A 144,179-nucleotide genomic window follows, 5' to 3' on the forward strand; every position below is an offset into this window, starting at 1 on the left:
CCAGTTTTTTCAAATTTCTGAATTGTTCTGAGTACACATGAACGAGATACAGACTTAAGAGTTTGAGCAATTTCAGAGCTGTTGAAACCACCAAGGTGTAGTCCTACAATACGCTGTTTTATTTCAGAGCTAATTGATTTTTTTCCCATCTTATTGGTCACATTATGGTCAAAATTTAAGCGAAAAATACCAAGTTTATTTCAAATGACGTAATACATACTATGTATATCTTTGAAACTATTGTTCAGCTTTGTTTATGTAAAAATGGATAGTTAAATTTACTTTTTAACAAAATTTTGACGTCAAAAAGTAAAGAGCGGCAGTTAAAAGAAAATAGAAGTGCAAGTGTGCTAAACTTACGAGCAGCTTTTTTACACCGCTTTAATTAGTGGTCTCTGTTTAAGTTAAAATTAGATGATAAAATTAACGTAATTTTTTTTTCAATGTTTTTTTTTCTATATAAGGTATGTTTTAATTAACTGTAAATAAATAAAATTGAAAAGGCATAAGAGGTTTACCGCCTAAAAGTTCAATTAAAAGAAGAAAAACGCAACTTAAATCTTATGTGTGCTAAATTTTTGAGCAGTATTGTATATTGTAGTAGGAGGTTCCAATTCAATTTTAGATACTTGTACTAGATCAGTCCAACTTTTACAACCAAAATCAATTTTCATAATAGTTTTGGGGTTAATCTTAGGAATAAAGTTTTTAATTTCCTCATTTAGCTTCCTAATTTTGAGTATTTGATCTATAGCTTTGTCTCGATTTTTTTTCTCATCATCCATAATCATGCAATAGAGATAGTTTTCCTGTAAACAGCAAAATGAATTACCAACTAAGTTTCTAAAGGCAACTTCTTGTATCTTTTCATCTTGTAGTTTATTTAGCTCAATCATTTTGAAAAGAATTTTTGCTGAATCTTTATTATGACCTGACCTTTTTAAAGCAAACCAAATTGGAGAATACACTTGAACTAAATACTTTGTTATCATAGTTAACTCTGAAGATGGATTTTCCTCTCTAGAGTATTTATACATAATACGTAACGCAAGTGTCAGCCATCTTGCATGGTTCACAGGTCCAGGTTTTGTCATTGCATATTTTTTGGAGACTTTGCCTTTACTTATGCCAACAGTATATTCATATAGTTTTCTTTGATCATTACTTAAATCAGAAATAAAAGTTTCATCTACAAATGATTGAATTTCTGACTTTATTGTAGAAAAACTTATTTTAGGGAGTTCATGTATGGAATCTTCTGAAACAGATGAACAAATCACGCCTTTAAATTTTTTTGGATCATTTGTTTTTCCATCAAATAAAGTAATTACTTGTCTAAATGGTAATTCATTTTGGTGGAGTTGACATCCTACTAAATGTAATTTTCTACTTATAGCTTTTTCCAGGCGAACAATTAAGCCATTGTCAGCACCAGTTTTAGAACTTGTATTAACAAGAACCAAAGCTTCAAGAGTTTCCGCGCTATTAAATTCTTCTAGAACTTTTTTAGTTAAATTTGCTTTAGTAACTCCAGTTCCATTCATAATAACTTTATGTGTTAAATACCTTCTTGCTTTTTTTCCACTCTCTGCAGTAAATGTAAGATGTTCTTCTTTTTCAATTCCTGATATTATTATTGGTTCACCTTCCAAATCGTAACTAATTTTGTAAACAAGTGTTTCTTTATCTTTATATCATCAACTCCAATAACTTTTAATTGAAAAATCTCTTTTTTATGTTCAATGCCAAGTTGTACTCCCATTCGAAATTTCTCGTTAAAAACTTTTTTTTCTGTAATAATATTAGCTCTATCAGTAACTTTTACTATGCCATAGTCAATGAGTAATCCTGTAGCTAAATGAGCAGCAGCATTGTTACTAATTTCATAACGTATGGCTGCTTTTGCAAAGTTAGGCAAGAGTTTATCATTGTATGAAATTGGTATTTCTCCATAAAACTCTGGATCATGGCTGTTTTCAACATTTTCACTATCATCATCACAAACATTGTCATCAGATGACACATTATCACACTAAACAAAAACGAAATTGATTTAAAAATATTTAAATTAAAAAAATTACTTACACCATTAATTCTGCTGACCTAAAACGAATTGTAAACCCACTATAGCAGGAGTACTTAAGTACTTGTACAAAATACTATAAAACCTAAGAATAAGAAGACACACAAAAGCAAAAGCAAGAAAATTAGTATAAAAATAAAATGAAAAAATAATAATGAATTTAAATATTTATATTCATACCAACCTCTAAATTCAGTTTGTTAAGACTTTCACCACAAAATTTTTGCTATAATATAATATTGCTATAATAATAGCATCCGATTATTTTTTATACATATATTTAATATATATAAATTTTTTATGAACACTATTTTAACAAATAAAAGCAATAAGGCATGCTATCGGAAAAATCTGCCCACCTTTCTTGATTAAAAAAGGATATAAGAAAGCTTAAATGTATTTAAATCAATATATTTCTGAAAAATTAAGACTGTAATAATTTCATATTAATAGGGAAAAAACAAAAAAAAATTAAGTTTTACAAAAAACTCTGACTTTCTTTTTTTGATGCCTCCTATAAGTTTCTAGACAGAGTAATTTTTGTAAGTTTTAGCAGCATAATCCCATTTTTTCTTCAAATCTGTTGCTGATGTTACTGTTTTTCCGCTTAATTTCAATTTCTTTTTTCTGATGGCCTAATATTTTTCAATAGGACGTAATTCGGGGCAGTTAGGAGGATTCATCTTTTTCGGAACCAACATCACTCCGTTATCATCGTAAAACTTTTGAGCATCTTTTGAGTAATATTTTGTGGCTAAATCAGGCCAAAACAATACTAAAGTATTTCTATGAGCTTTAATTAGTCGTTTTATACGAGAAAGACAACATTTCACGTATTCCGAAGATTTCATTGTGCCCAAACAAACATGAATTGGTGATTTTTTGCCGCAAGAGTAAAGTGCCTGCCTAATCATCAATTTTTTCGAAAATTTATCAGTCATTACATACTTGTATTTATCACTCACATTTCCTCTTATTTTATAAGCTTAGTAGCGCTGCCCAGGAATTTGTTTAAAATCCATTTTAACATAAGTTTCGTTATCCATCAAAATGCATCCATTATGTTTTGTTAACAAGTTGTCATACAACTTTCGAGGTCGACTCTTTGCGGTTGAATTTTAAAACTATTTTAAAATTTTGATATCCAAGTCTCTGTCGCCATTTGTGTACAAAAAAATTGGAAACCTTCAGTTTTTTCGCTCGATATCTATCAGACCAATCAGGATGTTCTTCCAATGAAGTCTCCAACCGTTCGAGAGCTCTAGGATTTGCTGTGCGTTTTTTTTGACCACTTCCTTATTTTTTCTGAATAGTTTTCTGTTCTGTTAACCGTTTAAGAACAGTATCTACAGTTCTTCTTGGTGTATTTAATGATTTCGTCAACTTTCTATTCGATAAAGTTGGATTTTTTAAGTGCTTGTCCACAATCAAAAATCTTTGTTTAGTTTGCTCGGTTGACATTTTGAAACTAAATAATATTCTTAATTATTTTTTTCTGCCGAAATGTTTTATTATACAAACACTGCCACACACAAAAAAATAATTTCAAAAAACGACCGTTAACTAGCTTTACCACACCGCAAAAGGTGGGCAGATTTTTCCGATAGCATGCCTTATTTATCAAAATTTTACATAGATTTTTGTATTTAGATATCTAACTTTTTTTTTTTATTGTATGATGGTCTGAACCCAATTCGTATCAGTTCTTTCGATTTTAATTTGCTCTTGCATTTTTGTTTACTTATTGCTGTGAAGGCTTGATATTAGATAATTGTACAGTTTACAAAAATATTTAATAGTTACTGTGTGTTTAATATTATTTTTTGTTTTTCTAAGAGCGAAACTTATTCTAATTTACGTTGTTTTTGGATTTTTCTTTCCTATTATTATGTTTATTGTTATTTAAGTCATAAAATGAGTAAAATTCCACTAATGGAACGTAAAACAATTATCGTGCTTCATGAAGAAGGTTATTCTCAACGACAAACTATCTAAAAAACAAAATATTCAAGGACAGCCATTAGTGTAATCATAAAAAAAATTAAAAACACGGGATCTCTTGAGGATAAAACTCGAAGTGGAAGACCTCCAAAGCTTACAAAACATGACATAAAGTATTTTAAAAATGTGTCTGCGAAATCGGTAAAAACTTCCAGTGAACTAGCCCAACACATTCAGGCTGCGACTGGGACAAATGTTTCCTCATCTTGTATTCGACGACATTTGCTAAAAGCTGCGTTAAAACTCTGTGACAATACTTTTTTCAGTCAACAAAGGTTCTACAGGTTGCATTTTACTAGAACATTGTAAAGAAGTGATAGGGTGCTTTATTAAAGTTCTTCTAGGTTTTTTTTGTTCAGGTTGATCAAAACCCATATTTATTGTTGGATTAAGGTTCATAACAGTTGGAATTTATCTACAAAATGATTGGAGCATACACTATCTGCAGTTCCGGGTTTCCATGCACTTCGCTTTTTGTTTCCTTCTCGTCTAAGCTGACTAATCGATTGTCCTCTTTTTAAGATATTTCTTTTAAAACTTGGGAAACAAAACCAGTTTTATATAGAAGCAGTATACATTTAGCTGATATATTAGTTAATTCATAAAATTCATATAAACCATTGGGTTTCTCAACATATTAAATTGACAGGCGATCTGAAGAAAGTGGATTGGTAAAAAATGATCTAACAACAGAAAATCCTTCAAACATAATGTAACCACTGGTTGATTTCTTTGGAGTATGATTTTAGAAAATATTTCTAACTAATCCAATCTTACCTTTTAATATGAAACAGTTATCACCAACAGTGATTGATATATAAGATTTTGACATTTGACATTGTTTGTATTGAACACAGCTTGTATAAGAAATGAATAAGGGCCCATTCATGTGTGGCTTTGAAAAATTACACACTTCAGATATCAACAACTTGTTGCTATCCTGACTTTGAATTTAAAAAATTTGTTTCACTATTTGAACACATGGTGCATAAAATTTGTTTCACTATTTGAACACATGGTGCATGAGGACTGCGAACAAGCTTTTTTAACCTTCCTAAATAACTCTCATATTTGAATTATGAACAACTATCTAACACGCCAAACTGTTTGGCATCATCCACTTAATCTATGGAAGAATGTACATTGTAAACAGTTTGATCTTTACCATAAATATCAGAAAAAAATTTAACAAAATACTGCTATAACTGGCCTGCATAGTCAGTGAAATACTGAATCAGTGATGAGCTTAAAAGAATTCGAATTGCTATAGATAAATATAAAAAGTGTTTGTACATAATTTTTGGCAAAATTTTTTTCAAAACAACAGGACCTGTTTACAGAAGAAATTTTCTAAGTTCAATTGCTTTCAATTGTTTAAACTCAGTAAAGCATGAGGTTTACGAGAAAATTCCCTTGTTATGTATGGCTGAATCATTATCAATATGTCAGATATTTCAGAAACTATAGTTTGCGATAACTTACAGGTGAATGGTCCATGCAGCCACAAACATTTTAATTTGTAGCCCATTTAGCAAGGTCATCTTGAATACTAATAATTTCATTTACTTCCTCGTTAGAAATTTTAAAATTTAAGAATTTATTTCATTCTCTTCATCGGAATCAAAGAAACGATATACCGATTCACAACATTCATCTAACTCCAGACCAGCAAAATTATAATCCTCTTTCATAGATTCATAATTAACATTTATAAATGTTTCATTAAAACTTATCGAACCAGCAGTCGATGCTTCAAAAACAACAGTTGAACTTTCATCACTTAAAGGAGAAAATTTATCAAAATTGATCTGACAATAATCAATATAACTTGCTAAATTTTTTTCTTCGTTTATTCAAGTGATGCTGATGGTATAGAGTCGTTGATAGATAAATGAATACTGCTATTTTCTCCATAATTTTTGGCTACATCAATTTTTACATTAGCAATAATTTTAGAAACTTGAGCGGCAATTTTTCTGTATTTACTTCTAAGGTATTATAAAGTAATTTTTCTGTATTTTCTTAACTTTGAAAAGCAATGCCTCTCAAAGAACACCTCATTCGCTTTGTTGAATATTTTTAAAAATTTAGCGTATGCACAATATAAGTTTTTATTATATTAAATTGGTTTCACCAATTGGGACCTTGGTTGAACCCTCTGTAAAAACCCGTCTGCATCCCAACCCCGTTTCCCAGATAAAAACCACGCGGGTCCCGATTGGTTGTGTTTGCTGGGTAGCATACAAATGATGGAAATTGTTTTACTGCATCACTGCAAGTCAAAACTGATTCAAAACATACCAAGATATAGACATGAATGCCTACAGCATACATCAGAACGCACTTTTTTTTGCGTATTGCGTATTGAGTATATTACTCATATCATACTCAATACGCAACTCAACGTACGCAATTTCTTTGAGTATAATACTCAATACGCAACTTATAGTACGCATTTTTCTTAAGTAGAATACTTAATACACAACTCATAATACGCATTTTTTTGGAGTAATTTGCTTTTTTTTTTTGAGTGTAAAATATAATTTTGTTCTAAAATTAATATTGTTTTTTATATAATGAACAAACAGAAACACGAAATGAAAGAGAAAAAAAAAATTATATTTTTCTAAAATGTATTTTCAATTCATAAACAAAAACAAAAGTAATGAAGAAAATTTTCAAACAACTAAAGAATTATTTTCACTCAGCCATTTCATTAAGTATGGTTAAGTTACTTTTTAAAAAGGCACGATTTATTAGTGTTTCATCGGTCATGTTGCCGGCTCTTTTTCGATTAACTACACCACATATGCTAAAAAAACGTTCAACATAAGCGGAGGATGTCGGTATATTAAAAAACATGAGACACAAATTATAAAGATATGGCAATTCTTTTCTTTTCTCAAACCAAAATCCATCATAATGAGTTTTGTTGGTGAAATTATGGTTTCTTAAAATGTTTACAAAGTTATTCCTTTCTTTGTCAGCTAGGTGTCCGATGCTAAGTTCTTTTTTGTTGTACTCTACCTGATCCGATTCTATGCTTTGATAAAACTGATCAAAGGCTTCATCGTCAGGAACACTTTTTTGAGAGAAACTATTATTAGAACCACTTACTGTCAAATCGTTTTTTTCGTTATTTTTATTAAATTCAATTGCCAAGTTTACTAATGAACTTAGTCCCAAATTGACTGTGGCTTTTGCAATCGGTCTTTGATACCATAGACAAAGTTTAGAAACATTTAAAACTGCAGCAGCTGCGTAAACAGCAGAGTTAAGCTCATGCTCAAATTGTTTTTTTGAAATTCTGAAAAAAAAACAACAATGTCAATTGAAATGGTTTTTGACTGAAGCAGTTTGTTTTCCCGGTCAATTAGAGAAAGAATTTGACTCCAGAAATCCAACAAACACAAAAACTGAAATTAATTTGAATAAGAAGTTCTTTTGCACTTCTAACTGTGACAGCAACTGTGCAATGGTGTGATCGCTTCTTTTTTGGCAGACCATTTTGTCTCATTGTTTCCCTTTAATGAAATTGTCAACGTTTTCATCAGTTTTTCCCATCTTGACATGGAGCTTGAAAAAAAGTTAAAGATGGCTTGAACCTTTCCAAAAAACGTAATCATAAGTGGGGAAATCTCAGCAGCATGAACACCAACAAGATTTATAGTGTGAGCTGCACATGGAGCAAATCTTGCTGGCTCATTAAGAGAATGGATGTGAGCTTTGACGCCATTGCATTTTCCAGACATATTGGATCCATTATCATAGCCTTGGCCCCGGCGATCGGAAATGTTTAGACCATCCTTCTCCAATTTTTCAGTTATCTCTGTTGCAAGACCTTTTCCGGTTTTTTGGTGAGATTCAATGAAGTCCACAAAGCTTTCCTTAATTGTGCAGGTTTCATCACTGATGTGGATATACCTGATGATCTGAGCCATCTGTTCCTTGCGGGAGGCATCTGGAGTGCAGTCAAACAAAACAGAGTAGTATTTAGCTTCTTTGATGTTTGACAAAATTTCGTTCCTGACTTTCTGCCCAAGTAACTCAATCAGCTCATTTTGAATTCGAGGAGAAAAGTAGGATGTTGTGGTTTTTTTTGCTTTAACGGACGCAATGTGTTCAGTCACTAAAGGATTATAATGGCTAATTAACTCAATTAAGCTCAGAAAAGTACCACTGTTTTGTTGACCGACGTCTTCTGTTGTTTCCCGAAGGGCAAGATTGTTCTTGGCACAGAACAAAATTGCATCAACAATCACTTTCAAGATGTCTCTCCACTTTTTCATCTCTCCACTGATAACTCTCTGCAGAACAGAATCCAGGGTCTTTCCTTCCTTAAGTTTTTTTTCGAGAGTTTTCCAATCAGAATAGCATCTTTGGTGTTCATTGCTGTTTTCATGCTCAGGAATTCTTGGGTTTAGTTTTTTCCAGTCACAAAACCCATCGGAAATTTCTGAGAAATTGCTGGTTTTTGTTGTTGAAAATAACAAACAGCAAAAACAATATAAAGAATCTTTTTTGTTGCTGTGCTGCAGCCAAGTGCGAACAAACTTTTCAACATTGGGATGAATTTTTTCATACCATTTTGAGCTGAAGTGTCGCATTCTGTTGTCAAAATCACACAGCGTGTTTGGGAAAAACTCTTCTCTGTCTTGCTCTGACCCATGCACAATCAAAAAGCATCTTATTTTGTCCGTTATTTTAGGCCATGTTGCTGGATCCCTGTGTTGAAAATTTTTTTCCGAAGCCACTGGAATTTCTGAGATTCCCGAATGAAGTTCATCCTCGTCCATTTCAGCTGGGCCTGAAAGCTGGGAATTTCCATCTTACCTTGTTAGTTCTGAATCAGTTGTGCAAAATTCTTCTTGACTTTGGCTGATGAAAATCTCCTCTTCAATTAGTTCCAAATGATGATCTGAACTTAAGTCAATTATAGGATCTGTTGAATTGTCATTAACTTCAATGCAAGTATCCTCCGAAATAATTTGTTTTTCCACTGAGTTTGTTACCAACCACTTTTTGAAACAGTTTCGAAGTTTCTTGTCACTTTCTTGGCGCTATTTTCTTTTTTTCTTAAATTCAACACCAGATAATTTTTTGGTTTGATTCATAATAAAATCATGTTCAAAAGTTATCAAAGGTATGTTAGTGTTAAAGGGCGCTCTTTTGTTCAGTAAATGAGCTTTAGTATTTTAATATAACAAATTGAAAGCGATAAGCGAATTTTGTTATATTAGAATTTTGATATTATGTTTTAAAATGGATTCGAATTACAAAAAATACTGCTACTTTAATTGATCAATTGATAATTAATAAAAAGATAATTAAAACAGGAATATTTATTAAAGATATATCTGATCATTTTCCAGTTTTTGTAACAGCACAAAAATCGCTAAATCAACTTCCTAAAAAATTAAAAACTAAAAAACGAGTAATTAAAGACGCTTCTCTTGCGACTTTTATTAGCCTTTTATCAACAACAAACTGGAAACCTGTTTTGAAAACAAAAAATACTAATGAAGCTTATGATAAATTTTATCATACATTTGAATGTCACTACAATAAAGCATTTCCAATTACAACTAAATTTATTAAAACAAAAACTCAATAAAATCCCTGGATAACACCCGGAATCATAAAATCTTCGAAAAAAAAGTAACGATTGTATGAGAAGTTCATTAAAAAAAAGAACTTTTAAAAATGAAACAAACTATAAAAACTTTAATCGTTTTTTTTTTTGTGATATTGTAAAGCCCTCAAAAAAGTTTTATTATAGTAGCCAATTACTAAAATACAAAAATAATATACAAAAAACTTGGAACATAATAAAAGATATTGTAGGTAAAAAAGATATGAATATTAGTCGTTTACCAAAAAAAACTAATTATAAATAACCGTGGAATTACTAACGACGCAATAATTGCTAATTCGTTTAACCATGCATTTGTTAGCATAGATCCATACCTAATATCATACCTAATCTCAAATAATAATACAATGGCTAATAATATGCTAACAGAAACAGAATTGCTTGATGCCATGTACTTACTTAAACCAAATAATGGTAATGGAGTAGATGATGTAAGCAGTAATGTAATTAAATCAATGCCTTATTTAAAAATTCCGCTTTTGCATATTTTTACGCTCTCTTTAAACCAAGGAATCTTTCCCGACAAACTTAATGTTGCGAGGGTAATACCTGTACTAAAATCAGGAGACGAGACTAGTGTCTCCAATTACCAAAGCCCCAATAGATCTAGGGGCTTGGTGATAAGACCAATTATGTCTTCTTCTTGCCCCTACTGTTTGTAGGGGCAAGAAGAATATATATATATATATATATATATATATATATATATATATATATATATATATATATATATATATATAGGAGTTTGTCAAGAGGCGGAATTTTAATTAATTTTCTTATCAACAGCAGCGACGCCGTGAAAATTTGTTTCATAAACTGATTATTATTTTTTTAATTTATTAAAATTTGCGCCCTCCTAATTTTGGCGCCTCAGGCCGCGGTCCGGCCGGCCCCGCCCTTGGTACGGCCCTATATATGAATTGTAAGCTGTGTAGTATTAGATGAAAGTGAAGATTTATTTAGAAACAAAGATAATCATTTTCATAATCCTTTATAAAAATATTCACCACCAGCTACAGAAGCAGTATTAAAATTTGGATCAGTTATAAGAAGTTTTCTAGTATCTTTAGACAAATCTAAATTTGATTTTTGCAAAATCTGAATTAAATTATTTTTTAGCACTATGAGATATGTTAAATGCAATCGCCCATAGCTTTAGTTCATCTGATACACTTTCATTCATTTCTGTTACGCAATTTTTGTCATTAATAACGTCACCGTCTAAATCATCATGCAAACAAGCTTTCCATTCGATTTTTATAACAAGATTCTTCTAAACTAAAGATTGTGTTAAAAAAAGTTAAATTTAAATTGTAACCAGCATCAAACCTACATGAACTTTCGGGAATTTCAGGAGAAAGCTCGGGAAACAAGGTAATGTTGACAATCGAACATGATTGACAACTACAGAACAAGAAGAGTTAAACGCTAAAATATTATTCAACGACTGAGTCATTGCATGATACTTCTTTCACAATTCCAGCTATTTCAGGGGTAATTTTTCTACATTTTGGTTTGCCTGAACTCATAATAAGGTTATTTATATGTTTTTCTGTTACTTAACAAATTCACTAATTAACAACCAATAAATAGATAGTGATATAATAAAAAATAATATGAAAAATATTATATGGGTAATAAAATCTTATTACGTCCTAAGTATTTCCTAATTGCTAAAATAGTTTTAATATAAATTAAATGATACAGATTTTGTAAATTATATGCAGTTTGATGTATCAACTACGTATTTCATTCAAATAACTCAAAACCAGTGCAACGTAAATAAATCAACTTAATGTTTCAATCAGTTTGCAAAAATCAACATAGAATTATAAACAAATTGTTATCGCAAACATAACCAAAGCATTATAATGGCACTGCAATACCTAAAATACTGTTAACAAAAAAGTTATCCTAAACGATATTGCTATATTCAAACAGTAAAAAAACTGTTCTTAAACGACAATTGTAATTTTAAAAATGATAATTTTAACAGTATATTTGAAAGATATATGTAAAAAAGTACATACCACTATTTAAAAAAGAAATAACTTTAAAGCGTAAAAGAACTAAAATATTAATAAAATATCGCACAAACTTTAACACAACAAAATAGCGATTTCAAATTTCCCGTATGAGGAAATTTAAAAGGGTCAGTTTCCACTCATCTGTTAAGTTACGGGAATGGGAAAGGATGGAAAAATTAATCACGTGAGCATGCTCAGTATGTAATTTAATTTTACGCAGCTTAGTTTTTCCCATCATATGTCATAGGAAAAGGTTAATTTCTAATCAATTTTTTCCCGTAACTAAGCAAATAGCGAATGGAGCAGCCAATCACCTTGCTGCAATATTCAAAAATTGTAAAAGTTTACAAGAATTTTTCATTTTCTTAACTTTAATATAAACATTAATTTCTTAGTTTTAACATAAACATTTAATTTTCTATAATTATGTCTTTAAGTATTTACCTTAACGTTATTTACGCATATATTTTTAATTGCTTACTATGCTTACTAGGAAGCAAAATGGAATATATGATCAATTTAATTAAAGATATTTAGTTTATAGCAAATGCAATTTTATATCTGTTTTACTGCTAATTTTAAGTTGTATAAATACCCGAATAAAATGTTAACTTTGATGTATACTGTCCAACTTACGAAATTGATTATTAAAAATTTAATTTAATAATCAATTTCGTAAGAAAACAAAATGTTCCAACAATCAAAAACTCGGGGGCTCATCTGATAGAAGAAATGAGAAAGTTTCCGTGCCTATGGGACACAACAACTTGCCCATGTAAGTAAACACCTTTAAAAGTTGAAGCATGGAGGCAGATATATACTTTGTAAAATGTAGAAGGTAGCTATTATTTTTTTCAAGTAAATTTTTACAAAAATAAGTCTAAATGATAAATTAATCTAAGCTATTTTACATAATATAACTTATTTTTATCTATAATGCTATAACTTAGCACTATTTATCAGGGTTTATTCTAAATTACGGAAGCAAACGAAAAAAATTATTATGGGTGGCGACTAAATGGCGTGTCAGGTGTTTACAATCCTTCTCTCCCCCTCACCCAAAAAGACAATATTTTATTATGCTTCTTTGGATTAAGTACACATTTTATTTTAAGTAAACTACTAAATATATTAAAATTTTAATGCTTAACTAAATCGATATCAATATCAAAAAAATATATTAACAACTACAACACATAATTTTTGTTTTAAAAATTTTACGCTTGTTTCGACTTTTGCATTTCGCTAGAATAATAGCATTTCTTTTCTTGAGGTTGATGGATTTTCCGCTAGCTTCAGAAGTCAATTTCACTGCTCTTTCAACTGTTTGTGAGTGGCACGGAAAGTTGGGAGCCTTTCCTCGATTAGGAATCATCTTTAAAAGCTCCTCATTTGATATATTTTCGACACAAGGGGGCTCAATATAGTCTATATCATACAAATTTATTAATTTTAACCAGTTTTTGCATTTACAATCAATAATTGGAATAGAAACTCGTGGAACATATAATCTTATATAAAAAATAAACAAATCAATCAAATAAAAATTAAATAAGTTATGCAAAATCCAATTCGAAATTATTTTCAATTTTCATAACTTACTTTTTTACTGCCAATACAACTACAGTAAAGATGCACATCTGAACAACATAAGCATTTGATATTCCTGTCATCACAGGGAAGAGCTTCAAGCTTGCAGTTACATGCAAGCAGGTCAAACAGTTTATTTTTATTTTTTTCCAATAACTTTTTGGTCAAAGGTTTAATCTTATTTCCATTCCAAGAAATAACGTTGTTATAAAATCTTAATAGTTTAACAATCAAACTTTTTTCAGGTAATAAAACTAATTTGGAATTACAATTGAACCAAACTTCTTTTAAACTACAAAGTGTTCTTTGAATAATGACATTTTTGTCTTTAATGTCTTCTAAATCTCTCTGTTTGTAGAAAAATCTTGCTACATCGCCATAAGTTGCTAGGTCTGTAATAGGAAGATCGGAAGGACTACCACCATATAAGTTGCACCGTCTAGTTCTTCTTACAGGAGGCATTTTTGTATTATTGTAATGAATTTAGATCCTTTGATAATATAGGTTATATATATGTATATATATATATATATATATATATATATATATATATATATATATATATATATATATATATATATATATATAATATATTCAGTAACTCTTTAACACAAATAGCAGTAAGTAAAACGCTTTCGCAGGCTTTCATTTAATATTTTGTTTTGGTTTGTTTACATTTTTTTAATGCCGAATGTCATAATATATTCAATAAAAATGGCGACATATAGCCAATATTTTATATCAAAATTTTAAAACTCATTTTAAAAATAAGATAGGTTCTAGTTAACTTTAGAATTTTTTATTTTTGAGTTAAACCTTATTTTGTTTTAAATTATCTACTCCAGCTTGAAGCAAACTAATACCAAAAATTGCTGGTGCCTAATCTTCACTGTTTCTACCAGTATCACCAATGTCAATAAATGTGAATTCATAGTCTGCATCACAAATAGCCATTAAAACAATAAAGTGAGATTTTTTAAAATTTATGTTGAACGAGCCTGATCTGGAGAAGTTCTATTTCTTTTTGAACTCGTTTGCTATAGATCTCCATTCATTTTCACTTTTTTGATATCGTCGGGGATATGCAAATCCGCGGATCTAGTACAGGAAGGGAGCGCGTATCTGCATTTCTAAAAGTTTTAAAGTAAAAGGTTAAAACTGTATATTTTTTTTATTTAAACAGATTTTGGGCTCACTTCGGCATAGAGAGTTTAATAATGTTCTTTGTAATGTCAATAATAGCTATTAGGTGTTTTAATGATTTAGTCGCTAGAACACTTACGCGGATTTGGTTTAACGACAAATTCACCACAATGGTACTCCTTAGAGTAAGTTATGCGGTATTGAAATTAAACTACTAATATTATTACAAAATAATAAATATATAATAATAAAATGATTACATGAATTGTATTATCTGTTAAAAGCCTTATATCTTAAAAGCTTAATTAAAAAAGAAAATATATATATATATTCTGAAATCTCTTCAAAATATAAACATTATAGTATAACAATATTTCAGTAACAGTTCGCTTTAATCTTACATTTTACTCAACCTGTGCAGCCTTTTTAATTACCTTATTAGAAACAATAGAGCAGGTTTTAGGAATTATATCACGAAATAAACTCGTAACGATAAAAGAACATCTTCAGCTTTCTAACAAAAATATATCTCTATGACTTTATAAATAAATCTTTATGATTATAAATTAAGAAAAATGTTACTCATTAACATTAAAATTACAAAAAACATCAAAAAAGTATAAGAACTATTTTAACTACTCAAAAAATAACTGTCATCGTAGTTACAGTTTAATAGAATAAAAGAAAGTTAATCATTTTTGTAAGGAAAGTTGTCATAAAATTCATGGCAATCCTTGGGTGTAACACTTTTTAACTGTTGTAAATGATCATATTTTGATTTTGAGATCAATCGTTCAGTAAAGAGTTGTGGTGGAATCCCTGGTTGAGCTCTTTTTGGTCTTCGCAGTAATTGTTTAAACTGTTCATCGTAACTTAGTTTAAAATCTATTGTTCCATTGGGATTGTATTTTAGAACTCTGATATCAACCATACATTTTGCTCCAGTACCTCTCTCAGGACGGATTGTATCATAAATAAGGTAGCTTTTAATACTATAATCTTTAAAAAATACATGGTCTACCATTGCTACCTCATATGGAGATGGATTGCGTCTAGCTTCTTTGGTTAATAAAGAGTATTGGCTAGGTAAATATATTTTCAGGTGTTTTAACTTTCTTTCTATTACCGGATGAACTGAATCTTCCTCCGTTTGAGAATGACCCTTTTCTAAAACTTTTTGTGTGATGGCTACTTTTTTTGCATTGCCAATTGCTGAAGTGCGTTCGAAACAACTTCATTTCTATTTTGTGATTTACATCCATCAGTAAAAGTTATGACATCTTTTGGGAATTCATCAATGATTTTTTTTAAATAATCTACAAAAAATGAAGCCTAAGTTGATGCCTTTAAATCAATTGTTGTTTCATCAAACCAATAACACTTTACTTTATTAGTGCAAAGATTGTATATTGTTAAATTAAGAACCATCAGTTTTGTTTTAAAATACAATGCACTGGCTGTCATGTATGGACATAGTTTCACTGTTTCACTGCTTGTAAATCAGCAATGATAACGTGAACTGTTCCATTTTTTGCAGCTATTTTGTCTAAAGCTTTTTCCTGTCTAGCTAAATCTTTCCGTGATACATGTTGTTGAAACTCTTGCTCTGTAATATTTCCTATTTTATATGAACAACATAGATCGCATGTATCTTTATTTGGTTAAAACAAAGCTTCAAATAGTTTTCTGCAAGCCGCTCACTGTCCATTTTTTGTAGCATTTTTAACGTAGATACGATAGAGCTCACGTTTAGACTGTATTATAGGTTCTAGATACAATTTTTTACTCTCCTTTCTGCGGTAGTGAGAAGGCAGTTTAGGCATGGTTCTTAAATATATTTGTAGCAACTCCTTCAATGAATGGTAAGGCCATACAGTATGATTAAGTTTTGTTGTTGTATCCCTATTATGTTTTTCTCCTAGCCAATACCTAACTGTCCACTCTTTAATACCCAGCGTTCCTAAAAACGTCTTTAAATAAATTCTCATTTTGTTGTTATATAATTTTAAATAATAGACTTTAGTAATACTTTGCCTTGTATTAGCCCTTTCTGTAGTTTTTCTTTTAGTTGATTTTTTATCAACTAAAGATAAAACAAAGATTTTCTTAACTGTCCAACTCATCTCCCAAAATTTTTTAGAAGTATTTAATCTTACACCTTCTATAAACTTTTTACAATTAATCACATTACCTTGTAAGCATTTATTTGACTTACAAGTCTCTCCAAGTTTTTTTGCAGGTTTTACAGCGTCTTGTAAAAATTTTTCTTCGCCAGTCTCTCTAAAACCTATGTATTCATGATCTAGCATTATCAAATTCTTATTCCTAAATCTTTTTGAAGACATCTGTTCTGCATTTTGTTTCCTTTCCCTAGATTCAACTGCTACTTCAGGTTCCAAATTTCTTTCATGAATAAATCGTTATTGCTTTCTATTGATTGAATAAAAGCTATCTGTTCAATATTTGTTATTTCAGAGATTAAATTGTTATTTGGATCAGCAACAGAATCATCTACTGAAAAGTCAAAAGTTGGTAACTCACTTGGTGAACTATTGTTTTCAGTATGTACTAACTCCTCAAAAACGTATGGTAAATTATCAGTCATCTTATAAATTTAGCGACATAAAAATAGAAAAAAATTCGTAATGATTTATAGAGGTGTAACGGATATGATATCCGGCCGGATTATCTGGCCAAATTGCCGGATAATCCGGTATTCGGTATCCGGCCGGATATTATATTTACCCGGCCGGATATAATATTTTGGTATTCCCACACTCCATGCGTGTCTACATACTTTATGGATGGCTCGTAACTCCAATTAACAAATTTTATGAAGCAACAAGTCTTATATTACATAAGAAAGAAAAAATACATAGAAAATAGCAAACACAATTTCAACCAATTAACTAATTTCAAATGAGTAAATGCAAATAAAAGAGTTAATCTATTTTCATACAATTGTGATAAATAAATAAAAGCATTTCTCCTGTCTTAGGTAATAATCTAGATCTTTTTTTCTCATAGATGTTACCATATTCTGAGAACAGTCTTTCTGAAAATACGGATGATGCTGGAGTGCATAGGTGTTTTAAAGCAATTTCTTTTAATAGAGGAAATCGTTCTTCTTGCATCCAAGCCTTCAATGGACAGCATTTTCTGTCTACCAGTAGTTCAGAAATAAACTTTTTTATTTCTTTTCTAATCAAAATCTCATTCGATTTTTTTTCTACTTTTCCTTTTTTGGAAGGTATCGTTTTTTCAGACGTTGCATTTATAATCTCTTTAAAACACGATTCAAGTGAGTCTTCTTTTTCAGTATTTACTGAAAACTTTAATTGTGGTGATTCATTTACATGAAAATCTACTTCTTCTGAACAAACTATTGTTTTTTCAAAGGATAAAACATCATTTATTAACCAATACTTAGCCTGTTTTTTGGTATCATCATCAAAAAAAGAAAACTTATATCTACGATCTATTGATGTAGCCATAACACAGCATCTATTTTTCGTGATGTGCAAAGACTTTACATCGTTTGCTTCTGCAAAAAATTGATTTTTTAAAGAAGTTTTAAGTTGACTCTGAGTTTTTTGAATACTTAAATCAACTTGACATTTGGACATATATTTATTTAATGCGCATATATTTGGAATAACAGAGGACAAAGTTGTTATTTCTGAACTCGTTTCCTGAGTTAATTAGAAAAAAGGTTTTAGCAGTTTAATAATGCTTGATATAAGTGTCCATTCAAATGTAGAAAAAGTCATTAAGTCAGAACGTTCTGTAAGTATAGTTGAACTGGAATTTTTAATTTGTTTAATCTTTCAAGCATCAAATAAGTGCTGTTCCATCTTGTTAGAGCATCTTGAACAAGACAAAGATTGTAAAGATTTTGTTGTTACTGAATTTTCTTAAAATTGCTACATGCTAGGGACGAATGATTGAAATGAGTTACAAGTCGACGACAATTTGCAAGGACATCAATTACAATATTTTCACTCATGATTGAATCTGAAACAAGTAATTAAAGTAAATGAATGGTACAATGGATTGATGGAATTTCGGCTAGATTACTCCCTTTAACCATATTGCTAGCACCATCTCTTACAAGAAGGCGTCGTCTTTCAACTTGAATTTTCCAGCTATCCCACAAACTTTCTAACTTTTCAGATATGTTTATTCCTGTATGGCTTTCAGAAAAATGAGAAGCATGTAATACCACATCAATTATGTTAAAATCTTTATCAATACAGTGGCCTGACAATGAAATAAATGATTCGTGAAATATCGGGCATGTCCATATATCTGAAGAAAAGCTTATGTGGTTTGCTTTTTTTAACTTAATAGAAATTTTATTCTTTAATTCCATGTAAAGTTGAGGAGTTATTGTTTGGGAAAAATATATTCTATTTGGTAAGGAATATCTAGGTTCTTGATGATTTATTAAATTATTGAAACCTGTATCTTCAACTAAAGTAAACGGCTGGTTGTCTAAGGTCATCATTAACCCAATTTTACGATGAATAGCTTGGGATCTAGAATCATTAATGTTCCATACTTTTTTTGACTTTAAATATTCATCTATTAAAGTCTGCTTAGAAGTTTCACAAGCGATTTCCTCACTTTCTGTTGTACCAGTTGAGAAAACTGCCGGTGTGAGCTGAGCTGTTCTTTTCTGTTCACTTTTATTTCTCTCTTTACGATATTCTTTTGGATGATTTATTTTAATATGGTTATGCAGAGGTGTCGTACTAAAACACTTTTGCCCAGCCTCCTTAGTTCCACGTTTAATTGTTTTTTTACAGATATTACAGGTTGCATACGCATCACTTGCGTCATTTATTTTATATAATGGCCAGATAAAGCTCCTCATTATTAAATTTTCCTGAAATATAAAACTATACGTATTCACAATCGATATTAAATATTTAACTATAATACCTATAATAAACACATTTGATACCAAAATATTTGTTGGTATAGAATCTATAATAATAAATGATAATTTCGATATAACGTTATTATCTATACTCTAGATAATAACGTTATATCGTATACACTATTCTTTTATTATAGAACAAATAGAAGTTCTATTTGTTCTGTAACTAACGTTCTATTATAGAACGTTAGTTTAAAAATAATGAATGAAAACTTCTTGCGAAACTCAATTTGAAGATAATAAAATGTAATAAAAATTTGTTGTTTCGAAAAATGATTTCAAAATATTCATTCAAAGAAACGTTTTAATTTCAAAATTCCAATTATGTAGAAGTATAAATTCCTCGAAATTCATATCCGGCATATCCGAATCCGGCCGGATACACAAAAAACCATATTCGTTACACCTCTAATGATTTATATATTTTGGTGATACTCATAAATAAGAAATGCATTTATATAAACATAAACATACAAAATATTCACCTTACAATACCCAGCCAGCCAATACATGAGGGTACCATAAGGGACCCACACGGGCTTTGATACGGGACCCATATGGGTAACCCGTTGCTAGCCCAGCGGGAGATGCAAACGGGTTCCACAAGGGCTCCATACGGGCTTCTCGCTGAAAAAACCGTACGCCTCCCGTATGCAGCCCATTTAGTTAGTCCATATGGTTACGACTAGGAAAATTTGCACACAGCCCAAAAGGAGCCTACAAGTATCTGAAGTCTTATAAGCGTAATACTTTTTCATTTAACCTCTGCCTTAAAGTCAATCAGGAAGAAGTCATAAAGAACAAGAAACGTAGAAAAAAACAACAAAATATAACTTAAACTAATTATTTTTTAAAAAAAACTCATTAATCATATTAAACAAATTTGTCCAAATTTTCTGAAGGTGTTAGATAAATAGCATCGAGTTCACGTTAATATCAAATTTAGCAGGTTTATGACTGCTACTCCCACGATCCCGTGAGTTGGCAAACCATTTTGAGACTTCAGCTTCGATTTCCTTTTGTGTGCAGTTTTTGTGCAAGGATTTAATTTAACGGCACCTATTTATAAAACAGAAAAGTATTATTAAAATACACACACACAATTATATATTTATATATATATATATATATATATATATATATATATATATATATATATATATATATATATTATAACAATTATAAATGTATTCTATAAAATAGAGTACTCAAAGTTCTTAAAAGAACAGAGCAATAATAAATTACTGGAAATCACTTATAAATTTCAATTTTTTACAGAATGTTTTTTCAATAAAGACTCTTCAGAAATAAAATTTTTTACGAGTCTTTATTGACGAAACATTCTGTAAAAAAATTGAAATTAATAAGTGATTTCTAAAAACTTGTTGTAAAAGCTTGTTTTCTATTTTCCCCTGTCAAATTGAAGCTGCGAGCAAGAAGGCTGTCTAGCAGCACGAGCATTGACCTTATTATAATATTCCTTAGATTTTCTCCACCAATATCAGCAATATGTTTAGCCTAAAAATAGTTTGATGCAAGCTATGGTGCAGAGATATAAAAAAAAACAAAAATAAATTAAAAAAAAAAATGAAAGTTTGTTCAGAACTGCAATTAATTAATAAATAAACTGTATTTAAATAAAAAATTAAAAAATAAATTTTAAAAGTAACAATTTTTACAACTATTTTCTTTACTTCTGAATTTTCCGGCTTCTGTGTTAAAATTTCTGTTTCTTTCATTGACTTAGCTGGCAGTGGAATACCTTGTGGAAGATCTGGAGAGAGATGATCATTCAAATCAAGTTTGCGACGGGTAGATTGAACTTGTGCTGTATGGATTGCCTGAGTCTTTTTCATATCTTCCTGATTGCTTATTTCAGCTGCTAATAAATTAGCAATCATCTGTAGATTTACAGACTCACCTAAATAGAAAAAATTTGTATTAAACATAAAAACATTTAAAAAGAAAATGTCAGATTTAAGACACTGGTAATAAAATTTAAGAATACTATCGAAGTATTGTAAAAAACTACATCATATACTTTTTTTTTGCTTAATTTTACATATTCGTTGTTTTACATATATATTTATATACACTTACTTCTGCCGATAATAGTAAGCAAAACATGATAAAAAGTCTAACATTTCTTAAAGTGTGTTTTAATAGAAAAAAAAAACGGAAAAGGTAATAAATTTAAAATAAATTGATCCCTGCCCTAACCCAATCCATTCTTCCTATTCCTAAATCAGTGTGACCTCATAGTGCTAACCAAAATACGCAGTACAACATATATATATATATATATATATATATATATATATATATATATATATATATATATATATATATATATATATATATATATATATATATACCCAGCCAACAGCGAATGATGGGACTCACGTGGGCTAACCAGTTAAACTGCGAAAACTGATTTATACATGAGTTATAACAATACCATTTCATGAACAAAAGTAAAATTCGTTTGAACACTATCAATTCATTTACATAAAATTTAATATTACATTAGAAAAAAATTGTACTTACTGTACTTACTTACTGTACGCAGTCTCAAAAAGTTTAGTGGTCCTGAATCCTCTTTTATCTCGCTCACCAAAAACATTAAATTTCATAGCCAAGTTATTGGACATCAAGTTAATGTCATCATATGTTTCGTTGCCTCTTCGAGACAATTACTCCCAATATCACTTACAAGTTTAACCTAAAAATTTACTCACTACTTTACACAATAATTTGAAAATCATTTTAACCTTAATATGACAGGATGAATTAAATTATTAAAAAATCAAATAATAGCTACCACACTATTCATAAAACTAATATTATTTAGTTTTCTTTCCATTTCATCAAACTCTAACTAAGATGATAAAGGAAAAACAGCTCCATCTGGAAGAATCTCAGCATTTTGAAGCGGCCGCTGTTCTAAACTTCTAATCATTACCATTGGTAAGCGCTGCGTTTCTTTCACATCTTCGAGCTGCTTTAGTACTCTACCCAAAAGATTTTCAATTTTGTTAAGTTGACCTGATATAAAGTAAAAAATATATTTAAAAATAAATACTTTTAATAATCGTGTAAATTATTTTTATTCAACTCTTGGTTAGACCTAGCCATTGCCAATGGAATTAAGAGATTCAATTAATGCAATAAACCTATTTATGAATCTGAGAATCCCTCCCCCTCCACACAAAAAAAATGTATTTCAACAGGATTTTTTCGTAAGTCTTTTGAATATATTTTTAGTAGCTTGGAACACAAAATTCTTTTTGGTGTTTTTTGCCTGGCATAATTATTTGGTATTTGTTTTGAAAAGTATTTACGTATATTAGCGATAGAAAAAAACTTAGCAATGGATATCTATAAAAACAATAACGCTAACAAAATATGAAATGATTCAAAAAACTAAAATCATTTTTTTCAAAGTAAAGCAACATTTGATTTGAAAATCAAATCAAAGCAATTCGTAGAGCCATAATATATACATACACACATCTATATATTTTCTGTTTAAATTTAACAAACTTAAAAATATATAAAAATTTGACATTAAAAAAAAGATAATTTTGTTTCAAAGATACTTCCCATGATCATTTTGTGTTAATGGCATAGCAACATAATAATGATCAATAGGAACTAAGATATACTTTTTCGACAATAAATTGATTGAAGCGACATTTAACTGTTCCTCAAGGTCTTTTACTAGACAAATTCTAAGTAGAGCTGAATGTAATGGATAATCAAAAAATGAAATCGCATTGCAATATTTTTGATAAACAACTAGAGTTTTATTTGATGAGTTAAGCAGAATATTATTTACTAAAATAATACTTCCATTTAACTCAAAACAATTATCTCTTTTAGACTTGGGTATTAAAAATTTACCAATGAATTTTTTTAACTGAACACAGTTAAAACAATTGTCAGGTATTGATCCATCGTAATGAAGTTGTCTGTAGCAATTTATTTCATTTACTTTATCATACTCAACCTGTTTTTCTGCAGCTTGCTGTTTTTTAGCAAGACGAAGTACTATATGGGCAACAGGGTTCTGTGGCTGCCTAACTAACTTTTTCAAATACCCATTATAATTCTTAAATGGAAAACAAGAGGTTATTTAAGGATCCATATTTTCTAACATCTTGAACAATATGCGTAAGACTATGGACATTACCCAGCCAGCAAAAAATAATTGGCTTAATGTTGGCCCAATGCATTGACTTACATTGGCACAATGTTGGAATAATGCGTTGGGCCAATACAGGAGTAATCATTGGCGCAAGGTTTGACCAATGCTCATTGGCCAATGCTAAAAACAACGTTTAGCCAATGTTATAATTATACGTTAAGGATGTTTAAAATATGTTAACCCAATATTCAAAATTTTTATAAATATTTCAAAATAATTATACGTTATTCAAAATAATTATACGTTAAGGATGTTTAAAATATGTTAACCCAATATTCAAAAAACGTTATAGCAATACTAAAATTGTGATTTTTTTTTTACTTGAATCACATTACAGCCGAAACAAAACCTGATTCAATAAAAAGAAACAGGTCAATAATGTGTTTAATGGTGTGCTTGTTTGGCCCGACTTAAATTAAATAATTGAGGAAATAGTCTTGGTTAACGAATGCTTAAATATTTCATTGTAATAAACCGTTACTATACAATTTTTATTATAAGTTATAACAACTGATTTACTCGGATTAAATTTTTTGGAGTGATCGTTTACTTCCTCGTTCTGGATCATTTCTGCCTCCTTTGCGGTCGCAGGACTGCCTAAGCCAAACCTTTACCAGTTGTTCAACACTTGAAGCAGTGACGTCACTCAATAACTTGTTCTTTTTTACAACACCTGAAAAGAAAAGGAAAATTAAATCCACATTTTACTACTCAAGGTAGTAATTAATACTTAGGGAGCAATTAATAGTAATTACTAATAAAAAAATATTTAACTCATTTTTATTGAAAATTTATTTTATTGCTTAGTATCAGGACAGCAAAAAAATTTATTAGTTAGTTTTATTTAACAAAAATAATACTTTCATCATAAACTAAAAAATTTAGTTTTATTATTTTAGTTTCCACACGTATGGAGGCGTGGAAACTAAAATTTTAGTGTACAGATGTACAGATTTTTTATGACCAAAATATTGCAGTTATAAAAATTCAAATTCAATGATAGACTTACTGACAATAAGAGAAGTTATTTTCATGTTACCGATTCCAACTTTTCCATTTCTACTGGCAAAGTTTAATTGCAATGATAATCCTTTTGAGAAAAGTGTTCTTAACAATCTGCGTGTTGTATCACCAATATTTCTTCCACCAATTTGAGCAAGATAGTTAACCTTGATTAACATTAATGGTATATTTAATATAATTAACCTTAATTGGTCTGATGTCAACAGAAATAATAAACTAATTAATTAATAAGTTTATTAGTTTCAGAACAATATAAAGATATAAAACTAAACTCTCGTAAAAAGTCAAAAACATATAAAATAGATTAAACTTTTCAAGTTTTATATATTTTAAACTTAACCTAAGTTTTTAAGAATATAATAAAGTATATAAAAATATATAAAATCAGCCCTCGGAATAAGAGCCGGCATTCGGCAACGCCGACATAAAGGTGTTTCAGGTCGATAAAAAATCGCCGACCTTGTTTCTGTTTTATAAAAACTCACAAACATTTGGCTTTATTTTCTCAAGAATCTTTTATACTATCTGAAATACAATATCTTCTAGTAAATTGTTGAAATACAGCTATCTGAATGTCTGTTTCAGTATTCCAAATGTTATTAGAATAAACTGAAAAAGGCAATCAGTTAGCAAATAATTCATTATAAGATAGTATAAGCTGCCAAACATAAGCTGATAAATATTTAATAATTTGGTGCAATCTTTTGACTAGAATTTAATAAATTTTTTAGTAAAATATTAATTTCCGTGAAATGTTTTGGGTTAACCAAGATGGCTGCCATTTTAAAAACTGGTTTTAAAAAAGTCACGTGACACTGTCTCCTGTTTGTTAAACCTCCTTGGTTTGACCTTTGTATCAAAATTTTTTTGCCGAACTCTAACAGTTTAAAGTCGACAGTTTATTGCCGACCTCATTTTTTTTAATTCCAAGGGTTGATAAAAAATATAAATATGTATAAAATATAGCAGAAAATATATACAATTAAAAAAAAAAACCAACATCAAAATTAAGCAAATGACATACTAATAACTTGAAAATGCTATTTTCTTTTAGTTTCTCATCAAAATCAGTTAACTCTTGAATACAATCAAGAGGAAGATTTATGCCTTCAGGCAAAGTATCATAGCTTTTACGCTGAGTTACAGCATTAAGGATTGAATTTAAAATTTGTGAATGCATGGCCTGCTTCGTCTCTATTGATGCAAGTCTGCTTAGAATCACATGCAAATCTTTTGGAAGTATTCCTAAAGTTTTGAACAGTACAAAAATTTTTAATATATAAATACTACAGTTAAAATAATTATTTAAAACTACTTTTTATATAGTTTTTGCACAGTAAAAAATGGCAAAACTTAAATATTATTAAAATTTTAGCATTCTTATTCAAAAAAGGGATTAATAACATTTTCAACAATTTCAAAGATAAGGCAGAACACAATCAATTTAATAACTCATCAAAATGGAACCTTTTTTCATACTTTTTAATCATCTTTGTAAAAAATATAATTAATAAAATTTTTATTTCTTAACATGCATTGAAAATTCTATTATTGTTTAAAACTTTAAACTTGCAAAATTTATTTCAAATAACAAACTAGTAAAAGTAATATCAACATACGGTTTATCTAGAACTTAAGCATCATAGGCAGCAAAAAATTATACCTGAGATTGCATTTGGTATCGATGATGCAGATGAATTAGTGATGCTTTTACATTGGAAATACAAATTAAAATTTGGCTGAGCTAGATCAATCAAATTGTCAGTTTCTGGTGATTAAGCTTTGCAAGAATGTATTGTGAAATCTTCATTTTGTTCATCAGGCATATTTAACTCCTGTTCACTGTTTTCTGGAAAAGCAATCTCACAACTTGCTTAAAAAAAAATTTTTCAACTAAAGTTTAAATTTTTTTTTCAGAAATCATTTTACATTTTATCTTATTAAGACATAAGTTATGAAAAATTAACTATAATTAAGTATTAAAAATAAAAAGTATAAAATAAAAGTATAAATGCAACTATAACATTTTTAAAGGTGTAGTTAAAAAAAAAAAAATTTTAACTTAAAAATAAAAATTTAATGCAACAGGGGTACAATAAACTGTTTCTAGACACTTTACAAATTCCTAATTTTGTTGATGAAATTGGAAACATAAAACTTTCATAAACAGTTAGGAATTTTTCACAAACAAATGTAATATTATTATTCATAAGTAGTATATTATGAATGAGACACGGTACACCATCATTTGTAATAAAACAGTTATCTCGATTTGATGTTGAAAAAAACCATTTCTCTAACTGAACTTTTTTAAATTGTTTTGCATGTTCAAATCCATTAGGTAAAGGGCCACTAAAATGTTCACCTTTAAGTGAATTAAGCTCATCCAAGTTATCATTTTTTTAAATTACTACATACTTTTCTCTCTCCTCATCTGCGAACTAATTGCTGAATTGGAAATTGTGCTTTCCTAATCATTTTTTTTAACTGTCCTAACAAATTTTCAAAAGGAAAACTGCTAAAATTATCTAATGGACCAAGAGTCTGCACATCTTTTGACAAATGAATTAGGCAGTGAACATTGTAAACAAGAAATCCTTTACCATAGAGACTTTTACCTTCATTTACAAATAAAACAAGTAATACACGAGCATACTCAGAGTAATACTTAGAAAACACTGGATCTATCAATATAGTTATAGCTACATTTAGTAACATAAAATGATTGTATAAAGGCAATGATAAAACATTTGAGAGCACTAATGGGCCCAGATAAAGTAAAAAAAGACGAAATTCAGTAGCTTTCCAGCGTAAAACTTCATGAGCAGAACGACACTTTCTTGCAAATTGCGAAGGGATATTTTGTGATAAGGAGTTTAGACTATTAGACAACTGATCCATTGCACGTGTACCAATTCGAACGTGCAAAGGGATTTTTGGGCCTTTCCAATAAAGAATCAATCGCTTCATGACTCCTAAACAAACTAGATGCATATAGTCTAGACCAAACTGACTTACAAAAGGACACTCCTTGAGATGATGTTTTTTGTCAATCATATCAAAAAAAGCTAAATCTGTTCGTAGAGGTGCATTTGTCTCAGGATAAACTAATTTGCCATCATATTCACCATTTGTTGTGCATTTTTCACATGAATTATAACCAGAATGACCTTTTATAACTTTGACAAATGCTCTAGCAGGTGCATCACAGATAAATGAATGAATTTTAACAGAATACCTTTTGTTACCAAACAAAAAGCCATCCTCTACTAAATGTTTAGTTTCTTCAACAAACTCTTCAAGAAATTCTGCTGCACTTGGTGGTTTTTCTTTTCCGCTATATATTCCTACAACAAATGGTTGTTTTGTACTAAAGTTCTTTACAATACAAAGTATTGGCCATACTGGGACACAAGAGCTTTTGAATAGAGGCAACCCATCTACATTAAATTGCAAGAGGATGTTTGTATTCTCGGGTATAAACAAATCATTAATGCAGTTTTTTAAACCATTCTCAAGTCCAATGTGACAATAATCTCCTCCACTTTTTAGTTTTTTAACTTCAAACATTGTAAGTGTCTTTAATAATGTCCTTGGATGTTGTTTGTTGTAAGTGTCTTTAATAATGTCCTTGGAAAATATGGTTTAAGAATGCATAGAAGTGATGCAAGTGCCACATGGGTTATTTCATAATGCAGAGACCAATCGCGAAGTATGTTGTTTATTTCACCATCAAAATTTTCATTTTGATCATCAGAGCTAGATGAAACATAGTAATTTTCCTCCGGATCAACATCATTGACATTATCATTAGCAAAATTTAAATCTCTGATTGAATCAGAACTAAAATTACTCTTTAAGTTAAAATCTGTTGTTTGGGCGTTAGTTGCTGTAATGTCACTAAACAAAACTTTTTCATCTTTTAATAAAGTTGTATCTTCCTGCTGAACTAGCTGCTTGACATCACAAAAATTTGCATGGTCCGGAAAATTGTTATATACTCTATTTAAATCAAGTTCAGCTTGTTTTTTAACTTTTCGACGAATGGTTGAGTATGAATAACGTTTTGTATAGCTATTCATTTTCTAGATATTAATTAACAACAACAAAAAATAAGCATATACTTTTTCATTTACTTAACTTTTATTTATTTTCTTTTTATAACAAAAATATTTTTTTAATTTTCAGTGCATGAAAAATAATTTTTTTTATACTGCACTTTGTAAAAAAATATTTACATTATTTTTTAATAAATGTTACTTAAATAAAATACAATAATTTTAATGAATATTTATATTTAAAGATTAGAATCTCGTTAAAAACTTTTATGCTACAATCTTACAATGAAAACTTTATTACAAAATTGTTTTTGTCAAGTTAGCGCATTGCAAAAATTGTTTGTGCTATTGGTACAGTTGCGTCGGCTAAATTAAAGTAAATAAAACTTTTAAGTTTAAGCATTGGAGAAGCATTGGCCCGATCCAAATATTTAGCCAATGTTATTTCATAGATTGGGCCAATTACTTCTTGCTAGCTGGGTATAAATCAAGATTTGAATTCCATTACCAACTCCAAAACCTTAAAATGCCTTTAACAAAAGTTTTGAGAGGTTTTTCAACATAATCACATGTTTCTGAAAAAGGATCCTCCACTAAAAGTGGTCTTATTAATACAGATAGGATTAAAAAATTTCTATATAGTAATGGCGGTAATCTATCCTTTAACACAACTGGTCCAGTATATAACAAAAATTGTCGAAACTCAGTGGCTTTCTATTGCCGAAATTCAAAGAGTAATCGAGGTCTTCGAGCGGATTCTTGGGGGACAAAGGATTTAATTATGTTAAAATGTTTTGAGATAACAACAGCAATAGCTGATGAAATATTTCCAGATCCCTTTCCAGGCATCCACAAGTGAATAAATTTTTTGACCATACCAAAACATACAAGATGCAAGTAGTCTAAAACAAATTGACTAAAAAGATCAATACCTGTGTCATGCAAAGGAGATTTTTCATAATGATGACCATGGCAAATAAATGCATTAAGTTGCTCATCAGTTCTTAATGGAGAAGAAAGTTCAGGAAATATTACACGATTGTTAAAGTACTCCCCTTTCTGTGTACACCTTTCACAGCCATTATAACCGGAATGTCCTTTCGTACACTTCTAAAATGATCTTGCAGGTGCATCACAAATAAAAGCATCAATAGCAATATTAAGGTTTTTTGTTATCAAAGCATACTTCAATACTTGCTACTGTCAGCATATCATCAACAAAAGCTTTTAAATAATCATTTACAGAATTAGGCTTGAAATTTCCTGAGTAGATGCCTATTGTAAAGATACCAAGATGAGGTAGTTCTTTTGCTATTCCAAGAATAGACCAAATACATAAATTTGAACATCTTGATAAAGGTACGCCATCAATATTTATATGAAGCGTTGATATATCTGATATATCATTCAAGGGTTTTAATGAAGTTTTCAAAAGTGAGCACAGAGAGTTAGATATTCCAAAACGATTATATTGATTAACTCCGCAAGTCACTATATCAGTTACTTTTGGAGCATATAGTAAAGTTCTAGCATCTGATGGTATGTCTAAAATAAAAGGATTAAGAATAACTAGTAAAGCAGTTGTTGCAGCAAGTGAAATGTTATACTGAGTTGCCCATACAGTTAAACTCTCACGAGCAGAGATTGGCTCTTTTTCAGTGTTCTCAAAATTTTGAAAGTGAGTATCAAAATCTTCATAGTCAACACAATGTTCACCATGAAGATTAGCGTTTTCATTAAACATTGAAAAATCATCTTTATATTGAACGGAAAAATCATTAGCTTGTAAATTTATAGTTGAATTTCCCTCATAAAGGTGCATTGCGGATAGAGGATCGTCTGATCTAAACGTAGTAGAGGAGACATCAATAAAATTTAGATTAGAATATGATGGATTTGTTTGATGATCAAACGACTCTATAGCAGCAACTCTAAGATGTTCATCTACCCTTGCACGAATGTGACGCCTTTGATTTCGCTCATTATACACTTTATTTGTCATTTTTTATGTGTTAAACAAAAAACTTGAGAAAATTATTAAGATATAGGTAACTTCACAGTGCTTCTGTTTTTAACATGAGGCGCAATAAAAAACTATTTAAACCAATAGCCGTTTAGATAAAAGACAAGGGCTCGCAATAAAAAACCAACGTGGGTCCAATATGGGCAACCCATCAGTTATAAAAATGATATTATTTGATAGGCGGCCCATATAGGTCTCATGTCAAATCTTTAACGCAATCCCATGCCCTTATCGGCCAATGTAAACCTCGTTAAACACTCATGGGACCGATGTAAGAGTGTTGGCTGGGTGTATATATATATATATATATATATATATATATATATATATATATATATATATATATATATATATATATATATACATACATACATACATACATACATAAATTTATTTCCAATTAAATAACTTACGTAATTTTGAATAATAATTATTTACAGTCAAATTTTACGAGACCCCAGCCAACATGTTTTCAGCCAGTTTACCTTTTCTCCTTCAGTATTTTTTTTTTTTCTTTTTTGAATTGCATTTTCTAGATATTTAGTTGAAATAAAATTCTCATGTTTCATTTTGTACAAATTAAACTTATTATTTCGTTGACATTGTTTTGTAACCTCATAGTAATCCTCAGGACTGTACAAGAAAATCTTTTTTCGTAATGCCATTTCTGTAACACCAAAATCTGCACCGTTTGGTAAATACGAATGCCCAGAAAGCAAAAATTTATGGTCGATTATTTCAATGTTATTTTCCAAGGACTGGACAACTCTTAACTACATCAATGCCATTTGAATATTTCGATTTTGCCCAGTGCACATATCACTGTAAGCTATAACATGATTTTGGGTCGTTACATTTTGTAAATGTTCAGGCAACAAGATGCAATATCCTGGGATCCCACACATACATGAAAACTTTACCGTCGTTAAAATTATGGAATTCCTCGTTTAAAGCATACATATTTCGCTTATAATATGCGATCGAAACGGATAATTTTGGATATGGTAAGGCTTTTTGTAAATCGAAAGAAAAGGCAAAATAACTTTCTGGATTTTCTGTTGCTAGAATTCTATCTTCTTGTAAGGCTTTTCTTGCTAATTCGGCATTTTTTAAGTAAACATCATGTCTTTGTACAAGAGTTGCCTTTCTTCGTCACTGTTTGTTGTTTGAATTTTCATGTTAAAGAAATCACATCTTTCACACGTGTCTTTGCGTCGTTGATGGAAATATAACTAAAAATCTCTTTTCACGGCGATTTTCTATTTGACTTGCTTAGTAAATTTTTCAAGATCGTCTGCGTTTTATCACTTGGTTTTATTTTTATAAGATTTTTCATTCCGTCATTTCAAGGCCTTCTTAAACAGGCTGTGACAGCTCATTTTCCGTAAAATTAGCGAAGGCCGACTTTTTTACGGTTAAAATTATTTTTTATCCTTGCTTTTGTAAACAAACTTCAGAAACGAATAAAGAGCTTTATTAGGACAAAACATTTTGATTAAATTTCGGAAGAAAATATTGCGGGAATTTTTTTACGTTTATAAATAAGTTATTTACAATAAAAATTTAAAGAGTTTAGCTAAAAATGACTAAATCTCATTTCTTAAAACTATATGTTTATTTTAGCTGTTTAACACTTGTAATACAAATAATAAGTTTTTTGATAAAAACAAACATATATGTTAACTTTATTTTCTCAAAATTATTTTGACTTTTTTAACTCAAAGTATTTTATTTTGAAGTTGAAAGTTTTGCTTGTTTTATTAAACATTTCTTCTCAAAATCTTCAGAGTGTTTTTTACCTTGATTGTTTAAAAAAATATTTTCCAAAATGCAGCAAACTTTTTTAACACTTCGAACAAGCAATTGAAATTTACTATTGCAGTTAAATAAAAATGTCAATTAATCCTCTCTTGCACAGTAATGGTGAATCTTTATTCACAAGTGACTCCGCAGATATAAAAAAAACAATAAATAACAAAGTAGACTAAATTGTCAGAAGGTTCTCTTAGTCTTCCACTGATCAAAGAACTAATCAAAGTTCCATATTTTTGAAACATCAAAGGCGTCGGTTTTTTTTTTTTAATTGAATGTAATTCTGGAAGTTTGTAAGCAATAAAACCTGTAATATGGAAAAGCCCTTGTTTGCAGTTATTTGGCAACTGAACCTCACAATTTTCACATATTGACTTATCAAACTCCATATCAACTTCACAGCTATCACAGTGGTGGTGAGGAAATATTGTAAAATCTGCTTACTCATCTAGCAACTTTCCAATTTTGTCGATTCTAAATTTTTGAATAACATTTCGAACAGTTATCAGATGTGCCACCTGACCCTTGCTGATATTTCCTAAACTGTTTTTCTAGTGCATCTGATCGCATTACCCTAGCAATACACAAGATGCACCACAGTTCAACAAATACTTGGCACAGCTTGCTAATCTTTTAGAAGTTTTTTGCAAAGCACTCCCAGTATCCATTGTTAACTTTTTCTCTCTTAATTTTGAATTTACGCATTTCAAATTTTTAGCAAAATAAGAAATATAGTTCTCTAAGAAATCTATTTGCCAATAATTGACTGAAGTAATAGGCTTTCTTAGAATATCATTTAATCTAATATCTAGACCTTTTGCTTCACTGTTGACAATAAACCATCACTTGTCAACTGTTTCAATAAAAAGTGCAGTATCTTTAGCTTCAGGAATTTTTACACCTAATGTTGCAACTGTTTCATCACAAAAAACTTTGAGAACTAATCCAAAATTTTGTCGTTCAATTGGTTTTGGTGACTTGATGCCTAATATGAATTTCTCGCTTAGAATCTGTTTCATTATTAATAACATAACTAACAGCATTCTCCAGTTGAGAATAATATTTAATAATTCCTTTGTTTAAAAAAGAAAATAAATATCTCCAGAATCTTCTAAAGTTATATATATTGAAAACTTAGGTACTGGTCCACAATGTTCATATGATATTAAAGATGTATTTTTTTCTTTTTCAACAAAATAATACTTTTCTTTACAGTTATTTATCAATGGCTTCAAATTTTTTACAATTAAATTAAATTGAATAGCATCCATTTTTTTAAAGTTTTTGAACTCATTAGGTAAACTATTTCTTTCAGAACACATTAGCCCAGTGACATCTCGTTTTCTAGACACTATTGGAATACAAGACACTGGTATAACTTTAAAGACTGATGGAGGATGCACTGGAACAAAACTAGCACCTTTGACTTTTTTTAATTTTGCATCTTTAGGCTAGTGCTGAGCACAAATTTGCTTATAATCTGTAAATACAAAGTTGCATTTGGAAGTTTTTTAATCCATAACTCGCAATCCTCGGATTCACAGACAAAGACATACCAATTTTATCTTCACCATTTTTTAAAACGCATTCAAACATTGGTTGACCATTCCCTGACTCTAAAACATTGCAAAAACAATCAAACTGATCACTTTCAGCTTTAATTTTCCGGAGTGCACTGTAGCCTTTATTGCATTTATATGACCCTGAATAAAATTCTTCAACAGATACTCTAATATTCACTACACTATCCCATAATAACTTTATCATCTAAATAAGAAGTACTATTAACTACTATTAGTTAATTAATTCCAGTTATAGTATTACAGCTCGAAGAACCATAACCTTATTTTCACTTACTTCGAAATTATAGAAAATAATTTCATTTTTGTAAACTTCGTTTACGATTTGAGTTTGATCATTTTCTGGCGATATCAAAAATTTACTTTAAATTAAAGAAACAGTAAAAACTCCAAGTTTTATAAAACGAAACAAAATACAGAAAGAAATCATTTCGTTATTTATTTTAACAAAAAACAGACACGCAGTTATTTCTTTATAGTTAAATAATTTTGCAGACCTTGAATCTTGTGAGGCATTCGGCTAAAAGTTCTATAAAAAGACTGATTTTTTAAATTGTAAATTCTACATAACAAAAATAAGAAACTTTTCTCTTTCTACCTTTCTTAATAAAACAGGTCTTATTTTTTCTAATTGTCAAAAAAAAAATTCAAAATTCCTTCGTTCCTTCGTGTTTTTTTTAAAATGCCCCCGAACGTCGAAAATCTGCCCTCGAACGTCGATAATCTTAAATGTGAATTTTATTTGCATGGTTTCGTCAGAACAACATTTTTTTTTTTTTGAAATCAAATGAACAACGTTCTGACTGTGTAACGCACAAGTTTATTTTAACAATGTAGGCTGAATTCGCATTGTACATAACATTTTAAATAGGTTACATGGAGTTGTTTAACTTTTTGCTAATTTCCACATCCACGGATATTAGGAAAATCTATATGCAAAAGTTCGCCATGTTTAAAGATTTTCCTGTATGTCCATTTATGAGCTGCAATTATTTTTCGCACATTTTCTAATTATGAATTAAATATTATTTTTTTTTTTTGTTTATGTTCAAAAAAGGGCTCAAATACTTTCAATCTGGATTTTGGGATCGAGTGTTATGACTCTCAAAAGCCGGAAAACTTTTTATGTTTTTTCTAATAAATTTTATCGCGAGTTTACTAGTTCTCCTGCAAGAACCATCCATTCTCCCACGCATGTCTTTTGGATTATCTTTTGCTTTTAAGATTTTATCAATCCGTACCGTAGATATATTAAGAGTATTTATAAAAAATTTCTTACATACTAAAATGTTTTTACGAGGAGTGCTCAAGAGAAATTTATACACATTAGTCCTCAATGTTCCCGCATAATTTCTTGGCCTTCTTCTTTTTACAGGATAACTATGAACATTTCCATAGAGAAATAAGTTTTGTTTATCTAAGTCGCTCATATTCCAAAGTTCTACACATTTTTTCGAACAGTTACAACTTTTATTTTCAAATTTTTTTTCTTTAATAATTTTACCGTTTTTTGCACAGTATTCTTGTTCGGAATTTCGCTTGTTTTCGCTTGATTTTACTTATTCTTTGGGCATATTGTCCTTTATATTCTTTTGCAGAATCGAAGTTTTGGCTATATGAAGCATCATCCTCATATGATGTACATTCTAGCTCTATAATTCTTCTTCTTTTTGTAATTTTCTTTAAACATGTGTTTTTATTAGTGGTATTATCCTCATCCTCCATTTATAAGACTCTTCTTTTGTTTATATTCATAGGGTTTTTTTCTGTGTGATTTTACATTTACAATAGAATAAAAAAAATATCTTAAACTATAGTAAAATAATGATTCATTATTACTTCCAACCTGTTTCACTTTCTGATTTTAATATGAAGTTATCCGTTTTTTATATAATAAAAGTAAATAATTGTAAAAATTATATTAAATTTAAATATCGGGACTACACTTCGATACTGTCACACTAATACTGATAACAATGAGTTTTAGACAAACATTTTGCAGATTTGCAATTACGCAATTTCTCGGGACATGTTAAAACATGCAATATTAAACACGTCTGTGGCTAACGGTTTTTCCATTCCATCCTATCAGTCAAATTACGCTTTTGCGTATTTTGACTGATAAACTTTTTATAAGTGCTTAATGAGTAATTCTAAAGAAAATGGACTTACCATTTTCATAATCAATTGTTATGCAATTTCATTTATTAACGAATTTTAAATTGATCAAAGCATATGGATATGTTTAAATACCGTGAGGAAGCTAAACCTAATTAACAAAGATGCTATTCATAACAATCAAAACACCCAAAATCAACCATTAATATTTTACACGCTATCTAACGAAAATGAAAAGACGCCAACGCCCAAAAACAAAGCAACAAATATAAAAACGAGAAAACCGAAGAGAATCAGTAAGAAACGGTTTTTTTATATAGTTTAAAGTGGAGAATATATTATTTGTTAATAACAAAAAAAGATTTGTTATTCATAAACAAAATAGGGAAGAAATATATCACGCGCCAAGAAAAGTAAGCGCGCATTATAACACAAGTCAGAGTGCTACCATTACACAGAACCAAAGAGGCATCCCTACATCTATACACCCTATCCTCCTAAAATACAAACCATTAAACCCCATTCCTCGTAAAGAAACCCCGACTCACAATATTTACACAATAAAAAATATACTCAAAAAGTTCCGCCTCACATTGGAGGTACTACCGAGATAAAATTCGTCTCTTTTCTTCTGCATAATTAGAGAGAACTTAGCTGCATTCAGGTGTGCACAAAAAAAAAAAAAAATTTAAGAAGAAATATATAGAAGTAATTTATAAGAAGAAGTTTATAAGAAGGAAATTTATAAGAAGAAATTTAAACGAGGAAATTTTTATGAATAAAATTTAAACGAGAAATTTTACAAGAAACAATTAAGGTGAAATTAAAATAAGAAAATTTAGAAGAAGGAAATTATATTAAAAAAAAGGAGAAAATATTTATTAGAAATTTAAAAGAAGAAATTTAAAAGAAGAAATTTATAAGAAGAGATTTAAATACAATTAAAATGAATCACCACAATCCCAGCTCCGTGCCAATATTTTTCTCTACCACACCGGCTGCTATAAATGTTAATACCCCCGAAGTACAAATACCCCCACCAGATAGCTATGATAGAGACTCTATAGGAAGTGACGATTTAAACAACAGACGGTTAGAAAGAATTTTAGAAAGGTTTACGGAAACAATTGACAGACAAGTAATAAAGAATACCCCAGAGAAACGCAATGATGAAACTCTTTTGACAGCTCTGCTTGAAAAGTTGACACTCTCCGTGAGACCCTCAGTAGATAGATCCAACCTCCCGAAATTTAATGGAAGCCCCGAAGAAGACGTCAAAGAATTCCTTCTTCAGTTTAAAAGAGTAGCCACCTTTAATAACTGGAATAGCCACGATCAACTTTGTGCATTTCCCCTGTGCCTGAACCAGTCCGCTTCCACATACTACGAGTCCCTACCAGAAAAAAACAAACAGCACATTGATTGACTCACTCATACAGGCTTTTCAAAGTGAGTATGAACCCCCAGAGGGTGTGTGGATAAAGAAGACGCAGCTATACAGCCTTAAAGAAGACAAAGCGGTCTAGAGAAGTTCATAGCCAATCTCGAGAAATTGTGCCAAGAATTAAACGCTAGTGAAGAGACTATATTAGACCTATTTATACAAGACGTGAATCCTAACCTTAAACAGAGACTCCTTTTAAGTCAACCAGCAACCTACACGAAGGCAGTTAGGATAGCACGAGTCAACAATTCCGTTATCAGCGACGATGATGAGAGAATAGTTGCAACTATAGTGAAAGCGATGAACAAACTACAAACTAAACCCTCGAAAACCAACACGGTAACTTTTGCGGAAAATGATACACCCCCACTAAACGCATACAATACGACACCCGCCAACTTAGCCACCCCTGACGGTGCAACCAGAGAGGTCCCTAGATTAAGACAAGAACTAAAACAATTAAAATTACGGCTCTTAAAACAACAAGCTGAAAACCAGGCAATGCCACAAAACTACTACTCACAACCACAAAACCAACCCACCTGCTACAAGTGTCACAATGTAGGTCATATAGCCAGATACTGCGACCAAGTGTTCCGTGATTCCTGGATTCCTCTACCCAATAACCCACCGCGTGAATTTTCAAATCATGGGCCTTCTTGGAGAAACAGCGAAAATAACTATAACTCCAAATGGTCCACACTTCAACAAAACTACGATAGAAACCCGATAGCCCATTTACCTTGAGAGAAAAGAATGCTAACCCAATACCAAACTCACAAGTCGTTTCTATAACTGTCCACGATAACGATTGCAAGTTAATTAACGATATTCCGATAAAAATCTCTAACCCAATCCAAGGACTTCTAGAGAATAAAACTAACCCAATTAGCCTTCGCGGAAATGATCAAAAAGATTCACAAATAGTTACAAATAGACACCCATTAGGTCCTGAAAAGAATAATGTCTTAAATTGCTATAATAGTGAGCCTTCACCAACTACTATACAAATAGAAGGAAATGTCCAAATAAACCAAACTTATGAATCCCCATCTATTCCTATTCCAGTCAAGAGTGTGATGGATAAACCCCTCATTCCCATAGAATTGCCTCAAGCTCCAGCATTGAAGCAAATTATCAATCAGATACAAGACAACCAAGACATATCACAGCCATCTAATTTAAGTATATGGGGAAAAGTAGACGATCAGTGGAAGAAGTTACTAGTGGACACTGGCGCTGCAATAACGGCCACAAGCTATAATTTTTATTCCACACTACTCACTTCAAACAAGAAGAAACGTCGCACGTTACACCCAAGTGACCTACAAATAGTCACATCCGCCAACGGAGATGCACTATCTCATACAAGAAATGCTGACGCTTAATTTTGAGATACGACAGATAGTTTACCCATTTAAAACATATGTTATAGACAATTTAAACTATGATGTAATCTTAGGAAAAGGTTTTCTCACCGAATATAACGGGGTGATTGATTTTAAAAACAAAAATTTAACACTAGAACAAAACATAAACTCGATTAAAACAGATCAGCTCAGTAGGAAGAAGAAACGGACGAATACAACGAGGTTGTTACAACCAAAAGGAAAAGATTGCAACCCCTTTCAACAACAATCCTAAACGTCCCATATGACTTTTCAACGAATGATGATTACTACTTTAAACCAAGTAAAGAACTATTCTTAAAAGAAAACCTAGTGTTGCAGCCCACACTCTTATCGGGAGACAACAGAGCCGTAGCTGCAATGGTCTCAAACCCCACCAACGAATCTTTTGAATTAGAAACCGATACAGTCTTAGGTAAAATATATAGTGTGTCTTCAGATGAACATATTATAGAAGAAAAAAACCAACATCATTTTATTAATGTTATCTTACAAGACAATAATTCCGTAGAACTGTACAGGTCAGGTCATTTAAACTTAACTGAAGAACACTTCAGAGATATTTCGGAACTAGTAGGAAGGCACTGTGATATATTTGCAAATTCACAAAATATGTTAGGATGTACTCACCTAATAAAGCATGTTATAAATACTGGACGCGCCGCACCCATTTGAAAAAGAGCCTACAGAGTATCCCCAAAACAGCGGCAAGAAATCGATAAAGAAATAGATAAAATGATTAATGCTAATGTCATTAGGAAGTCCGTCAGCCCGTGGGCAGCCCCCGTCATTATTGTGCCAAAACCAAATGGAGAGGTTAGGCTTTAGAGATGTTAACTCCGTAACCATAAAGGATTCTTACCTCCTTCCAAGGATTGATGACATTTTAGACAGTCTAAATGGCGCACAATTCTTTACCACTTTAGACCTAATGAGTGGATACTGGCAAATAGAAATGGAAGAAGCCTGTAAAGAAAAAACGGCTTTTATTTCACATCGCGGCCTATATGAATGTAACGTTATGCCGTTTGGATTGTGCAACGCACCGAGCACTTTCCAAAGACTAACGGAACACATTCTTCAAGAAGAACTCTGGAAATTTTGTCTTATTTACATTGACGACATCATCATATTTTCTCCTAGTTTTGAGAAATATCTAAGAAACTACAAGGAGCAAATCTAAAATTAAAAACTAGTAAATGCATCTTTGCAAAAGAATCGTCTGCATTTCTAGGCCACATAGTAAATAGAGATGGCATACAACCTAAAAACGAAAATCTATCAGCAGTACAAGACTACCCCAGACCATCGAATGCTAAAGAAACACGATCCTTTTTAGGTTTAGTAAGCTATTATAGAAGATTTATTCACAATTTTAGCAAGATAGCCGCCCCTCTATATAATCTAACCAGAGTAGGTGTCAAATTTAACTGGGATCACCATTGTCAAGAAGCGTTTAGCACACTAAAACAGAAACTTGTTGAGAAACCTCTCCTGGCATATCCAGATTTTACACGGAGGTTTATTCTAACTACGGATGCAAGTGCCACCGGTTTAGGGTTTACACTCAGCCAAAGACTCTATGGAATCGAACGCCCTGTACTTTATGGAGGAAGACAATTTTCTGCAAGAGAACAGAAGACATCTGTAACCGAGAGGGAAGCGCTAGCAATAGTGGTTGCAGTAAAGAAGTGTCATGCATATCTTCACAACAACAGGTTCACCATTGTCACCGACCATAAACGGCTAAATTACATTTTGAACACAAAAGAACCAACAGGAAAAGTAACGAGGTGGGCCTTACTCTTACAGGCGTACGATTATGATATTGAATATAAATCTGGTAAATTAAACAACAACGCTGACGCCCTGTCTCGACGCAAATACTTCGACAATAATCAATCAGAAAATAGTGACCTATTCTTATGTTCATTGAATAAGCATAACTCAGCGAGGGAAGAGTTGGGTGTCAATCCCATATCACATGATTAACTCCCTAATGACATCAGACAAATAGAATCTATAATTAAAGAAGATTTAATCGGAGGAACAAAACAATTTATAATAAAAAATGAAATAACATCAGAAAAAGAGGAAGTTAAACGCCAACAAAGATTAGACCTCGAATTATTACACAAGATAAATTACTTAAACAAAAGATTATCCCTGACAACAAAAAAGAAGCCGCGCGACTACTAATTGACATCAACCAATATTTACTCGGCGAACATGATATACTCTATCACATATATGAACCAAGCAAGAAATCTACTGAAGGGATTTATAAACAGCTATAAATACTACCGAAATTCAGAAACGACATTCTATTCTGGGTCACGCGATATCAGGACATTTTGGTTTAGTCAAAACGATTGACAAACTGAGGAAAAGGTATTTTTGGCCACTAATGTATTCAGAGACAGAAAAATGGATTCAAAGCTGTACAGGATGCTCTAAAAGCAAAGGAAGAACTCCTCAATATAAAGCCCCTCTGCAACCCATACCAGCAGGAGAACCTTGGGATCAAGTCGCTTGTGACGTTATAGGACCATTTCCAGTTACTATTTCCGGAAATAAGTATATAGTTGCTTTCCAAGATAGATTGACAGCCTGGCCAGAAGCTTTCGCAACAGCTACTACTGACGCTATTATTATAGCGCAATTGTTACTAGATAATATGGTCCTGAGATGGAGCTCCACGAACATTCTTAACAGATAGAGGTACCAACTTCCTCTCAAAATTGATTAGTGAACTATGCGGTATGATAAATACTAAGAAAATAAACACCGAATGTGACGGAATGGTGGAAAGATTCAATGAAACCTTAGTAAAAACACTTTCCATGTACGTTAGCGACCACCAAAAAGACTGAGACCTTCACATCAATGCCGCTTTATTCGCATATAGAACTTCTATTAACAGCTCGCGTGGAGAATCGCCCTACTTTCTGCAATTCGGGAGAGAACCTAGATTACCACCCGATGTTACGTTATATACTCAAAAAGACCTTCCCCGCACGATCACAGAATTCAGAAACCTTTTAACAACCAGAATTCAATTAGCCCATGACATTGTACGAAGAAATCTACAAAAAGCACAATTACAAAATAAGTTTTATTATGATAGATCGACAAAAGAAACCACATTCCAAAAAGGTGATAAAGTATTGGTTCACAGTAAAGAAAGAAAAAAAGGACTATCTCCTAAACTACAGAAACAGTGGCGAGGACCGTATATAATCTTAGAAAAGCTTTCAGCAGTCAACTTTAAAATCCAAAAAAATCGATGGAAGTAAGGGACCAACAGTCATTCACTCAAACAGACTTAAGAAGTTCCACGAACCCATTAAGAATATTACAGCAGATCAGAACCTCTCAGAACAAGAAAGTGTTCAAAATCCACAAATGAATTCCCAAACATTAAAAGAAGAACCTAACAACGCGGAAAGATTTCAAAACCAAAACCATAAAAAAGACGAGGAAATAACTAGATCCCTAGTTCCCCCTACAAATACATAAAAGAAGAATTGGCATGAACCAAATGAATATAACATATTTCAAGTAAACGGAATACGAAACCACAGAACACGAAGAGGGAAGAGAGAGTTCCTCATAAAATGGAAAGATTATGACGAAACAAACAATACTTGGGAGCCAGAAAACAACCTCAGTCCAGAACTGGTACGAATTTATTTTGAACAGCTCCAGGTACCTCATAAAGACATTGGAACCTCAGCAGACAGTTTACCCCGAAATTGTTTGTTAACAACTTTTAACCAAATCTCTCATAGACGAAGAAAATGTAGTGTTAATTATTTACTAACGCAAATATTCGTGTTTTTCACATTAATAGCTCCACATATTCTAAGTATTGACATTGGGCCGGTATATGACTGCGCTAAAACCACGCATATGGGAATTTACGAATACCCCACAATAAAAAACTGCGAACATTAAATGAATAAAGAAGATTACGAATTAAAAACTTATACAGCAGAGGTGTTTCGTCACTCCCCAACCGTTTCTAAGTTCCCTATCTACCTTTGTACCCATTATAAAGTAACTTTAACATGTAATCATGAAAATATATTCGTTTCTAGTGTGAGATCTCGTAAAGATGATGAAATACGAGTCCCACATGAGCTTTACCTTGCCATGGTGTATAATCAAATTCTTATAACTTCATTAATAAAGATAAGAGAACATTAGCCGATCGAAAGTGTAAGACATATTTTTCACGCATCGTACAACAGCAACAACAAAATAAAAGACGATCTACCCACCCCAACCGAAATCGTAAATATTCAACAACCGTTAATTTTTGAAATTGAAGAAGGTCAATGGAAAAGTAAAATTTCTGAGGAATACAATTGCCAAATATTTAAGACAAATATACTAACCCAAGATCTGTTTGAAATTCGCCGATTTCCCGCCCAATTACTAGGTAATTCAAGCCACATTGAACAACATGTCACTGACACAGAATGCCCCTCCACCATAGATCAAACTTTCAAAGCAGGAATTTGCTACATCAAGAACTCCTTAAAAGTTATTGTGTGGGAAGACCCTCACCATGACTACGAAGAAATGCATTCCCTCGGATTACATACCGTACAACAAGCAGGCGAATACGTTTTAATTTAAGTTTACAAGCTGGTGGGGCAATCCAACAATCACTTGATAGCCAAGATAAAATTATCCAACTAGATAACGGCCTTATCCTTCACAACAACAACGAAAATTCACAAGACCCTCTACAGTTCTTGAACGACGCAGCTAGAGAATACGCCAGGTTCGTCGCGGACACAGTTATTGCTCCTCTTCTAGAGCCACATATAGCGCAGACAATTATTCATCAAAAACAAATCATGGTTAGGGAATGAGAAAGAATTTGCTTCTTACAAAAAGAAATATCTAAACTTCAACACTGGATGATCTCTACATTCCCAAACACCGCGTCAAGGTGGATCCAACCAGAGGCTGGAGTTCTGGTACATACAGTAGGAGATGCCCTACAACTCGAGGAGTGCCATAGAATATACAAATATAAACTGCATCTTGATCGAAAAACTAATGAAACTTGCTATGCTGATTTTCCTATATCGATAACTTATGACAACACCACTCGGTTTTTACGGGTAATCGACTGTCACGCGGTTAAATTCAGTCCGAATATACCATGTAAAAGTAGGCCTTCAATTACATACCTAAAAGATGTAAACAATAAATACCATGTCATTACCGCAGACGGAACGGTTTCTGCTGTGACATTGAACTCAAACACTATCAATGAAACGAAAGAAAACCACTTAAAGAAAATTAAGGGATTTAACGAAAAGATGTTAACCAAATCGCCTCATGTGTTAGAACCATATGCCATGCTAAAAATTTTCACTTATGTTCATGATGCTATTCAAGAAATCAAAGAACTCCAGGTAGAACAAGGTGATGGAAACGTTTTAGTTGGTATCGGAAGAGCATTAGGCTCTACAATTGAGTCTCTTGCAAAAGGGAGCAGTTCAATAATAAAGACTATCGGTTCTTCACCACACAATGAATTAAATGGAGTAAGAGATTTAGATGAGAAAGTTGTTGGAAGTTTTGGTTCAGCAGTAACTAACATTATTCAAGCGTCTGGTATTGCCGTAAAATATTCTACAACTGGCCTAGGCAGTTTCTTTCATAACATATTGGGAGGAATAGGTGGTGCAATAAAGTGGACATTGCTGTTAAGTTTAATATGTTTTATCTTTTATACGAACAAAGCTAGTCTTATTAGACTTTGTATTCCCAAACCAGTATCGGACCCCATTCAGTCTTCACTTAATAACACAGTAAATCAACATACACCCCAAACAGCTAATTAAATCAACCCAATTTCAATATCCCCCAAAGAAGAAACAGCTTTGAAGGAAACACGTAAAGTATGTTACGTGGACGTGGAACAAAAGGATGTAAAAGATAGTAGATTAATGGCAATCTCAGAAATAAGTTTGAAGGATGGTAATCGCAATGACGCCTTACAGACGATTGTAACCATCCAAATGACATCAACACAACATCAGATAAAAGCCCTAATTGATACCGGCTCCATAGTGTCAGTTATTAATGCAGACCTCTATTTTAAAATAAAGCATCAAGATTACCCTTTAAATTCTAAAAGTGACAACAGAACCCACCTCATATCAGCATCTAACCACAAAATACCAATCACAAGAGAAGATAATATCACAGTTCAAATTGCTGATCAAGTATTCAATACGAAAGTTGTGGTAGCACCAAATGTATTACATGATCTAATATTAGGACTACCAACACTGATACAAATGAAGGTAAAACTCGATTTAGGAGAAACTACTCTAACCATTCAAAATCAATCATGCGAAATGGAGGGTCTACCAAATACGATGCGATTTCCAAAACTCGCCACACTACAACAAAAATGGTTTGGTATCACAATAACAAAACGAAGGATCACGTTGCACTATGAATCCAAATCTCAAAAATGTGGCCAAAAGTCGTTTTTTAAAAGTATTCCAATATATAAATATTTTTTATAATTTAGAAAGAATATTTACCCAATAGCTGAAAAAAATATTTTGCAGAATTTTTAATACGTCCTTTATATGTTTTGGGAGTGATTTATTGCGCTTAAAAAATAAAATAAAAATTTCCAAAATAATTCACGAATTTTTGTATTTTTTTAAATAAGACAATTTTTATATTATTATACAACATTTGTAAACTTTTTTAAAATTTCATTTTCATATATTATTGTTAATATGGTTTTAATCAAAAAAGAAGTAATAACTCGATTTTTTAGCTTTAGATTTTGGGTTTTTGAAGAAAGGAGAAAAATTTTTAAAATATGTATTTCCCCGGTTACAAAAAGTGATAAAGCTTAAAATGTCCACTTTTCACTCCTCCTAAATTTCTATCACATTATTATGAACGTATTGGGTATAAAACAAATAATTTTTTAGCTGCTCGAATTTGCTCCATTTTGGTTTTATGTCAATTGTTTCAAAAAAAGACATTAGAAAAAGCCCGGGGGGGAGGGGTGAGAACAACAAATGCAAGACTTCATTTCAGCATTTTTATAACTTGAGATCTTTTAAAGTTTATATATATACCTTAAAAGATCTCAAATATATATACACACATACACACATGTATAAACCAATATTTGCAACATTTAGTAATATAGTAAAAATTATTTTTAAAAAATATTTATTGTTCATCAAGCAAAAGGTTTAAAACTTCAGAATCTAAGTTAACAGCACTAATAGATTTAGTTTTTTTGAAGATGAATGATGATACTATTGGATCACTACGTAACAGCAGATAATGATATTGGTTTTCCATTGCATTTTTTCTAGAAATTTTACATGTATGGTTTAGTCTTGCATTTCAAATGTATTTGTTTTGTGCTTCCTGTGCCTCTTCTGAGTAAATACCTATTGGGAGTTCAAAGCAATCAGAAATTTGATAACCATGCTCTAATAGCTTGTGTACTGTAGGTGGCATTATGTACCAGTTATATTTTTTAATTATTATTTCAGAAGTAGCTAAACAATATTTTTTGAAGGCCCCCAAATCAAGGTGGTATCCACTGCACACAGCCTTCATTATATTTCTCAATCTAACAATTATTTTAACATCAACTCCTGTAATGTCTGCAAAAGTATCTGCATTGTCAAATGCTCTTCTGGCTGTGTTACCTGTGTTTGAGGAACCATAGCCATGCTTTGGCATATCGACAACAAGGCTGAGCTCGCTTCTAAACCTATTCTGAATTTTATTTTTTTGCTCAATAACAGAAAGCTTATGTTCTTTTGATCTAGCCTGATACTTTTTAATTTTGATTTTATATCCTAAGTGTAGCACATACTCAAAAAGTCTAATCCAACAATGTAAAGTAGATAGTCCCATAGTAAGAGATTTTTTATTTGGAGTAAACATTCTGATTTTTACTAGATTGTTCATCTCACTCGGTTTTGCAAAACAAATATTGCACGATTGTGATGAATTCGAAAACATGATAGCATTTACTGACTTGCCATCCAACATAGTCAAGTCAACAACAGTTTTAATTTTTATGGAACAGTGCTTTTTACTACTGAGAAGATCTAGATCTAAAATATAGTCTTGCAGATTTTCGATTTGTTTTCTAAGATTTATTTCTTCTGCTGCAATGAGTTCATTTGTTTCCTTTAGGTATTGTAGTTCAAGAGGTCTACAAAAATGAGGGCTGGATGGTTTAGGATTATTCCAGATGTTTGAACCCCCAATTTTTAATTTCAAAGGAACTATTGCAGTTTGAAATACTGACTGTTCATTCTGCACTCCAGTAGTAAGATCAGTATCATCAAACCTTTGATTATAAATACTTTGTGAAGATGCACCATCCATGCCACATTTCAAATTGAATACTCCATGTGTAACTGTTTCATCTAAATTTTGAAGCTGCTCAGAATTTAGTTTCAAAATTCGAAGCAAGGTATGGTTAACCATGTTCTGCAAACTACACTTCGCAGACGTTTCTGTAATATGCAAACCCTCTGGATAACAATCTGCTTTTGATTTTAGGATTGCTTTTAATGGGGGATAAATGTCAGCATTTTGCATCAGAGATGAGTTTCGAATAATCTGGTATTGTAAATCACTCAAATCACATTGAATTTTAAGTGATAAAGCTTGATCAGCAGACATCATAATTGGCTGATAATTATCATATTGGTAAGTTTGGCCTGGTAGATCTTCAGAAAACATTTTAACATTTTTTCCCAAATCAGATTTTCCAGGACTTGATTTTGCACGTACAACAGCAGCTTCTGCTAATTCTTCAGTTGTATGAGTTTTAGCCAAACTAAAATAAAAATAAACAACATCATTATTTGATAAACTATTTCCATTATGATAATTTCAAAAATTGATACTATGGAAAACTGCCTTAACCACACAAGTGTGGAACTGTGGGTGTATATTTTTATTAAAAATTATGTATTTAATCAGTGACTTTTAAAAACAAAAATAGCAATTCTAAACTAGAAACTACCTTGAAACTTTCCTCCTTTTTGTTCTTAATGAACACTCTATCCATTCTTTTTCTGGTCGTCCAGTTTTTAAAGTTGAATCAAGTTTAGTATTTTGATTCTGAAACAACTCACCCTCTAACCAGGCCACTTCTTGTTTAACTAATCTTTTAAAATTACGATTATGCTTTGCATATTTAACCCGAAATTTATAAATAAAAAGTCTAATTTTTTCTGAGAGTTCTGCATCAGACAGTTCTTCATTGGTTAGCAATTTATTTTTTGCTTCAGTTTCTAAAACGGCTTGCAAATTCGCATGATTAACACCAACTTCTTGAATTACGCTTATAAGTTCTAATCTTTTCATATTTAATCAACAACAAAGAAAAAACACCTGTATAATCTTCTAGATGCACTCTTTGCAATTAATATTTTATGAAAACAAAGCTATAAATTTTCTTTACAGAAAACGACTCTATATTGAGTTTAAATACAGTTTACATCTGTTTAAAGTAAAAAGATTGCACAAAGTTCAATTTCTGTTAAAAAAAAAATCGGAAAAAAGTTTTGGCCACTTTTTCGCAATTCGGACTCATTGTGCGTTGGCCCTAATCCTTATAGCTTTTGCTATGTTACTTCTAATATCTAGCTTTATACTATTCAACCACATGACAAAAGTGTTGCGACAATTTCAATCAGAAACACAAGTGCATTTTGACGATAAAACGCACTATAAACTGAATACGAACTTATACATACATTTGCATGAAGAACACAACCATGCAAAGGTGGTGACCCTATTCCTGGAAATACCCAGCTAACACACCATCGTTGGCCCAACGTTTGGCCAATGCTTATCGTAACGTTGGCCCACCGTTGGCAACCAACGGTGGGCCAATTCCGTGATGACCGCCGGGCATGCATTGGCCCACTCACATTGGCTCGACGCTGTTTAGCCAGCATATATCCGATTATATATTTTATTAGGGCCAATGAATTACAAACGCTTTTTGTACTTAGTACATAGTTAGTTCCGCCAGTGTTAAAATAAAATTACTTTTATTTGTTATTATTTAATGTATTATAAAACCTATTTAAGTTGCAATCGACATTTGATTAGAGCCATTTAAATTGCTTCAATCAAATGCAAACCGACTTGATGGAAATACCTTTTGAATGGTATCACGATCAAGCGTGGATGAATTCATTTAAGGTAAATTACTTTAAGGTATCAAAATGCCTTTTCAAGGTAGAGAATAAAAAATATGTAATAAAATGATACGTATATTAGATAATATAAACTGTTGTACATTAATTATCGTCGTCATCTGCATCACCGTCTTTTTCCTGAAGTTGTGAATGGGATGCTGAAACAATCCTCAAACGTTTGTTTGTTGAACTGTCAAGACTACGACGTTTGCGCCCTCCTGATCCGTCTGACTTTTTGCGATCGCACGAATTACGAAGCCACGACTTCACGTATTCGTTTACTTCCATTTTCGTAGCATTTTTTGTGTATGGATTATGCTGAACTGCACCTAACCATAAAAAAAAAATTAAACATTTAATATAATGTACACAGCAGCCCTAAAAAAAAATAGATGAAAATTTGGTTTTAAAGTAATTAAAAAGTCACTGGTTGTGCAATCATTAAAAAAAAAAAAAAAATGAATGAATTTTTCATGGTAAATTTCATGGTATTCTATTTTGTATTATCTATTATTCATAGAGCATACTCGTGTTAACTAAAAGTTAAAACCTTATGTGAGGTCTAATACGTTATGGTTTAAATCTTCGTAACTTAACAAAATTTACATGTTTCATTACATGTACTGTAGATTTAATGAAACATGCATAAGTAAATTTTGCTAGTTATAACTAAATGGCCATACACAACATAATTAACAACATTTATTGATCACCAACCGTAAATTGCAGATAATATTTTCATGGTTTTGATTCCTTGCTTTTGCCCACCTCGACCTTCAAAGTTTATTTGTTGAGCCACTTCTGTAGCCATCAATTCAGAGAGCACATTTCTCACTGTTTCTGCAACAGTTCGTCCACCGATCTGACCAAGATGCATAATCTGGAAAGTTTTATATTTTTTATAATAGACCCATTAAAACCAGATAAAAATCTGCAATAAAAATATTATCTAAATTAATTATACCAATGCATCCAATGAAGGTTTTTCTAGCAGAACCTGCTCAAGATGTTCTAATTGCACAATGGAATGCAATGGCAATGATATATTGTCAGGTAATGCAACAGCAACCTCTGATGAGCCAACAACCTTCAGTATCATTTTCTGCTGCATAAGACATGTATCTAATTTTTGTTCAATCTTTGTGAGACGAGCAAACATTGAATGAAGTAAGGTTGGAAGATCGCCTGAAAAAGATTACATTTAAAATGAACAAAGTCGTTTAAGTTGTTAAATATTTTTACTAAATCTTATCCTACACAGTAAACACTGAATTCAATAAGACAAACACTGAGTGACAACAAAATAACATTACCAATGTTTTTAAATGCTGAAAACAGCTCACTGCGCAGTATAAATTAAATACCTTGGTTGTTGCCAGTTTCTGATTGCAATGATGTGTTCACTTTGATGAATGGTGTATGATCAGTTTCCTCTTCTTGAAAGCACATAATGAATTCACAAAAACATTTCACAACAAGTAAAACATTTTGCATTATATTATTTACAACTTAAAAGTATATAAAAATAAAATTAATTTACCTTGCAACATTGATAAACCAGGTGTCATTCTCGGCATAAGCAAATTTTTATGACGTTGGTCACTCACAGTACTAACTAAAAGTACATTAAACATTAAAAAGTTGTATTTTTAAAAAAGTATTTTTATCTTGTAATATCTTGAAAAGGTATTTTCTGTCATAACAAATCAACTGTTTATTGCAGTTCCTATGTTGGAGCTGATCAATAGATTATATAAAGACAAATTTTTAAGCCTAAAAAGCTGTCTTATTAATAGTAATTTTATTTATATATATAAATCTTAACTATATTTGACTGTTTAGAGCCATAAGAATTACATAGAAATAAACTAGGCAAGAGAATTGTAAACAAAAAAGAACAGAAATTTTATTAAATATACATACCTGATTCCAGTAATCCTAACTTTTCTTGTTTCTTTTTGTCGGTTGTATTTTGTATGCTAGAAATCTTGGTGTCTTGGGTCATGCTCTTGCCAGATTTGTTTCCTAAAACAACTATAGATCGATTAAAACAATTAATCCTCAAGTTGTCAACAATGCATTATACAAAATCACAACAGATAATACAATTTCTTAACTATGCTAATACCACTCTACCATGAATGTTTTCCAAAATACCTTTAGGAAAAGTAGGAATTAAGGGCAATCTTCGCTCATCATATTGCTCTTGAAGCTGTTGTTCCATCTCTGTTAGATACTCAAGGTTTTCAACATCAGAATTGTGCTGTCTCTTTGCTTTTTGCTTTCGACTTTTTTTCTCTTTATCCGAATCCAAGTTTGACTGACACTCTGCAGATTTTGTGTGTTTTCGAGCTGCTTCTAGAGTGCCTAAACAGTAAAAAAATGTTTTATCACTTCTAAATAAAAAACTGTGAAATTTTAAAAGAAAAGTCACTTTTTTACTGGCTGTCAGTAATAGATGATCAATTCATTAATTGGACAGTGTAATAAATTAAAAAACTTAATTTATTTTATAAGTTCCTGGTGGTCAATGTTGACCACCAGGAACTAATTTTGGCAAATTCAAATAGTCAATTAAAACATTCCTACCAGCCACTGAGTAGTCATTCTATAGCACACCCTGAAATACTAATAATCATTAACTAACATCTATTTTTAACAAAATTAATATTGGGGAATCTCTATATTCAGACTATTTATATAAATAGTCTAAATTTGGTGATTTATAATTATGAAAACAAAAATGACTGAAGTGTATTGATATACTGTATATATTTAGAATATACAGTATATCAATTATTTTAGTCATTTTTCTTTTCAACTATAATCATTTATATAGTTTTATTTGATTATTACCATATTTGTGGAGTACTCGCAAACGACAAAGTTTCCACATTCCAACAACTGGTTCTGTTGCATTTTTGATTGCACTTTTGATTCGTCCTGTTGACCTAAAAGGTGGCCAATATCCAAATTTGTTTCCATCCTGCAGCCAAGATATGGGAATTGCTTCCACAGAATTATCTTGTTCATCTTCAAAATGAACAACCACATATTCCGACATTATAATAAAAGTTATTAAAGTTCTAAAAACACATTTTCATATAGAAATTTAAACATTTACAAACAATAAATTTTTGATTTATGTGATTTTGATCAAATTCTAACAAGCAAACATTTCATGACATTAGAATAATAGGGTTCCATCTCTTTTTTGTGATGTTGAGAGAATTTAACATAACTTATTATAACAAGTCACTTAAATTTTTAAAATTAATTAATAAAATTTGTTAATTTGATTGCATAAAACTTTTTCATTTATCATTTATTAAGTAAAATGGGTGGTTATACGATCAAATATTATTAACAATATTATTATACTATTCTTATACTATTATTTATATAAGTATTAAATTTGCTTTTTTTTGTTAATTCAAACTTTATTTTAAAAAAAGTACCCCATTATTATAACATCAGGATTTGTAGAAGACTAAATTTTTATATCATTGAGAAATCGCAAACTTTAACTAATGTTTTTGATCACAAGCTTTACTTTAAACTCTAAAACAAATTTAAACGCAAAACAAAAACGGAATAAAATAAGACAAAAAGTTTATAAAGTTCTTTTAAAATTTTATTTAGAATCAATTGGAAAAACTACAAACTCATTGTTAGTAACTGTTGGGAGACAAACACACTTTTTAGCAATATCATTTGCTGGCAAAGTAATTAGAGAAGACAGTTTATTCGTAACTCTATATATTCCAAGTTCACTTGAGTTCAATGGATAATCAAAAAATTCTGACAACTGCAAATATTTTTGAAAAATTACAAATATAGTACCATTTTGATTAATTATGTTTTTCAATATGCAGAAATCACCACCATTAGTAAGAAAATGATTATTGGAGTTATTTTTTGACGACAAAGATAGACAATACTTTCCTATGTTTAATTTACTATACTGTTCAACATCTGAAAACGTTAACAAAGGACCACGGCAATGATTACTGTTAGGTACAAGAAGAGGTGAACTGTTTGATCTAATGAATTTTGCATCTTTTTTATATGTGTAAAGTTTTTCAGTGAGCCGTCCACAAATTTGTTGCAAAACATTTTGTGGTTTTCTAACTAACTTTTTTATAACACCAAGTTGATTTTCATAAGGAAAGCAACTAAAATCATCTAATGATCCTAACAATTTTACGTCAGCAGAAATATGAACCAGATTGTGTATGTTATATACCATTGTTTCTTTTCCATATAGTAATTTCATTTCCTCTACAAATCTTATAAGCAGACTATTTGAATAATCACATAAATTAATGTCTTGTTGTTTAGTAGATAATATTTTAATAGCAACAAATAAAAGTAAAAAATGTTTATAAAGTTTACTGCTTAAAATGCTTTGCAATGCTACAGGACCGGTATATAACAGAAATTGTCTAAATTCTGTGGCTTTCCATCTTAATACTTCAAACAATGATCTTGGTTTGCGGGCAAATTCACTAGGAATAAAGGGAATGAAAGAAATCAATTTTTCTGACAATTCCAGCACTCTTCGTGTCCCCAAACGCACTGCATAAGGACCTACAGGACCTTTCCAGTAAAGCATCAATCGTTTTGTAACACCCAAACAAATCAGATGCATATAGTCGAGAGGAAATCTGGAGACCATTCCAAAACCAAGATCACATAAAGGACATCGACTACCAGTATGATGTTCTTCATCCTCCATTTTATCAAAAGAGCTATCTGTTCTAAGAGGTGCATCTGTTTTAGGGAAAATAACTTTACCTTCACAATACTCTCCTACTTGAGTGCACTTCTCGCACGAACTATAACCAGAATGACATTTGATGTTCTTCAAAAAAGCTCTTGCAGGTGTGCCACATACAAAAGAATGAATAGAAAAACGGTATAAAATATTGTTAAGATTCAACCCATATAACAGCAAGTCTTTGAGCTCCTTCACGAAATCGGAAAGAAATTCATTAAGACTTTTTGGCTTGCTTATCCCACAAAACATGCCTACTACAAACGGAAGTGACGGAAAATTTAAAATCTTACATAAAATTGGCCATAAAACTACCCCAGAACTTTTGAAGAGTGGCAATCCATCAACATTAAACTGCAGCTCAAGAGAAGTATTATTTATTTGCATTTGGTTTAAAATTATGTTTGTTAAACCAGTTACTAAGCCTAAATGACAATACTCCCCACCATTATCAAATAGTTTTACAACAGTGTTTCGTGGAGTATTTAAAAGTGTGCGAGGATCCAGAGGCAAGTGAGAAAAATGTGGTTGCAAAATGGTTAATAACATACGCAAAGATGCTTGTGGAATGTTACAACTAACAGCCCAATGTGCCAGCTCTTTATTTAAGTTTCTATCATTATCATCATAATCAGACTCAGAACTGGAAAAATCTTTATAATAAACAAGCATATTTTCTTCAATGTTCATAATTTTGTTTATGCCATCTTCATCATCATCAATATTGACAGAATCCATTTCCTCAACATAACAATCTCTATCAGATATTACATTTGTTGCAGAAGAATTCGAACTTTTGTCACTATTTGCAAGATTAGAGACATTATCAACCTTAATAATATCAGCTATTTTATCACAATCAGGCACGCCAAGAACATTAGTGTTTGCAACATTTCTGTCAAAACCAAATGAGTTTTTAACATTTTTGTCAAATTCCACAGCATAAATTTTGTATTGAGGCTGCTGTAAGTGTAGCTGCATATTGGTTTGCACGCGACGCCTTAATGTCCTTGCAGAGCAATCAAAAGTTTCTTTTCTTTTTCTATTCATATTTGTACCTAAAATTTCTATTATAATACTATTAAAAGAACATTTTAAAAAAATACAGAAAAAAATATATATACATATTTATAATATATAAAATATAGAAAAGATCAAAAAATTTCCATTTGCATTTGGTGCTATATCATATATATATATATATATATATATATATATATATATATATATATATATATATATATATATATATATATATATATATATATATATATATATATATATATATATGTTACAGTCTCTATCACAAATCATATTACAGAATCACAAATCATATTATATATAATAATAAATATATCTACTATAGAAGAACCTGACTTTGCTTCACTATCTAGAAAATCAAGTATATAAACAACATTATTATTATCATAAATTTTAATAAAAATCTCAAGAACATTAGTAGCATAAAAATTCTGTCGAAACTAAATAGACTTTCATCACATTCAGTAAAATCCACGTTGTAATATTGTTTTGTGCTATGCGAGACTTTAATATCGTTGTATAACACTGATAAGTTTCTTTTCTTTTCCAATTCATTGATAAAGGTAAAACTTGATGGAATAATTGTAAAATAATAATTATTTTGTAAATACTGTAAAAACTGTTTAATCCACTGTAAAAAGTGTTTTTAAAATGGAGAATAAAATGCTTTATATAAATGCTTTGCGCGAATGGTTCGCAAAGCATTTATTTAACTGAAGTTATCAAATCGCAAGCATAGAATTATAATTGTAAATTGGCCCAACGTTGAGCCAACGTGATGTAAATCTACGCTAATGATTGTAGAGTTAAAACGCGTTGGTTATGCATTGGACCAACGTTAGTCAAACAATCCAACGTTAGCGCAACGTTGGCCCGATTAAGCATGTGTTTTCTGGGTACCTACGTTGCTGCGCATGAAATCTGGACTGCCAGCAAGATTGGTGTTGGGATATATTCCAAACAATATAACGTACTCACCTTTTTCTGAAGAAAATATTCATGACGCTATACGACCGTGGCATTATGTAAAATGTCAATTGCTGCACAATACAACTATATGGAGTTAAAAAAAAAAAAAAAAAAAAAAAAAATTTTTAAATATTGAGTAATTTTTACCAGGGCACATTTTTTTTTTGTATAAGCCCGAGCTATTGATTTAGTATATACTTTTTATTTTGGTGTTAAACTTTTAATAGCAAATTGTTTTGATGTGACATTTTAAAATTTTTTCATTTTTATGTGAATGCTTTATTAGTTTAATAAAGACTGATGCGGCAAGTCTATAATTGTATATAATTTATAATTGGGTTTTTAATGTTTAAACGTAACCTACAATGGCTAAAGAAGGTTTACAAAAGAAAGAGGAAGTCAGTTAAACTATTGCGAGCCTGAATGAAAACTTCAACTTTGTGAACAACGTTTTTTGTTACATATCTGGAAAAAGCTGTCGTCTCGTTAACACTTTCAAATAGCATACCTATTAAGTGAACCAAAAGAAAGTATCCTTAATTAGTTCTTTTCCCAAACCGAGAAAACATTATGTAAAACAAAGACAATCGATAATTACTTTTCACCGTACTCCCATTTCCCAAATAACCCACTACCATCGATTTAGGAGAAACTACTCTAACCATTGTCCTAATAATCCCACTGTCCTACACAAACGTCAACTCACCACTAATGTGTCGTTAAGAAAGAACTCACAATACTATTACCCCAACCTCCCCTTCTTCCACCGAGCTAAAAGAAAAATCAAGGGACGATTTTTGTCGAATAACGATGCTATGTGAGGAAGCTTAACCTAATTAACCAAGATGCTATTCATAACAATCAAAACACCCAAAATCAACCATTAATATTTTACACGCTATCTAACGAAAATGAAAAGATGCCAACGCCCAAAAACAAAGCAACAAATATAAAAACGAGAAAACCGAAGAGAAAAGGGGGCAAGAGAGTTGGCAAGCGAAAGGGAAGAAGTGGAGAGAAGAGGAGAAAGAACCTAAGAGATAGGTTATGAGAAGGCTTTGAGAAAGTTACGAAAATTGTTTAAAGTGGGGAAGACAAGTTATAGTCATAAGGGATATACGGTTGGGCATTTAGGGTAGGGAGATTTATAGTTGGTTACATGATAAACGATCAAAGAAGGAACAGAAGAATTAGTAAGAAACGGTTTTTTTTTATATAGTTTAAAGTGGAGAATATATTATTTGTTAATAACAAAAAAAGATTTGTTATTCATAAATAAAATAGGGAAGAAATATATCACGCGCCAAGAAAAGTAAGCGCGCATTATAACACAAGTCAGAGTGCTACCATTACACAGAACCAAAGAGGCACCCCTACATCTATACACCCTATCCTCCTAAAATATAAACCATTAAACCCCATTCCTCGTAAAGAAACCCCGACTCACAATATTTACACAATAAAAAATATACTCAAAATGTACCTTTGAAGTTGGAACAAGAAAGACATTAATAGAAATTTGAATTGCTTCACTTATATTTTTGGCAGTATGCGATACATTGAGTTGACAAGTTCAAAGAATTGCAGATTTTTGATGAAATTCATTAGTTAACCAATGAGCTGTCGAGCTAAGAAATCACCATTTTCTGTTGGTAGATGCCCATCCATCAGTTGTAAATGAAATATATGAAGCATCATTTAGTTCTTTTTGGACATTTTGTCTGACTTTGTTGTATACATTTTGAAAAACAGATTTTTTAATGTAATTTCTACTTGGAATGCAATAGTTTGGACATAAATGGTTTAGCAATCTTTGAAATCCGATATCTTCTACTATAGAAAAAGGTTTAATATCGACTGCAATCATTTCTGCAATTATTAGTTAATTTAGATCTGTGATCATTAATGCCCCATAGCTTTTTTCTCTCAAGTGTTTCAAACAAAGTTTGTTGAGACTGTTTTGAGCAACTTGCCTCAGTTGACTTGATTTTCTTGAACACATTTTGTTCACTTTCTGCTCTCCTTTTGTCTTCTTTTTTCATTAAGTTCCAACTCTTTGCTTGTTATTTCTTTATGTTTTGTATTAATGAGGTAACATACTTGTTGTGTTAAAATTTTAGATTTTTAGTATGAGGCAACATGCTTGTTGTGTTAAAAGATTTAGTTTCTTCAGAATTGAGCACCCAACACTCGTCATTTCTAATTGGCAAAAAGAAGTTTTTACCTGGTCCTTGTGGATGCATGAATCTGATTTTTATATCAAGCTTACTTACATCTTCAGCAATCCCATGCAATATAATCCTTTTTTTTTAATGTTTAATGAAATCTCTTTATTATGTTTGCTTTTTGGAATGATATCAAATATTTCAATACATGTATGAATACTTGTTTTTTTATAACTTATAGTGTTTGAAACAATTGGAATAAAATAATGAAACGTCCTTGTGCCAGGAACTGTTTTTCCACCTAAATATCTTTTTTCAAATTGTGCTCGTGTTTGGTCGATTTCATCTTTAGAAAATAATTTAAAACAAATTCCATTTTTCTTGGCTTTACAAAAGCAGTACATGAAATTAACATCTAAAATCTGCACAGTAGTTTTTTGTTTTAGACTTTCTTAGCACACTACTCTTTTAAAAGTCCCACCAGTACCATCACAGGGGGATTTACCATGACTGGTAGCAAAAAATACCCATTCAGCGTTTAAATCAAAGTCTCTACTGTGATGACAAAGATTGATAAAGTTTTGAAAATTTTTGAATTGCGCTGGACAACCATCGGAAAAGTATTTCACACTTGATACATGAGGTAGATTTTCTTTCATATATCTAGTTCTATCTTCCTGAGTCTTGTAAATTAATCCTGTGTCATGATTAACATCTTATGTAAGGTAACAAAAAGATTTGTGTTTGAGAACTTTTTTCTCTATAAAATAAAGTAGAATTGTAAAAAGTGAGCGTTGACTTTTACTCCAGTGATAACTTTAAACAACATACTCCAGTGATAACATCCTGGACAACATATTCATAATTTTCAGCAAAATCTCCTAAAAATAAGCATTCGTTTTGGTTAAGATTTTCTTTACAGCTTTTCAAGTATCTACTTCGTATTTTTGCAATATATGAATGAGTGGTAAAGTTGTCAATGCTGTCACATAATAAATCATTAAATTCATCTAGTGGCAATGATTGTAATAGTAGCGTTGTTCGATCGGTACTCTGCCATTGCTTGAATGTTATATCTTCTTCGAGCTCATGGTCCATAAACTCCTCCACTAAAAAACTTTTTAATGCTTCAATACCAGGGCATTTGTTACATCAATGCAACATACATTCTGCATTTTCAAGCGAACACACAATCAATGCCATAAAATTTTTATAACTTTTATTTTACCTAATGGGATCAATGAGAAATTTTGTATTTTGGTGATGTATGCATACACATACATAATGAGTACCTGATGCATTAGTGGTACTACACCATTTAGGTACAAAACTTTGAGAAACTGACCTTGATGTTAGGGTAGTCTTTTTTAAATGCAACATAAAATTCAAGATTGAGTATCAATAATCTTTTTTGAAAATGTTGGTTTTTCCTAACACTTACAAAGTCTTTTTTTCCTGGCATCATTCTCGAAAATTTATCACTTTGATAAAAATTAATCACTAATATAACTGTTTCTGGTGAAAGTGGGTTTCCAGTTTTTTTTGGGACACTTCAAAGTAGCTTGATATCTTTGTACGTGTCCATGGTGCGAGTGTTATCTTTTGCACCATATGGCGATAAGAGTTTGTCCCTGAAATTGTTTTTATTTATTTCATACATTAAAATGTCTAGATCATGGTCATTGTTAACGTTGCTGTTTGAAATGGGGTTTTTTATTTCTGTTGTTAAAGAAGTTTTTTTAATGTTATATGCTAATGACAGGGTTGCAAAAATGATAACAGTGTTCTTAAATTTTTGTTGTGCTGCAGGCAATTTACTGTGTTATGAAAGACTTTTTAGTTTGACTGGTGAAATTCCAAGCAATTCTATAGCGGTATCTAACTTCATTTTTTTCTCACTTTTTGATTTCCATTCCTCCAATTCGCAACAATATAATGTTTATATTGTTCCTTTTGCAACAATGTAAACATTATATTGTTGCGAAAATTTCGCCAAGTCTAGGGAAATCTTTATATTACCTGAGAAACAAATTTAGTTTTAAGTTTTTAAAATGATTGAAAATATAAAAATGTTTTTCTTTTATTTTAATTTCCATAGCAATTCTGTTGTAATTAATTTTAGATTACTTTTTACAGCAATTTTTTTACTTTCCATGTGTTCCGAAAGGATTGCAACACTTTGTAACTTTTCTCTCAAAATATTTTCCATAGAATTGCTCATGATAACAACATAACTCTTATTGAACGATATTTTTCCTTTAAACTTGCTCGCCATATTATAACTTGTTTTTCACAAGAAAGATCTTTGAATCGAGCAAAACCTTGTTTTCTAGAAAATCCAGTTTTGTGGCAATCAATGTTAAGACTTTTTCCAATGTCACATTTCTCCATATTAAGTATGTTTATTATTTATAATATTACCTGCTGAAAAAATACAAAACAATAAAGTTCACAATCAATCTTTAAAAAAATACAAACAAGGAAAGTGCAACCTTCAAAAAGAACAAAACAAAACATTTGCTTGTTTTTGATATAAGAGGTAATCATTCACCAATTTGAGTTGAAATAATGAAAAAAAATTGTTTCTCATGTTTTAACTAAAAAAAAATTCTGTTTCTAAATTGAATTTTAATAATAATTTATCATTATATCATTTAATGCATTAAAAAAAAAAAAATCCAGGGAGATTTAAGTAGGGGCAGAATTGGTCGGGGAACCAGATTTTTTTCAGCGAAAACTGCATTTATGCTTTAGTTGATATTTCGTTCAAAAAGCAAAAAAAAAGCAACATATTTTGTATCGTTGGAAAGGTTTTTCAATGCACTTTTTGATGCAATTAAAATATATATTTTACAAGCAACCTCCAGGACAGAGTTGGGGTTAGAATAAAGCCAATATTTTCTGCAAAACATGTTTGCGCACAAAGGCTAGGGCTCATTTTTGCCTAAAGTAAACTTCAGAAAATCAGTTGAGCTTTGATACATATAACCACATCGTGACAAATTGATGTTAATGCAATTAATTTTTTGCTTTATTTATAAAAGCTTTTTATCTATTCAAAAAATTTAACGAAATTAAGTATAAGGTTGATAAAGCAAAAAAACTAAAATCGATTATATTAACAACTTACATTAGCAAGAGAAATGTTTGAGCAAGTAAATAAAGCACTTGTTTTTTTAGCATAACCAATGCATTCTAAGTGAAACCATCGATTTGGAACGCAGTTATTGCATTTTATCTGTAAAACAGTAGTAGTTTTTTGGGGTAATATTCCGTCTTTTAGTTGATAAAAATAAAAATGAAACTTTAAAACGTAATAATAGAAAACGAAAGCAAATTTAGTTCATATACCCATTTATCTAAACTTTTAATTTGTTGTGTGTTTAGTCCTCCTTGATTTCCACATATTCGACCAAGTTTATTAGCCAACTTCTCTGACCTATTAATTCAAACATGCACTACCATTTATTGCTTTTTTTTTAAATTAATCTTTTGTCATAATTAAAATTACGGTTAAATTCTACACAGTAAATAAAAAACCCGTTATATTTTTAAAAAACATAACGGGGGTTTTCCTCGCACATAACGGTTCATTGCCGTTATGTTTAATGCTTAATATGTATGAAAATAACATAACGGTTTTAGCGTTATGTTTTTTCATAGCAAAATTGCCTTGAACATAACGGTTACATAACGCCAATTAGCCGTTATGGGAGAAGAAAACTCCCGTTATATAACGCGTATTTTACCGTTATGTTTAAAACCTGATATAACGGGTATTTATCCGTTATGTTACCCGTTATGTCAAATTATAATTATTTTAAAGTAGGTTTTTTGAAACCCATGATTAATAACAGAAATTGCTAAATAAACTAACTAACATTGAACATTTTTTATGTTTATAAAAGTTAATTTAAAAAATAAAACAAATTCATCCAGTTTAATTTCCTAATATATTTATGTTAAATTATTTTTTATAATCATGAAAATTATTTACAAAATAATTGAAGAAATTAACTTAATGACATTTATTAATTCAAAAATACTTCACATTGCTGTAAAAAGATTGCAAAAGAAAAATGCATTTTTTAGAATATAAAGCTGACCGTCCGAAGCCGCAAATATCTTGCAAACATCCCAGAAGCTGCCCAAAACAAGAAGGATATGTCAAATCTAGCAAATAGTAAACGGCCATCAAAACAACCACCATTTCACATGTACTGATCAAGGGCTGAACATCCATCTCGACACCTCTACGACTCCTTACTCCATATTCCGTTTTATTATAGATAACTTGTGGACCATACAAGCTTGGCACTCTTAAGTATTCATGTATTGAATCACACTAAAATATTATAAATACAAAATAAGTATTGCAACCAACTAGTATTAATACATTAAATGGGTTTGAATCAATGTTAAGTTTATATTTTATAGAACTGGCTTAATACCAAATAAAAAAAATAAAATAAAATTTACATCAACTTTCATAAACAATTTATCAGTTGTCTTCTTAGAAATAAGTGATTTCTGGAGCAGCATTAAACTTTCAGTATGGGTTTGCGAATCGGGAGAAATCCAAATCAACATCTTTTGAATCTTAAGAGACGAATCTTTAAAAATAGGATACAAACGAATCGCTTCTTCCAGCATCAATCCAGGAGCATATGTAACTCTTTTCGGAAATACACTATAAGTCTCGTTATTAAAAAGATGTCTGTTTAGAATAGGCAGTGTTGAAAGTGATGGCTTTTTCTTATTAAGTTCATTCTAGGTGAAAAAAAGAGTTATATACATTCCTTATTTTATAGCTATTTAATAAAATAAAGTAATGACCTGACACTTAATATTAACTATAACATTTCAAAATTTTTTGCGTCTAAGTTTACTTAACTAGACTATAATTTCTGATATTAGAATTAAAAATCATTTTTATCCAAAAATTAACAAACAACAGAAAAAATCTTACTTCAACATCTTGTAATAGCTGTTCTTTATCTACAACTGATTCGGACAAAATTGGATTTACTGCTCGGCTACTATTATTGATGGAACTATTTACAACAGAAAAATAAGGAAATCGCTTAACCTTTAAACTATGACATTTACTAAATTGTCTTTGGCGATAATTATTAGGTAACTTTTTGAACAAGAAATCCTAATAGAAAATTAAAAACTTTAATTAAATAAATTGAATCAAACAATTTATGTATACAGCAGCAAATTTGAAAATCTGAAGTAAAATATAAAAATGATGGAAAAGGAAGGAGATCAAAAATGTATATTAAAATAGTAAATATTACAAATTAAAAAAATAAAAAATATTATAGTATCAAAGACGTGATTCTTACCCATTTATGGCTGTAAGAAGGATATAAAGAAATGCAAGTAGACTTTAACTTTGCAAAGAATATTTTCCGTAACAATATTCTATTTTTGATATTATTATGATTAGGCGCATGCGAACAGCAAAAAGCTAATAAACAAGACATTAGCTCTCTAGATATCACCTTATCTTCAATAGAAAACTTGTTGCTCAGAAATAGTTTAATGTGAGGTGGAAAAAAATCAATGAGAGTTTGTTCAATATCACCATCAAAAGGGATTCTGTTAATCTAAAAATTTATTATTAATGTAAATGTTAAAAACATAGGAATAATAAAAAACATTTTGTATCATCATGTGAAAATTGACAAAAGAAAGCATTTACAACTACTAAAGTTGACAAAATAAAGAAAACAAATTAGACTAAAGTAATCATATTTATTGCAAATAATATAAACTTTTTATAAAATTTCAATGCAACTATATGATAAGGAATGGCAATGCTGGGGGTACAATATAGAAAATATCCCCTTCTTTAAAATAAAATGCTGGCCAAAGAAAAGCTAAGCCTTCAGCTGCAATAGTTCTAAAAGGAACTGTGTTGTCCTCAACAGCAGTAAAAAAACCTTGTAACACATTGTAATTAAGGCACTGAAGCTGTGAGGTAATAAATACTGTTTTTTCTCCTTTTACTTGAATTTCTTTAATAATAAAAGCAGAAGATTGAAAACCATCATGAAACCATAAAGACGATTCAGGACAGTATTTAATTCCATTAATCTGGATGCAGGTAACAAAATCTTTTTTTATAGTAACTTGATTTAATTCACAAAGAACTCCATTACTAATTTCTCCAAAAGAATTATAAAAAGATGGAACGGTATTTAAAACCATACTCTTCATAACACTGAAAGGCATATTTTTGAAATTAAAATGCCTAACATTTTTTATTACTTGATGTTTCCTCTCAAAAGCCATACACATGTGGTATCGTAGTGAACCAAATTGTCTGGATTGCTCAGGATAATGAATAAGAAAATGAAGCTTTGGTATAAACTTATCTGGGTATAAATTCATAAAAAGAGTATGATGGGCTGCAATTGTTTCTTCTAAAGAGAAGAAGTAAGCCTCAGTGGTAACTGGAGAGAGACACATTTGAAGAATACGCAGCAGCTTAATAAGACACAAGAAATGACAATCAATAGTGATACTTTTTAAAAAAATTGGTAAAATACGACAAATAGAAAGAACTTGAGCACTGCCAAATTTCCCCTTAATAACCAAATCTACTATTACAGGTGGTTTTTCACTGTCTTTTGGGTATTGAAACAATTTTATAAAGTTGTTCAAGCTATCTATTGTAAAAAAACCTTTCAAAACCCCATGATTCAAGTAAAATTCTATCTGCAAAGGTATTACACCTTCTAACAAATTATGCATTGGATCAAAAAGAACTTGCTTTGTCACATCAAATTCATTAATTTCAGATAGAACACTGTTAGATTGAACGCCATATAGTTTTGACCATTTTAAACGTTCAACTCGGGGAAGACTAGAATTATCTAGTTCTTTGACTCTCATCTTGTGTTCCTCTAAACTCCTTATTTTACACTGAGAATGTTTATTATAAACTAACATTTCTGACCTGGTTGAATTACAAACTCTACAGCACCTAACAACTTTCTTGCTAAAACCCTCTTTAAAACCAGCAATTGCATTGCAAGTTAATGAATCTCCAATAAAGTGTTTTAACTTTACCATGAATTTTTTACCATTAGCATTAGTTAAAGTTGAGGAATCAATCAATGATAGTTCATTTAGAGATTGTACCAAGTCAAGAAGAAGAGATTTCATAAAGCCTTTTACCTTAACAGATTTAGAACCAGTTATTGCTAAAGGGAATATTGAGAAAGATTTACTTAAGCAGCATTGCGGAATGTTTAACAACTGAAAATATAAAACCCACAACTTGTGCTTTCCTCTAGATTTGCCTATTGGATTAGTTACACCTAAATCATCTGAATACAATGAGATAGATATTTCTGAAGAATACTCTAGAAACTTATCATATTCATTTGATGTAAAAATAAACTGAAGTATTTCTTTAAATGGAATAAAACATCCATGTAAACTGTTTTTGTATACTAACTGAATTTGTGGCATTTTAAAAGCAGTTTGAAAATATCTTGTTCTAGAATATTCTGTTGATAGTTCTTTACAAATTGTAGAAATCTCTTCATTTTGTGATTTATTATTAAAAATATTTTGCAAGCTTGAAAAAATAATGTTTACCACATTTTCAGAGCATCGATATTTTCCTCGCAAATGAAGAGCTAATGCAGCAAGTTGATCTTTTCTATTCTCATTCAAAAATTGAAAATCATCCGGTTTTTCAATATTAAAATCATTATTATTGTTAATTACTTCAATTTCAGTATCAAAAGGAGCAAAACAATTTCTATTGTGAAGTTTAAAACCTTTAACACTTTTAAATTTTGAAAAACAGTTTTCACATACAACTGAACCTTCCTGACCATGTAATTTAAGATGTGATATCATTACATATTGTTTACTTGTTTGAAAACTACAATTAGAACAAGATAAAATTACTTTTTGAGATCCAGGTGGTTCAGCACTTGATTTTGGTGGTTCAGCAACTTGTGCAGCAGTTGATATTAAACTTAAATTTTGCGATCTTGAAGACACATCTAAATCCTCAAGTACATCTTCATAATTAGAGTCTTGGTATAATGTTGATTCAGTTGGAAGTTGAGGAATAATGGATTGTTGGTTGTTAAAATCGAATGAAACAGGATCAGAGTGTCTATCTACAGCTGAAAAAACAGCTTTAACGGGAGAAAATCCCTTTAAACTTTGAACAAAAATGCTGAGCTCATTATTTTTTGCTAAGGATATAACTTCCACTTCTAGATTTTGTTCATTTGAAATGGCAACAAATGTTTCAGAATCGACTTCACATCCATTCCACATGATGCCACTTATATCACTGTTATCAAACTTTTTAGAAGCTAAAAAAGTATAATTTTAAATTAAATAGCTCAACCATTGTTTTTGGCATATATAATAACTTGATTAGTATGAAGACAAAAATGAACTGTAAAGAATTTGAAGATTGATTAAAAAAAAAAAGAAGATTGAATAAACAAAGAATGTGCATTAAAAAATAAGCTTACCATTAGTTAAAAATTCTGCAATATTGCTATTACTAGCAAGAACAATTTTCTTTTCACCAAGATACTTGACAACAACAGCCTTTATCATTTTGAACTGTTAATTATTGTAGAAATCAGTAATATAGTTATTATTACTTAGAAAACTTAAATTATACAAATAGTATATTTAACATTACTTAATAATCGCAATATAAAATAAAATTAATTTTAAGAATAGTAATAAGTAAAAAATGGTAAGTATTAAATAAATAGTAGTAAAGAACATTATTAAGCAACATACAAATACAGTGAACTCCTAATATCTTGAAGCCTCCAAGGGACCAAGAAAATAGTTGAATTAGCAATATTATTATAAATATTTAATAATTGAAATATAATATCTATATGTTCAAAGAAGTTTTTTCTTGTTATTAATTTATAACATCCATCCATCCATCCATCCATCCATCCATGCATCCATACATACATACATACATACATACATACATACATACATACATACATACATACATACATACATACATACATACATACATACATACATACATACATACATACATACATACATACATACATACATACATACATACATACATACATACATACATACATACATACATACATACATACATACATATATTGTTATTATTATTATTATTATGATTATCAATATTATTAAATAATATTAATAATATAAATAAATATATAATATTAATCATTAACAACCCAAATGTCGTTTAAATGCTAAGAAGTAACTACCTTGAGAAAATAAAATAAGAAAACTAAAACAGTAAAAACCTTATAAACAAAAATTGCAAAGATTCTTTAAACTCGCGCTATTTTTTACTGATAAAATAATCTGTTTAACACAACGGTTAAACATAACGCTTTGTAATTATATATTACTATACTAATGATTTAAGCACCATTTACGCATTATAACACTTTCAACACTATTTCAACTTAACATAACGGTAAACATAACGCCAAAATTTTCGTTTACCGTTATGTAACCGTTATTTTTGCGTTATGTTTTTTGCTGTGTACAAAAAAAATACAATAAGTAAATGCACCACTCTCTTTCTAAACTCTATATTACCTCCTCTACCAATAAGTAAATGCACCATTCTCTTTCTAAACTGTATATTACCTTCTCTATCAATAAGTAAATGTACCACTCTCTTTTTAATCTCTATAACATCTTCAATCGGAAAGTTAAGCGCCAACTCTTCCCCGTTTATATAAATATTCAGCAAACTAAAAAAATATTTTTTACAAACTCTTGATTCATTTCAATGATACAACTACAATTAAAAAGAAATCATTGTCATTATTTCGTTTTAAGTAAATTTTTGAATCTTTATGACTTCATAACTTTAATGATTTCACTGCAAACCATAAATTAACAGTGAAACCGTTTACTGTAAATCTAACTTGATGAAGTAGCAGTGGTCTCTAAAAAGCTTTCAATTGGCTTTAATTTATCATGACTCATTAATTCTAATGTATTCAACTCTGGCTGCTGTAAAATTTCACTTTCTTTTATGTTATCGCGTTCAAAGTGAATTTCATGAGGTATGGATAACCTGATTTTATTATTATTAACACTTAAAGATGTCCTTGGATATTCATTTTCTAACAAATGCGGATTAAATGGGACAATTCCAGTTGCTCTAAAACTAGAAGTAGTATTTTCCATATTAGCAGCTCTTAAATATGCTTCATTAAAAATTTCTCCAAGATTTTCTATTTGTATTCGTCTTCCTGAGTGGTTTCGCATCCATCTCATACATGCTTGATTAAAAAAGGTTTTCAAAGGCTTAAAAAATCAACGGTCCAATGGCTGAAGTTTATGAGTTGTGTGTGGTGGTAGCGATAGCAAAAACAATCCATTGTCACGAGCATAGTCTGTAAGTTTTAAACTTTTGGTATGAGAACGATGACCGTCAAATATAAGTAAAACTTTGTTGATCAAGGTGCATCGTACATGTTTAACAAAATGTTGTATATATTCAATAATTAAATCAGTATTAACCCAGCCATTTTCTTAGCATCCTTGAACAGTTCCAATTGTAGCATTATCTGTGAGTAATAATTTCTTTTTTTTTTTGCGCTTAAGTATCATCATGGGTGGTACATAATGACCAACAGAATTACATGCACATAAAATTTGTTGTGACTCCTTTTTCCCCACTTGTCACTGATGAAACACACCGTTTTCCTGTAGATGGGATAACTTTTAATGGCTTATGGACGCATGACAACCCAGACTCATCACAATTAAAAATTTGATGTGGCTCAAAGTGATATTTATCTAACAAATTCTCTAAATTACTAAAATAGATTTGAATATTATCTTCGTTCAAACCAAATACTCTGTTTATAGAAATTGCTTCTGGTTTTCTTAGTGATAAATCAGGATGGCGTTTTAAAAAACCTTTGCTCAAAGTCTTCTCCTGCTAATTTACTATCTTTGTTAAAAGGATTTGAAATTAAATTTTTTTTGCAGAACTCAAATACTATCAATCTAATATCCATCATTGAGAGACCATAAAATGAATTGTCATATCTTTGATATACTTATTTAGATCTTGTTCTTGGTTATCAGAAAGCACTTTTCTAAATCTTCCAAGTAAATTAGTATGTAAACTACTTTCAAGTGAAGCCTTTTTAACACGCCGATGTAGTGAATCTTTTGGCACACTAAAGTTTTTACAAGCTTTTCTTAAAGACATCTTGTTCACCTTTACTGCTGTTATAGCATTTTTCATGTCATCTTCGTTCCAGTTAGCTTGATTAGTTTTTCTCTTGTAGTTTCTCATTTAAAAATTTTTGTTCACTAAATGACAGCAAAGTTATATTATATTCTTTTAAAGTTTCTAATAAAATTACGTTTTACTTTTACATAAAATTCTTTCATAAAATGATATCGTAAGCGTTTACTTTGACGATTTATAAAGTTTATTAACTTGCTATCCTAAACGTTTACTTTAACGATCTTTTTCAGTAACTAGCGTTGTCGCACTTTCCCCGTGAATGTGAAGTTATAAATTTCTTAAATATCTTTGAAACAAAATAATCTGACATAAAAATAAGAGTGGCAGCTGAAAGATAACAAATAAATGATTACAAACTCATTATTATGTTTGTTATGTGGTAAATAATGGCAGCGTACGTGAATTTTTTCCATATAAGAAAAAAATAATAATTTTGATTTTTCAATCAAATTGACGCAACTCGTAAGCTTTATACCGACTTTTCTATGTCATATTATATGAAAAAACTGATGGAAACTACTTTAAAACATAAAAAAAACATGAAATTTTTAATATAATTAAACAAAATTACTGAATCATTTTAAAAAAATTCTGTACAAAGCTAGAAAACCTAAACCTATATTTGCACCAGTCGTAGCATGTTTCCACGCTTTTGAAAATAAATCACAAAAGTTAGAATGCGACACTACTTGACCTGGGTACTTGTTCATCATTGTTTAGCAGACCTCAGAATAGGCAGTTTTCAGTGACGTAAAAATTGTTCTGTCACAAGGCTGCAATCAGTTGCTGGTGTGAGCTGGAAGCTAAACAATTAGAATTTAGTTTACAACAACCAGCTCAATCATTTCAAAAAGGCTGTGTGAATCATGCCCATCTAGGATTAAAATCTGTGATCTTGCTGAACCAATATCACTACCAGACATTTTTTCACTTTTCACTTTATACAAGAGGTTTGAAACGAAAACAGTTTTCTTTGGATGGCCCTGAAGACCAAATGCACAGCCAAATTTGTCAGGGTCGAACCATTTTTTGGTAAACTAGAGTTACCGGTTTTCCCATTTTTGTAATAAAACTAAGCGATGTTGTTAAGGCATATGAGTGTATAATTGACAAAAGACAAACTAAACAGGATTGTAAGTCAGCCAGCAGAAGTCAGCCATCATTCTCTCATCGGCGATGCTCAATCGTTGAATTCGTTTGGTGGAAACGTTCTCCATGCTCGTCTGTAATGTTTCTCTCAAAATGCTTGGGAAAAAAGTCCAAATGGCTATGCAAAAAGCGAATCTTTGAGGACATGTGCACATTCATTTCTTTGAAGGTTGATAACAGTTCTGAGATGATGTCTTTATAGCCGTCTGACCGGTGCTTGCCTGAATAAATGAGTGAAAAGAAGAAATTCTTTGATAGAATACAAGAATTATGTACTTAATTCCTAAAGATTTCAGATACTTACCCAGAAAGTTCTCCACAAGTCTTTCAAAGCCTTCCATGCTCTGAGCTCAATCGGGGACAAGGAATCAGTAAGCTGTTGGCTTTTCAAAAGTTTTCGAGTGTCTGGTCCAACGAATACTCCTTCCTTAACTTTTGCAAGTGACAGTTTTAGAAAGGTCTCCTTTATGATTTTCATCGGTTTGCCGTCAGAGTGTAATGCCTTAACAAAGTTCTTAAACAGGCCAAGGTTTATGTGCAATGGAGGTATAATGACTTTGTCAGACTGAACATCAAGGGTCAAATTGCCTCGTGCTGGCCACTCACTCCTGATGCTCATGTTTAGCGCGGCTATCCCACAAACATATGACGCATGTGTATTTCATGTAGCCTCCTTGCATACCTGTCAGCAGACCTACAACTTTCAGATCCGAGCAAACTCTCCACAGAAATGTGTCATAACGAACAAGCTGCAAAATAGATTTCATAGTTTCATAAGATTCTGTAAATGAGAAACCTCCCGCAAATTTAACGGAAATTTTTAAGGTTCGTTATAGCACTTGCTGTAATTGAGAAACCTCCTGCAAATTTAACGGAAATTTTTAAGATTCGTTATAGCACTTCCGTCTCTGAGACATTCCAAATAATCTGAAATAGCAAAAATAGTTATAAATTATTAAGAATTATAATCAAAACTGAAACTTAACATTTGCTCACATGAATTAAACGGTGGATGAAGTATTAAATAAAATCGCCTAAGTTAAATTAGTTCATTAAAACAGTTAGAATTATCACCATTTTCACAAATTTGTTCTTCAGCTCAAAAAATAATAATGTTAAGTGATAATACATGATAATTACTTTAATATCAAGTCAAATAAATGTATTTGTCCTATACACTAGAGTAAAAGCATCATAGAAATTATAACCATCGACTTCTCTTAGTATAAAGTATATGAAAAATGGAGAAATAAAAATTTCCATTTTACAAAAAAATGTTTCGACCTAGACTATCAAAACTATACTTTTTCTTTCATCATTTATTAAGAACTAAATGTTTTCGTTACAGTTTGTCTTGTATAAAAATTCATGTCTGGTAATGTATTTGGAAAAAATGTTTTCTCAAACCATAACTTCGCAATATCTCGTTTTGTCTAGCCCTTTTCAGACACACTCCATGTTGCTCCACTTGGAACATTTTTGGTATCAAAACCATAAAGGTTACGTACAGTTTTTCCTTTCCCTATTATATAAGGTGGTATGACTTGACCAGCTGCATTTATGCAAAATATAACAGTAATTGTCTATTTGTTGTCACTTGTTCGACTCTGAATGTATTTTGAGCCTTTCCTGGCAACAACACCAGTTAGTTTATGCTCTAGTTGCATCCCTGTTTTGTCCATGTTCCACATACATTCTGGTTTTTCCAGTAAGTTCTTGTTTTGAATTAGAACTTCTAAAGAAATAAAATATTTTGAAACTTTAACCCTATCCATACACATGTGTCGTATAGAAGCTGTAGCTTCTGGACACCGAATACTCATACAACCATTTCTCTTTTTAAGTAGGTGCCACCACTTTTCACTAGGTTGACCATTTTTAAAATGCTTTTTTTCCGAAACCAATTCCCATTTGGGCACAATTGCTAGCATAATCAATTAGTTTTTCTTCAAGATCAATGAGCATTGGTTTTTTCCCTGGTTTTTCTCCTATTTTGAACTTTCCATAGATCATGGTTTGCAGAGTCGATCGAGGAACTTTGTATAATGGACTTGCTTTCCGTTAAAACATACCTGTTAAAACTGCATGCACTGCTAGTTTCATTTTATTCTCAGTCCATGCGTTTGTTATTATCCTTGTTGAAAATGTTGATTTCATGCAAACATTTGATTTGTTTTCCAAAAGATTTTCCCTTTTTTTTTCATATTTAACATTATTATTTACTAAAAAATAAAGATAAAAAAACATACATTCATAGGGTACTTTTAGAAAAATCATATATACTTTTACTTATAAAAAAATATTTTTGTAAAATCAAAGTTATCAGAACATAATTAACTGTAATTATAACTAACTATACTTTTTTGAGCTCATTCTACTTGAAAAGTAGAATGAACTCAGAAAATCAGAAATTAATTTAAAACGCGTGGAAGTTGTTTAAACGTTAACTATCGGTTTAATATCTAACTTAATTTTTCTCACACATGAAAATTAACCAAGTGTGAGAAAATCCTATATGAAAATTTTATACTAAATACTTTTATACTTGATACTATTTATTGGCCATGACTAGTAAATGGATTAATAACCGGCTAGTAAATGGTATATTAGGAAAGGTTTAAACTAGTTCAGTTGAAACAATGATAAAAATAGGATAATGCACTAATATAGAAAAACATTACTTGTGCTGTAAAAACACAAAATTTTGCAGCTATCATTTCAACATTTTGTGCTATGTGAAGAAAATTTTTAAACTTTTTTTTTCTCGGACGTAATAGTTTGATTTCAATTTTTACATTTTTTGAATCAGAAAGGTGTATATAATAATCCCTCAATTTATTTATTCAAGTCATAACTATTTTCATTTCGGCCTAATGTGAAAATATCTAAGTTAGAGATATTAACTGCTAGCATAATCAATTGCAAAAATAGTCTTCTAAGACCTATTTTTGTCACGTAGTTGGAACAATTACCTTTAAATATCTCTTATTTGATAATATATCTTTTATTAATTAAGTACATATGAAGATTATCTATAATTATATATATATATATATATATATATATATATATATATATATATATATATATATATATATATATATATATATATATATATATATATATATATATATATATATATATATATATATATATATTATGTTGTCAGAAACCTTGGATAGAACTTTGATTTAAACAAATGTTTGTTCATCTTTTTTTTTTATGATCGGGATTTTGTATGATCCGGATTTTTTATGATCGGGATTTTGTTTCAGATTATTTAAAACAATCAAAAGTATGGTCCTAAAAGTTTAAATTCATCAAAATCTGACAGAATAACCAAGAAAGCTTACAATGTTTTGATATAATTGTTGCAATTACTTTGTTTTTCATCGAGAAAGTTGGTTTTTAATCAACATCACTTGTGTTAATTTTTATTATTGTTCTAAGATTCGTGATATAAAATTACAGTGATTTTGAATTACTCTGAAAATTAGCAAGAAAAGATTGTTTTTTAGGAAATTTGCAAAAATAAAAAATAGCTTTTTATCACCAAATCTTTATACTCTCGTTTTCGGCCAAATGCCTTTTGAAATCTCCCTAAGTTTATTTAGACTATTTCAAAGAGTCAGTTGTACGTTTTTTCAATGAGTATTAATTAAATCGGGAACAAATGGACGAGAATTTCGTCAAAGTCCAGTGATGGATAGAATCCAACTTGTAACTATACTGACTTGTTATGCAGAGGAATTAATAAATAATATAAGTAAAATTAATAAATTAGAATTAATAAATAATATAAATTAAAAAAAAAGAAATAAATAAACGACTTTTTAACTTCTTTTTAAACAGTAAAAAAGTACAGAGAAGGAATTAAAGTTTTCATTTGCTTTTCTTTTGTCAATAAGTCTTTAATTTATTTTCTTTTACTTAATTGTTCTTAAATCCCATTCTTTCACTCTTGATTACGATATAGTGTCTTAACTTACTTTCTCAAATTGCGAAACAAAATATCACGGGTTATTCTTTAGTTTTCTGGTTCGGAAACTGGAAGTGTCTCTAAAAATGATTGTTCTTACTATATCTCGATGTTCTTACTATATCTCGATGTTCTTACTATATCTCGATGTTAAAAATGAAACAGTTATTATTTCATTTTTAGCATCGCAAATATTATTCATGCATGATCATTTTTAAAAAGGTGTTAGCACCTTTCAGAAGTCAATTGCCGTCTCGATTAAAATTTGATTCCTGAAAGTTACTAGTTGGTTGGCTGTTATATGTTGTCACAGTTCAGAAAAGCAACTGATTGTAGACGATAGCTCAGCCTCAATGTTTTTATTTGCTCAAAAATGTATAATCTCGCCGCATTCTTTTTTCATAGATGATTTAAATTAAATTAACGCAACAACCATAAACAAACGTTTCTCGCTATTCATAATTATGAGAAAATCTTTTATTTCAGTTCCTGAGCTTTTTCCATTTTTTAATCATGCGCAACTTCCCTTCTAATAGCCGTATTTCGTGTTTGCCTTATTTTAAAAATATCTCTGATAAGAGCATCTCGCCATCGGAAATTGCGTAAATGCGTAAATTTCGATGTGAGAAATAGTTTATAAAGGTGACTCCGATGTGATTTAATCTTTTTATTTTCCGATATTTTCCGATGGTTTGAGGTGGCTTGCAAAATTTTGCTGTAATTTTGCGAAAACTTCGTAATTAAAGATAAATATATCGGAAATACCACAATATTACGAGTTTACATTTTAAATACGATTTATTGTGAAATTACGCGAAAATATCGTACGATAATGCGTAAATCTCGAAATATATCGGAGAGTGCGTGAAATTCTCCCCATCGGCCTCGGACTACATCGCACCTCCGATGTGATACCATTCCTCACCATGGCATCACATCGGAGTCACCTCTATAAACTATTTCTCACATCGGAATTTACGTATTTACGCAATTTCCGATGGCGGGATGCTCTATCTCTGATAGGTTTCATTGTTTTATTTGCGCGCATAATATATTATTTCCTACCTCGCGTTGAAAAATAAACGCAATGAACAAATATCGCTTTATTCCCCTCATTTAGATTTGATTAAGAAAATTTCTTGATAGTTTTTTATAATAGTCAATTCAAGTCAGTTCCAGATATAATAGCTGTGCTCACGTCAAAAACTTATTTTCTTAAAAACCTGATTATCTGCATCCTTTTTATCTCTTTATGAATGATAAAGGAACTGCCGCTAAAGTTGAACCTGGCATACTTTTTTTGGTAACACTTTATAATTTTTCAAACAAACGTAAATAAAAATCAAAGTAATAACACATGAAGGTTGGAAAACCATGGAAAAAATTGAAAATAACCATGGTAACACTAACTCACTGAACATTGAGTATATATTTTTGCAAGGATTTTTTTATCATTTTAAAAGTTGTAAAAAGTTTCATTTTATTTATTAAATTTTTTTAAATTTAATTTTGTGATGTTAACAGAAAAAAAAAAGCTGTTGAAATATCTTCCATTTTCTCTTCCAGATTTCAGAAAAGGTATTTTAAAGAATTTTACACTGTTATGCCAACTTCACTACGAAGTTTTTGGTAATAGCGCTAACCACACCAAGCATAGTAACCAATGCGTACCTAGTTGCTTCTAGCCTATGTAAAGAAAGATTTTAAATTTGTTCATAAATCCATAGAACCAATATTCTCCAACATTCTGGTTTTTTGTTCATGATTGTAGAACAATTTTCCTGTTGTGGTCAGTAAAATTATAAGCAAACTTTTTAGCCGACTGCAAGTAAGTCCAGAATGTATCTTGGAGGCATTCACTACGTAATGTTTTAAGAAGTCTCTTCTTCATTAGTGTAAACTTGTTGGCATTTGCAGTTTGGTGTGTACTTTATTGAGATTATATTGTTTACTTTTCTCCACATACCGACATAAACTTGAAAATCCAGTTTTACTTTGTTTGCTTACAGGAGAAATGCTTTGCATTTTCTTAATTACCATACGCACTGTCCTCTTCATGTTTACAGGACTTGTAATACAATTTTTTTTGTTAATCTGTTTTCGGTTTCGCACCATATTAATTAAAGCAATAAAACATAAAAGAACCATTGTTGGTTTTATTCAGTTAATGACGGTTCTTATATGTTTTTGTAGCTTTAGTCAATAGGTGTGTAGGCAGTGTTTTGTTAAACTATTTTTTTTTTTAATAATATGATAACTAAATATTATAAAGTCAAAAGCAAAAATACTTAATTCTAAAAGCTACTCCAAATATATTTTTATCTATTATATTAAATTTGTTTAAAAAATGACAAAAAAAATAGTAATATTATCGCATAGGTTGAAACTAATAAACTTATTCTCATGTTTGTTTGTTAAAAATGCATGAATTTTAAATTTATCGCGACCAAGATCTTCATAACAAATAAAGAGAAAGTAAAAAAATTTTTTTTTAGCCAAAGACAAATATTACATTAAAATCTGGTACTCAAAAATTATGTAAAAATGGCTAGATATTAAATGATAACATTATTATCATGAAAAAATTTCTAATCTTTTAAGAAAATCCCTCTTATTTACTGTGTTTTACAATCCACATTACTCCACCTTCTCCGTCGTGATTTTGATGAAGTTCGAAAAAACTTCAAAGTTTTGAAATCTTTTTAATGTCAAAGCTAATTTTAAAGCGCCAATTTTTACAATATTCCGAAATAAACCATTGTTATGGGCGTCGCTAGGTAAAATAAAACTTCACAAACTTTATTAGATCGTCACTCAAATTTATCCAATAAAATCTCACTATGTTCTACAATGTTTGAAAATTTAAAAATTCACTTTTTCAAATTCTCAGAAAAAATCAAGTACTAAGGGAACATGACTAAATTTAAAATTAATTTAGTCGGATCATTTTTAAATTTATTTCAGCGAATGCTTTTTGTCGCTATCGCCCTTTGGTATTTAATCTATATACTTATTTGTTTAATTTCAGTTACTTGAGTTAAGGTCATAATACTTACATTTTTTTTAAAAAAGACTTTATTGTGAATGTATTTGTGTTGATATATATGAATGTATAATGATAAAATTTGTGTATTTGTGTTGATATATATGAATGTATAATGATAAAAAAAAAAAGTTTCAGATCATGAAATGGTTCTGCACAAATATAAAAGACAGATAGAGTTGCTGTACCAGTTGAATTAATAAAAGCAACTTTATATGAATTTTTGAAATGAAGACCATTGAATTAAATGGAATCCGAGTTAAGCATTGATCGAATGACTCGGAAAAGATATTTTTGTTAAAGGAAGCTCAATTCAAAGCAATCTTTTAAGACCAAATGCAACAATAAACAAGATTTTACAGCATCCTATCTGCTGCATTAAAAACTAATTACAGTTTTTCAACTAAATCAAGGTTTATTGGCATTTGAATTTGCTGTATAAAATTAATTAGATCTGTCCATTTTCATGGATTAAAAAATATATTGCTGGCTTTGATTGGCTGCAAGAATTTATGAAAAGACAACCAGAATTCTCTTTCCGGACACCTTAAAGCAACAGGCTTTGCTCGATCAACTGCTTTCAACCGACATGCTGTTGGTGAATTTTTTTCAAAATCTTGGAGAATTGCAGTAAAATCTCAGAGCATGCGTATAAATCTTTTTCTTTAGTTTATATATGAAGTTGATAAAACTTGTTCAAGAACAAAAACCAGTAACGGTTTTTTGCCGAAAGAAGAATATTGGTAATTGCATGTTGCGTTTCGAGAATTGGAAATTCTATACCACCGTTATTTGCTTTCCCCAAGGGTAAAATTTCGAGGTAACGTGATGAAGGAAGGTCTTCCTGGATGCGTAGGATTTGCACATTTTTCTTGTTGGATGATAACAAGCACTTTTACAAAACGGATGAAACATTTTGTGGATATTCGAGTTGTTATCGAGAGTTGACAGTTTTATAACATCTGAGCAACAATGAAAGTCATATTTCTGTGGGAGCCTTATGTTATTCAATTTAACATGGAATCATAACGCTAAGTTTTCCTCTTTATTACAGCCATATGTTGCAGGCATGATGTTGCAGCCGTTGGACAAAAAGAAATATTTTTGTATCATTGAAAAGGTTTTACAACGCTGCATGTGACAGTTGTGTGATCACAATTCTGAGACCTGTTACCATTTATGGTATTGTTTTTATTTTTCAGGAACCATATACAAAAGTCATTTAACATAAAGCCTTGATTTCGAGCCAATCAAAGTAGAATTTTTTACAGATGATAAATATTTAGCATTTTCAGTTAAAGATGACGCAGCTCCAAATATATTTATCATCATTAACGTCAACAACATGAAACTATAAATAATAACGTGTTTAATCGAAAATTTTAAAGCCTATCGTAACGAATACTTGTTCAATCAAATGTTTTAAAGCCGAAAGCTGCTACTAGAAAAATAGTTTTAAAATTGAGAAACTCAAGAAAGGTTTTTCTAAAGTTTGTCTAAAGAAGATAAAATAAAGGAGCATGATTACCAACAAAAGAAAGTCGTGTCCAAAGAGAAAAAATAAAAAGAGAAACAAAGGGCAACTTTCTATGAAATAAAAAAAAAAAAAGAAAAAGTTTTTTAAGTTTATTTTTAAAAATAACCAGTTTTGCGTGCTGCTTTTGACAAATCTGATGATAAAGTAAAATAAACTTTGTAATAAACTTTATAATCTTATAAAAAATTTATTTAAATTTATAAAATCTATTTAAACTTTAAAGACCAACATCATGTGGTCTTTGTCAACTTCGAGTTCTTGTGGGCTTTTGCCATTAGTAAATTGCCTCGTAATAAGCTGCAATATTTTTAGACGAATTAACTCATTCTTTTAATTAAAAAGTCAACTTATGTTTTAGGTTCTATAGACATAATTTTTATTGAATTTACATTTATTTGTAAATGAAGAGTTTTTTTTCAAACCACGTTAACTCCGTTCAAAAGGATTTTGAGAAAATTGAGAAAAGGTTTTAAGCAATCTTTATTCGAATCTTTGCAAAAGTTTGATCAAACGAATAGGTAAAAAATAATCAAAAGCATTGAAACAATCAATCTGAGTGTTTTAGAACATTTTAATTTTGTTTGCTCAACTCTGTACTAAACTCGTTTTGGCAAAAAATTATGGATTTTTTTATTTTGGAGCAAAAAATAAGAGAATTATTTAAAAGCTTATTGTTTTTTTATCTTCACTTTCAATTTCATTAAATGAAGACATCTCAACTATTTATAAAAACTCAATGTCTCGTGATTTTCATGAATTCCCATATTTTTAATCAATTTTTTGAGATCATACAGTTTGACATTTTTAACATGATTTTGTCATGTTAAAAATAACATGTCAAACATTTGTCTCGTTTTTTCTTATTACTCTTCCAATTTTCGGAGTTTTCTTCGTTGGAGTTTAATAAAAAATTGATGAATAAAGAAGCATCACTAGTAAAGGTTAACCAATCTTGGACTTCATCTTCTGACTGGTTAGACTTATTTGATGCTGCAGGTGTAGATGGCCTTGACTCTAAAACTGATATATTTCTAAATACTTATGCAGAATCGTTAGCACTTCTTTTTTTCTTTCTGCGATTATCCAACTGACTCTTAACTTTCTCTTTTTTTTTTTTTAAACTACATATTACTCTATTTGGTTGATCACTTAATATAGTCACTTCATTCCATTCACTAGCCTTGTTTCTTCCCCCTGAACTATAGTTTGGCAAGTTGAAGAACGCGTAATCTACTTCTATTTTAAATATAATTAAAATTTTGAAATAAATTTCCTATTCTAAATTAGTTTTTTGTTTCAAAAAAATGCAATTTAATTATTACTATTCTTAACAAAGCTATTGTATAAGACAGCTGTAAAAACCAACCTGTAAAACAACACACCTGTAAAACAACATACCTGTAAAAATGAGAAAGCTTATAAATAGTTATAAATTTAAAAAAATAAGTAAAGTTTTAAATAAAATGAATAAAGTTATAAATAAAATAAATAAAGTTATAAATAAAATAAATAAATAAAAAAGTTATAAATAAAAAAAAAAGTTTGTAAATAGTTATAAATTAATCCAATTTTGTTACTAAAGATTTATACCAGACTTTTGTTTTAGTTAAAACCCAGTTATGTTAAATTTTTGATCAAAAAACCGAGTTTTTGCCAACCCTGTTACAGTTACTACAAATTTCATTGTCAAGCTTATTGCAATGTCTGACAATATGCTGATGACAATGTCTGACAATGCTGATGACATTGCAATAAGCTTGACAATTTCATTGTCAAGCTTATTGCAATGTCATCAGCATCATCATCATCATTATTATCATCATCATTATTATCATCATCATCATCATCATCATCATCATCATTATTATCATCATAATTATCATCATCATCATCATCATCATCATCATCATCATCATTATTATCATCATCATCATCATCATCATCATCATCATCATCATCATCATCATCATTATTATTATCATCATTATCATCATCATCATCATCATCATCATCATCATCATCATCATCAGCAGCATCAGCATCATCATCATCATTATTATCATCATCATTATCATCATCATCATCATCATCATCATCATCATCATCATCATCATCATCATCATCATCATTATCATCATCATCATCAGCATTAGCATCATCATCATTATTATCATTAACTTTATTATTATCTTTATTATTATTACAAGTATCATCTTCAGCAGCAGCATTATTATAATTACAATTATTAAAGAAAAAATCTTAAAAGAACACGTGTTATAAAAATTCAGATTTTTCAAATGCAAAACTGTTTGAATACTTTTTCGCATTAAATTTTCGTGACGAAATTTACTACTTCATTAGAAATAGAATACTTGAGCGTTACTAAAAATTAAAGGTCCTGATCTGAATAGTTTTTCTAGTTTATTATTCCTATCAGCCGAAAGAATTGTATTGCTAAATACCTTTAAAACACGATTTGCTTGGCAAGCTTTTTGTTGTTGTTGTTTTGGTTACTTAAATACCATTTTATACTCGAGCAGTGTAAATTCCACTCATGTTACATGCATGTTAAACTTTAGTACTCAAAAGAACTGTCCAATGTTATTAAGAATTTTTCTTTTTTAATAAAATTGGGCAGGTATTCTGATTTTCATGCATGCATAATAATTAGTAGAGTCGCAAATGAAACAAACTAACTTTATAAAATAAAAAAAACTTTCTTTAGAAAAAAGTTCTAGGAGGAGAAAAAATTCCCATCACCTCGAATAATACTTGCAAGAATAGAAGCGTGTGAAAAAACAAACTGAATAAAGTGCACAATGCGAATGATTTTTAGCTGAGTTGATGCTTCAGCTTTGCTTCAACCGTGTCGAACTTGACCGAGCACAAGTTAAATAATGCCGAACGAAGCATGCTGCTGGAGCTCTTGCGGAGGTTGCACACTACTTTCATAAAACACGCATGCGCAGAAAGTGAAAAACAAATCAAACACGCACGCTATTTGCTTCAACAAAAGGTTGGACGAGACGAATTTTAGTTTGGTAAGTAAAACCAGAACGGAATTCTGCTAGTTAAAATAGTTTTAAAACGAAATTATGCAAGCCCAAATGGCTGCTCATTAATATTGCCGAAGGCTATACCTGATTTTTTACAAACATTTCGGAGTAATGAGTTCTGGATATTGACAAAATGCAGTCCCTAAACATAAGCTTATGGTTCACAGCTACTGCAATAACTTTTTTCAAAGTACAAAGAATAATTTTGTCTTAAATAAATTGTTCAAGGGTACAAAATCGAAGATTTAGTCAGTCGATAGTAACTTTTTTATTTCTAATAATCTTGGTCAGAGATGTATTATTCAGTTCAGATTGGGGATACCATTTTTACTATCTTAAATCGTTATCAAAATCTTCATCCAATAGGCTCTGGTGCTCAAGGAATGGTTTGGTAAGTTAGTTTAAATGAGACAAGTGGTAAATATAAAAAAGTGTAATACATTGCTACTACCTTAAAGGATACAAAACAGTGCATGACAATTCAATGTTGTTAATGAAAAATTTTTTTTTACTGGTCATTGACAGTTTTAAAGGACTGCATCAATATTAATTGCTACTCTAATTCCTTTTCACTTAATTGACTGGAGTTGTAAATATCTTTAGCTATAAATTTTTTCAATTAAAAAATTGATATAGTACATAAATAAATTAAATGCAAAAAAAAAGTTCAGCTGAACCTTGTAGGGAAAATAGCTTATTTTTTTTTTAGTTTTCATTTCAATTTTGGACACATTGATTCTCTCTTTTTAAATTTTTTTTTCAAAATATCAAAAGTTTAAAAATAGGAACTAAAGATTTCTGATGTAACTCAATAGTTAAGTATTCATTTAGCAATCAAAAGTTTTTAAAGTTATCTTATTCAAAAAATATATATATAAATAGTTGCTTTTATTATTTAAAAAAAAAAAAAAAAAAAAAAAAAAACAGCTATATTTTCATAGGATTACTTAAGTCTGATCAATGCACATCTTAAAAACAGTTTCAACAAATAATATATTATATTTTATTGTATTTTCTCTAAAAAAAATTTTTTAGATTAATTTAACCCAGTTAAACAAATTGTATTCAAGTGGGAACTGAGTTACTATCAATCAATATCAAATAAGTCTAATAAATATGCATTTTAAAGTTGCATTACCTGCATAGCATCTTTATTTGCGTTATTTGTTTTCACTCTGCAAATTGTTTTTACACAAAAAAAACAAATTGTATTCAAGTGGGAACTGAGTTACTATCAATCAATATCAAATAAGTCTAATAAATATGCATTTTAAAGTTGCATTACCTGCATAGCATCTTTATTTGCGTTATTTGTTTTCACTCTGCAAATTGTTTTTACACAAAAAAAACGTATATCATAAAATTTTAGGTGCAGTAAAATATAATATTAATGTAGTGTATAAACTAATTCAAATTCCAAAAATTATAAGGTTTAAGAAATAACTGAAACACAAGGAGTCTGTAATTTTAACTGTCATGAGGAAGAAGAAACTGTTCAAATTATAGAGAGTTCAATTTTGTTGGGCTATTTTTTTATAATTTAACAGATAAACATGTTGAAAGTTAGATGAAATGTTGTAAGACAATTTCTCTTGCTTTTTATTGTCCTTCTCTTTCCACAATTCAATATAAAGCTTTCAGTATATCTCTTCTGAGTAGCATAAAGAAATTGAATTGTGGATGTAATAGAAACACTTTTCAGTATTTCTATTGCATCTATAATTTTTCCAAATATCTGGTTGTTCTTACCTTTTCCTCGATTTTTCCAGCCATCCCTCTGAGGCTTTGCAAGGTCACATGCCTTTGCTTTCATTACAGGACCACAAATCAGGATGGTAATATTTTTCAGCACTGTAATCCATTTCAGCAAAATTTTGTTTACCAAATTATATGGTAAACAAAGTCTGACACATTTTTCAATTTGGCTACCATGATAAGTCTGTATTATCTTTTATTTTCTCATATCAAGAGAGTTACCTATTTCACCTTTAAAGCTTTCTCCTTATGCTCTCTTTATGGTGCCATCTACGACAAGGAAAAAAAAATCTCAAACCATTTGAAAAATCAAGTTTCTAACATTTGAAAACTAAAGTCTAGTTTACACCAGTTATTTATGAGAGTTTTTTACAGAAATTTCATTGCTTTTGAATTTTTCAAACTATGTATGAATTATGAGAATTTAATTTACAGAGACTTAATCCTCTTAGATAAACTAATAAGTTTTATTTTCTAAATAGTTTATTTGAAGCATCATCAATGTTAACTTTATTTGGCTGTTGTAAAGATCTTAAATAAAGTTGTTACCTCAGATTTTATCTTGCTCTTACATTAGTTCTACTCTTGCTCTTAGTTCAGATCTCCTCTGTGAAACACCTCTTAAAAGCTAAATGATTACAAAAAGCTAATATCTTACACTTCTCATAGACTCTTATTAAGAACTTTTCGTCTTTTCATCTTAGGGTATAAAAATTATTTTTAAAATTTATGGTTTACTTTAACAGCTTAAACTTCCTTTCTAGTGCTGCATATGACACAGTAACAAAGCAAAAAGTTGCTATAAAGAAGTTGAGTAGGCCTTTTCAGAATGTTACTCATGCTAAAAGAGCTTTTAGAGAGTTGAAGTTAATGAAAATCACCAACCACAAAAATGTGAGGAAAAAGTGTATTTATGTAATTTATACTAATTGAATGAGAAAAAGAATTTAATGTATTTTTTGCCCATATGCACTTTTTATTTCACCTCAAATTTGTTGTGTTTTTTTAGATTATCGGGCTACTTAATGTATTTACCCCAGACAAAAGCTTAGAAGATTTTCAAGACTTGTAGGTCTTTTAAATTCATGCAATCTTTATTGAACCCTAGCAAGGATATTCTTTATCCATTAAAAGTTTACTTAGTTAATGCATGTTTTTTATTATGCTCTATTTAGGTATTTAGTCATGGAGCTTATGGATGCAAGTTTATGTCAAGTTGTGCAGATGGATCTCGATCATGAACGATTATCATATTTGCTTTATCAAATGTTATGTGGTATTAAGGTAGCTGTTTATTTTTTGAGTTAATTGGTAACTTATTGTTTAGTTTTTGTACTCGGGATTTATTTTGATTTAGATTTTTTTAGTTTGTATGTTTGTTTGTTTGTTTGTTGTTTTTTTTTTCATACTTTAGCATCTCCACTCAGCAGGTATTATACACAGAGTAAGTATTTTGCATGGTTTATTTTTTAATTAAATTCAGTATCTTGCAATGATTTTCCTGGAGGCTGTTTCATAAAAATTATTAGTCTGATAATTATAAGAGATTCTCAAGCTTAATGTTCTTAAATTGCCAAATGATTCTTAAAAAATCAAGTTATTACTGATTGAATTATTTTTAAAAAAAGCACTGATGAAAAGATTTTTATCAGATATGTAAAATTCACTTTTTGAAATGCAATTTTTGCTCAATGATAATTATTACTGATAAATTTTATGATAATTGTTTTGAAGCACCTCCTAATGTTTCTGAAGGAAGATGTTTTGTTTTTTAATCACTGTATTTAAATTTTTGTTTGTTTGTTGTTTTTTTTTGTTTGTTTGTTTTTTTTTTTTCGTTTTGAATAGAAATGGGTTTATTTGGTTTGTTTTAAATTAATTTCTTTTCTTTTTAGGATTTAAAACCAAGCAATATTGTAGTTAAATCAGATTGCAGTTTAAAAGTGAGGTTTTTTTTTTTTTTTTTTTTTTAAATTTGTTTTTTCTCTCATGTCTCTCAGGTTTGATTAAAAATGAAACTATATTAAATCCTTACTTGACTTTTCTTAAATAAATTAAAATCATCTAAAACTGTATGGTAATCCCATTAAGCTATAAACTAATTTTAAAACTCCTGATGGTTAATTTTAAATTTTTTTTCATTAATTCATTATGCTCAAGGCGCTATAGGATTGGTAATTATATTCAACTCAAATCACTGTTAATTGGGCTGATTTGTGGAAATGAGAAAAATAGACATTTGGTTTAAATTCATGATCTTCTTTACTAAAGGCCTAAACAAAGCATACAAAAAAATATTTTTTTAATTAACTCCTTTCTTGATTGTTCTTTTTTTATAGATTTAACTGATGTTTGCAAAAAAAACTTTAGCTAATAAAAAGAATTTCAACAAAATTTTCAACCATTGAAAAAATGGCTCAAATTTTAAGTTTAAGATTTAATCATTTAAATGATTCCCATATTTTTTTTACGTTCTATGTTTTATAATTCAACATTCTCAAGAATGTAGTTGCTTTTTTTCTTGTTACCAACAATGTAGTTGATTGATTAAAGAATTTCTGTACTTTACACTATTCTTTCTGTACTAACATCTTCCAACTTATAGCATGAATTTCTTCATCGCTCAAAATGTAGTGGGCACCTATGGCAATCATTTTCTCAAACCTTAATATTGAGCTGTAATCCAACCTTAACTGATTGCATTTCCATAATTTCAATCCTTGATTTGGTAGTTGTAAAATAAATAACCTCCTGGTCCTTGTTCATTTTTCATGATATTTTCAATCAGATCAAAAGAAAACCAACCCAAATAGCATAATCATTAAAGAATCCAAAGTTCTCAAGTCTGCAAAAGTGCAAATGTCCAAATTTGCTAAAAAGTTCCTCAATGATGGTTTCAATTCTTTCAGCTATTTATGCAGTAACACCTAGTTTGTTCAATCATAAACAGATTTGATTACATTGTGCAACTCATCTTTATCCCTAATATTTTCACCTGGACATTTAGCATTACCTCTAAAAGTTCCCTTGAAACATTCTTGGTCTATTTCAGGGTGGGCTTTGAGAAAGCTGCAACAGTCTGTTCATTAAATACTTGTAAACAGGTATGTACTTTTTGACAATTGGTTTCAGACTTACTGATAATTCAGTGAACTTGGAAAATTTTTCAATTTACCTTTTTCATATTACTAAAAAGTTTACTAAATCACTCTATTTCCCAAACTTTTACCATTACAAATTCCATTTGGCCTAGTTTTACTGCAAACCATTTATTCTATATATACTTTGAATCATATAAAATAAATGAACCATTTTTACATAGTCAAGTGAGGTATAATCAAGTGTTGTCTGGTGTTCCAACACAATTGTATTTTCATAGAAAAGATTTCAGGTATTTGACAAGACAAGATCTTTTTTAATTAATATTACAATAAAATCTTAACATCCCTTATAATTTAATCAAAATTAACAGATTTACACTTGTGTTCAAAATAATAGTAATAATCAACAAAATATGAAATGAGGTTATTTTTTCTGTGTTTATTACAAAAAATGATGATTAAAGAACTGACTCAATATTCAATGATAAATAATTAAAATGGAAAAAATATAAAGTAAAGGATTGATAATTAGCAGTGTAGCTTTTACTTCATATTACACCCTGGTAACAATTAGTTAAGAATCTGGTTAACCATCAGCATTTCCCTATGAAATGTCATACCATGCTTCTTTGAACAACTTTCACTGGTCCATGCAGTTTTTAAGGTTGTTAGATGTACCAGAACTGTATAGCAGTGGTGCATTTTTTATAGTTATGAAGTTAAGAAAATGTCCTCATTCATATCATACTTCTCTTAAATAGATGATAGTAAATTCAAATGACAGATAGTGTGATTTTTTCATTTGTTTAAATTAAATATAAAATATAAAAGTTGAAATTACTTTAAACACAAAATATAGTCACAAGTAAGTTTAAGTATTGAAATTATTTTAAACACTAGATAGGTTTATTGCCATGCATCTCTGTAAAATCCTTCCAAAAGCATTTAATTCACAATTTGAATGGAAATGGTTGTATAGTAAGTAAATGAGAATTCATTACAAACTAGCCAAATAGTCTTCATGTTGGCGTTTACAAGATAAGAGATATTACATCACAGTTGTTTTGATTAAAAAAAGCAAATAAGTTAATTATTCAATTTTCCTCTTTTCTCTTTACCTGATTCAAAATGCCTTTGCACCTTCCACATGTAGTAAATTGATCCACCTTTCGTCTCTAAGTAGTTAAATTTGGTTTGGTTTATTATCTCTACAAAAAGATTTGCATTAATTTTGTGAGAAATTTTTTAATTTTTTTTCAAATTAGCTCTGATTTAGAATATATATTGATCAATATTGAGAAATTTTTGATTACCTAAAGCATATAAATTAGCTACATCTAACATGCAAAATGATAATATCAGCTCACATGAAAAATAAATTCTACTAACTGGACAAATGTGAATGAAAAGTTTTAATTTGTCCCTTGTGTTTAGTTTTGGTTAGACAAGGCATCAGTTTAAAAACAATATATTAAATTGTTCAGCAGTGCAAGTGGTCAAATTCTCTAGTGAGTTAGTGATCAATTCACAGTCAAGGATTGACTTCCATAAATATAAACTTGGAAATGAATCTGGATTACTCAAATTTGTTGATTGCAATCACAGTTTGTTTCTGAAAAGATTGTATTTTCTTAACCATCGCATTTTAGATTTTCTATAATACTTTGTATCTTCGATTAATTTTCACAAGGGATATTAAATTCTTTTTTCTGACTCGTCGTATGAAATTTATGTACGGATGCAGATTATAATTTGATTTACAGATATAAATTTCTAATCACAGCACAGCACTAAACAAGATAAGTTTGAGGTTGAAAGGATTCAATAATAGCTTCTCATGCAAATAAGCACTTATGCAAATAGCAATAAAGTTTACAGAAAGAGTTAAAATATTTCTTGTGTATTGTCAAGGCCTTTGTTAAAGATGAGCATAATTTAACTTTTTTTTTTTTCTTTGCATTCCTTGTTAATGATTGTCTTCTAATGTTATTATTTCATTTTTTGATTTACTTTTGATATTTCTTATTATAATTACTTCTCTGTATATATAAAAACTTCTTTACCTTTAATTTTCAATATTTCAAACCTATTCAAACATTTAAATAAGCATGGAATTTAATTTGTGGTAACTAAAACATAACTTAATCTTAATAAGGTAGTTAGTAAATTTTTATTGAGAGAAAAGAAAATTTAATGAAACTAAATTTAACTTCATCAGGGCTGTTATTATATATATATATATATATATATATATATATATATATATATATATATATATATATACTTTTAGATTTTAGATTTTGGTCTGGCTAGAACGGCTGGTTCCGCGTTTACAATGACCCCTTATGTAGTTACAAGATACTATCGTGCACCTGAAATTATATTAGGAATGGGATATTCTGAAAATGTAGATGTTTGGTCAATAGGTTGTATATTTGGTGAAATGATCCGTGGATCTGTGATGTTTCCAGGAACAGATCGTATCTTTTTTATAAGTCTGTTATCTAACTCATTCTTATAGATTTTTATATTTCTGTTGTGAAAGAAATGTAAAAATCTTTAAGAATGTTGTTTTTTAAACCAAATACTTTGTAAGAAGATGGATTGTTTATTAGTATGAAATGTTAAAAAAATACAACACTTGCTAATGCCACAAATTTGTATTTTTCTCTTATTTTCAATAACAGATCATAGCATTAAACTGAATTTTATTAACTTTTCGTTAACTATTGATTGCAAATTAGACATTGATCAATGGAACAAAGTAACGGAACTTCTCTCTACTCCTCCCCAGTCTTTTTTTGATCGCTTGCAGCCATCAGTAAGATTTTTATTTGCATGTTTTTTTAACAATAGTTTGAGGAAAATGTATTTTTAGTTAGATTTCTTACATGAACAAAATTTCTTTTTTCAGCAATAAAAGTTCTTAGATAGTAAGTTTGTAAGACTCTATATCAAAAGTTATATTTAGGTTCGAATGTACTGTGCTAACAGACCGAAACAAAAGGGTTATACGATTGATGAATTGTTTCCAGAAGATTTGTTTCCTGTAGGAAACAAACAAAAAGGTACAGAAATTTTATCCAAGTAAACAATTGTTCTTAAAAACTAAAAGCATTTTAAAAAGTTCAAGAAACAACTATTAAAACTTTAAACTATCATATAAATCATATGAATTTATACAGTAAATCAAGCACGTGATCTTCTGCTAAAAATGTTAGTTGTCGACCCTATGAAACGAATAACTATCACTCAAGCATTATATCATCCCTATGTACATGTTTGGTATGATGCTGAAGAAGTAGAAGCAGTATGTATTTTTTTAGCATCCATAAGATCACACTTGGCCAGAAACAGCTAATACTCTAAAAGCTGTATTCCAAAAAAACCTTTAGAGAATAGTTTTTAGGGTTGTTTTAAAGTGCATTTAAATATTTTCTAATTTTAGTATACAAGCGAAAAAAGATTCTGTCCTCAAAACACCTTGTAAATTCTAATGAAAATCAAATTTATTTTAAAATCTTTTAAAAGCTGAAGCAAGCTCTTAAATTACTAAAAGCTATATGTTACTAAAATCTGCAAATCATGTTTGTAGTTTCTGCGTTTTCATAAATGCATTTTTTTTACCTGTGGATAAAGTTATGGTGATGGCTTTTGTTTTTGCGGTTGAGCACTGAATATGGGATGTACTTATTCCAAAGTTTGTTAGTAATCCACATGAGGATTCCTTACTATCAACTATTTTACATGGAAGAAAACAATATGGGCTTTTGGTGAAGTAGTAAAATTGGGCATGAACAGTTAATAATTTCTGAACAGTTTTGATAGAATAACATTTTCATATCAAAAAAGTTTGTCAAGTTAAAAAATTGCAATGCTAACTTGTCTTCTAGCAGTTAAAGCAAAACAATTACTTTTAAAAGCTTGCTAACAAATATCCAATACAGGACTGCTTAATTGTGTATTAACATTAGATAATACACTATTATTCTTGGCCTTAATGAAATCAAATGCATTCATGATTTTTTGCATGACTATATTTGCTCGAAATTATTTTCAAAAATCTTTAATAAAAGTCGCTAACTTTCAAGACCATTTTCTGTAATATCAAACAAAAATTGAATTTTAATTCTTTTTTAAATCAGTCTTTTCTTTCAGAAATATCTTGCTTAAATTTTTTCTGTCATTTATGACGTCCTAAAACTTTAAAATTTTCATTCTTGAATAAGAATAGTTTTACTTAAAATTTATATTTTAGAAGATGAAGGCTATATTGTCTCTAAGAGGGTTTTTTGGGAACAGCTGTTGTTTCTGGCTAGCTTTTGTTTGAGTGTAAAATACAACTAGTTTATCTGAATTCAATTTTATGCAATTATTTTTGCTCTTTACATCAAATTATCATGTGATTGTTGCGCATTGTTAACTTTGTCTATTTTAGCCTGCACCAATGCAATATGATCATAAAATAGATGAAATCGAGCATACTGTAGAGGAGTGGAAAGGTAAGCAGGTACTTATTGATATACTCTTAAATGTAAATCATAGGTGTTTTTCTGCATTTTCCATTTGGTTGTTTCAGCTCTGATATACAGTGAAGTATTATCGTATCAACACGAACAGCAGTTAAAAGCAAAACAGTCAACTTGCATTACAACTACTACTACTACTATATCTACACGAACAACAGAAACCCCATCAAAGCAAAGTTGATGCTGTTATCAATGAATATTCGCTATATCTGAAATATTTCTTAAATTGTCTCTAAGACGAAGCATAAATGATTTCGTAAAAGTATCAGCTGTCTAAAAAAAAAGTTCTTCCTGTTTGCTGGCAACAGAAATTAGCTGTAGGGATATTCAATCTATAAATGTTCGAATATTTTTTTATTTCGTGAAAATTTTATTTTTTTTATTATTATTTTATTCTGAAGATTTTATTTAAAATTAAGGCAGTTCTTCTAATTTATACTCTTCCTCAGCAACAAACGTCTTCTGCAAAAATAATGATAAGCATGTTTAGATTGTTACAACACTTTTTTTTCCTGCTTTTTAGTCTTGTTGTATTTTTCTAATTACAGCGTTATGTTCAGTTGCCCTTGTTTTTTCATAGCGATACTTTTCTTGCGTCGTTTGCTGTTGTTTTTTCCTTTTCGATGACGTCACTAAGTTGTTTTAGCGTAGTTGTAGGTTAAAGTTGTTTCATTCTATGCGACGTGTATATGTGAATTTGTAAAATTGTTGTGAATATGTTTTCTTTTGTATATCGTGCAGCTCTTTTTTATAATAAATTTACGTGAGGGAAAATAAGCGAAGCAGATTATTCCTAAAGTTAAATTTACTTTGATGATTTTGCCTGAAACAAGTTTCGATCGCTAATTTTTCACTCGATTTCATGTGCAATAATTTCCACGGTTTTTAATTTTTATCATCACTTCTCTTTTTACATTGGATGATTTCCTATTTATAAATAGCCATGAGTAGAAATAGAGATTTTAGGTAATAATGTAAACAATGTTCATAAAATCAATTTATTTTCCAACAGAAAACTCAGCGTTTTTTATTGATGTGTAAAAGATGTTCGTGCTTGATAGAGGCTTGTACGAGCCGGCTAGAAGTTGCGCAAAATATGAAGTTCCTTTCGCAAACCCAATCTTAACATTGATATATAGCCAAAAATGAGGTTTTATGTAGTTTTTTCAAGTATAAGACCTCCCATAAGATTAACAAGAGATTTTCCTAAGTTTAGCTTAACTTTTTATCTTACTTTTCTGTTCTTTTTATTTTGATTTGAAGTTAATACACAGCTTAGTTCATAGTGACTGCAGCTGTTTTAAATATGTCCGTGTTATCATGGAACGATGTCTTAGGAAATGAAACGAACTTCGAAGCTCTTGAAATTTTTCGAAAAAAATCTTTTTACTTCAAAAATATTTAACTGAAAATTTAATTAAAATCAATCAGTTTGATTTAAATTTTTTTTGAATTTTTGAAACTTTTTTTTTTTTTTGGATATCTTAAGAATATTGTTTTGTTTTGGGGCGATTGCTCCCAACATTTTTACTACGATAGTCGAAGTATTTCGTAATCAGTGTTTCCAAGTTTGTCTTCGAATGTAAAAATTTTAATATCAATTAATACCACTTCGGAATACAAAAATTTTCCAGTTATGCTTCGAAGTATTTGAAAGTATAACGAAGCTCATTTAAGAAATGTTTTAAAATCAATATTTATCCGTTAGTTAAATAAGCAATATTTTAAGGTCAAATAATCTGCCTGGCCCTAAACAAAATCTCATGTACAGTTATCTTAAAAGTGTTTGCTTTTTTTGCAAAATATGTTCAGAGGCAACAAATCTAGCAAGATTTATCGTTAGATTATACAATATCAGTTGTTTTTAAAGGTTTTTACACGCCGTCCATTTTTCTTTGGGAAATTGCACGGCGATTGTATACAAGAATAAGGCTTTGGTATTGTTTCAAAAAAAAAAAAAGATTAACTTCATAAATCCAATCTTTCGAACAGTTATCGGTTGAATATGACCAAAGAACCAAGGTGTAACATGTACGAAATGGCAACACTCACAACATCTATTCTAAAAAGGGGTACTGCCTGAGAAATTTGGACCAAGCGATAAAACATACCACCAACTAGTGTAAAGTGCTCAATAAATGAATTCTTAATAAGCCAACTATTATCACAACCCTAACTAAATAAAGTTGTGGTAGATAATAACGAGAACCCCGGCTTTTTTTTGTGAGAATTTTACTGAACCCAAGTAAAGCCCAACATTCTCTTCGGTCTAAGACTACCAATAGATAGAGAAGTTATAACTTGTTCCTTGTCCACCATTAAAATAGGAAAAAAATAGTTTTATATCACGTTTTACTGAGTGGTTATCAATAAATTTAGTTAAGATTAGCCTCAGGATTTAACTTCAAGCTAACTCAGCAAACTTGAAAGAGAACCCATTCTTGGTTGGAAAGTGATAGGGAATCAATTGTTTGAAAATAAAATTAAAATTGACTGTGATTAGTAATTAAAATCATTTCATAATTGTCAGTGTTACTTTTATTATTGTTTTTTTTTTTTTTTTGTTTGTTTTTTTTTTGTTTTGCTTTTTTTGTTTAGTTAATAAATTGCGGCATTAAGAACAAAAATTACTTTTTTCGAATTACGGCAAAAAAAATTCAAGCTTTGAAAAATCTTACGGTGTTTAGAAGAAGTGTCTTTTCGAAGAAAATATTTTGGAAAACTTTTAAAGAGGTCCGTTTTAAGTTAAAAAAAAACCGTTGAAGAGTTAAACGAACCATCGTGTTTTGTTCCATTGGAACATAAAATTTAAGTTCGATAATTTTGAAAGTTAACGAATATATTTAGATATACAAAGTTATGAAATTCCATTTATAAAGCATGCGATAACCAACTTTAAGTTGATAAAAAAATACTAATATTATTGTGTAATAAAATCAATGGAATGCTTTTATTGAAGTCATTTAATTCTTTAGCATAAAGTTTTGATAATTTGATAATTTAAGAATTATTTTTTATTTATCTATTTTTTAATTAAATTTAAATGCAAAAAGACTAATCTATTGCTTACGGTAAATTCCTGGGCCCTCAGGTTGAACGGAGGCCCGCTGGTTGAAGCTGTATCAAACCATTGGCTTGTTTTGCAGCCTCTTCACTTATAACGTAACTTGAGAAAATAGGCTTCCTCTGAAGTTATTTTGTATTTGAAGATGCAACTTGAGATGATAAAGTTTCTTTCAAAATTTTTAATTATTTATCCTAACTTTTCCAGAGTTTCGTTGTATAATTTAAGTGTCACCACGTTATAGTTAAGTTGCAAAAGTACCTTCCCCTACACACTCCCCTCCTTTTTAAAAATTACCTTTATTTTGAGCTATTTGTGAATGTAGGGAGCTAACATTTCGGAAGCATGTGGATGGGGATTAGTGAGTCTGATTTTTAAAAATTTTGTATGGGCGACCAATAAGGTCAATCATATGGGATTAAAGCCTTAAACTTTCAGAAAAACTTCTTTTTTCTTCAAAGTATTTTAAAATTAAAGATATTTTCTTTCGAAATTTATAATCAGAATCCTCTTCATTTAAGCTGATTTTCCTGACACCTAATAAAAAGAAGAGAAAACTATTTATAAAATACGATCAAGGCGCTGATAAATCAAATATACTTAATAATATATGTACGACCCATTTATAGATACATACATCATTTACAGATGACACACAATTATTTACAGAACACGTATTATTATTTATAATGAGATAAAATGTTTTTAAACATGGTTTAATTTTAAAAAATTTACATTGGATATCTTCACGTTTTAAAATATGATAAGAGAACTAAGCCTAATTGCTTTTCAAAAATACTCCTAAAAACTTTATACCATATTAGAGGAACTTAGTTTTAACTAAATTTAAATAGCCAATGTAACTTAAACACCAAATTGATTGCAAGTAGAGTGAAATCAACCATTTTTATATTTGAATTATATTCAACATAGATGCAACTAGTTTTATCACCCAATTAAATAAAGAACCATTTTTATCACCCAATCAAATAAAGACGCTTAATGTAAAACTTTACTGACGTATTAAAACTTTTAACGCTTATGTAACAACAAATACAATAATGCGCTTGATAAATTCCGTTAACATATAACATCATAACATATTACATACGGCATACGACAACGACATGCAACTTTACATATTACATACGTAAAAATTTAGAACTTTTTTTTTGGCTTAGGTTAAAGTTAAGTTAAAAGTGTTATAAAGAATTTATAAGAATTTTCTGTCTCAAAAAGCTGTGAATTATCTGCTCACTTCAAATTTTCTCTTGTAAATGCTTATCAATTTTGAGTTATTGCAAACGTTTTATAGCTGGTGGTTGCAATTAAAACCCGATGATTTTTACATGCAATTACTTGATAACAAGGGTTTGAAGTATATTTATTATATATAATAATTTTTATAAAAATTTTTATTCTTTTAGTCAAATTTCTGAACTTATGACTGACTTTTAAAATTTTTTTAAGTTTCATAACTTTATTACATTTTTTATTTTGAAAAATTAAAAATATATGAAGCTCAAAGCAACTGAATTGAAGAAATAAGTTATTATTTTTATTTGCTTGAAACTATGATAATGAAAACATACTTCAAAAAAAGTAAATACTATTTACTTCAAGTAAATAGTTGCATTTAAAATATTTTGTGGATCAACTTTATTATAAAAAAATTTCCCTGCTTACCTTATTTGGTGGTGTTTTAGAGCTTGCACATTGATACGTAATAGTAATATTTTCTTCTGATTCGTTGTTTATGAAACATGAAGGTGCACTCTACAAAAAAATGGTTGTTCACCAATTACGTTTTTAGAACTTATTTTGGTATCTTTTTTTAAAGTTCCTTAAAGAATTGTTAAGAACAAGATCGCTCTAACTTTTAATTTGCATTTGCATTCATAATCATCAGATGAACACATAATCTCTCTAGTGTAGGAACAACAGGAAAAGTTTTTTTAACAGGAAAAGCAGGTTTAGTTTTTAACAGGAAAAGCAGGTTTAGTTTTTTAACAGGAAAAGCAGGTTTAGTTTTTTAACAGGAAAAGCAGGTTTAGTTAAAAACAATTTAAACCAGAGAGAAACTTAGATATTTTTTTTGTGTTTGAGATTTTTGTGATGTAAAAGCTTGTTTTTCCAATTTATACCTCATAAAAAAGGTCCAGAAAATACTTAACCTAAAAAAACTCGAATTAAATAAGTTTTGAAATAATTTTAGCTTTATTCAAAGTTGTAAATACCTTTTCCTTTCCTAAATCTTTTTCTTCCTTCAATTGTCTCAAACATTGCTTTGTTACCATTATTGGTGTCAATCCTGAGCGATGTTTTCCGTTAAAGAGAACTTGGTTTGCAAATATCATTTCTGAACTATCATTGCAGCTCAATTTTATTTGACTTCCGATCTTCAAGCCAAATTTTTTCGTTTCATCCTCTTCTTCGTCTGTGTTCTTTAATCCCCAGGCAGGTGACCCGGCAGGTTTAGTATCGTAACAGTTGTATAAAATATTGATCTTATCTCCACTTTCAATTTTGCTGCCAGGTAGAGTCAGCACGCAGGTGGTTCCGAGATGATTCAACTTGTTTTTGTTTTTTTTATCTTTTAAATCGTTCAAGTTCTAAATTTTATGGTCAAAATTTATCTTGATACGGATTTTGAAAACGGTTTAAACATGCAAAATAATGTACGACTGAAATAACAAATTACCTTCTGACATTGAAGCTCACAATCCAATTTAGCTTTTTCTTGTAGCGGAGCAGAGAGTGGTTTATAATTTATCGTAATCCCACCGATTCTTATGTAACCTCCTGTGTATTCTTCACAGCGGACTGTCACGGGAAGATTTGTAGCTTTAGCTACAAGAAAATGGAGAATTATTTTTCTTTATGAAGCAAATGGAGATAATTTTAAAATGACAATATTCTTGAAATCAGATTATCGTGTATGAACATTTATGCTTCTATAACTTCGCACTTTTACAATTTTGTATTAAAAAACACTATTTGTGCTAATGAAAGAATTCGTTTTGGACTCGCTCACCGATCTTTCCTTGGAATAGGAGAGGAGCACTACCACTTGATGCACTCGAAAAAAATTCAAAAAAAAGCAGAAAAAACAACATTCCCGCAGATTTTATTCCAAACTTTTTTAATGAATAAGTTAATGATTTTTGCCTAAATAATTTTATTTATTTTACTATTTTACAATCAAACTATTTTTTTGAAACGACTCATACGAAACAACAAATGATTAAGTTCTTTGTTTACTCGATTATCTTCAGTTGTTATGACGATAGGTATTTATAGTAAAGAAATGTAAATCGTCAAAATACAAAGAATAAAAATAATATAAACGTAAATTAGCATAAGTTTGAAATTACTTATGAGAAATCTTTAGTTTAAATTTTGATAATTTATTATTTTAATGCTAATAGAAAAGTATTGATACTAATTAAGGGTCTGCGTATCGTTTCATTTCCAATATGATAGCAGAATATCATTCCGATATGATAGCGGAAAAAATAACGACAAAAAATCGGTTAAAAAAAATTTTATTCGGTATTGTAGTTAGTTTAAATTTCGGTATATACCGGAACTCTCGTCAATCTTTTTTTATCGGCAACACTTTTTTTCCGCTATCATATCGGAATAATAACGATACAGAAATGAAACGATACGCAGACTCTTAATACTAATACGATATTTATAAGCTATCTAATAACTTTTTTGGCTTCGTCTTTTAACCCTCAAAAAAAAAAGCTTCAAATTTATGCTAAAAACACGGTATCATGACACAAATATTTTACTTCTGAAAACACTTTATTTATAAAAACATTCTATTATTTATTACAAAAACACGGTATATGTAAAAAGCTGTTCTGAAATTAAAAAAGAACGAACGAAGTTTTCCGCTCGTATTTTACAGATTTCATTAAATTTACATGTTTTAGAAGTTATATTACTAAAGTCTCCAAATTGAACGCTGAGCATTAAGGACTGATGAGACACCCAAATTTGGAAAGTCTAAAATCAACTAAGTCAAAAATAGTAACGAATCAAAAATGTTTCTAAACCAAAGACCCTTTTTCTGATTAGAAAAATCAATATTATAAAAAAGCTATAGTAAAGGACGGATGATGAATAACCTCTCGGAACTGTGTGTACAGAAGTTTTTTCTAAGTTTTTGAAAATAATTATTTCATGAGTTCACTCATCTAAAAACAGAAACTCGAAAAATACTTCGGTTTTGAATTTCATGCTTACACCATCGGGGTAAGTTGGCATACCATCGGGGTAAGTTGGCATACCATCGGGGTAAGTTGGCATACCATCGGGGTAAGTTGGCGTACCATCGGGGTAATTTGGCATGCCATCGGGGTAAGTTGGCATGAATTCATGAACCTAAAGGTTTAATGCATTGAACCCAGGTTCCCTCAGGTTTATTTTTAGAAAAGGTACCAATACAAACCAAACGAAAACACTCATCATCAAAGTTATTTTCATGATTCAGAATTTAACATTAGGTACATGTTTCTTTTACTTGTTAGCTTTTTACTCATCTCAATTTTAAACTTATCAATCTTTTTTTATTCTTTTTCTCTTCCAAATCAAACTTTTTATTTTTTACAGAGTTTTTTCTTTTTTTAAAGTACTCATATTCGGTGAACCTTTTAATATTGATGTGTTATTCCCTTTTCTTACCCTATTAAATATCGCAATATGGCTCTAAACCCTTTGAGCATTTAACTTCTGGCTCGTCATTCTCTAATATTGTTTAGTCAGTACGAGAAACATTATTTACATTTAACACTAAACTTTCCATAGTAGGGCCTGGTTCTGGATTAAGTCTATTGGTTTTATATGCAGGCATAAAATCATGTTCACTGAAAATGTTAAATTTAAAGGAAAAATTCCTGTTTTTTTAAACCTAGCTGTGATATTGTTTGAGGTCCAAGCCAGTGGAAAAGAATTACTTACAATGTTTGGTACATTGTAAATAGTGATTGTTTAACCTGGGTACATTGTCATCCATGCATCGAAAGCTGTGTTTGTGTACTTTTTAAAAAGATTAATACACTGCGATCTCGGGGCTGCATTTTGTGGCGGTAATGAGGTGGAAATGATCAAACTGATGCACCATTTTCTTTGAGAAAGGTGCATCAGTTTGTCTAAAGCTTCTATTAAGAGGTGGGAATCATAATTGTCTGATAGTAAAAAAGCAGGTCTTTCTTTTGAGCTTCTAGTATGTTTGACAAAATGATGGAAAAACTGTAAAAACTTCAGTCATCCAACCAAATGGGTTTACAGCGCCTGCACTTCCATTTAAAAAATACTCTAAATTTCACTCATAGAAATATAAAAAAGGTGGAATAGAATTCCCACTGGCAGAGACAGCAATTGCAAAACACGTGCTTGACTTGTTGCTTCAGGTTTTCTTATTTAGAATTTTTTGTGTCTTTTGAGGTAAGCAGTGAGCCAGTCTTCTCGTGCTGCTTCATTTTTACTTTAATTCTGTTGCATTTTGATTTATTAGCTTTTCCATAATGGAAAGCTAGTTTCCTCACTTCTTTAAGAGAAAGTCCATAATAAAATGTCAGAATTTTTGTGAAAGCGCTAAAAGATTTTTTTAAAATCATTTGAAGATATAAACAAATCCACAAACATATTAGAGCATCAAAAATGTCAAACATACCCGTTATAAATATATGTAATCTGTGACATTTTTGCTGTATCGGGACAGGCTTCTTGCAGAAATATTAAAGCCTTTTGTTGCCTTTCAAATAGACCTTTCTTCTGTTAAAATTGTATTTATAGCATTTTTTATATATATGATGTTTTAAACGAGTTTTATTCGAAGGAAAAAATTTTTGAGGAGTTATGCCCCGTCTTTTTTTTAAAATAATTTTGTATGTCTGTAGATTTTCAGTTTTATAAAGCTTTAGTGAATTACGGCCAATGTGAATAGAGGTAAATTGGCACATGTTGCCAATTAGCCCCGCTATTATTGTGCCAACTGACCCGAAAAGCTATTTGCTTAAAAAATGGCCTAAGGATCCCCCAAAGCGCGAAATACTGAATATCACAAAATATGATAGGTTACAATGAACCATAATACATTGTATTTATTCGAGTTTACTTGTAGCTAATGGTATTACTTTTTAAAATTGAAAAATCAACAGTTACAAAATTATTAAAAAAGAAAAAAAATCGCTAAAACTTCAATGCGGGTGCGCTAATTTCCCTGATGTTATACTGAAGGTGAATTAGTTAAGTAGGACGGTTCGATGTGAATTCTAAAATTTTCTGGCGGAAAACTCGTAAGTTAAACGCAGTGCGCCAACTTACCCCTGTAGCCAACTGGCCCTGGTCTCCCCTAACATTAATTACTAACAACTTTGGTAATATCTAATGTTTTTTTGCATAAATATATTTTATATTTTTAAACAGGACTGTTAATTGCTTTTTTTATTTAAAAAGAAAATTTTTTTTACATAAACATCTTCATTCGTATTTTCGTTTCCTTTTGTTAATTTTTTATTTGCAACTTTCAAAACAGATGATAAAGCCAATATATAATATATAATACCTATATTCTAATATAGATAAATACTTTTTTTTAAATAAAAAAAAAAAAATACAATTTCAATTGATGGGATTATGCAAATTAAAATTTATCTAAAAATTTTTTTTTCTCTAACTTTCAACATTATTTCTCACTGGTAACATTAAACTTTTAAAAGATATTTATAAAGACCGCTCATTCTTTTTGCGAAAATCGGGTATAATTGCAGATTTCATTATAACAAAAAATTAGAACTTTTACGTTAAATACAATTCGAAGATAAACACGATTACATATTTCTAACTAAAAGCTAATAGAATCCAGCATGGCACCAAGACTTTGTAAAATATTAGAAGACATTACATGACTAACGCTCTCTTCTAAATGACGCTTCGGATCCTAAAACGGCAAATAAAACATAAAATAAATAATAGAGAGCAAAAAAAAAAAAAACACTTGAACTAGCACAACAACAAAAAAATAAGTTACCTGTTTGCCGACATTTTTAATAGCCAATTGTTCAGGAGTCATAGAATCTTCATCTTCTAAAGCCTAAAACAGAGTATTTAAATCTTACTAAATAGCTGCATTTGCGGAGAGCGAATTTGCGGAGCAACAGATAATAATAAAGCCAACTTTAGTATGATCTGATGCTTTAATTAATTTGCTCAAATTTTCCTGTTTCCTTAACCTCAATTTTAAATGGTAAACCTGACAGTTATTTTATTCTTCTTCTTTAAAGACTATTAAAACCAGGAAGAAACTAGGTAATTGTTTGATCAAAGGAAAAATGATTTCTAAATAACAAATTACTTTATTATAACTTTTGGTCAAATCAAGCATCATTTTTACAGTTTCTTCGTTTGATTGACAATGATGGTGATAGTCTTTAAGCTTCAGACCATCCATCCATGTTTTCTTATGAAGGTTAAGCAGCATCTAAATGTAAAGCTAAAAATATAAATTCAATACTTAGAAATATTTATTGATCATTTTAACTTGAAATCTAACCCCTCGTGTCAGTCGAATACTTAAATACTTTGTAAATGAACAAATTTTCATACTTAAAAATAAAAATAAAAAATACCTTTTGTTCAAGATCATTTTTTCTATAATTTATTGAAATACTATAATAATGTCTGTTTAAACCATGTATCAAAGCCTGAAAAAAAAATTTTTTTCATAAGAATTATTTAAAAGAGTAGAACTGAATATGAACTAACAAATATTCTTTTAACAGCATCTAACACTCAAACATACCTGTATGGATGGCTTTTGTAAGTGACCTAGATTAGATGTAGTTTGTCTTGGTTCAGGACCAAGCACCATCACATTTGGATTGATGAGACGGAATGCATCAATCACAACCTGTTAAAAGTAATAACATCTTTCATTATACTTAGCACAAGAAACTCAATTTTAGCTGCTATTAACTAAGTAAATTTAAATAGTTCCTTTAACTGAATAAAACAGTTGGTTTAAATATGTATCATATTATGTAAATATGATTGATTTAGCAATCAACAAATAAATACATATTAGTATTTTGACAAATTTTATTTCTAAGAGTAAATGAAAGACTTCAGTGAAAACAGATAAAATGCTTAAGCTACCAGAAAGCTTTAAGAAAATTGATACAACTTATTTCATGAAACAAAACTGTTAACTATAATCTGACTGGTAAACTGTTTAAAGCAAAAAGGAATCAAATGTTGGAGCTCATTTGGCCATAAATCATTTAACCATAAACTAACCTTTCCTTTGACACTTTGTATTGGGTCAACAACAACAGCAACTGCTCTCTCAGATAGAGCTTCAAAGCTTTGTTGTGTATTTATATCAACTCCAGAAAGCCAACATCCAAAGCCAGGATGTGAGTGGTACCAACCAACAACCATTTCTGGTCTATAAATAAATAGATAAAATACATAAAAATACTGAAAAATACTGTTTAAGACTTTTTTTTAAAAAAAAAAAATCACAAGTTGAAACAGATTTTTAAACCACTCAACAATTTTCATAAGTTAAGTTTTTCCTAAAATATTACATGATGAAAATGCATAAATACTTCTTCATATTACATAAGACACACTTTTATTGGGTGGAACAGGTAAATTGAGACAAATTTTAAAATCATTTTATTTTTTAACTATCTAAGCTCTTTACTTGAAATTTTAGATGATTCTTACTTATAAACTGTTAATTAATTTTCAATGTTTCTAATTTGGTTAGCACACCATTATCAGCAACTTTGGGCAATTTTCCCTTGATTTCTTTCATAATGCCTTGTAAAAAATTTTATCAAATTCTTTTATCTTTGCTTTAATGCGCAACACCAACTGCCTTTCGGTATGAGTCATCCATCCTCCTTCATAAATTTCATGAGCTGAACATCCCCCAAATTTTTCAATTGGTCTTGCTTAAGGATAGGGATGGTGGGTTTGTTATGGGTACATAATTGATGTTAACATCTAACCAGCATAAAACCTTCATAGTTTAATGTGCGCTTGCCAAATCTAGCCAAAATAGAAATTTTCCATCACTGTGAAATAAAAGACTAAATTTTTACCAAGCATTCTTCAAGAATGTTCTGATTTATTGCTGGAGCATTGACTGATCGCACAAATACCTCAGCAAACCCCCTTTCAGATATCACTATCTATACAACCATATGCTTCAGATATTTCTCTATATCTTTGTATCTTTCTTTATCTGGACACGTATCTATATTACCTGAGTAAAATCCATCCTTACCGAGTATTCTATCACAATAGAATGTGAAATACTTTTCATTATCCAACACTATCATATTATCTGAACCACATAGATGATTTATCAGCTTTCAATTTTGTTTTTTTGACTTTTGAGCTAATTTTTCATTGTATTTAAGTTTTTTTTCACGTGTTTTTATAATGAACATCTGCTTGAGCTAGTTGACAATGCATGGTTGTGAGTTGATAAAAATTCTCAGGCCCGTTTATGCAAACTTACACCAATCTAATTTTTTGCAACTTTTCAAAATACCTCATTTCTTATCATTCCACATCTTTGATTGAAAACCTTTATGTAGTTGTTTAATATCTTTACCTTCCCTGCATCTCTTGATATTATTGTATATAGTAGCTCTTGTGTAACTTTCTTAATTAAAATGATTTATCACAATAGCATCCGTATCATGTGGATTTCTCACAAAGGAAGTTTTTGTTTTTTCTTAAAATCGCTCTTTCTTGAAAATTAAGATATATTTTTGATTGGAATATCTTAGATAGTATTCCTAACTCATTGATGCATGACTTAAGTAATTACAAATAAACCCACATAATTTCAGTGTGGCAAAGAAACCTTAACTTTTGTCTCAATCTACCTGTTCCACCCATTATGACATTCATCATGCAAGACAATTTATTTATAACATTATTTAAGCCTCAAAATGTTAACTTTAATCAACCTTCCTGTTTGCTTCAGCATATCTAACATTTTGGCTTGGAAAACTGGATCAACAGCTTCAACACTCACCCCCTAACAATACATAAAAAGCAATCAGAATCTTAAAAGACAAGAACATTCATTTCAAGAATTTGCAACAAGAGTTTTCTTTCTTTATCACACAATTTTGTAGCAACTTACTGTTCCTGATTGTGGCATTGCAAAAACATCTATGACACGGACTGTGTAGTCGTCAACAAATTCACCTAACATCAGACCCATGACTTCCATTGGTACACCTGCTCGACCTAATACATAAATATAGCTAGGTCTTATTAACCAGTATACTCTTAGGCTATATTTTATTATATTGATATAGTAAGATTTTTTAAACAATATAGAATATTTCTTATTACAAATCTAACATATGAAGCCAACTTACAGGAATGTTATCCAATCTTTTGTTTATCAACTGAGTTAAAGTTTATAAAAAAAAAAACTGAGATTCTATTACATCTTTTTTAAAAGTTAAGTGTTATCGTTGCCTCATTTAGCCAGAGTTTGAAATAAGATATTCTATTTGAGATGAACTTGAAACGAGAATGAATTGATAATACTTTACTGAAAGTAAGTAATAAATGAAACCTTATGATGAAAGTTACATGACCAATTTTCTTTATAGTGTTTTTTTAACATTCAGAGTCTGAGAAAAGTGTGATGCTAATCATGGTTGTTCATGAAAGAGCAAAGTTTAGATTATTAATCGAGATTATTAATTGAGATTATTAATCGAGATTAAGAAAAACATTTTAAAACTTTAATCTAACAAACTGTACAAAAAAAATTTAAATAGCCTTTTTCATGGTATATTTATTCTTTTAAAACAACACTAAATATCTATAACTTTACAAACTTACTTATTGTTAATATCTTCAGAATGCATCAAAATAAAATACTTACTTTAACAACATGAAATTTTTTTAACATAAAATAATTTCAAACATACCATGCTTCAGCATCTGTAAACGAAGAAAAAAAGTTTTGTTTAATTTTCAATATAACATTATAACCATTTATTTTAAACTATTTTTCTTACTATGACAAATGTGTTATTTAACTTTAAATAAAAAACAATTGAATAATGTCCTAGCTCTCATGAACTATTGTCCTTATTTTCCTTTAAATTTCAGACTTTATTTTTCTGTGGTCAATATGAAACCTAATAAAATATATTTCAAGGAAATTCTTTAGAAAATGAAAATTTTTTTCTTTGTTACACAGCAATATTTATATACTTTTATTATGTTCCAGAAATTGTTGGCTTTAAGTAGAAATAAAATAAGTAAACCTTAAGAAGAGCAAGAGAAGATATATAAACTTGTTCAGCTGTATCAACAGTTGCTGCATCTGAATTTCCATTCTATGAAAAAGTAATCTGATTTTAATGTTGCGTCTCCGTATTTTTAAGGTAAAATAATTTTTTTTAAAAATATCAATTAGTATAGTTTCACTACAAATTACACATATTGTTTAGTCAAAAAATTTGATCAATATAAGTATGCTATATATTACTGATACATAAGTAATAACATGGAATTGTATTATATACTTGTTACAATATACCTCTTTGCTAGGCACTTATGATATTTTCAGAAAGATATACACATTAAGATTTTTTGTTTAAAGCTTATTTAAAGTTTTACTGGCGGGTGTTCTTGGTGTTTGAGATTCATGTAATGCTTCAATTTAGTATATCATAGTAAAAAAGAAAATTTCCAGGAAATTACCAGTAATTTAAAAAAAAAATCATTAAATTCCAAACATAAAAAAAAAAAAAAAAAAAAAAAAGACAGTAAAACAATTGTAACTTAGTAAATATATGTAGTATGGATGATAAAGGCCTATCTGATGTAGTATGGATGATAAAGGCCTATCTGATGTAGTATGTAGTATGGATGATAAAGGCCTATCTGATGTAGTATGTAGTATGGATGATAAAGGCCTATCTGATGTAGTATGTAGTATGGATGATAAAGGCCTATCTGATGTAGTATGTAGTATGGATGATAAAGGCCTATCTGATCATTAAAAAAAACTTATTAAAAAATAAAAAGATATTGACCTAATTTTTAAGTTTATTTCTTCAAGTGTTTGTTGTTCTTAAATAAATTTTACAAAAACATAGAATTATATTTTAAAATGTTAGCGAACACAATAGTAAGAGAAAAAATGATAATAAATTTAAATTAGCACAACAATAATAATCAGCAAAACAGATTTTTTTTAAAAAAAAAAAAGTCCCACATGCTCTTTTAAAAGCTATGCATCTCTTTTAAACCTACTTATGAATATCATTTGCATCTTGAGTGGATGCAAATCTACTGATTTAGGTAGCCAGAGCTTTTTAGAAAAACTATTTCATTTTCTTTCATCCTAACTTTGATTGTGCAAAACTGTGTGAGCAGGAGCCATTTTTAGTTGCTGTTCTTTCTGTCTCTATAAAAGTATTTTTTGATTTAACCTGTATAGATATTACACAAAACTATTTCACTAAAATTAAAACAGCTACAAATACCAACAATCTCATTATGCAACCTTGGTACAAAAAAGTTATTATACTTTTTAAATTTAAATCTTTTAACAAGAACTTTACTTATTTCTATTTGCTAGTGGCTGTCTAAAGATTAATGTTTTTCCAAAATAAAATGTTTCTAACGGCAGTTAAAGAACACATTTTTCACTGTTTTCATAAAAGATTTTGGTAAGTTCACAATAATTTGACTTTGTTTAGTTTTTACTAAACAGTAGTATAAAAGTATTCTTGCATCCCATACAGTTTTGTGACCTTGAGGATTCTGGATGCAATTGGTTGTCACCTGTTGGTTGCCACCTGTTGTTTAAAATATTTTTATAGTATTTCTAATGCTGTTTCTAATTTCTGATCCTGTAGTCATCATTCATACCTACTACCTGCTACTTTGCTACTTTATACCTACTAACTGCCACTGTAGACTCAAAAAATATCATAGATAAGAACTAATCATTAGCAACTTTATGCAACCTTTTACGGTTATGATCAAAATACAGTCATTTGATAAAATAGTTATGAATAGTTTGTTTGATAATCAGTTTAAAACTTTGTAAGCTTATTTTGAAGTTATTTTGTAACATTTTCTGCTATTTTTTTTTTAAATATGTATGCACTTGATAAAGGTGAATTAGTAAAAAAAGTAATTATCTAGTGAAGTTGTTAGTGAAATATATTAGCTGTAGAGAAATATTTTTCTTCTCGAGCAAAGAAAATAAAAAGGTTTTTATAAACTACAGTTACTAAAACTATAGTTAGGTAATTTTTTATGTTTTGAAATATGGAATTGATAAAACAACCTTAATGCACCCAATTTTTTTTGAAAGCTGTTTAAATATTTAAAAGTAATACGAACCTGCCCCATACCACCTAAAGACCCAGAACCAAGCCTTAGAATTCTATCCATGGAATATTTTTTAAAGTTGCAGCTCCTTTAAAGCGTTTCTTGATATAAACAGCATTAAATTGAGACAACGTTAGTTTTCAATATATGCTTAGTCAATATCGCGCTCTCTATCCTTTTCTAACTTGCTTCGTTTTGGTGAGAGGGGGGAACACCACCGTAAAAAATAAATAATTTTATAGTTTATGTAATAACGTTAAGAAATGTATGAACTTTTCACCATTAAAGGACGGAGGGGAATTTTTTTTCTCCCATAATAATGGCTTTTACATGCCGCAACACTAATAGTGTCTATTCAAACTGTCACATTGTTTGTTATGTAAAAAAAATTACAATACTGACACAAGATCATACTTATTTATAAAATTTGTTATTAATGATTTTTACTTATTAAAAAAATATATATAATTTTTTTAGATTATATATATTATAATGGGTTGAATCGTATTTTATGTACGTAAACTAAAACAGTAAAAAGCGCAACTTTTTCATTACCTGATAAAAAGTAATTAAAAAGTTCTTTTGTTTTCGGATTATTTTTAAACAAAAGAGCTTGCATAATTAAGAATTTCACAAAATTTTAAATTTTATTTTAAAGAAAAGTTTTAAATTGAAAATATTTGTAAAATGGAAATAAATGTCTTTTATTTAAAAAACTGTAAAATGCCAAGACCTCAAGCATCTCGTATTATTGTTCCAGATAATGAGTTAGGTTCATTATCTTTTTAATATACAATCTTACAACATTAGATCGTCTTTTATCAGACCTAATGGCTAAGGTCAAATGAGGCTGGCCTAGACCGGTGTGCTTGTATTAAACTAATGCTTTTCTTTTTTTTTTTCTCGCCCGCTCTTCAAAAGGGAGGCAAACTCAGGGTCGACGTTTTTCTGGGTTTTCCCTGGAGAGGAGTGAGCAGTTTGCAAGGCAGTTGCTGGAGGACTTAAAACACTATAATACCTCGTCTTTTATTAGATGAAAGTTTGGTCGCAAACAAGGCTTTAACTTTAAATGAATTTCTTAAACTAGTCATATTAACTTACCTAGTTTGAATAAATTAAAAAAAAAAAAAAGAAAAAAAAAAAAGATAAAATTTAAGAAAACGATAATGAAGAACTTTAATCGTAGAAGTACTTAAAGAACGTGATTTAAAAACATATTTTAGGTCTTTAGAATTGTTGCATAATTATAGCATAATTATGCGCTTTTCCATTGAATACGCAAAGTTGCGCTTTTCACTGTCTTAGTTTAGGTACATAAAATACGATTTAACCTTATAATGAGTTGAGATTATAGAATATTATAAAAAGTTGACCAAAAAAGAATGCTGCTTTAAGCTAATAGTATTCTTTTTTGTTTAAATGAAATATCTTTAAGTAATAACTCAAATGATGATTTAGATCATAGAGAAGATTCTATTATTTCTGATGACAATGATGAAGATGAAGAACAAAATAGCATCGTAATAATCAAATTTTTAGATCAAAATATGATTTCAAAGAATGGTGAGGAAATATGGAGTGCATACTGGCTCAACATAGCTTGCAGCTCAAATTTGTGACATGAGTGTGGATGCTGTCTTTAAACTTTATAACCCCAGAAATAATTCGAATTGTTGTTAACTGCACTAGTTCTGAAGCTTGTAGAATTAGACTAAAACAATTGGTTGACACAACAGTTTAGAAATTTATGAATTAATTGGCCTGCTTCTACTAGCTGGACTTTTTTGTTCTAAAACCTAAACTATAAAAGAGCTTTGGAGCACTACAGATGATATCCATATTTTTTCTGTTTCAATGCAACAAGATTGGTTTATTGATTTGTGATGATGCATTTGTTTCAATTAGAGAGAGAAACTAGAAATGAAAGGGGTTTTTGACAACAAATTTTCACCTCTTTGAACTTCTTTTAATTATAATGGTAATGTTCAGTACTAAATGTAGAAGAAACTATAATCCATATCTTATCACTAATGAGCAGCCAGTGACATTGAAGGAAATGATATGATCCTCAGAGGAAAATATGATGGAAATGGTGTGTCAACTTTGTATGACTTCAAGTCCTTGAATAAGAACAAAGACATGTGGACAAGACTCCATCAATTGATCTACCAAATCTGGACAGCATAAGCTTTATGAGAAAAACACACTTGAAACAAAGGGAAATTATCATATTTTCCCATCACATTACAGAATTTAAACCTATAGCAGCTATTGAATTGAATAGTACCTTTTACCAGTAACCATATCTCTGGAAATCACCTTGAGATTTTTGCTTTCCAGAGAGTAGTCAGACAACAACAGTTTGTTATCCTTATTACAATTAATTGTTACTGCACACTAAATAAGCCATACTGATAAATTTTGTTCTTGAAAATGTAGTATTTACAGCAATATCTCTTTTATCAGCTTTTTTTCATCCAAAAGTTCATGGAGTTACCCCTCTGAAAGTAAATTTTAAAAAGTATATTTAAAAAAAAAAAAAACTTAAAATAAATAAAAACTAAATAGAACACTTTTAGTTAAATTGCTACATAGTTGCTTTTCATTAGTGTGCTACTGGTAGTAGTTCTCAACAGTGTTCTACTACCTGTAGGAATAACAACTTTATTAAAATTTTATAAATGTTTTTCAATGCCATTAAAGAAATATGTAACTCCACAAACCAACTGGCAATGAGCTTTGTTAATAAAATTATATTTTTCAATAAAACTGCATTTGAATTTAGCTCACTTTCATTGTAAAAAAAAAAGATCAAACGGTAAATTTTAAACAAATTTGATTTAATTCTGTTTCTTTTTCAGCAAATCTATCTCCTTCATTTAGTTTTATTTCATTTTAATTGGCTGTAGCTGTCATGTTGAAATATTTTCTCTCAAATTTAGGTCGCTCAAAGGTTGTTTATAATTTCGTGTTTCAAACTTTCAAAATCTTTGTGAATATGATTTAATTTTTTTTTTATCCTAACTGTTTGCTGTCTTCTTTGCGTTGCTATGGTTGAAGTTGAAGAAGATCATCAAGATTGGATGCTGTTTATGTGAGGATCCTAAAGTTTTTTTCTTGGTCTTGATTTGGAAACAATTTGGATTATAATCACATGGTTGTATTTGTAAATTAGTTACATCAATTACATCATTTTATTTCCCACTAGAGTTCATTCACTATCATTTACTGCTATTCCTGCCAAACCTTCAGTGGCTTTTTTATTGTTTCAAGAGTGAGGTATGAAAAGCTTAAAATAAGTTGCATTTAACTTGATTTAGTTAAAAGTATTTATCTATTAAATAGTTTTCAATAAACATTTCTTTCTTGCATACAAAATAAGGTCTCACACCTTTAAAACTATAATAATTTAGTGGCATAGTTTTTTCGACGCTAAACGTTCAGTCAACACAGAGCCGTAACTTTGGGAGGGCTGCTAAATTTTTTTCATCGCAAAATAGTTCAGTCATATTATATTTAATTTGTAAATATATTTAAATTAAACTAAAATATCCTAAGCGTAAAGCAGTTCAATAACAGAAATAAAAGGGTAAAGCCTCATAGTCATAACCAAATTTCCGAAGTCAAGGTTAAAGTAACCTGGAATCCGGACCATTTCTGTGCAGAATGCCTAGGGAGCGAAAACCCGACCCAAATATCCGCGGGTACCCGTAGACGGGTAATTATAATAACTTAAGTTACCCGGTATTCAAGCCTTCGGGTCGGAAGTACTCGAAAATCGGGTAATAAAATTACCCGTAGAAGTACCCGAAAATACTCGATAATTCGGGTAATAAAATTACGCGCGATCTGGAATTTTCGTTCTTTTTTTTTTTTTTTTGTTTTTTTTTTTGTTATTTGTAGTTCAATTTAATAAATGAAGTTGAATTGTTTTGGGTATTTTTACTTCTTCGGGTATTTCTATGGGTATTCTACGGGTATTTTCTACGGATCAAAAAGATTTTCGTATTAAAAGAAATCGTATTAAAAACCCAAGTCAAAAAGAAACAGGTATTTTATAACTTTTGAGTAATTACCCAAATATTTAAATTCGGGTAATACCCGAAACAACAACCCCGGATCCAAAATCGGGTCTCGGGTCCCTACTATAACATTGCGATAAGCGTTAAACTTTAACAGTAATAATTTTCTTAATCGTTTTTTTTTTTTAATATCAACTTAGCATTATCATTCGGAAAAAAGTGGAATGGAAATACTATATTAATACAAAAAAGCGCTATGAAAAAAATTGAACTACATAGTAGAAAAAGGATAATATTCTAAAAATACGAAAAATAAACTGATATTTAAATACGAAAAGGTTGAAAATATTGAAAGGATTCCGGATCATTTTGTGGTTGTATAACGAGTTATCAAAATGAGCGTATAAAAGATTCCAATGAAAGATTCTTTTATACGCTTGTTTAATGAATTCGCCATTCAACTACTAAATGGCAATAAAATAACTGTTTATTTTTCGTATATTTGAAATAATATCCTTTTTCCACTCAGCCGTTCAAATATTTTCTTAGTTAAAAATTACTTAATTGTTTAATTTATTTTGAACTGAGTGTTCTTCCGATGTTTAATTTTAAAACGATTATGTCATCCTTTCTACTTTATAACCGTTGTCAAAACTACGCCATTATTAAAAAATCCCCGATCAAGCGCAAGTATCACAATTGAAGCGTTTTTTGTCAAAAGAGGTAAACAAAGTCTATCCACTTCAACGAAAATATCATTTAACTCAATATAATTTTGTCGCAAAACAATCCGGGAAGTCTTGCTGAACCATTAAAATTTTACAACAAAATAGATAAATTTACAATGAAAATTACAAAAATTGCAAATATTTTTCTTGCATATATCTAAAACAATTTTGACCTTAACTATAACAATGCCATCAGTTTGCGCTGCTCGAAACTCATTTCAATGTATTTTTTTTTGTTGTTTTCCTAAAGACGGAAAAAGACAAACTAACATCAATATTTTACTTAAGTATTACTTAACTTAAATTTACAATTAAGTTCTAAATTTTAATTTATTTGACGTAATTGTGATAATTAATAAATTTTTCCTTTTTCTTTTTTTGTTTTATTAAAACTTTATGAAATGAGTATTGTAACTTTTGAAAATAAATATTCTGTTTAATTTTTAGGTGTAAAAAGTGGTTCAACTGGAAAGGTCTAGACAATGCACATTTTGTATTTTTAAACAAAAACTATTATTTTTGTAGCAATCATTTTGAAGACACAATGTACTATCTTACAAATAATGAGGAAAAACCTCTCCTACATTTAGTAATTCTTACTACTCTTTTTGATATACCAAATCCTACTCCATTTGTTGGTTACAAGAGGAAACCACCAGTAGAATGACATTCTGTTTACCAACTCAAACTTGTTTATTACTGTTTTTGTCTCACGTATTTGCAGATCTTCTGACAGAGTTTTTTTCTAGATTACTTTCTCTTTTAAAGTTACGTGCTGAAGCAATTAAACCATGTAATCGTGTTTTGGATGAAGTGTCATTAAAGCAGTATTTAGAAATCTGTCAAAGTTTTATGGAATGAAAAATGGAAAACTTTTAAATCAGGCTGTTATTATGGTTAGGGGCATAGCGAACAAATGGAAACAACCAATAACTTTTTTTTTTAATCATTCAACATTATTAACAACTGACTTAGCTTTTTTACAATGTGAAGCCATTACCAAAGATCAAGAAACTGGTTTACACATTAGATGTAATGTTTGTTTACACATTAGATGTATAGTTTGTAATTAATGAGCTTGTAATTGCTACCTTACATTTGAATGGGTTTTCCGAAAATTCAACCCACTTTCCAAATCCTTCTATTAATAGAAACAATCATGTTATTTTTGATCCTCCACACATAATAAAAAGTAGGAAACAGTATTTCTTAACTGGAAGAGTTAAAGTATTAGATTAAGAAATGGAACTTTTGCGGTGTTAAAAGTCAAGTATATCATGTCACTGGGGTTTAAGTGTCATAAAAGAAAACGTTTCAACTTTACATAGAGAGCTATTTTCTGAAGGTTTTGAGTTTGCTTGTACTTCTCATTTCAATCAGGATTGGATTGAGAATTTTAATTCCATTATTTGAAGCCAAGGTGGATGGAATGACTGTCCAAATGTACAACAGTTTCAAGCTGCTTACCGAAACACCTTACTACTTATATATGTGAAAAGCAAATCTAATAGCAACTGCATAAAGGAATCAAGTTTTGCCATAGCTTTTAATCTAAATGATTTTATGAAGTGTTGCAATCAAAAAATCAAAGATTGTGGGATTTATGAAGTAGAAGAAGAAAGACCTAAGAAAATCTCTTGTTTTCTACCAAGATCAGTTTATAGGTTTACTGAAGAAATTTTGATGCAACCAATCAAACAAGTTCTTCTAAATATGACTGGGTGGCTTATTCAAAAAGTTAAATTATGTGGTTGACGTGAAGATACACTCTTTCTTAGCTGACAATCCATCAGGTTTTATCTTATTAGTCTGTGAAATGGAAACAACTTTTATGAGGTTCTTTAACAAATATCTTGAAAGAAAGAGGACTGGACATGATTCTCTTTAACAAATATCTTGAAAGAAAGAGGACTGGACATGATTCTCTTTAACAAAGTTAAAGAATTCAGTTTTTGCATGATCTGCTTAAAAAACATGCACATAATTTAGAAAAAAACATTGTTCGGCTTTTTGTTATTACAAGAATTTTTTATTTCGTAAAATTTTTAAACAGGGATCTGAACCCAGATAATAAGTTGAATGCAAAAAAAAATTGCACGTATTGCTTATAATTGATATACAGTTAGAGAAATATGTATCCGAACAAAACATTTTGTTATGGAAAATAAACTTTGTTAGGTTATTTCAGAAAAAAATAACTTTATAAAAATAAAAAAAGTGATTATTCAGAAAGAAAATTTTATTACGAATTCAATATGTAATAAAAAAAAATATCAATAATAATATTTCATTAATAAAAAAATTGAGAAACTCTTAAACTACGCAATTTTTTAGCATTAAATAAGTATCCGAATAAAATTCTAAAGATTAAGGTTTAAAGATTAACGCTTCTCTGAGTAATTATTTTTATGACTTTTTAATATTGAATTGGACCGCCTTTAGCTTTTATGACTTCTGCAAGTCGACATGGCATCGATTCAACTATTTTGTTTGTCGTATCTGAGAAAAAAATTTATATGTGAACTATGCTTATAGACCAAATATTTATTATTAATTTTGTTTTCTTGATAAGTTGTGTTTCCATTAATAAAAAACAAAAAAAAAATTCTTGTTTGTCTATTTTCTTTAAAGTGTGCCATCATAGGAGCAGTTAGTTGCCTATGATGGCATACTTGTATTTTTTTTTTAATGGTATAAACTTATAAAAAAATATAATAGTAAAAATTCTGACGTTCATTATTATTCTGTATGCTAGAGGGAATACACCAATGTCAAAAATTGTTTTTTAAGTTTTCAGGTAATGACTAAGAGAAACGTTAAAGTTAAGTATGCCATCATAGGCACCTTTCCCCTAACTGTAAAAGTATTCATCAAAAACATGTTTTTCTGAAATAACCTGAAAAAGTTTATTTTTCACAATAAAATGTTTTGTTAGGATACTTATTTCACTGACTGTACTATAATAATGTTTTTTCAATATATTTCTTTATGATTAAATTTATATTAAAAAGTCTTATGTTTGTGTATTTATGTTACGAGTGTATGTAACATAAATATACAAAAAATTATAAAAAGATTTTAAACATGATCTTTTTTTCCCCCATATTTCATTCTTACTGAAACATCTTAAAGGTAATCTATAAAAAAATTGAAATATCTGACAACAAAGTCAATTTTCAAAAAAAAAAGAACTATTTTTGTTAGTTGCGGAAAAGATCCAGCAGGACATCCCAGAATGCAATTTCGATCAATTAACAGGAGTTTCGCTAATTGGATAGGCTTTGGTGGTAAAAGGTTCTTGTCGAAATCGTAAACATTCAGAAAAAAATTTTTAAAAATTATTTTAGCATAAAAGTTTGAATAAAAACTACTTTAACACAACTTTCTCATAATTAAACTCGGTGAAAGGGTCCAATTTGACGAAATAATCACAGAATTTGACATTACAAGCAAGTTCTAAGCATTTCTGTGCATTTGTCGCAAAATTCGGTACTTACCACTGAATTGGTTGATGCCCTTGGGCATTTTTTTGCTCAGCCTGACAGGATACAACAAAATATGGCCAAGGGATCCAAGAGGAGTCGGTGAAAGCCTCGAATTGTGAGAAAACGTGAAAGTGTTTAGTAACTATTAAAGTGAGTAAAATTGAAACTTAATTTCCAAAAAAAAAAAGGATGAAAATAGAATCCAAGGGCTGAAGAAATCCACTTGGTTTCTTGAGACATTTTGGGGTTGGAAATTTGAGATTTTCATGAAGAGGTCTTTAAGAGTTTTTAGAAAAAAATCTAGGAGATTTTCTTGAGATTTTCAAAAGAGAAAATTTCCAGAGAATGGAGAAAAAAAAGTAGAGAGATAAAATAGAGAGGAAGATGAGAAGATCTGTTAGCTGAGAATAGCTCTAATAAAAGTAGACGCATTAACCTTGAGTTCCAAAGGTGATAAAAGAGAATATTTTCTGAATGACAGTTGCATATTACTACCTGTATTTAAAGATATTAAAAGAATACTTCTTATTCAAATTTTTGAGAGTATTTATCAAGTATTATAAAGTTATAAAGGACGAGAAAGTTCAGTTCTAAGCATACTTACACATATATTTTGATTAGGGAACTACTATATCGTTATTTACATTAAAATTTTGTTCTTAAAACGTTATGTAGATTTAAATAGTCAGAAGTCAGCGAGTCTACCATTACACGAGCCATTAGACGGCATATCAACAACCACACACACGCACACGCAGGGCAACTTAACAACATGAACATTAAAACTTCTAACATAATCAAACCTAACAAACGCAATAACACAAAGATTAAAGAAAAACTATTTACTACTAAAACGTCATTTCACACTGAACATAATTTCACCTAATGAGTTCAAATTTTGACTAGATATTTTCTTAGATATAACTTTTTTAAATCTATGGTTTTTCGATGTATTTTTGTTCAATGTGGAGTGAGGCGAAATATCTCGAAAATGCTTTTTAAACCACAACTAAAAGTACCTATACCTTTTGTATATTATCAAAGAATGAGATATATAACTAGGTATCTTTTATGGTAAGATTTAATATTTAAGAGGCGCAAGAGAAGCATCCCTTCTTTAGCATCATTTATGAATTTCGCACTGTCATACCAGCATAATTTAGAAAAGTTCATTCCAGAATCAGTCAAATAATCTATATTATTATTTGCCATATTTTTAGCGAAAATTAATGTGAACAAAATTAAAAAAAAAAAAATTAACGTTTGTTTACAATTGCACTAGTTTGTGTAAAATGTTAAAAAACTGGAATAATTTAAATAATAAATATATAGTTCATTAAAAACTCCAAATTAAAGATTTTTCTTAAACAAGGGGGCAAATTGAAAATTATTCCTAAACTATATAATAGCAGTTTAGTTCTAGGGCGATTAAAAAAAGTTGAAGCAATACAGTTCGAAACCGCGGCTGCTGTCTTCATAATTTTTACAACAACTTCATTCAATTCGAAATGAAAATTCTTGTTTAAGTTTTCGTGTTATGCTTGAATGACTATTTGTTATTCCGTAATTACACGAATTACACACATCAATTTTTCTTGGTGAATGGTAAAATTAGAACTCTGCAATTAAATCACTTGTATTTAAGTTACACCGTATCAAAGACTCTACTTTTAATTTTCGAGAAGGAACTTTTTAAAAGAATCTGTAACAAAGATAGATACTTTTAAAAGCATTGATAAATTCAAATTCTTTAGCGCTTCGTTTTCAAGTTGTAATTTGCGTGGGCTTTGCAACTCAATGAAATTCATCATAGTAAGCGAAACATCCACAGAGTTCCGAACGACAAGAAAAAGAAAAGGGTGTAAAGAATTGTTGAAATTTTATAAATCAAATTCCTACGTCGCCTCCGTTGATATAAGTTTCATTTGCTAAGCAAGTTCTGCAATGTTCCAAACTGGTCCGATAGCATTCATCTAGAGACTTATGTGATCTTTGAAGCTTTAAAACATACTCGTTCAGGTTTTTTTGAAGCATTCGTTTATTTTCGCACCTTTTTGCAAGTACTAATTCAACGCTAAATAGTTCCTCTTTGACAACCTTTTGAATGATTTGTATTTCATCCAAGCGGTTTGACATTTCTTTTTTCCATTCACACATGATAAGTAGATGCGAAAAGAGGAACTTTCACGACATTTTATATTTTCTTACTGCCATCAAGAAGACAAACGCTGATTGAAATGAATCCGACTTTTTTTAACATTCTTATTTGGTTTCCTCGGAAACGACAAACTTGTTGATTTAATTCGAATAATACGAACATCCTTTGTTATCAAAAATATCGGAGTTATTAAAAAATTCAAATCAAAGGGAAAGATCGCTAGATAACAATTAGAGTTGTCAGTAGCAACAATTAGAGTTTTATAAGTTACATTAAAAGGAATTATACTTTGTTTTATTACTGGACATCTCTTATTACACTTTTCACAGGATTAAGGGTTTTCCTCCACCCCCCTCAAAAAAACACTCACGATGGCGCATGTCTAATTGCATGTATAAGCATGCGGTGCGTATGACAAATGTCTTGAGTGCGTGTATATAAATATTGAACTTTTACGTTCAATATTTATATAAACACGCACTCAAGACATTTTTCAGACACCTTTTTGTAGATTTTAGGTTAGCAATTAATTTTTTAGATTATTTTGGACTATATTGTCACTAGATTGATTTGAAATATTTATACCAGTTTCCTTCCAGAAAATGTTGGCATATAGCGTTTTAATGAATAATAATTGTGAAAAAGGTCCATCCAAACTTATATACCTTTAAATTAGAGATTGGGTTTCGTAGTGATGGAAAATTGAAAAACTAAATATAACCACTGGTTTTACATTAGAGAGCCTGTATATGGCTATAATATGGCTTTTTTTTTTTTTTTAAGTTTCAGTTGATAAAAATCAAAGAAATTATTTATAAATGGGATTAAAGTTTACCGCACCAACACTCGTCAATTAGTAACAGCCGAAATGAGAAAAAAAAACAAAAAAAAAAAACAAAAAAAAAAAAACGTTTTTATAGAACACGCATAACAAATTTATCATGCAATACTGCAGCATCATACATGCTGAAAAGCATGCGCCATTGAAAAGTTGAGAGAGATAGGAGAGGAAAAAAACAAACCCTTAATCCTACAAAAAGCATTACTGGTATAAAAGAATTAAACATAATTCAATCCTTTTTGCTGTAATTAATAACTCTGTTCTTTATTAAACAATCTTTCATTTTTAATTAAAATTTTTCAACATAGATATTCTTGATAGCTAAAAAATTCCCATTATTAGATTTTAACCAACAAGACTTTCTTATGCGCAAGAAACAAATAATAATATATGTAATATAATAATAATAGTAATAATAATAATAATAATAATAATAATAATAATAATAATAATAATAATAATAATAATAATAATAATAATAATAATAATAATAAAAATGATGATGATGATGATGATGATGATGATGATGATGATGATGATGATGATGATGATGATGATGATGATGATGATGATGATGATGATGATGATGATAATGATGATGATGATAGCAACAACAACAACAACAGCGATAGAAGAGGAAAAATAAGAAGAATGGAGACGACAGGAATTAAATAAACTTGTACAATAATCTTAACTTTAACTAAAATTAAATGTACTTTGCAACATTAAAAGCTAAAAAAGTTCAAAGCTTATTTCATCATAAAAAAAACTTTTTACATCTGAAAGTAATATTTTCAAGCTGATGACGAAGGGTGGACTTTAATACCTCTTAAAAGATAACCCCCTGTTCCACTCATTACAATTTCAGGATGAGTGCGTTTTGGTAGCACTTGTATATTACGAAACCAGGCTTCCGTAAGGTCCAAGTTTGTTGCGATGTTCTTATCTTTTAAGTTAACAAAGCACTCCATTAATGGCTCCTGGTGTGTGAAATATACAACAAATGGACGGGAAGGAGGAAGAAAATCCAGTAGAGTTAACAAAAGTAACTTAGGATGAAACTTAGAGACTAAAACTAAACTGTCAAAATCATTTTTACGAAACAGCTTTAAAGCCATGAGAGTTTCTTGGACACGTTTGTCTCTTGATAAAAACCTAACGCCACCTATATTTGTCTGATCCTTTTGAAACTTTCGTTTCTCACCTACTTTTCCTTCCACTAGAGTTTCTTCAGTTTGTACACAATGTGAATTTCCTTCAGTTAAACTATCTATTTTAGTACTTAAACCATTTTCCTCTTCCATTCTAGAGAGCTCATGCTTGTCCTTATGCTTTCCTAATATAATCTCCATTAATTCCTCATCTGTTTTACCACACTTTAGTAACTCAGATAAACAGCTTAATTTCTCTAACGGATAACTACACAGAACATTATTGGTATCTGTCTCAAAATAGTTGAACTGCTCCATAACAATACGCACAGGAAATGAGCCTTGGTAAAGTTGAAGGATATTACCTTGACCACCAAGGCGCTCCAAAAATGACCCAGCTACTAAGCCTTGACAAGTTTCTAGCAGTAATACTTTTGAACCGAATTGAACATTTGAGTAGGATAATATCTGTGCTAAAGTGTCAGGACGAAGTTCAAGTATTTTTACTGGATTCTTTTGAAAATACATCTCAGCAAGTAACCTAGCTGTTGGTTTAAGTACAACAAACTGGGCTATATATCTAAAAAAATATAACATACACAACTAACAATATATTTTCAGTGCAGTTTTCAGTTTCAGTTTTCTGAAAACTGTTATATTTCAATTTAAAATCAAATTAACCTGTGGTTTCATTCCTTTTTTTGCATTTCAAAGTAAAAAAAAGATTTTAGTTTAAAGCTAAAAATAAAACTAACTTTTTTTTTTTCTTTTCCAAATACTTGGTCTTAGAAAACTCAGTTCGACCATGAAATGTGGAGCTGTTTTCAACAAGCACCTGAACAATTTCTTCTCCTGACTTTCCCTCATCTCGCATTGCCATAATCTCATTTTTACCCAAGCGTTGTGAATTAGAATCATCTTGAATTCCCCGATTATCTCCACTACTATCTGCTAGATCTTTTCCTTTAAATTGAGCATTTTAACAGATATACAAACACAATAATACAATATACAATTCTAACTGGTATCAAAAATTGTTAGTCATATTTAAAACAAAAAAAAAACAACAAAAAAGCAAATGTTGTTTCAGCATTATGACTTATTAGAAAAAAAATAAACTCACCTTTATATTAAACATCTTTTAAAGGTTAACAAATAAAACTGGATAAAAAATGGTAGATTTTGCATTGGAAGGAAAAAGATAAAGCTTCAATAAAAAATCATATTATATATCTAAATTTAAACTAAAAATAATTAAAGTCTATTTTGATTGATCTTAGGTATTTATGTTTAACCCCTTAGCAGGCATATTTAAATTAACTTGAACAGGCTTAACTTGTAGAAATGTGTTCACCTGAGTTTATTTGACTATTAATACTTCTTGTATTGCTATAGTAATTACAATTGAATTAAAAGTTGCAACAAAAAAATGATGTAATTAACATCACAAAAAAACTTTTTATTTAATAGTTAAAAGTTAAAAAAGGGATTATTATTTTTGAACAACCTTTTCTTTTTTTTTTTTTAAAAAAAAAAAAAAAAACAAAAAAAAACCTGTGTTTAGTAGTTTAGTAGTTAAAAAATCTGTGACAATGCAATGAGAAATAGAACTTGAAATAGCTTGTAGATTTATAACTTTTATATACATTATGCATGAATGAATGTAAATATATGCAACAAAGATATACCAGCATTTTCATACTCTTGTGTATGTGTCTCAACTAAAACAGGATCAATTCTTAGCAACCTATGTTTATCTAATACTTTAAATGCTGATCCAAAAGGTTGCCCAATCATATCTTTACAGCTGAACAAAAAGTTCTCCATTTTTTCTATTTTTACTGAGCTGCTTACATAAACATACTTTAGGTTGTTTCCTTTCTTTATAATGACACCTTTTCCAGATTCAATGATTGTCATTTCAGTTTTGAACTCTAAAAGTTTCATTTAATACGCAATTCAACATAGCTACGGTATTAACTCATGCAAATTGAAATATTATCAATTATCAAACAGCTAACAGTTATCAATAATTATATAGAGCTTTCTCTAATGCCAAATATCAGAGAATAAAAGGTTTAGGTGAAGAAAAATGGTCAAGTAATTTACAATCAATGTAAAAGATACTTTAAAAAAGATACAGAAAAGATATATACAAAGATACAAAAAGGATGATCAAGAATTTTTAATGATGACTTTTTCACCTGCTAAGAATAAGTTTTTCACCTGTTTGCCTCACTGTTTAAAGGTCAGGTTCTAAGAAATAGTTGATCTGTAAAACACGTGGAATTGCTATAAACATTAAAAATGACTAATCGTTTGGTTTCACTTACCTCAGAAAGTAATCAAATAACTTATTTCGATAATTTATAGGGTGTGTGACTGGTCGGTTAACTGGCGGAACATGTTGAAATTAGCGCGATCAGTAACACGTTCTTTGTTGAAGAAATCATTTTCACAAACTAGCCACGTAGCAAACTGTTGTGGGACTTTCTTTAGAAATATGTCTTATACTTGTCAGCATCATGGCTCTGCATATACAACTGACTACAGACTATTTTTGAGTAAGTTTTTTAAAATTGAAGTTCAGGCTTCGCAAAATGCAAAGTTTATCTCGTAAGTTTTGTTTAATAACTTTTGACTTTTTTTATGATAATAGAAAGATTAATACCTTCCTAAACAAATGAGAACTTTATGTTAAATAACCCACAAGATAGGTCTTTTTCATTTTAGTTCGATAATGCAGTAAGATAATTTTACATAAAAACTATAAATGCTTGTATTGGAAATGTATTTTATATTGATTTATATATATATAATTTTCTGTCTCCGTGTTTTTTTTTTTTTTTTTTTTAAAAAAAAAAAAAAAAATAAGGCAAGTTATTCTTTGTATTATATGTTTCTTCGGTGTAAACTTCTATTTTAGAAACTGATTCTGGTGTCATTTCTCCATTTCATGATATTCCTTTGGTGGTGCAGGGAGAGGTATTTTACAGTTTTATCTGTTTGTTTTTCAAAGATGTTTATTTTGTTAAGTAATTCTCATTAAATGAAATTAGTTAAGATGAAAGCATTTTAATTACACTGTTAATACTTAAATTAAATTTTAAGTTTTGCAAATAAAGTATTTAGTCCACTTATTTACTTTAAACCATTTTATTTGTTGATGCAATATTTTGGGTGGAAAAAAGTTTTTGTTTGTAAATTCTTCAATTGTTGACATAAAGTAACTGGTAAAAAACATGTTTTGAAAGACTTGCCATTTGGTTTTAAAAAGGATGTATTGACAGTATATATTTTTTAAAAAATTCCACATACAAATCCAAGTTCTTTGTAAATGAGTAAAATATTTAGCTTGCATGAAATGGATTTTTTTTGTAAAGATTTATTGAATAGAATAAAGATTTGCTATGTAAAATTTGAGCACTTTTTACTGGGAAATTTTAAAAATAAAACATCAGTCTAAAATTTTGGTTTATATCTTAAATTAAAGCTATGTGCCTTATGTATTAACTACATAATAAAAATATTACAATTGTAGGTTTCCTTAGAGGTATTCACAAATATTTGTCTTGATACTGCTCATCATCTTGTGCAAAACAGATTTTGGAATTTTTCCACACTCTTTCTCCCATGATTTGTACATAGCGCTTGCAGTTTTAATTACCTTTGACTTCTTAGACATGTATCCCTTGATAATTGCCCAGAAATTCTCAATCAGTTGCCATTGAGGGCAGTTTTGAGGATTCAGCTCTTTCTAGACAAAAACTAACTCTTTGGCATTCATCCAATCAATTGTGTGTTTGGCATAATGATATTAGGTGAGGTCTGCCCAGAAGGTGGTGTGACCATTATGGGGCTTGATAAAAGGTAGCAGACGTTTTTGCAAGCACTCAGAGACATAAAGTTCCTTGGTTATTGTCTGAGAAGGGACAAATGCCTTTCACTTATGGCCACAACTGCATATTACTTAGCATGTCATGAACTTTTTACTGACCTTTTTGCACTTTTGAAACTCAAACTTAACGTGAAAACCAAATTGCTTGTTTGAAACATAAATTGGCAACCTGGGATCTGTTTTAAGTCAGTTTTGACATAAGTTTTATTGTTGATGATAAGGCAGCCGTTTTGATTTGTCACCACCAAATCAAATAATTTTCTAGCTCACTTTATGATAGCTAAATTCTGTTTCTCATTGCGATAAAGAACTTTTATGACTTTAAAAGACTTCAAATTACAGAATTTACACACTTTCATCACAAATGATCTTAGAGTTCTGTTGTCTTCAAGTATCATTAAGCTCCAATCTTTGTTTCCTTCCTAAACCTTTCTTCCACTGAATAGCTCCAGACTCTCAGATCTTAGAAATCATGTTGGACTGTTGATCAAACAATGCTTTTGTCCAACCTGTTAGAATTTTCCTGCTTTAAAAAAAGAAAATGTATTGAAGGATGTCTTTATAACTAATTTATTTTTTAAGACAGAAACAAATTGGGTTTTTCTATGAGCCTAATCTGTTTCTGGTCTTTTCATTTATTACTTGAATAAATAGTGTCTATATACTGTATATTTACTGTTCTTTCACCAGTTTTTTTTTACTTTACAAACTGTACTACTCTTTAAACTTAAAGTATTTTTTAAAAACTAAAATAATTTAAAACAAAATCAATATTGTTTTTTTATTTGCAGCATCACTATATTTCAAATGGAATACTTTTTTAAAAATCTAACAAAATACTTCAAAATGAAGTTTTAAAATATAAAATTAGTGAAAATACAAAATTTATATTTGCTCTTTACAATAATTAAATTTTCATATCTATATGAGTTCACAAAAAAGGTTTAACGTGAATATCTTAAAATTTTGCAAGCTTCTTAAAAAATTTGGATTTTAGATTTGCATAAACATTGTAGTATTATACTTTACAAAAAGAAAGTCCTTTAGTGGTGAGAAATGGGGCAGGCGAAAGGAAGAAGTCATACCAAAAGGTGATGATATCCAATAAGTTGTGCAGATACAAAATAATATTTTTTAAATAATTCCACTACCAAATCTAACACTCACTGGAAGGAAGTAATAAATGAACTTCCCTTAGCAGTTCATTTAGTCTGAAAAGGGTAGAAAAAAAGAGCTGTACTTGGTCTCACTCTCGCCACCTCTATATTATTTTAACTTCAGTACTCACACAAAAGAAACATTTTGGAGTTTGCCATCTCCAACCTTTCTCCCTGACATCAGAAGGATTTTTTTTTCTGTTAATTACTTAAGAGATAGCATTTCCCCAAGCTCTTTGGTTGGTTTCATTATTAAATTAAGTTTTGGAAGGCAGTCTGTTGTTGAAAAGGAACATATCAAAAAAAATAAAACCCTTCTGTTTCGAATATTTTTGTATGAATGCATTTTTTTGTGTGAATGATCTATGTTTTTTAAAGTTTTCTTATTGCTGCTTAAATCTCATGAACTTCCTTGTCATGCAAATTTACTAACCTAAGCAGAAAATCCAATTATTGCATTTGCTACATATATGTCCTAGGAAGAATTTCAAACAAACTAGGAAATTATTATAGTCTTTAGAATTGTAGCTCTAAAAATGATCAGTTATTTATCCTTGATATTTAACAAACATAATTTGGGCAATCTGTTTCTTATAGGAAATCAAAGGTCTCTTTTACCGGGTGCTTTATTTTCATTTTAAAATTCCAACAGTTGATTATTTATCTTTTGCCCCCTTCTGTAACTAGGGTTAACTGGTTTTTTCATATTTTCTTTTAAGAGCTTTGAGATGATACTGTCTTTTCTCTTGTTTGGTCAATTACACAAATAAATAAAAAGATGATAAAAAAAAATATGGATGTAAAAACTGCTTTAATATCACAATAATTATAAAAATTTAATTTATGAACAACTACCACCATTAAAATCATCATATTCATATTCTAATAGTGAATTTTAAAGTTATGAAGCAAAAAGTGATTAAAAAGAGGAGCTTTTATATACCTTTTCAGTTTTTTTTGACTGATTATAAGAATATTCTGCTGGGCTTAAAGTAAAGATTTGGCATCAATATTTGGGGTTTAAATAATGTCAGTTAAGTATATTTTGGTATTTGCATTGAGTTACTGTAATTATTAACCATCTGTTTAGCATGAAAGATCCAGGAACTCATTTGGTTTTAAAACTATGACTGAAAATGGATTTATCAGGGAACATTTAACCATTATTTTAGAAATTTTTATTTTTTTTAAGAGAATAAATATTTTGAAACGCTTGCATGAAAATCCACAAGCTTTTAAAATAAAAAATTTTGAGTTCTACAAAAGTTTTGAGTTCTACAAAAATTTTAAAGTAAAATATAAAAATGAATTTTTCAAAAACTTCTTCTTTTTCAAAATATTTTTTGTAAATAAATAATAAACAAGTTTTAAATTTTGAAAACCTATAAAAAGACAAAAAAATTTAAAATAATTTAAAAATCTAAAAAATGAACACTCAATTAGAAAATGTTAAATGTTTGATGTCAGCAATTTAAGTAATAAACTTTTTGTACCTCACAGTAATCAGTAATTTTATTTAAATATAGTTCAAACTTTAAGTTCAAATAAGCAAGCTGTTTTTGTAAGCCTGTGATCAATGAAGCAAAAATGATATTGAAATAAGTTGATGTTTATACCAATAATATTTCTTGGTTATTTTTTTTTCCTTTCTTTTTCTACTGTTATGATTTCTTCTGTTTTTAATTTAGAGTGGTGTTTACAATATGGTTGTGGAAATTCCAAGATGGACTAATGCAAAAATGGAGGTAAAACAAAATTTGCTTTTCAGCTTCATTACATGATTTGAATAACACTTCTCTTATTTTATTTAAGGAATATTTTTCCTCTTCAGATTTGTACCAAGAGCAAACTGAACCCAATTAAACAAGATACCAAGAATGGTGCTGTTCGGTTTGTGAAAAATGTTTTTCCTTATAAAGGATATCCCTGGAATTATGGAGCATTACCACAGGTACAAATTCTCTTTATAAAAGTAAAAGATTTCTTTTAATTGCTAAGTTCTACAAAAGAACAAAAAAATGCTGTAGGCAATGATTAACATTTTTATTGTTTACTCAAATACTGTCTAGACATGGGAGGACCCAAATCTTGTTGATGAACACACAAATGAAATGGGTGATGGTGATCCAGTTGATGTTATTGAGATAGGTTACAAAGTATGATCTTCTTCTTAGATTGATATTTCATAATAAAAAGTATCTGAAATGTTTTCTGAGAAATTACTGGTTAGTACATATAAAATTTATCTTTTCGTCAACATATCCTCTTTTTTTCCTGTTCCCTTTCTTTTTGCTGATTGACTAGATTTCACTTTACAAAATTGAATTTAGATTCTGTCTTTGACAAAACAGACCCTTTTGATATTACCCAAACCTGTGTTATAGGTTGCAGAGAGAGGATCAGTATTGCAAGTAAAGTTGCTTGGAGTTATAGCTATGATTGATAATGGTGAAACAGATTGGAAAGTCATCGCAATTGATGTAAATGATCCTATGGCTTCAAAACTAAATGGTTAGATATTGTTATGAAGATTGTAATTCTGTTAAGAAAGCAGCTGTAAATCTCTAAAGTACATTTCCTTTCTATCTTTTGTAAATGTTTTTTTTATTATTATTATAAATTTGAGGTTAATTCCTTTCTGATTTTATAATAACTACTCATGTTTTTTTGCTATGCATATTTTTTGCATCCATTTTATTACATTGGAAAATTTGATCAGCTCTTTTTCAAATGACTTTCAGTTCTTGTTTCTGGGTGTCTTCAAATTAGAATTTAATCTAAAAAAAGATTTTCACAAGTTTCTAACTTTGAATTTACTTCAAACACACACAAATATGTATTGATATTTAGATATTGATGATGTAAAGATTGTCATGCCTGGTTTGCTTGAGGTAAATGGGTTATTGTTTAGTTTTGTTGTTTATGTTTGTTATAGATACACTGTTCTCCAAATTGACCTCCAGGTTGAGACTCTTATTCCTGATTTTTTTCACATTTAATTATATGCATAAGTAAATCCAGTTTATGTTGTCAAAAAAAGCTAAATAGGTATAGCTTCAAAGTTAAAATGTATAATATTTTGCTTTTTTTTTCCTCCAAAGTTTTAACAAAGTCAGCCATTATTATAAGTCTAAGTAGGCCATTTGCTGCTGTTTTCTGGATAAAACTATCATTTTACAACATCTACTTAAGCAGTTTGCGTGATAAATAAAGGAATCAGATCGAAATTCCTAACAACATAACACCCTCAGTGTATGAAATAATTCAAAAATATAATTGGGCCAAACTTTGATTTTAATCTTGAAGTGTTTCAAGTGCAAAAGAGACTTACTTAGTCTAAACAAAAGTGAAACAGCATATCTTTCCAGCCGGCTAGATATTACATACATACATACATACATACATACATACATACATACATACATACATACATACATACATACATACATACATACATACATACATACATACAGTATTGGACAAAACATTTGCAACCAACATCGAACAATGCTAAAAAGTGTTCCTAATTTTACATGTCTTAAAAACGAAACGAACTATACTACCACAGCAAACAGTTTAGGAGTCTGGAGTCATAGCATGCCATGATATGAGCAATCAGCTGACAGGTGACAGCACACAGGCAGAATTTCGTTGACAAGTGCCATTTTGCAGCGGACAAAACAAGTGCAACTTTTTTGGTTTGTTTCATTTTCTTAAATCTGGTCCGTGTCAACGTCACGGAAGTTTTTTAATAATTAAAGGAAGTTTCCAGAAGCATGCAGAAGCTTCCAGAAGTTTCCAGAAGAACCATCCAGTAGCATCCAGAAATATCCAGAAACATTTAGAAGCATCCAGAACAACCATCCAGAACAACCATCCAGTCTTGGATTGGAACTAAGAAAGAAAATTATTGGCGATTACGTTAGTGGAATGTCACAAAAAAGTATTTGTGATAAATATCGTGTGAAAAAATGGACCGTATCAAGACTGTTCCAAATATCGTTCTACGGGGAAGTTGGCAGCAGATAACAAAGGTGGAAGACCGCATTCCACCACTTCTGGAGAGAGGATTCTATGATCGTCAGATCCGTCAAGAAGGATCCCTGGATATCATCAGTCGAGATACAAAAGCAATTAGAGCTGCCTGTATCGGACCGAACAATCAGACGACGTGCTGTTGAAGCCGGATTGTTTTCTCGACGCCTTGCAAAGAAACCGCTGATTTCACTAAAAAACCAGAAGAAAAGACTCCTGTTTGCTACATCTCATATTGACTGGAATGTGCAGAAATGGTGAACTGTCCTGTTCAGTGATGAATCGAAGTTCAACATCATTGGGAGCGATGGCATTTGCCGTGTACGTCGACCGGCCGGAAAACGCCTCGATTTACGTTACTGCCATAAGACCGTGAAGCATGGTGGAGGCAATGTAATGGTCTGGGGGTGTTTTTCTGCTAACGGTCTAGGTCCAATACATCGAAACGATGGAATAATGGACCTTTTCATGTCTAAAAATATCCTGAAAGATGTTGTTACCTCATGCTGAATGGGATATGCCAATAAAATGGGTTTTTCAGCAAAACAACGATCCGAAACACACTGCAAAAGTAGTCCAGCAGTGGTTTCAAGACAACCACCTATCGATGATGGATTGGCCGCCTCAATCTCCGGATCTCAACCCTATCGAGAACCTGTGGGAGATCGTCAACCGCAGAATTAATCGTGAAGGTGTTCGTAATAAGGATCAACTGTTTGAACAAATCCAAAAGGCCTGGGCAGCGATTCCACAAAGTTTCATTGATCACCTGATCGAATCTATGCCTCGAAGATGCAAGGCTGTGATCGACAACAAAGGATTCGCCACGAAATATTGATAGCGAAATACAGCTTGGTCAATATTTTGTCGAGTTGCACTTGTTTTGTCCAGAAGGAAACCAACTTTTTTTTAATACTTTTGATTAATTTATTAACTTTCGTGTACAAAGTATGTATGTATGTATGTATGTATGTATGTATGTATGTATGTATGTATGTATGTATGTATGTATGTATGTATGTATGTATGTATGTATGTATTTATTGACAACATAAATTGTGTTTACTAATGAATATGATTAAATGTGAAAAAATCAAGAGTGGGAAAAGTTTTAAACTGGCGGTCAATTTGGAGAGAACAGTCGAGTAAAACTTGTAAACGAACTGATTTTTCTCGGGAATTTTTTTTGTTTCTATGAAATAAAAAAATCTTGTAATAAGAAAGTTTTCAATTACTTTTCAAATCATTTGGTATTTTAACAGGCAACAGTGGAGTGGTTCAAAATATACAAAATGCCAGGTGGAGACCCACCAAATAAGTTTGCTTTCAACGGTGAGGCAAAACATAAAGAATTTGCTACCGAAGTCGTACTACAAACACACGATAGATGGGAACAATTGGTTACAAAGAAAATCGAGAACGTAACAAAACTTGCATGGTTAGTGATTTGCTTAATTTTGAAAAAGGGAGTCAGTGATACTTTTTTGAATTTTTTTTTTAATATCGAATAAATTTTTTTCCTTCTAGTGAAAATGTGACTTTAGAGAATTCTCCTTATAAAATCAGTCAGAAAGACGCAGATGATGTATGTGCTCATGTAAGTGCTCCACGAAAATTTTTTTTTTGTTTTGGTATCGTTCTTGATATTTTTTTTCGATTTGACTAAAAATGATATTTGAAATGTTTTTAGCTACCACCTCAATCAGCATGTGCAACCATTCCTGCAGAAGTTGATGCCATGTATTTTCTTACTGAAGAAGCTAAGCATAGCTAAATAATGTGATTTAATCTTTTTTTATATAGTTTTTGTTCTTTCTAGGTCACTTTTAAAATGTTTATCGCCATAATCATAAAATAATTAGATTGTCGTTATTTAAAAGATTTTTTTTTTCATTGGCATCAAATTGGCACAAAAGTTCTGAAGTATTTTTAAGAATTTTGGTAAAAGATTATGAAGTAGAAAGTATGTGAACATATTTGATAACTCGCTCACGCGTCTCTACTGTCCCATCTCTTACAATAACAATACTGGTTTTAGTTCATCTAAAACCAGTTTGGTTTCGTTTAGATCCATTCTTAATCTTAAGTTGTGTTTTAAGCAGGGCTGTGGAGTCGGTAAGCTGCTGTTCCGACTCCGACTCCTGGATTTTATCATGGACCGACTCCGACTCCCGACTCCGACTCCTTCATAAGTAACCAATATGTAACAACAAATAGTTGTTTGTTTTACTACAGTTATTTGTTTGTAACAACAAATAACTGCAGTAAAACAAACAACTTTCATGTTTGAAATATTGTCAGTTGGACAATATTTCAAACATGAAAGAACTTGTTCTTCTTTAAGTTCATATTCTTTAAGAATCTTTTAAACTAAGACCTGGAGAAATTTGCTGGTGTGATTAGTTTTGGCGGCTTTTACTGCCAATGTCTTGGTAACTGCTTCATTTTTTTCAAAAAAAGAATTAAACATTGATTGCAAAATAGTTCACTCTGTTAAGAAACACAAAGCGTCCCTTGAGACATTCATTAAGTTCTTCTTTTTGTTTAACAGCTTCTTCAATCACTAATTTTCTAATATTCTCTCTCTCCAGAAAAACAAAGTTAATTGAATACTTACAGTCTTTCTGTTTGTGGAGCAACTCTTTGGTGCTTGGTGGTGGCACGCCTAGCTTTCTACTAAAAATATGTAGCACAGTGCCAGACAATTTAAGTCGGGAGTTAGGGGATCATGAATTTATATAGTTTAAGGGAAGGTAGAGGAGAGCGCAAGGGAGGTGATATATGATTCTCAGTGATAAGCAGCAAAATACTCTATTGCTTATCACTGTTTTAAAGGCCTAAAAATAACATGTCAAACTCCTTGTCCTCCAGTTGTTGCAAAATACAATTCCCATTGTGTCTGGATATCCTACAGCTTTCAGAGCATCCTGGGACTTGTAGTTTCGTAACATCTATAAAATCCTTATGAGAATTATGAAACTTTGAAAGATTTTTTTTTAAACCGGATTCGGAGTCGTTACAATTTTTCCGACTCCGACTCCAGCCCAAATGAGCTCCGACTCCACAGCCCTGGTTTTAAGTATAATATCCGACTAACCTGTTTCAATAATTTAACGCCTTTTAAACAATTCGTTGTTAAGTTCATTTCCTTCTAATGCTTAACAAATCGTAAGTGGACCAAATTAGGTTTTCTCGTTAGCAGTGTTATTCTCGTTAACGAAAACGAAAGCGAAAAAGTGTCGTTAACGAACTGTTTTTCTAAAACTAAAACGAAAAAAAATTTTTTTAATGAAAACTAAACTAAAACTAAAACGAAAATAAATTTGAAAACTAAAACTAAACTAAAACTAAAAAGATTTTATAAAAAACGAAATAAAAACTAAAACGAAAGACTTATGAAAACGAGAATGACAAAGGTGCGGTTTTCATTTCCAGCCGTCAATGGTCAAATCACGCACCGTTTACGATTCCAGGGACCTTACGTATATGCTAAATACTCGATCAGACGCAGGCGCTGTAATGAGATCTGATGCTTGTGAGATCACTATTGCTGATATAACTACAGCATACTATACTGCGATACAGCTTCACGCGCGCGCGTTTTTTAATAGTGAAGAACTCTGCAAAGTCATGCAGTGCAGCCGCACCGGCTCTTCACGTCAATAATTGCGTTATAACAAATATTAATAAAGTATAACTGTATAAAGACTATAAAGGCGCCATATAGCTTATTTATTCATGCAGTTCTCCGCCGAAAGGCATGTCCTTTACTTCATTGTCTCCATTTTTTTCTGTCTCCAACTCTTTTCTTAATTACTTCATAACTTGCGTTCATAAGGATGCAATCCAACATCTGCATTCGAGGCCGTCCTGGGTATTTTTTGCCTTTCATTCTCCCCTCTAACAATGTTACTCTTCACAAGTTAATTACCAGGTATTATATGTGTCCAATAGACAGTGACAGAGGAACCGTAATAGTGTTTTTCCCGCGGTAATTACCGCAGTTATGGTATTAATTCCACGGTAATAACACGGTAACGATAAAAATGTAAACACTTTTCCACGGTAACGGTATTAAAACTTAAGTTTTAAACAGTAGTTGAGTAAACTAATTATTTTTAAAATGCTACAATAATCTGGGCGTCACAAAGAAAGCATTATTTGGGACTATATCGATTATGACTTAGGGATTGCAATCCCGCATTGCGGGATCCCGCAATCCCGCGGGATCCCGCATTAATTTAGCGCATGCAAGATCCCGCAAAAACTACTGCGGGATCCGCGGGATTTGCGGGATTTTGAAACAATTGCTTTTAAACAAAAAAGGTCAATTCTTTTAAACAAAAAAGACAAAAAAGATATCAAATTAAAAGTGTTTATTGTATTTGTGAAACAAATCAATTTAAAAATTTATCTTCAGCTATTAAAATATTTTTCTTAGCTATAAATATAAAAAAATCATTCAAAAATAAGCAATTATTTAGCAAAACATTAGTCGAACTCGTTCAAATTTTTTTTTGTTTAATTAATGATTATGTTGAAATTTTCGCTAATGAGTATGTTCAAATTTTTGTTAATGAGTATGTTGAAAACGTGAAATTGAAAACGTGCGTGTATAATTGTAAAAAATATACTTTTAAAAACTACTTTTTAAAAAGTCTTTAAAAATTATTTACATCAAGATTTTAAAACAAAAGTACTAAGCATGTCGCAAATTAAAACTATATGGAGTTATTTTAAAAAAAGTGATAATGAAGAAAATGCGAAGTGCATGTTATGTTCGGCTATTTTAAAAATTAATCAAAGATCAACTAAAGGGTTATTAATCCATTTAAAAACTAAACGTGGCACCGATTTAAAATCAAACGTTTTACAACAAGACGGAGCTTCAACTTCAAAACAGCATGAATCAGTTGAACTAGAGCCTAAAATATACATCGACTGCGAAGACGAAGAAGTAATTCCATCGAAAAAAGTCAGAACAATTGACACGTTTTTCGTAAAGGAAATTTCTATGGAAAAAAATGGTATCGCGCATGGTTGCAAAAGATGGCTTTACATTTAATAGTTTTTGCACATCTTCAGATTTACGGTACTTATTTTCAAAGAGTGGTTTCCGGCTCCCTACTTCACCTAATACTATAAGATTGATGGTAGTTAAATTCTCAGATTCTGTAAAAACCGATATAATGCAAAAACTCACATCACTAAAAAAGCAAAATCAAAAGTTTTAGATAACGTTTGACGAATGGGCATCACAAAATAGTCAGAGATACTTAAACTTAAATGTACATATAGAGGCGAAACACTTTAATCTTGGATTGATTCGAATCCATGGATCGTGTAATGCAGAATATTGCGTCAAGTTAGTTTCAGAAAGGCTAAATAGCTTCGATATTGACCTCCAAGAAGACATTATTGCCATGACCACTGATAGAGCAAGTGTGATGGTAAAAGTCGGTAAAATGATGTCTTGCTATCAACAGCTATGTTATGCTCATGGAATACAACTTGAAGTTATTGATATCTTATACAAGAAAAACAGCGAAGAAGTCGAAGAATCGTTTACTACGTATGAAAATTGTGAAGAAGAAGATGAATGTGGTAAAACTGAGGATGATTTTAGACCGAGCATCAGCTGAATTGGTTAGCAATTACAAAGATCTCATGAAAAAAGTGAGAAAGGTTGTAAAAATATTTAAAAACTCTCCTGTCAAAAAGGAAATATTTACAGAAAGATATCCTACAAGAACACGGGAAAAAGCTTCAGTTGATTCTTGATTGTAACACTAGGTGGGACAGTTATGTTCGATATGTTAGAAAGATTTCATAGACTAAAAGTGTGTATTGAAAAAGCCTTAATTAATGTTGGGTCAGAGATTCGTTTCACCCAAGAAGAGTGGTCCCAAATCAATGACTTAATTATTTGCCTGGCACCACTAAAACTTGGTCTCGAACTTTAATGCAGAAGAGAATCGAACCTTGTCACGGTGGAAACAACTTTTCAATTTATGCTAAATAAATTGCGAAAGCAATCATCACTTTTGAGCAAAGATTTAGCCGCGGCACTTCGTGAGAGGTTTACACAACTTCGTAATAAGAATTTAAATGGACTACTAGTTTACTTAAAAAATCCGACGAAGAAAATGAACTCGAAGAAAAAGAAGCTGTAGATTTTATTAACAATTCCCAAATACTTATTCCTACAATTCTATCGCTGAAAAAAGAATTGGAAAATCAAGCACAGAAAGACAAGAACAGCTGGACAGAAAATGTAAAGGAGAGACCAAATTTAGATTCTTTAGACTTTGATAAATTATTGAAGCCGGAAATGTCTGCCTATAAAAGTAATGGAGTAAGAGGCACGTTTCTAGATATAGCGCATAGTTACTTGATGACCATACCACCAATAAGCGTAGAGGCCGAGCAAGCTTTTTCAGCTGCTGGTTACATATGCAGTCCTTTGAGGAGTAGATTAAGTGATGATACTTTAAGTAGGGTCTGTTTCTTAAGAGCCCATTTCTTACAATCATTTTCTCAATTTGATATTTAAAAAAACAAATAAAGCTAATAGTTCTACGTAAAGCTAAAAGATGTTCTATGTACTTTGGCTTATCTTTTTGTTCATTAAATGTTAAGAATTATATTGATTTACAAATGAATTGCGTTTTTTGGCTTTATTTACCTTATCTTATCAATCTAATAAGTTGAGTATATTTTTTCTAAAATACTTGAAAGAAAAATACAATTGTCATTTTGCCTTTTATAATGTGCATAAGAAACCTACAAATCCCGCGCGGGATCACGCGGGATCCGCACAAAAATTAAAAAAATCCGCGCGGATCCCGCGGGATTGAAAAGTGTGCGGGATTGCAATCCCTAATTATGACGAGTCGATGGGTAAATCAATTTGCCGCGTGCAAATATCAAATAACACAGTTTGCAGTGTTAAATTAGAAGGCCAAAATCCTTCCAACTTGAAAACACATTTAAAAGCAAAACATAAGGAAGTATATAAAGACTTTGAAGTAAAAGATGATAAACGAAAACCAGAATCTTGCAAGAAAAAAGTTGTAACTGTCGGTAAGTCTGCATCTGAATCTTTGGCATCAGTTACTAAAATTCAAACAAAATTGAACAAGTTTTATAATGAAAAGCAATGGACAGCAAGCAATACCAATCAACAGCGGTTACAAGCAGCAGTAACAAAATATTTTTCTTGTTGCATGGATCCAGTATCGAGAGCCAGTGATCCGGCTTTTATTGACTTATTGAAAGAGTTTCAGCCATAATTTAAATGCCCAGGTGCAAAAAAAGTTATGCAATTACTAACACAGAAAAAGAAATTAGGATCAGAGATTGTAATGAAACTTATCAATGAAACAAGAAAAATTACAATATGTTTAGATATTTGGACAAAAAAAGCTTTAATGGCATCATTTTTGGGCATATCCAGATGTTTCTTTTCTGAGACAAAACAAATGCCAGTGCATGCTTTTCTTGCTTTACATGCAATACAACATCCACATACAGGAGAAATGGTAGCAGAATGTCTTACGCGTACACTCGAAAATTGGTTAATACCTGCTGAGAAAGTTTTATTGATAATCAGTGATAATGGATCTAATATGGTGAAGGCTCTAAAGCTTATGAACGCAGCTGCTGATACTAAGGGTAAAGAAGAAGAAGACGAAGAAAACAATAGTGAGACTACAGAATTTACAGCACAAGTAGATGAAGCCACAAGTGAACTTAATGAAGATGATGATGAAAGTGACTCAAATGAAGAGCAACAAGAACATGACGAAATAGAAAATGATCCAGTTACAAATATACTTGATTCAATAACATATAATAGAATGGCCTGCCTGTCACATTAATTGCAGCTTGTGATGAAAGAGGTTGATAAACAGCCAGCATATAACGGAGTAATGACAAAAGCTCAAGCACTTGTGAAGAAAGTTAAAAAGTCATCAAGTATTGTTCAGAAACTACTAAACAAAACTAAAAAAGTGTTGATTACAAGTTGTCCAACACGCTGGAATAGTTCTTTACTAATGTTAAACCGATTGTTAGAACTTAAATCAACAATAAATGAAATTTTAGATGAAGAAGGAATTGTTAGTTTGTTGGCAAGCGAATGGTCTACCATTGATGCTATTTGTAAGATTTTGGAACCCTTCGCAGTTTACACGAACATTCTGCAAGCTAATTGTATGGCATTGTCAAGCATAGTTCCTGCAATTATGGATTTAGAAACTCACTTAGAACATGTAACAAGGTATAAGCAGTTATTTGTCAACATGTTGAAATCTTTACGAACACGTTTTGCTGTTATATTATGGATCCTAAAACACAAAATTTTAATCCTGATAGCATCAGCTACATTATTAGATCCAACATTACCTGCTGTGTTACTACTACCTGGTAAAGAAAATTTGTTGGCTGCAGCTAGAAGATTTATAGTGCATCAGGTCCTATAAACCAAATGTTTAATTTGTTTTTTATCACTTACTTTATAATTTATCAATAAAAATGCTATACTTAATTAATTATATAGTATGTACCTGAAAATTTGGATTTCTCAAATTGCTATTTGCTATTGTACTAATACAATTAAATTCAACAGATTTTGCTCCAATCCCTTTATTCATTTATTTATTCATATCACATATTTATTATTATCAATAAAGTTCTTACAAATCAACAGTATGCAATCTTTTATACTTATGGTGAGTCAATAAACAACAAAAAGTTGAAGTCACTGATCAGCAGAGTATATTGTGTTACTGTCTAACTGAATAAAGAATATATTTTTATAGATCTAATTATGGTATTGTATATATTTGTTATGTATTTATATAAAATAATGTTTAACTGTTTGCAACTGTCATGTCAGCGTAGTCGTGATTTTTTTTAGATTACTCTTTTACCATACAATTGTGATCAATATCAGGTTCAGCCAGGCCCAGAAAAACAAGCTGAGCATGAAGGCAGTAGTAGGATTGATTATGCTCACACTCCAGCTGATAGCTATCATTTACCAGAAGTTCAAAATGACCAATTGGATATGGGGGCTATTGCTTCAACTTCAACTGGTGCCAATGCCACTAGGCCCACATCTGACTTGCTATCTGAGCCACCTCCTAAGCTGTTTAAGTACTTGATTGGTAAAATAAACATCGTTAGAGTCAATGATAATAGGTAATTACTAGATAGTAAAGATTTTCTAAAAGTAGACATAATTAAATGACAGAGGCTATGCATTTATAATAATATTCTATTTTTTAGCTGTTGATTATTAGTTGAAATTTTAAAATCAATAAATAATTAAGTGTTTTAATAACATTAATACATTTGTTTACATATATAGCAAAATAAGAATATTAGAAGAATTATATGTACATATTACAAATTTACGATGTACTACCTGTATTCTATGACTGAACAGCTAGCCTACTGCAATCTATTTATTTTGTTATTTGTACAATCTTTGTAGACAAAATTCATCCACCAGCCGAGAATCAACTGTACATACTATGCAAGCAGCTTGCAAAACAGAACTGTTGCGTTATCAAATGGAAATTCATAGTTCAACTATTTGCAATAAATATAAAAGCGATCTTGGTGCTATCAACTTTTGGATTGAACGCAAAACGACTTATCCTATATTAGCACCACTAGCACTTGACTTAATGTCAGCTCCTGCCAGTGAAGCATACGTTGAGAGAATATTTTCGCTTTGCGGAGATCTAACAGTGGACAAAAGAAACAGAATGTCAACATCATTGGAAACAAGAGTTTTTCTCAAGTTTAACAATAATCTAATTTCTTAATCTAAGTAATAAAAATCCATTATTTGTAAGATTAATCATGTACCCTATTTAGCTCATGTATGCTTCACAGGCACTCTAGGCAGGACCGTATATTATGTCAAGACTAATGTTTTATTTCAATAAATTATGTTACAAATAAAGAATAGTTAACCATTTCTGTGAAAATTTTATTGTGAAACATTATTGTAACCAACATTATGTCTAAGTCTTATAGTTTATACATCATAAATCTAATTCCAACAATATTTATTTTATACTACAATTATATTTTATTGCTTAAAGTTTTAGGGGGGTATTGTACATTCTCTTTTAAAGATTTTTATATCCACTTTCGATTATCGAATACGATTTTAATATAAAATTTTGAGCAATGATTATCAATGATGTTGTTAAGTAACTTTGTTAAGTATATCTAAACTCTTACACTAACTTACACACATTACAAAATATAGGCTAGCTTATATAAAATTACATTGATCAAAAAAGAGCGAACATAAAATGTTTAAAAAAACAATACTGAAAAGTTTTAAAAACGAAAGCTGAAGCAAAATTGGTTTTTTAAAACTAAAACTAAACTAAAACTAAAAAATTTCAATAAAAACGAAAATTAAAACTAAAATGATTTTAAAAACTAAAACTAAAACTAGAACTAAAAAGAATAAACAAAAACGAAATAAAAACTAAAACTAAAATGAGTTCTAAAACGAAAACTAAAACTGAAACTAAAAAATTTAATAAAAACGAAATAAAAACTAAAACTAAAAAGATTTTTAAAACTAGAATAACACTGCTCGTTAGTGATGAATAATACCTTCTGTATACGTCTTTAGAAAAATCACATTTCGTGAAATTTTCTAAGATAAAATGTTTTGTACATTTTGAAAGTGCGTTTAATTTTTTTAAAATAGAATGTTTGGTACGTTTTTTTTTGTACGTTAAAACAGAAAGGTTTTTGGTGAACAAGTAAACAAATTTGTACTTAAATATAAAATTCATATACAAATTTGTTGCTCTCGAAAAATTAGTTAAATAGACTTAATCGCATAGGACTATTTCGAAGTAGATTAATGGGTCGAAACAAAACCAAATTTTTTTCAAAAAATATGACTGTCTAAATAATCAAATTATTTTATATTCGACTTAATTTAAAACGAGTGGACGTAAAATTTTTTACCCAATCCGCTAATATTTGTAAAAACAAATCCGGGTGTCGAAAAAACAACGCCACCCAAAAAACAATTGGAAAAACAAAACCCCGATTTACAGATTCGATGTATCACAACAAAATGTTCCGGATCTTTTTCTATTCATTTTTTCCTCGCTCTAGAATTCAAAATACCCATCCTGTTTGAATACTGAAATCTAATTTTTTTAGCCTTTTATAGTATTGTTATTTTCCTTTTCGTGTGTTCTTTTTTTATAAGTGCTACAGAAATGTTATTTTGTTTTTCCAAGAGTATTTCAAAGTTTTTGGTTAAAAAGACTAAACCTTGATTTTTGGTAGTTTTGTCCACTGCTGTCCCTCTTTTGGTAAAAACTGCGTTTAGTCGGTGTACAGTTTTTTTATACATCGAATCGAATCTTGAATTAAATCACCTAAGTATTCGCGAGTCGAATCTCGAATCTTAAAAGGTATTTTAAAGTTTTTTTTATCTTGTCATCACAAAATAATCTATCTTGCGTTTAGATTACGCACATTATACATTTAAATTGGGGTGGACCACCTTAAAAAGAAAGTAAAAACGAAATAAAACATCGTAGCTTGACAGAATTAAAAGAAGTTAGAATAAGATGTATTTACTTTTTTGCGCCAAAATCAAGGTTTCATCATTGTGGTTAGATAGAGAATAATGTGAATAGTTTATTACATTTCATTGCATAGCTAGTACTAATTAGGGTTCCTGCGAAAGGACAGGAAATTTTTTTTCGTATATTTGTGGGCAATTAACACTATTTATGGCTTGCGAATAACCATTGGTACCCATTTCCTTAACAATCCAATCTTCAATGCAACTTTTTACAGAATTTTGTTGGGAAATTCTGTTTTACAGATTTTTTTCACTTAACTTGATTAAAAACAACGTCAAGTAAATTTGTTGGTAAGTTTTCAATGTTGTTGTCATTTACAGAATTTACATAAGGACTGGTTTCGCATAGCTTAAAATCAACTGATATTTCAATTAGATATGTTTTTCACAATAAGCTCGTCGTCAGTGTGCATAACGACTTTGAACCTTGGTCCAAAGTATTTTGAGATAAGTAGTGCAACATTTTGCTAAATCAAACGATGCATGTAATTGTGAAAGTAACTTCTTTTAAAAGCTGCTCATAAGGCTACAATTTAATGATTCTAATTTAACTTTTACAAATTTTTTAATTGGTTAGCATCTGATTAAAAAAAACAATAGCACAATGCCATCTCTTATATGGAAATTTTTTTTCAAAATATGAAGGTAAGATTTAAAAAAATTATTTTCATTGTTCATTGATGTTTTGTGAGATTTGGACTTGAAGATCTTAAACAAACTAAAAAATATGCGTATTATAAAGAAAGCCAAAGTAGTATCAGGTAATACAAGTAATTCACATGCCCTTTTTCTTTTAATTTTTCTTTTAATATATCAAAGTTAATTTAGATGTGTTGGTCAATTAGAAATTTAAGTCTCGTTTTTACGCTAAAACTTTCTCAAAACATGGTGCACAATGACTCAGGATTATCAAAAACCGGCAAAATCTCAATAAAACCCGATAGAAATTGTAAATAAACATATTATATTTGAAAATAATAGTTTTTTGGGTCAAAGAATTAAAATTTTTATTAACAAAATTATTTTTTACACGTACCTTTTACGCGTATATTGCGCGCAAACGCGTTCACGCACGAGTAAGGTTCGGGTGCACGCGTAAAAAAATAAAATTGATTAAAATTTTAGAATTTTCAAGCCAATACACAACATCTTGGAACATTACTCTACTTAATATTTGCAAAAAAATATTTTTAGGATTTTAGTATTTAACTTTCCCACTAAAATATCGTGCAAGAAAGGGATAAATATGTCTAAGGGCTAAGTTTTTGATCATTTAATATTGTTTATCGCTGAGTTCAGTATTCACTTTTAAATCAAGAGCTTGCCTTACACTCATATTTAAAGGAAAGATTTTATCCAATGTGTCTTTAACTTTTTTGAATTTTCTGTAAAACATTTGACTTTTTTTAAAAAACGTAATTTTTGTAGAGACTAAAGTTAGAGCAATAATGTTCAGCACCTAGTTCTTTTATTTTTTCTCTTTTGCTTCGATATCCAAGGACCACCCATTGTTAATGGTATTTTCCAGAATCAAAGTGTTTTCTTTTATTGTTCAAAAGATTTTCTTGAAGCCATTGATATTCTTTTTCTATAAATGAATCATAATTTTTACCACATTGTTTTAGTTTTTTCTTCATTTCAGCTCCATCTGAATGAGCTTTTTCTGCAGCAGGCCAAATTTTTACCAAACATAGACATAGCTTAATGCCAGAAACAGCAGAGAAGGTCGTTTTCATTAGTAAAAACTATGAAAACCTCAATCCACTTGTTAAAGAAAAATGGTACCTTAACAAAATTGGTGTACCACAGGATAGCTAAGATGGACTCTCTAATTCAGAACCTTGCCCTAGTGAATCACTTTTAAGGCCAAATCAAGAAACCAAAAAAACAAGCTAAGAAAAGGGCGAGTTTCAAATCTTTTCAGACAATTCTTCTGCACAGCCTAAAAAACAAACATTCAAAAAAATGAAAGAATCCCAAATCATTCTTTTGTATGTTTTATTTCGAAAAATGTTTTTATGTTGAAATATATGTGGGAAATGTGTATATATATATATTTTTTATTATTATTGTTTCTAACTCATTAAATACACAGATATGTAATGAAATAAAATGCTGAAAACGATTTTGAAAATGATCATTTTGGTTATTATTATATATTATATTTTGGTTATTATGACATATTAAAAACACTTTAAAATGACCAAAATGGTTTAAATAATTTTTTTAAAAAGATTTAATCGATGACAATTAAAAACAGCGCCTTAGCATTATTCATTTTGTTTATTGCATTTTTTAATTTTGTTAACCATTAATCCAACTGCACGATTGCCCAGTGTTTATTTCACTTTTCTCCACTGATTTTTATAAAGTAAACGCGTAGTGAATTTAAGTTATGCAGTAATCTTTTGTTGTGTTTGTTGAATTTTGATGATCTTAGTATTACTCTCTTTGAGCTCGAATTTAACTCTATCTAAGTCACAGAAAAATAGAGTTATCATTCTTAACACGAATTATTTATTAATACATTAATTGCTCTTTATAAACTGAAAATAGAGAGGTTTTTTTACATAAAACAAAATGGCTCAAACCATAATCTGCCCCATTTAAAAATGGCTAATTCCAGCATTTGAGAAATTTTGTTATTCTGAAATTATTAGCGCCACAGAAGGCTTTAAAACTTCATTTATAAATTGTATTGCTATTTTCATACTGGAATTTATTGTCTAGTAATAATGTACTTATAGCAGTAAAAACTTTAAAACGCGAAAAATTATCTACGACACGTAATTAGATTGATTAAAATCAACTCAGTATCGTCGCAAAATT

General features: G+C 30.0%; 11 protein-coding genes, 1 long non-coding RNA gene and 8 pseudogenes across 19 annotated transcripts; 5 read left to right on the forward strand and 15 right to left on the reverse strand.

The window, feature by feature from the left end:
• Nucleotides 1-24,147: 24,147 nt before the first annotated feature.
• LOC149888067 (uncharacterized) lies at nucleotides 24,148-26,146 on the reverse strand (annotated as a pseudogene). The gene is made up of 4 exons (XR_016452946.1): nucleotides 26,137-26,146; nucleotides 25,694-25,983; nucleotides 24,656-24,815; nucleotides 24,148-24,319 (listed from the first exon to the last, which is right to left on the reverse strand). The product of XR_016452946.1 is annotated as an uncharacterized LOC149888067 (transcript).
• A 298-nt stretch (nucleotides 26,147-26,444) lies between these two features.
• LOC149888068 (uncharacterized) lies at nucleotides 26,445-28,751 on the reverse strand (annotated as a pseudogene).
• Nucleotides 28,752-29,441: 690 nt separating this feature from the next.
• On the reverse strand, nucleotides 29,442-30,729 carry LOC149888069 (uncharacterized; annotated as a pseudogene).
• A 9,192-nt stretch (nucleotides 30,730-39,921) lies between these two features.
• LOC149888070 (uncharacterized) lies at nucleotides 39,922-45,387 on the forward strand (annotated as a pseudogene).
• Nucleotides 45,388-46,523: 1,136 nt separating this feature from the next.
• LOC149888071 (uncharacterized) lies at nucleotides 46,524-48,515 on the reverse strand. The gene is made up of 2 exons (XM_090086947.1): nucleotides 48,172-48,515; nucleotides 46,524-47,982 (listed from the first exon to the last, which is right to left on the reverse strand). The coding sequence occupies exons 1-2, from the start codon at nucleotides 48,513-48,515 to the stop codon at nucleotides 46,524-46,526; spliced, it is 1,803 nt and encodes a 600-aa protein (XP_089943073.1).
• Nucleotides 47,477-49,424, forward strand: LOC149888072 (uncharacterized). The gene is made up of 2 exons (XR_016452394.1): nucleotides 47,477-47,613; nucleotides 47,703-49,424. It is a non-coding gene; the product is annotated as an uncharacterized LOC149888072 (long non-coding RNA).
• Nucleotides 49,417-52,590, reverse strand: LOC149888073 (uncharacterized). 4 transcript variants are annotated; one of them, XM_090086950.1, is made up of 8 exons: nucleotides 52,214-52,590; nucleotides 51,515-51,724; nucleotides 51,281-51,391; nucleotides 50,898-50,972; nucleotides 50,722-50,793; nucleotides 50,355-50,542; nucleotides 50,075-50,237; nucleotides 49,417-49,686 (listed from the first exon to the last, which is right to left on the reverse strand). In XM_090086950.1, exons 1-8 carry the CDS (start codon nucleotides 52,419-52,421, stop codon nucleotides 49,460-49,462), a joined length of 1,254 nt encoding a protein of 417 aa, XP_089943076.1. In that variant the 5' UTR covers nucleotides 52,422-52,590; the 3' UTR covers nucleotides 49,417-49,459. The 4 variants fall into 4 exon arrangements, with proteins under 4 accessions (XP_089943076.1, XP_089943074.1, XP_089943075.1 ...); XM_090086948.1 differs by having other exon boundaries at nucleotides 50,322-50,542; nucleotides 52,214-52,586; XM_090086949.1 differs by having other exon boundaries at nucleotides 50,322-50,542; nucleotides 51,281-51,382; nucleotides 52,214-52,584.
• Nucleotides 52,591-52,776: 186 nt separating this feature from the next.
• Nucleotides 52,777-55,281, reverse strand: LOC149888074 (uncharacterized). The gene has a single exon (XM_090086943.1). It carries the CDS (start codon nucleotides 55,182-55,184, stop codon nucleotides 52,992-52,994), a length of 2,193 nt encoding a protein of 730 aa, XP_089943069.1. The 5' UTR covers nucleotides 55,185-55,281; the 3' UTR covers nucleotides 52,777-52,991.
• Nucleotides 55,282-58,252: 2,971 nt separating this feature from the next.
• LOC149888075 (uncharacterized) lies at nucleotides 58,253-60,743 on the reverse strand (annotated as a pseudogene).
• Nucleotides 60,744-61,236: 493 nt separating this feature from the next.
• Nucleotides 61,237-68,227, reverse strand: LOC149888076 (uncharacterized; annotated as a pseudogene).
• On the reverse strand, nucleotides 62,346-63,816 carry LOC149888077 (uncharacterized). 2 transcript variants are annotated; one of them, XM_090088348.1, is made up of 4 exons: nucleotides 63,661-63,816; nucleotides 63,279-63,467; nucleotides 62,789-63,079; nucleotides 62,346-62,654 (listed from the first exon to the last, which is right to left on the reverse strand). In XM_090088348.1, exons 1-4 carry the CDS (start codon nucleotides 63,799-63,801, stop codon nucleotides 62,346-62,348), a joined length of 930 nt encoding a protein of 309 aa, XP_089944474.1. In that variant the 5' UTR covers nucleotides 63,802-63,816. The 2 variants fall into 2 exon arrangements, with proteins under 2 accessions (XP_089944474.1, XP_089944475.1); XM_090088349.1 differs by lacking the exon at nucleotides 63,661-63,816 and having other exon boundaries at nucleotides 62,789-63,007; nucleotides 63,279-63,368.
• LOC149888078 (uncharacterized) lies at nucleotides 63,922-66,931 on the reverse strand. The gene is made up of 2 exons (XM_090088347.1): nucleotides 66,829-66,931; nucleotides 63,922-66,663 (listed from the first exon to the last, which is right to left on the reverse strand). Exons 1-2 carry the CDS (start codon nucleotides 66,914-66,916, stop codon nucleotides 64,115-64,117), a joined length of 2,637 nt encoding a protein of 878 aa, XP_089944473.1. The 5' UTR covers nucleotides 66,917-66,931; the 3' UTR covers nucleotides 63,922-64,114.
• Nucleotides 68,228-68,257: 30 nt separating the features above from the next.
• LOC149888079 (uncharacterized) lies at nucleotides 68,258-69,650 on the reverse strand (annotated as a pseudogene).
• A 12,732-nt stretch (nucleotides 69,651-82,382) lies between these two features.
• LOC145188797 (stress-activated protein kinase JNK-like) lies at nucleotides 82,383-92,770 on the forward strand. Its single transcript, XM_090087547.1, has 12 exons — nucleotides 82,383-82,760; nucleotides 84,889-85,018; nucleotides 85,134-85,192; nucleotides 85,300-85,408; nucleotides 85,539-85,568; nucleotides 86,020-86,067; nucleotides 89,516-89,705; nucleotides 89,970-90,046; nucleotides 90,197-90,293; nucleotides 90,411-90,535; nucleotides 91,664-91,727; nucleotides 91,805-92,770. Exons 1-12 carry the CDS (start codon nucleotides 82,663-82,665, stop codon nucleotides 91,933-91,935), a joined length of 1,158 nt encoding a protein of 385 aa, XP_089943673.1. The 5' UTR covers nucleotides 82,383-82,662; the 3' UTR covers nucleotides 91,936-92,770.
• A 2,461-nt stretch (nucleotides 92,771-95,231) lies between these two features.
• Nucleotides 95,232-98,033, reverse strand: LOC145189133 (uncharacterized). The gene is made up of 5 exons (XM_090088212.1): nucleotides 97,853-98,033; nucleotides 97,520-97,668; nucleotides 97,056-97,430; nucleotides 96,505-96,594; nucleotides 95,232-95,355 (listed from the first exon to the last, which is right to left on the reverse strand). Exons 1-5 carry the CDS (start codon nucleotides 97,932-97,934, stop codon nucleotides 95,335-95,337), a joined length of 717 nt encoding a protein of 238 aa, XP_089944338.1. The 5' UTR covers nucleotides 97,935-98,033; the 3' UTR covers nucleotides 95,232-95,334.
• A 1,553-nt stretch (nucleotides 98,034-99,586) lies between these two features.
• On the reverse strand, nucleotides 99,587-100,098 carry LOC149888080 (uncharacterized; annotated as a pseudogene).
• Nucleotides 100,099-101,629: 1,531 nt separating this feature from the next.
• On the reverse strand, nucleotides 101,630-108,444 carry LOC145188823 (ubiquitin C-terminal hydrolase PSMD14-like). Its single transcript, XM_090088399.1, has 11 exons — nucleotides 108,244-108,444; nucleotides 106,149-106,220; nucleotides 105,807-105,819; nucleotides 105,002-105,108; nucleotides 104,823-104,893; nucleotides 103,129-103,279; nucleotides 102,635-102,742; nucleotides 102,462-102,536; nucleotides 102,188-102,313; nucleotides 101,864-101,926; nucleotides 101,630-101,773 (listed from the first exon to the last, which is right to left on the reverse strand). The coding sequence occupies exons 1-11, from the start codon at nucleotides 108,292-108,294 to the stop codon at nucleotides 101,678-101,680; spliced, it is 933 nt and encodes a 310-aa protein (XP_089944525.1). The 5' UTR covers nucleotides 108,295-108,444; the 3' UTR covers nucleotides 101,630-101,677.
• An 11,762-nt stretch (nucleotides 108,445-120,206) lies between these two features.
• On the reverse strand, nucleotides 120,207-123,062 carry LOC145189262 (tRNA (adenine(58)-N(1))-methyltransferase non-catalytic subunit TRM6-like). 3 transcript variants are annotated; one of them, XM_090087256.1, is made up of 4 exons: nucleotides 122,950-123,062; nucleotides 122,305-122,550; nucleotides 121,372-121,579; nucleotides 120,207-121,196 (listed from the first exon to the last, which is right to left on the reverse strand). In XM_090087256.1, exons 2-4 carry the CDS (start codon nucleotides 122,534-122,536, stop codon nucleotides 120,260-120,262), a joined length of 1,377 nt encoding a protein of 458 aa, XP_089943382.1. In that variant the 5' UTR covers nucleotides 122,537-122,550; nucleotides 122,950-123,062; the 3' UTR covers nucleotides 120,207-120,259. The 3 variants fall into 3 exon arrangements, with proteins under 3 accessions (XP_089943382.1, XP_089943380.1, XP_089943381.1); XM_090087254.1 differs by having other exon boundaries at nucleotides 122,843-122,959; XM_090087255.1 differs by lacking the exon at nucleotides 122,950-123,062 and adding an exon at nucleotides 122,821-122,929.
• LOC145188877 (inorganic pyrophosphatase-like) lies at nucleotides 122,981-131,585 on the forward strand. Its single transcript, XM_090087257.1, has 10 exons — nucleotides 122,981-123,180; nucleotides 123,543-123,601; nucleotides 127,360-127,416; nucleotides 127,503-127,622; nucleotides 127,741-127,827; nucleotides 128,056-128,182; nucleotides 128,522-128,562; nucleotides 130,969-131,144; nucleotides 131,234-131,303; nucleotides 131,397-131,585. The coding sequence occupies exons 1-10, from the start codon at nucleotides 123,021-123,023 to the stop codon at nucleotides 131,478-131,480; spliced, it is 981 nt and encodes a 326-aa protein (XP_089943383.1). The 5' UTR covers nucleotides 122,981-123,020; the 3' UTR covers nucleotides 131,481-131,585.
• Nucleotides 131,586-137,598: 6,013 nt separating this feature from the next.
• Nucleotides 137,599-139,804, forward strand: LOC149888081 (uncharacterized). Its single transcript, XM_090088539.1, has 3 exons — nucleotides 137,599-138,180; nucleotides 138,627-138,910; nucleotides 139,206-139,804. The coding sequence occupies exons 1-3, from the start codon at nucleotides 137,599-137,601 to the stop codon at nucleotides 139,540-139,542; spliced, it is 1,203 nt and encodes a 400-aa protein (XP_089944665.1). The 3' UTR covers nucleotides 139,543-139,804.
• Nucleotides 139,805-144,179: the final 4,375 nt, after the last annotated feature.

The sequence above is a fragment of the Hydra viridissima genome, unplaced genomic scaffold, assembly GCF_058129835.1.
Source record: "Hydra viridissima isolate aposymbiotic clone 2 unplaced genomic scaffold, HvirCarnegie_v1 scaffold_5, whole genome shotgun sequence".
NCBI lineage: Eukaryota > Metazoa > Cnidaria > Hydrozoa > Anthoathecata > Hydridae > Hydra > Hydra viridissima.

Coding starts and splice junctions, on each gene's coding strand:
- LOC149888071 (XM_090086947.1), bottom strand. CDS start 48,515: ATGAAAAGATTAGAACTTATAAGCGTAATTCAAGAAGTTGGTGTTAAT. Junction 47,983..48,171: donor AAAAGGAGGAAAGTTTCAAG/GTAGTTTCTAGT, acceptor TTTTTATTTTAG/TTTGGCTAAAACTCATACAA.
- LOC149888073 (XM_090086948.1), bottom strand. CDS start 52,421: ATGTCGGAATATGTGGTTGTTCATTTTGAAGATGAACAAGATAATTCT. Junction 51,392..51,514: donor AATTCCTACTTTTCCTAAAG/GTATTTTGGAAA, acceptor ATCGATCTATAG/TTGTTTTAGGAAACAAATCT. Junction 49,687..50,074: donor AATATTATCTGCAATTTACG/GTTGGTGATCAA, acceptor TTTTATGGTTAG/GTGCAGTTCAGCATAATCCA.
- LOC149888074 (XM_090086943.1), bottom strand. CDS start 55,184: ATGAATAGAAAAAGAAAAGAAACTTTTGATTGCTCTGCAAGGACATTA.
- LOC149888077 (XM_090088348.1), bottom strand. CDS start 63,801: ATGTCTTGTTTATTAGCTTTTTGCTGTTCGCATGCGCCTAATCATAAT. Junction 63,468..63,660: donor CTTCTTACAGCCATAAATGG/GTAAGAATCACG, acceptor ATTTTCTATTAG/GATTTCTTGTTCAAAAAGTT. Junction 62,655..62,788: donor AATTGTTTATGAAAGTTGAT/GTAAATTTTATT, acceptor ATAATATTTTAG/TGTGATTCAATACATGAATA.
- LOC149888078 (XM_090088347.1), bottom strand. CDS start 66,916: ATGATAAAGGCTGTTGTTGTCAAGTATCTTGGTGAAAAGAAAATTGTT. Junction 66,664..66,828: donor TGCAGAATTTTTAACTAATG/GTAAGCTTATTT, acceptor ATACTTTTTTAG/CTTCTAAAAAGTTTGATAAC.
- LOC145188797 (XM_090087547.1), top strand. CDS start 82,663: ATGTATTATTCAGTTCAGATTGGGGATACCATTTTTACTATCTTAAAT. Junction 86,068..89,515: donor AATCAGATTGCAGTTTAAAA/GTGAGGTTTTTT, acceptor ATATACTTTTAG/ATTTTAGATTTTGGTCTGGC. Junction 91,728..91,804: donor TACTGTAGAGGAGTGGAAAG/GTAAGCAGGTAC, acceptor TGGTTGTTTCAG/CTCTGATATACAGTGAAGTA.
- LOC145189133 (XM_090088212.1), bottom strand. CDS start 97,934: ATGTTGTTTTTTCTGCTTTTTTTTGAATTTTTTTCGAGTGCATCAAGT. Junction 97,669..97,852: donor CCTATTCCAAGGAAAGATCG/GTGAGCGAGTCC, acceptor ATTTTCTTGTAG/CTAAAGCTACAAATCTTCCC. Junction 97,431..97,519: donor GTGAGCTTCAATGTCAGAAG/GTAATTTGTTAT, acceptor CATAAAATTTAG/AACTTGAACGATTTAAAAGA.
- LOC145188823 (XM_090088399.1), bottom strand. CDS start 108,294: ATGGATAGAATTCTAAGGCTTGGTTCTGGGTCTTTAGGTGGTATGGGG. Junction 102,743..103,128: donor TACAAAGTGTCAAAGGAAAG/GTTAGTTTATGG, acceptor TACTTTTAACAG/GTTGTGATTGATGCATTCCG. Junction 102,314..102,461: donor AAAATGATCTTGAACAAAAG/GTATTTTTTATT, acceptor CTTTACATTTAG/ATGCTGCTTAACCTTCATAA.
- LOC145189262 (XM_090087256.1), bottom strand. CDS start 122,536: ATGACAATCATTGAATCTGGAAAAGGTGTCATTATAAAGAAAGGAAAC. Junction 121,580..122,304: donor ACAAGAGTATGAAAATGCTG/GTATATCTTTGT, acceptor CTCAATTTAAAG/GAAAAGATCTAGCAGATAGT. Junction 121,197..121,371: donor TTGGAAAAGAAAAAAAAAAA/GTTAGTTTTATT, acceptor ATATTTTTTTAG/ATATATAGCCCAGTTTGTTG.
- LOC145188877 (XM_090087257.1), top strand. CDS start 123,021: ATGTTGAAATTAGCGCGATCAGTAACACGTTCTTTGTTGAAGAAATCA. Junction 128,563..130,968: donor TCATGCCTGGTTTGCTTGAG/GTAAATGGGTTA, acceptor GTATTTTAACAG/GCAACAGTGGAGTGGTTCAA. Junction 131,304..131,396: donor CAGATGATGTATGTGCTCAT/GTAAGTGCTCCA, acceptor AAATGTTTTTAG/CTACCACCTCAATCAGCATG.
- LOC149888081 (XM_090088539.1), top strand. CDS start 137,599: ATGAAAGAGGTTGATAAACAGCCAGCATATAACGGAGTAATGACAAAA. Junction 138,181..138,626: donor GAAGATTTATAGTGCATCAG/GTCCTATAAACC, acceptor GATTTTTTTTAG/ATTACTCTTTTACCATACAA. Junction 138,911..139,205: donor GTTAGAGTCAATGATAATAG/GTAATTACTAGA, acceptor CAATCTTTGTAG/ACAAAATTCATCCACCAGCC.